General features: G+C 31.5%; 10 protein-coding genes across 10 annotated transcripts; 6 read left to right on the top strand and 4 right to left on the bottom strand.

Moving 5' to 3' along the window:
* Nucleotides 1-12,187: 12,187 nt before the first annotated feature.
* On the top strand, nt 12,188-18,648 carry LOC133334028 (nascent polypeptide-associated complex subunit alpha, muscle-specific form-like). Its single transcript, XM_061542328.1, has 2 exons — nt 12,188-12,941; nt 17,915-18,648. The coding sequence occupies exons 1-2, from the start codon at nt 12,188-12,190 to the stop codon at nt 18,646-18,648; spliced, it is 1,488 nt and encodes a 495-aa protein (XP_061398312.1).
* A 5,425-nt stretch (nt 18,649-24,073) lies between these two features.
* On the top strand, nt 24,074-28,441 carry LOC133334027 (rho GTPase-activating protein 15). Its single transcript, XM_061542327.1, has 5 exons — nt 24,074-24,941; nt 27,187-27,522; nt 27,584-27,689; nt 27,764-27,946; nt 28,342-28,441. Exons 1-5 carry the CDS (start codon nt 24,074-24,076, stop codon nt 28,439-28,441), a joined length of 1,593 nt encoding a protein of 530 aa, XP_061398311.1.
* Nucleotides 28,442-33,242: 4,801 nt separating this feature from the next.
* Nucleotides 33,243-36,198, top strand: LOC133334026 (zinc finger protein 287-like). The gene is made up of 8 exons (XM_061542326.1): nt 33,243-33,688; nt 33,759-33,806; nt 33,864-33,935; nt 34,002-34,061; nt 34,843-35,010; nt 35,075-35,158; nt 35,219-36,067; nt 36,129-36,198. Exons 1-8 carry the CDS (start codon nt 33,243-33,245, stop codon nt 36,196-36,198), a joined length of 1,797 nt encoding a protein of 598 aa, XP_061398310.1.
* Nucleotides 36,199-37,275: 1,077 nt separating this feature from the next.
* LOC133334025 (zinc finger protein 184-like) lies at nt 37,276-49,892 on the bottom strand. The gene is made up of 8 exons (XM_061542324.1): nt 49,581-49,892; nt 42,947-43,377; nt 42,712-42,873; nt 41,964-42,232; nt 41,272-41,870; nt 39,905-40,179; nt 39,775-39,825; nt 37,276-38,452 (listed from the first exon to the last, which is right to left on the bottom strand). The coding sequence occupies exons 1-8, from the start codon at nt 49,890-49,892 to the stop codon at nt 37,276-37,278; spliced, it is 3,276 nt and encodes a 1,091-aa protein (XP_061398308.1).
* A 10,641-nt stretch (nt 49,893-60,533) lies between these two features.
* On the top strand, nt 60,534-62,362 carry LOC133334024 (zinc finger and BTB domain-containing protein 41-like). The gene is made up of 6 exons (XM_061542323.1): nt 60,534-60,985; nt 61,052-61,105; nt 61,168-61,590; nt 61,753-61,866; nt 61,934-62,280; nt 62,340-62,362. Exons 1-6 carry the CDS (start codon nt 60,534-60,536, stop codon nt 62,360-62,362), a joined length of 1,413 nt encoding a protein of 470 aa, XP_061398307.1.
* A 28-nt stretch (nt 62,363-62,390) lies between these two features.
* On the top strand, nt 62,391-66,750 carry LOC133334023 (zinc finger protein 271-like). The gene is made up of 8 exons (XM_061542322.1): nt 62,391-62,782; nt 64,400-64,733; nt 64,799-64,983; nt 65,093-65,320; nt 65,379-65,875; nt 65,934-66,273; nt 66,338-66,402; nt 66,506-66,750. The coding sequence occupies exons 1-8, from the start codon at nt 62,391-62,393 to the stop codon at nt 66,748-66,750; spliced, it is 2,286 nt and encodes a 761-aa protein (XP_061398306.1).
* A 1,774-nt stretch (nt 66,751-68,524) lies between these two features.
* On the top strand, nt 68,525-117,353 carry LOC133334021 (arginase-1; the record flags this gene model as incomplete). The annotated part of the gene is made up of 5 exons (XM_061542321.1): nt 68,525-68,705; nt 68,796-68,993; nt 69,074-69,260; nt 113,717-113,816; nt 116,991-117,353. Coding segments are annotated over exons 1-5 (1,029 nt in total), but the record flags the coding sequence as incomplete, so codon positions are not given.
* LOC133334035 (protein elav) lies at nt 90,663-112,123 on the bottom strand. The gene is made up of 2 exons (XM_061542333.1): nt 112,099-112,123; nt 90,663-91,946 (listed from the first exon to the last, which is right to left on the bottom strand). Exons 1-2 carry the CDS (start codon nt 112,121-112,123, stop codon nt 90,664-90,666), a joined length of 1,308 nt encoding a protein of 435 aa, XP_061398317.1. The 3' UTR covers nt 90,663.
* Nucleotides 117,354-117,499: 146 nt separating the features above from the next.
* On the bottom strand, nt 117,500-119,097 carry LOC133334020 (endoplasmic reticulum-Golgi intermediate compartment protein 2). Its single transcript, XM_061542320.1, has 4 exons — nt 118,977-119,097; nt 118,032-118,778; nt 117,820-117,969; nt 117,500-117,750 (listed from the first exon to the last, which is right to left on the bottom strand). The coding sequence occupies exons 1-4, from the start codon at nt 119,095-119,097 to the stop codon at nt 117,500-117,502; spliced, it is 1,269 nt and encodes a 422-aa protein (XP_061398304.1).
* A 1,802-nt stretch (nt 119,098-120,899) lies between these two features.
* LOC133334019 (gastrula zinc finger protein XlCGF57.1-like) lies at nt 120,900-122,863 on the bottom strand. Its single transcript, XM_061542319.1, has 3 exons — nt 121,651-122,863; nt 121,253-121,586; nt 120,900-121,194 (listed from the first exon to the last, which is right to left on the bottom strand). Exons 1-3 carry the CDS (start codon nt 122,861-122,863, stop codon nt 120,900-120,902), a joined length of 1,842 nt encoding a protein of 613 aa, XP_061398303.1.
* Nucleotides 122,864-124,532: the final 1,669 nt, after the last annotated feature.

The raw sequence follows: 124,532 nt of genomic DNA, 5'->3' as shown, positions 1-124,532 counted from the left end.
ATTTTCGGAGTATAAAGATAGATAGTAAAAAATTATTTTGTGAGTAAATCTTTTAAAAATTATTTTCGGAGTACATATAAAAATAGGCGTGGATCTTTTAGAAATTATTTTCGGAGTGTACAAATAAGCGTGGATCTTTAAAAAAATAGGAATATAAAAATAGACGTGAACCTTTTAAGAATTATTTTCGGAGTAATAAAATAGCCGTGGATCTTTTAAAAATTATTTTCGGAGCATTAAAAATTATTTTCGGAGTAAGAAAATAGGCGTGGATCTTTTAAAAATTATTTTCGGAGTAAGATAATAGACGTGGATTTTTTTAAATTGATTTCGGAGCATAAAAAATTATTTTGGGAGCATTAAAAATTATATTCGGAGTAAGAAAATAGGCGTGGATCTTTTATAAATTATTTTCGGAGTAAGAAAGTAGGCGTGAATTTTTTAAAAATTATTTTCGGAGCATTAAAATTTATTTTCGGAGTAAGAGAATAGACGTGGATTTTTTTTAAATTGATTTCGGAGCATAAAAAATTATATTCGGAGTAAGAAAATAGGCGTGGATCTTTTAAAAATCATTTTCGGAGCATTAAAAATTATTTTCGGAGTAAGAAAATAGGCGTGGATCTTTTAAAAATTATTTTCGGAGTAATAAAATAGGCGTGGATCTTTTAAAAATTATTTTCGGAGTAAGAAAATAGGCGTGGATCTTTTAAAAATTATTTTCGGAGTATAAAAGTAATCGTGAAGCTTTTAAAAAATAGGCTTGGGTTTTTTAAAAATTATTTTCGGAGTATAAAAATAGACGTGGATTTTTTAAAAATTATTTTCGGAGTGTAAAAAATTATTTTCGGAGGCCTAAATCTAAGCTTGGTTTGTTTTTTTCTTTTTAATTTTTCCCAACTATATTTACCTGGTAAATATAGGGCATCTCATAAATATATTTGTCGTCTGTTTTATTTTCCTCCTTCATTTTGTTTTGATTTCTTTTTTAAGAACTCCATTAATTGGAAATAGGAAATTTAAAGCGGGGGTCGAAATATATTCATCAAACATTGAAATTGCATTGACAGAGAGAAACGTGATCGAAATAAAATATTCCCCACCATTTTACTCTACTGCAGAGAGAAACATACTCCAATCCTATAGAAAGAGAGAGTGAGAGAGAGGTAATATATCAGAGTGGCCATTATTTATTACCAGCCTCATTTACTTTTTGTTTGTCATATGTCATCTAACAACAAATATAAACATGCACGCCATGTAAGTACTTGTCAAGCAAATGTGGGTCATGTCGCCCCCTACCCATGGCCCTTACACACTTCATGTAATGCAATACGAAATTTGGAGCAATGAAGACAAAATGCGTTCTATTTTTTTTTTCAAAATTTCCAACGAATTTGGTACACCAAAAATAATTGGGGAGAAGAGTGCAATGGCATCTTAACTATCTGACATATCTGTCAAATGAGATATTGTGGGTATCTCTCTAAGATGGGGCCAAACAAAAAAAGAGCAAACATATTACATAATACAAAATCAGAAAAAACAAGTTCTGGAATTGTATCCATCATTCCAGTTTGCTCTTTATTTTTGTTTTTGGTTAAAATACTCTGACTGGAATTAATGAAAATGCACTGCCCTCTCATTTATGGTAGCAGTCATATCAGCATTCCCACAACCACAATGGAGTCAATAAACTGAAAATGGGTGAATTCTTAATTAGATTAGTTGTGTGGTATCGATTGTGCTGCACTTATGTTGAGACTGTGGCGATAACAGGTTTTTTTTTTTTAAATATGACAAACATGTGGAGGAGTTTGTGTATATAGACATTGTTTATATAAAAGGGGGTAAAAGTGAATGGAAGAGTTATAAGAAAAAAACAATTGGCTAAAAGGAGTTATACAAAAAATAATGACACCACAAAATTATATTTATTAATAAGATAATATTTTTTATCATAATTTGCCCTTTTAGATATTATTTTACCTATTTCCAATCAAAAACGCCTTCAAGAGGTCGTTTTATCATAATTAACCTCAATGTAAATACGCCCTTATCTTCCTTTCAACGTTTCTCTAAGTTGTCAACACTGCAGAGATCATCCCTTTTGCTTATCACAGCATCAAGTGCTGCACTTGTCAAACTCATTACATTCAAAGAGAGGAAAATAAAGGGAAAAACAACAACAACTTATTAATTAAGAAATTTAATAATTTTTTATTATTGGCAAATTTATCAATTATTTTATCCATTTCCAATCAAAAACGCCCGTAAAACGTCGTTTTATCATCAATAACCTTAATGTAAACACGACCTTATCTTCCTTTCATCATTTCTCCAAGTTGGCAACACTGCAGAGATCTTCCCGTTTTGCTTATCACAACATCAAGTGCTGCACTTGTCAAACTCATTACACCGCATATCAAATTACATTCAAAGAAGGAAAATAAAGGAAAACAACAACAACTCCCTTGAAATTATAAAATAAATATTTATTGATATTTTTGTTGTTGTTTTTCTTTTAAGAAAGACAAACACTTATCATAAAGAAGCCACACTTAAACTCAATTGGTTTCTATTTGTCTCTCTCTCTCTCACTCTCAACACATGTTCTCTCATTACTGTGTGTGAAGAAGCATGCTTCTTCATTGCAGCGGACAGTTTCAATGCTATGTGAGTGTGTGTGTGCGCGCTTGGATTAATGACCGGTATTTGTGCCGTATTGCATGCATGCAAGTAACATCTGATGGCAAAAGCAAAGAATATACAAAGAATTAAAGAATAACAAGAAACAAAACAACAATTTAAAAATAAAAAACAACAACAACACTTTCAAACTTGTCTTGCTATGGCAAGACAAAAACCACAAACAACAACAAAATAAATGCAGGTCAAAATATCATGGCTGGTTTTTTTTAGTATACAGAAAGGCCGTATGTTCTCTCTCTCTCAGTAACTATGACAAATGCACCAATAACGGTTTGTTTTAATCCTCTCTGAGCACATGGAGATTATGAGAATATCAATTGCTTGAAATGGCATGCCGGCTGGCTACGTGCAAAATATCTCATCGCAAATACAATTTTTAATGATGAATTGGTGGCACTGCTGCTGCCGGGCTTAACAAAACACGAGTTTGTAAGTTATTATTATAAAAAATCACCATCAATTTGACTAATTCAATTTAAATTCATCAAAAAGAAAAAAGTAAATACAGGAGCCATGCAAAAAACCAACAAACAACACATTGGGATAATTTTGAGTGTGTACGTGTTTACCAATCAAGGTCGTCACTATCAATTTTATTTAAGAAGACTTTCAAAGGGGTTATGCTGAAGCAATCGCAAGTGAAATATTGGCGCGAATTTGAATGCAGCTTAAATTGCAGTGGCTGTCAAAAGGAGTTGCCGGAAGTATGAAATATGAAGGCAAGGGAAAACAAGAAACGCATTTGAAAATAAGTAAATGTGGAATTTCATCATCGTCTATGTCATTTGGATGTTTATGTTATTTTTAAAAAAAATCACCCCTAACTGTAGGCCCTGAAAAAATATTTTTAAACAAGTGAGTTTTTTATCACGATTTCTTTGGAAATCGGAATGATTACTTTGCGATGCCCTACACCAATAATTTGTACAGAACTTCACTATTTCAAGTAACTATGACCTATCTGCAACATAACACACGGAACTAATCAGAAATTTGGCGATTTATCTCAATTTCTTCAGAAGGTAGCGTGATTACAACAGACAGACGGATATGGCTAGATCGTCTTAGAATTTTACGCTGATCAAGAATATATACTTTTTAGGGTCGGAAATGAATATTTCGATGAGTTACAAACGGAGACAAAATTAATATACCCTCCATACTATGGTGGAGGGTATAAAAACCACGCCTAATTGTAGGCCCTGAAAAAACATTTAAAAAAATCACGCCTAATTGTAGACTTTGAAAACAATATTTTTTCGTACTAAACAAACATTTTTAAAAAATCCACTTCAATTTTTGAGTTTAAAAAAATATTTGAAACAGCTCCCGTATTGCTTTCCCACCATCTGTCATTTTCTTTGTAATTCTGTTTTGTTTCGCAGAATTAGCAACGCAATTTATTGCCATAGGTCATTTTATTTTTTCTAGGGGTTGTTCCATTACTGCGAAAAATAAGGGTGTACGTGCGTATTTACAGATACGCAAAAAATAACTACAATGTGATTTACTGGAAGAGTATGGCTTTGCAGAATAGCATAGCTAGAACGCAAAAAATTAATTTAGAATTATCTTTAGAGGAGGTGGCAGGAGGGAACTGTGTGTTTGATAATAAATCAAACAAGCCATTGAATTATTAAAAAAATTAAATTACTTCCACTATGAAAAAAAAAAAACAAAAACAAAAAAATATTCCCAACAAAAATGTTCCCAGATTATCTTTTACAAAAATTTCATATAGAAATATAATTCGTAAATAAAGAAAAAACATTTTTGTTATCAGTTTGAGAACCGAAATAGTTTTCCATGATCCATTTGTTGTTGTTGTTTTTTGTTTTTTTTTTTTTTTTTTTTGTGTATTGTTTATTGTTTACATAGATCTGACTGGCCTATAATTGTAAGGCAAGATAAAACATGAAATAAAAATTATAAATAAATTTCAACATAATTTTGTTTACAACTTTGTCGCACTGCAATAAACCAACAACAACAACAAATTTTTTTATTTATGATATTTTCTTATTTTTCTGGTTTGTTTACATTAGATTTAGAATATTTAGTTCTGTGTGGAGTGAGGGGCGGAGACGTCATCATCATATGTTAAAGTGTATGAAGTCATTATGACAAGTGACAGTTGGGTTTTGTATTTCAATGTAAAAAAGCAAAAAATGTCTACATGAGAGAGAGTACCTGCCAAAGAATTCTCTAGATTTGAAATAAGGCCTTTTTGAATATAAAATCCATATCCATATTGATTGTCTTCAATGCCCTTTTTGCAGAATTTTTAATACCAAAAACAATTTCCATATTTTGTTGTCCATTTGTTGTTATTGTTTTCTTTTTCAAAAAAACGCCACGCGAACATGGGACGTGATAAGTGTGTCTAAGGTAGACTTAAGCAGGGAACACCTCTACCTGTTTAAAAATGCCCAACACATTTTGGGTAATTAGAAAATGCGTAAATTAAATTTTGAAGTTTTGTTTACACTTTAACGGCAAGACTGTCCAAAACAAAACATAAAAAAATTAAATACAGATTTGATTTACACCAAAAAGGGCCATTCAAATTTAGAGACATACGGGCTGACCTAAGACACCATAGAAATTTAATGTAATATTAAATGCGTAATAGATGCTCCCTTTTTATACATTCCACTAACGTAGAAGGAAGCCACATTCTTTTTTGTAATGAAAGGGAAAATTCACATAAATGCCATTTTTTAAATTTATTATTTATTAAATTATGTTGAAGTTATATACATATTTTATTATACAAAGCCGCAAAGGGTAAAGTTGAATGAACTTCTTTTGTTTTTTCCTTTATTGTTTTGTATTTCTTATTTCACAAAAGTCGGGAAAAAATATTACATTTTCATTTTCTTTGTGAGATCTCCATAAAATATACTCTCTCAGTGGTTGAGGTTATCAATTAATCTGTCATTAGTGCCAATCATATTAATATTTTTTTATTTATTTATTTTTCTTTTTTGTTATTGGCATTGTAGCTCTCAGTTTTCATTTTATTTTCTTTATTATTTTTTTCTTTTATTTATTTGCATCATTTGCTTGAAACGACAATAATACACAAAAGGCGGGAAAAATAATGTATATCTCTTTGTGATTGATCTCCATAAAACATTCTCTCAGTGGCGGCTAAGCTAATCAAACAATCTGTCAATAGGATATTACTTTTTATTCTCTTTATTAAGTTTATGGGTTAACGACATTGTTAGGAAATCGTGACAAAAAAAAAACTCGAACCTGACGATAATGCCTAGCAATTAGGCATCTGGCCCATATAATTATACCTTCTGAAGGAAAAAATTGAGACACAAAACAAAACTATTGGGTTCGAAATTGACATATGTCGGTCAATAATTAGGCCTATCCCTCATATAATTGTAACCCCAAATATTCGCTAATCCCTACACTATGTAATCTAAATTGCTGAAATTTGTATTTGGTGTATATAAACTGGTTTGTAGAATTCACTTTTTGGTATGTTCCCTACCTATGGTGGAGGGTATCCAAAGTTCGGCCCAACTTGTTTACTTGTTCTTATTGGCTATGTCATAACGGTTTTGCCACCAAATAAATATGTCTCAATCTCATCATGCTTCTTCTTCTTTTATTAACATGCTTCTTCTTATTTTATTTGTTTTTGTGATTGACTGCAACAGTAGTAGTAACCCGTTATGGCAGTAAAATTCATGTTTTTTTCTTTGTGATCTCATAAAGCATCCTCTCTCACTCTCTCTCCGTCTGTGATTACCTATCAATCAGTCATTCTCCCACTCTCCTCATTATTAATGCCAAAAAAGCGGTAATTTTGTCATTGGCGTTATTACACCACCAGTCAATCGCTCATCACTATGGCAATCATATGAGAGTAAAAGAAGACGCAAAAAAGGAAATGACAAAACACATGACACCTTCCATGCAATTATATCAACGTTTAAACGAGTTTTAATTTAATTTAGAATTAATTATCATTTTAATAAAAAACAATTATTCATATTTAGAAAACGGTCAATTCTCTCACTCTCCTCATTATTAATGCCAGAAACGCGCCATTTTTTCATTGGCGTTGTTACACCACGAGACAATAAAATCTCGCTATCTCTTATCACCATGGCAAATCATATGAGACATAATAAAAAGGATATGACAAAATACATGACATTTTCTATGATATTATAACAACGTTTAAACGCTATTAAATTTAAGACTTTATCCAAAAAATAAAATTAGTTATATTTTAATAAAAAACAATTGTATATATTTATAGAACTAGTTTCAATTTCCACACCAAATTAAATTAAAAAAAATATATAAAATTGTTTCTAACTAAAAAAATATTCAAATTCACACAATTAATATATGTTTGTATGAACTAACATAATACTAAGAATATATATATATATGTACCTTCATGTGATGTATAGCATTTTATGACGACTATTTTTTATTTTTGTATACATTTTGAATTCCTCCTAATTTTATGTTCTTATTAGATTGGGGCGGTAAACGTGAGCATTGTCTCACCTACCTCAAACAAATGTCAAGTTTGATTGTCGTCGTCATCGTCATGCTAGTTGTTGATCTATTTTATTATATATATGTAGACCGGACGCTTCATTGCGTATCCAAGAAGCAGCAGTGCCACACTTTAGTGTTTATGTTTTAAATTTTTTTGGGGAATTTAATTGAAAGCGAAAATAAAAAAACAGACGATGAAGAAGGGACCTCAGTGTGGAAAAGAAGCGGAAATGAGGCCTAGTATAGGGGCCTTAAATACATAAAATTTTCATTGGCATCAAAAAAATGATATATCATACATTTCAGAATCGAAAAGAATCTATTACTTTTACGTTTTATTGTTGTCACAAACCCAGATCTAATAATAAGGTCACCCAGTAAGCGAAATTCAGCTGTTTTTTCTCAAGTCTAAGGTCAAAATCTTGAACTTTGTTAACGTTTTCGTAATGCTGGCCACCTGGATGACCTTTTTGGCGATTTTTTAACATTTTTTTTTTTTGAAGAATTTTCTTTAGAAGAATTAAAGGCCCATTCGCTGCCCTGGCCCTCCAATTTCTGTAGCCCCTTTTAATGATGCCCAACTAATTACATGAAAACAAAATTCCAAAGTCTGCGGAAGCTTTACCTCTTTTTTTTAAATTCTTTAATGAAAACAAGAACCCATTCGCTATGCTACATCGATAGTAAAGTTCTCGAAATATTCGAAACGTTTTTCGAAATTTAGAAACTTTTTTTTGTTGAAGATTTTTCCTTAGAGAAATTAATAATAAATAGGCCCTTTCCCTGCCCTGGCCCTTCAAATTCAGTAGCCTTTTTTAATGGCGCCCAACTAATTACATGAAAACAAAATTCCAAAGTCTGGACAAATTTTATCTTTTTTTTAAAATTCTGTAATGAAAAAGAGAACCCATTCGTTATGGGACATTGGTAGTAAAGTTCTCGAAATATTCGAAACGTTTTTCGAAATTTACTACGTTCTGCTTTTTTTTGTAAATAAAATTTGAAACGCTCTATTTTTTTTCTAATCTATTTTTAAAATATGTTTTTTTTTTTGTATTTTGATTATTAACCAACTCCGAACCTGCAGAGGTAAACAATGCCCATATTTGTTTTTTTTCTTGTAATTTATTTACATGGCAGAGTACGTGTGTGAGTGGGGCAGAATTTGTTATGCCACTCCACTGTAACAAGGTGTTTGTTTTTGTTGTTGAAGAGATGTTGTTGTATTCGGAACTTATATTGTTATTTTTGTTTTTAATTTTACATCGAAGGTCAACCGGTTTTTTGTGCGTGTGTTCTTGTTTTCATCATTCTGGGATCTTCTAAAAGAACCCTTTCTCGTCATTTAATGGCTACAAAAGCCAACAAAGAATTGTAAACAAGTAAATGAGTTTGTTTTGATTTTTTTGTTTACTTCACTTTATTTAATGGTCATTTATTTTGAAGGTCATGGTGATGCTGAAAAATAATAACATCTTCAACAATAATTATGTTCGTCTAAGGTAAATGTTTTCACAACTTTTTTCAATATTTGATTTCACATGTTTCCAAAACGCAAATAATGGAGGTTTCCGATGTCTTTGGACAAATAAGAAATTGAACCTATTTATATTATCACCTAGAAAGAGTTTAATTCTGAGAAATATCCAAATTTATGGAAAATATAATATGTGGTATTTTCCCGTACTGCAAGAATCTACTAGTTTTTACTATTTTGTTCGATATCATAAAGGAAAAAAGTTTTATCATAGTAAAAAGTAGTAGATTTATGCACCAAGGGAACAGACCATTTGTAATAATATATTTTTAAATTTTTAACCTTTATTTTTTTAGCACTACCCGACTTAACGGTCGCTTTTTATAGAAGTTATCAATTCCAAGTGAATACTTTACTATCTCATCGTATGAACGAAATTCTCTCCTTTGGTAGTTTCCTTATTGTTTTTAACAGTGTCCTACTACCAACAGCTGTTATTGTTTATGTTTTTAAAAATATTCAGCAAACTTTTTATTTTCTAGCCCTATCAACTTTAATGGTCGAATTTTTCTATTCGGCTATCAATTCAAAGTGAATACTTTAATGTCTTCTCATAAGAAAAATATTCTCGCTTTTGTATTTTCTTTGTCGTTTCTCACAGTGTATTACTACCAACAGCTGTTACTATTTCTTCCTTAACGATGGATATTAATTCAAAGTGAGTGTTCATATTATCGAAACAACAGGGTGATACAAAACTCGCAAACAGCTGTGCTGACAATAAATATTAAAAAAATAATATTTAATAAAATATGGATAAAAAATAACTACAAAATTCACAAATATTGTTCTATAATTTAATCCAGGTCTCCATTAACTAATTCAACAATAATATATCAGTTACAGCAGTTGTGAATTTGCATATTGTGCTCCACCCAGTCAGTTGTTCTGATTTCTAATTGGTGGCCAGGATATAAAACTGCATCTGATTTTTTAAGAATATTTTCGGAAGAATTAACAGGTCTACCAGCGTGAATATTTCCTGAGAGAAGTAGTCGATTTTCTAAGAGAAGTAGAAGGTCCACATGCGAGGATTTTTAAAGTAATTTTTTTAAGAGAAGTGCAACACCACTGAACATTCTTCGGGAATCCCATAAGGTATATATTTTCTGTACTAGGCTTTGTCGTTTGTTGCCCAGCGACAGACGCATATAAGCTAGATGGGTCAGTCAGACGCGAAGTCGTCGTCTTCTTGGGTGAAGGTTGCGGACCTTCTGATGAGCGAATGCGCTTCACAGATTTGCTCTGCGGGGCGGCATTTGCTCTCCCAGGAGACGACGATTCCTTGCCGGACTTGCCCTTTTTCCTATTTCGACCACTGGTGGATTCACTCTAAGCTTTAGCAACAACCGCATCACCTTTGTCGCTTTCTATTCGGCTATCAATTCAAAGTGAATACTTTAATGTCTTCTCATAAGAAAAATATTCTCGCTTTTGTATTTTCTTTGTCGTTTCTCACAGTGTATTACTACCAACAGCTGTTACTATTTCTTCCTTAACGATGGATATCAATTCAAAGTGAGTGTTCATATTATCGAAACAACAGGGTGATACAAAACTCGCAAACAGCTGTGCTGACAATAAATATTAAAAAAATAATTATTTAATAAAATATGGATAAAAAATAACTACAAAATTCACAAATATTGTTCTATAATTTAATCCAGGTCTCCATTAACTAATTCAACAATAATATATCAGTTACAGCAGTTGTGAATTTGCATATTGTGCCCCACCCAGTCAGTTGTTCTGATTTCTAATTGGTGGCCAGGATATAAAACTGCATCTGATTTTTTAAGAATATTTTCGGAAGAATTAACAGGTCTACCAGCGTGAATATTTCCTGAGAGAAGTAGTCGATTTTCTAAGAGAAGTAGAAGGTCCACATGCGAGGATTTTTAAAGTAATTTTTTTAAGAGAAGTGCAACACCACTGAATATTCTTCGGGAATCCCATAAGGTATATATTTTCTGTACTAGGCTTTGTCGTTTGTTGCCCAGCGACAGACGCATATAAGCTAGATGGGTCAGTCAGACGCGAAGTCGTCGTCTTCTTGGGTGAAGGTTGCGGACCTTCTGATGAGCGAATGCGCTTCACAGATTTGCTCTGCGGGGCGGCATTTGCTCTCCCAGGAGACGACGATTCCTTGCCGGACTTGCCCTTTTTCCTATTTCGACCACTGGTGGATTCACTCTAAGCTTTAGCAACAACCGCATCACCTTTGTCGCTAGGCATGGAATCGGGCTTTGAGATAAAGCCCTCCACACGTTGACCACCCTTATGGACAACAGTTTGTGTCGGGATGTTCTCAGTAGCATTTTCTTTGACTTTTGAATCGAGCTAAGCTTCGGATCAGAAGTCGGCTTCGCATCCATGTCAGAGACAGTGGGCTTCGCCGAATCCACTACTTCACTCGATTCAGAGGTTTTCTTGGAGATTTTTGATCGAGCAGTTAGATTCGGGACGGAGATCCTCTCCATTTGGAGCGCACAATGGAGAACGTGCGGATAAGTTCTTTCGAACTTCCTTACAAATCTCATTTTGCCCTTGATGAGGTGAACCTCTCTCTCCGAAAGCAACCCCAATGTAGGTAATTCAAATTATATATCTTCATCTTTCAACAAATTTGTCTTAAGTTTGGCATACCAGATTGCTGAATGAACAATTTCGTCCCCTTCTTCTACTTCAGTACTCTTTCTTTAACAGTTTTGCCATCCCTGTCTCATTTCGACTATCGTTGTGCGATATATCGATAGTTGGCTGTCATTGTGCGTCATTTGTTGTTTAAAATGCAGTTCATTTAAATGAACGTTTGTGGTTCAAACATTTTAAAGTGAATTTATTAATTTTTTAGATCTTGAAAAAATTAAAATTTTATTAAAAAATCATTTAAATTAATTTATTACGTTCATTTTTTATTAATATTACGACAATCTCTCTTCTTTATATAATAGCCGTTGTATTTGAATTTTGCACAGCTGTCTTTCTTTGCATTGAACCAATGATTGGTTCACTGCAATGAACTGCAAGGGAACTAGTGTTGTTTTTGTTTTACTACCTAAATTCAACAATTCATCAATCAATTGCGAAAATCCAAAGTGAAGAAGAGTTAATATTTATATAAACATTATCCATAGGGCAAGAGGAAGGGGTAACGCAAAGGGGGCTAACCCCACAAACAGGTTTTATTCAATTAACCATAAATAAACAAATTATTTACAAGTCACAAGAGTAAAAACACTATTGTTGTTGTTGCTGCCATTTGGCACAGCCGATTGAAGCAAACAAATCGTCAGTCAGTCTTTCGTTAAACTTCCAACCAACAAGTAGTCGAAGTGTGTCTGTCTGTGATTGAAATTTCTCGAAAAAAATTAATAGAAAAAAACGAACAAATCAAAAATGTTAACACCACGTATAAGTGGTAACGCCGTCGTCTTGGTGTTAAGTGCATTGTTGGTGCTTTCACCCCTAAGCGAGGCTAAACGGGCATTGGGTGGCGGTAATCGTAAGTCGGGTGGAGGTCACACCACCCGAAGACAACCGGATACACATGTCACCAAGCCAACATATTCCATTAGCAGTGGTAACTCGCATGCGGACCAGGCCAAATTGAGCTATCCCAACTATAATGCCCAACCCAATCGACCAGCCAGTGCACCATCCTCGTCAAATTCTCAACCAATTGGTTGGAATGTACCAAATAATCAACATCCTGCAGGTCCACCACCAGCCTATTCACCCAGCAATGTGGCGGGTGGAGCCAAGACCAATGTGCATGAACCACCACCAGTGTATCAGAAGCCCAATTATGCCGCACCACCACCAAATTACAATCAGGCCACGGGAACACATTATGGTTCGGCCTCGTATCCACAACAACAACTTCCAGCTGGTGCAACCTATCACAGTCCCAATAATCTACCACCAGGCGCTACATACTACAACAATCCATCACATGTACCCGGAGGTTATCCCATGGCTGGTGGTTATCCAATGGGTGGTGGTTATCATGCTCCTGGCGGCGGTGGTGGTTATTATCCACCAAATTCGGTTCCAGCTGGTGCCAGTTATTTCCCGGCTGGTGGTCAATTGCCACCAGGCGCCGTTTTGTATTCATCACCACCACAACAAACGTCATCGGGATTAGGTTTTGGTAAGTGGCAAAAATAGAAAATAGTTTTCATTTATTTTTATTGTTTTTGTTTTTCTTTTTGATAATTTGTTTATTGTATTTTTTTTTCAAAAAGGGAGAAAGTAAATTTGCGAAAAATAGAAGAGCAAAGTTGATATTAATGTGCCTCAGGTTTAGTGGACAGAAGAAAAAGGTTTGAGGAAGGCTGTTTTTCTGCGGATATTGGTGATTAATTCCGAATAAATAAAACACATTACTTCCGGGCATAAATCTAGCACTTGAAGAGCTTAATTTATTTCGACGTTTTGTGAATTACCTTCAGGAACGTGAGGGGCATACAAGTAGATTTTTTTCTATTGAACTTTTGCAGGGCCACGGTATGAATTTTTAAAGTAAACAATAGCACACTGGCGTGGATTTTAAAGTAAATTTTCTAGAGAAATAAAAGGCTCACTGACGTGGATTTTTAAAGTAAAATTTTCTAGAGAAGACAAAACACCACAGGCGTGGATTTTTAAAGAAAATTTTCTAGAGAAGACAAAGGCTAACAGGCGTGAATTTTTAAAGAAAAATTTCTAGAGAAGACAAAGGCTAACAGGCGTAAATTTTCTAGAGAATACAAAGGCTCACAGGCGTGGATTTTTAAAGTAAATTTTCTAAAGAAGACAAAGGCCCACATAGGCGTGGATTTTTAAAGTCAATTTTCTAAAGAAGACAAAGGCCCACATAGGCGTGGATTTTTAAAGTAAATTTTCTAAAGAAGACAAAGGCCCACATAGGCGTGGATTTTTAAAGTCAATTTTCTAAAGAAGACAAAGGCCCACATAGGCGTGGATTTTTAAAGTCAATTTTCTAAAGAAGACAAAGGCCCACATAGGCGTGGATTTTTAAAGTCAATTTTCTAAAGAAGACAAAGGCCCACATAGGCGTGGATTTTTAAAGTCAATTTTATAAAGAAGACAAAGGCCCACATAGGCGTGGATTTTTAAAGTCAATTTTCTAAAGAAGACAAAGGCCCACATAGGCGTGGATTTTTAAAGTCAATTTTCTAAAGAAGATAAAGTCTAACAGGCAATTTTACCACAGTTTATCATATTAAATTTAAATCAGCTCGTTGTGAAACTCTCGAAAGTGTTAGGACATTGGAAAAATATTGATCTTGAAGTATTTTCGATACTCTTTTCGAAAATGCATACAACAATTTCGAGGCACCGATCATTGCGGAACCTGTGGCAAATTTAATATTAAATTAACATATTTAAATCGAATCTCGGAAAGGTTACAACATTCAGAAAATATTGGTCTAGTGGTATTTTCAACCGATTATTGCACTCCTGAATTTGTCCGTGGGCAAACTTATTTTGAATTAACATATTTAAATCGAATCTCGGAGGGGTTACAACTTTTGGAAAATATTGATGTAGAAGTATTTTCGATGCTCTTTCCGAAAATGCATATCAACAAGCTGTACCCCTTACCCTTTTCTCACAATGGATTTCAATTTAAATCAGGCCAATGTGGGAAATTTTGGAAGTCAGGCAATTTAAATCAGGCTGCTGTGGAAATTTCGGAATGGTTGTCACTCCGAAAAATATAGGTCTAGAAGTATTTTCGATGCTCTTCCCAAAAATGCATATCAACAGGCTGTACTCCTGACCATTTGTCAGTGGGCCCACACAAAATCTTCAAGTCAGGCAATTTAATTCATATCATACGATAATGTTGTGTCTGTGTCTGATGTTCACATTTAAGCCAATTAGTTTGCCATGCCAGTCACCCCAACACAATATTTAATGAAAGCCTTTCATATTTGGTTTTGTTCTTTTGTCAAAACAAAGGAAAAGCAAGCACATCTACACCTTTCATCTTCTTGGAAATATGAATCACATGCATGGGAACATAAAGTGTTTAGTGGCGGCATTTACACACTCACAACTAAGAATAGTGAAAAGAAAAAAACTAACCAAAAATGGCAGGCAAAAACAAAAATCCACAATAAAAATTGACAAACAAAACATGTCAATACCTGTGAATGGTCAAGAAATTTTTTTTTTGCGTTGCATAAATCGCCCAAACAATTTGCATGACGATACAATGACAAATAAACTGTCTATACATACACACACAAGTATTTGGCAAAACTGCAACAACGTAGTTTTAATATCAATTTTGTAGGAAGAGAATATTCCAAGGGTCCGTTGTTTTTTTCTGTACTCAAAGTCTTTTGGTTCAATGTATAACCTTCATTGTTGTTTAACCCATTTAAAAAAAAATCTACATATAGCTTCTATATGAAGATTCGAATATTCCAAACCGAACTTCTTTAAACCGCCTTTGATTTGAAGGTATCATCTTTATTAAAAAAAAAACAATTTGTTTATGCAAATCATTAGCATGCTCTTGATATATTCAGAACAGTACACAGACATTTGTCACTCCTCCAATATTAAAAGTATTGAAGAAGTATTCTATGGAACAATAACAAAAAATTCCAGTATGGTGACAATTTTGATGAAATTATTTCCACTGAAAACAATTGAAATGAAATCAAATTTTATTTGCACTGTATCTTCTTGCCCAGATGTGTTAGCTTCCTAATGAATTTCAAATTTGATTAGCAAGTATATAGGTATAGTCTTCTAAAAACCTCCTCTCTCCACCTCCCCTTCACCACTGGAGAGAGGAGGGAGAGGTTTTTATTTTGTTGTTGTATTATATTTTATTTATACCTGTAATAAAAACATGGCTTGTAAACAATTTATTTATCGTTGATCCCCCTCCATCTCAAGCATCGATCGGAAAGAGAGGAGACACAAGGTATTTTTTTTTGTATTTTGTCAGTGACTTTCAAAGCAGCCAACAAAAACACGTTTAACACATGTTTGCATTCTGTCGTCCAGGTTGAGTGAGTGACTGACTGATGAATAAATAATGGGTACAGATTAGATTTTGAAATGCCATGTTTGTTTTCCGCTTGAATGGAAAGTAATATGAACCCTATCGGTGCAACTATTAAAAAATGGTAGATTTTCAGAGTACATTTTGTTTGAGCTCACTGTGTGAAAATGATCACGAGTACAGGTTTCCCGTATGGATTTTCGGAGAGAGCATCGAAAATGCTTTCGGACCAATAATTTCCAGAAGATGTAGCCCTTCCCAGATTTTCACAGCGGTCTGACTTAAATTGAATGTGATAAAAAAGAGGTAGATTTCGTTTGGGCCCACTGTGAGACAACTGATCAGAAGTACAGAATACCTATATACATTTTCGGAGAGAGCATCGAAATTGCTTTAAAATCTATATTTTCCAGAAGTTGTGACCCTTCCTATATTCCAACAGTAGCCTGATTTAAATTGCATTACTCGAATTGAGTGCGACCGAAAACTGAAACATTTTGTTTGAGCCCACTGTAAAACAAATGATCAGGAGTACAGCTTTCCCGTATACATTTTCGGAAAGAGCATCGAAAATACTTCTAGACCACTATATTTTTCAGAAGTTGTGACCCTTCCGAAATTTCGAACACTAACCTGATTTAAATTACCTGACTTGAGTGCGACAGTAAAAAAGAGTAAGATTTTGTTTAAGCCCACTGTGAGACAAATGGTCAGGGCTACAGCCTGATGGTATGCATTTTCGGGAAGAACATCGAAAGTGCAACAACCCTTCCCAGATTCCCACAGTAACCTAAGAGGAAGATTTTGTTTGGGCCCACTGTGAGACAAATGGTCAGGAGTACAGCTTGATAGTATGTATTTTCGGAAAGAGCATCGAAAATGCTTCCAGACCAATGATTTCCTGAAGATGTAGCCCTTCCCAGATTTCCACAGTGGACTGATTTAAATTTCCTGACTTAAAATGAATGTGACCAAAAAAAGAGGAAGATTTTGTTTGGGCCCACTGAGAGACTTGCAATCAGGGTTACAGCCTGATGGCATGCATTTTCGGGAAGAGATAACCACAGTGATGTGAATTAAATTTGATATACGAAATTTTTAATATTTATTCTTCTAAACTCAAAATCCAGCTTTTTATGATTATTCAGCTACTAAAACCTGAATTCAGTTAAATATTTTATCAATTCAGCAAGCTTTTGATGACAAAATTTAAACGAATAACAATTTTATAAACGCTTTTGGGTCTATTCAGCTATCAATTTCATCAATTCAGCAGCTTTAAAATCAATTCAGCAAGCTTTTAACGACGAAATTTCACCTGATAATCACATTGGAGACCTGATTATGTCTATTTAGCTACAAAGCCATAAATTCAGCTTGTAATGACGAAATTTCAACTGATAATCACATTGGAATCCTGATTATGTCTTTTTAGGAACTACAACGTAAATTCAGCGAATAATTTTAACAATTCAGCTATGATAAAAACAATTCAGCAAGCTTTTAATGACAAAATTTCACCTAATAATAACTTTATATACGTGTTTAGGTCTATTCAGCTACAAAACCATAAATTCAGCTAAAAATTTTCACAATTCAGCTTCGGTAAAAACAATTCAGCAAGCTTTTAATGACAAAATTCCATCTGATAATCACATTGGAGACCTGATTATGTCTTTTTAGCTACTAAAACATGAATTCAGCTAACAATTTCCATCAATTCAGCTATGATAAAAACAATTCAGCAAGCTTGTAATGATGAAATTTCACCTGATAATCACATTGGAGACCTGATTATGTCTATTTAGCTACTAAAACATGAATTCAGCTAAGAATTTCCTCAATTAATCTATGATAAAAACAATTCAGCAAGCTTTTAATGAAGAAATTTCACATTAGATAATTACATTGGAGATCTGATTATGTCTATTTAGCTACTAAAACATGAATTCAGCTAACAATTTCCATCAATTCAGCTATGATAAAATCAATTCACGAAGCTTTCAAAATAAAATTAAAATTTATCCTAATAAGAACTTTGGATGAGGTATCAGCTATATCTAATATTTCTGTTCTACAATTTTTTTGTTTTATAGGTTCTGGATTAGCGGCCGGTGCAATTGGTGGCGCCATTTTGGGTCATGTCTTGACTCCGACACAAACCAAGGTTGTTGAACAGGCTCCAGCTGCTGGTAATGCTGCCGGTGGTGGTGATCGTGTTATTATTATCAACAATACCGGACAACCGATTAATGCCACGGATGCTAATGGGGCCACTGTTATCAATGCTGGTGGGGCTGCTGCTCCAGCTGCCGCTACAGGAGATGCCGCAGCTGCTGCCGCTCCCATGGCTCCCTTGGCACCTTTGGCCCCCATGGCTGCTGCTGATGAGATGAACAATACAACGCTGGCACCTCCCATGGCCGGTGCTGGTGATGCAAATGCAACAACTGCTGAACAACCTCCAGCACCTGCTCCGGGTGGCATCATCTGTGTTCCAGTACGTGTCAATGCCACCGATCCCAATGATGCAAGCAAAATGATGGAAGTTGAACAAATTGCCTGTTATCCTGCACCACCACCAGCAGCAGCACCAGCTGCCATGGATCCTGCCACTGCTGCGGGACAACAACCACCACCCGCCGAAGGTTCGGCACCATTGGCCCCCATACAACCCATTCCAGGTGAAGGATCCCAACAACTGCAACAATCCACATTGGTGGGGGAACAAAATGCTAAACAAGCCGATTCGGCAGCCAATCCACAGCAGCAACAGGGACTTTTGGGTCTTATTGTGTGCTTTGTGGTCAGCTATGCGCTTGCCTATTGAGAAAATAATTTTTTTCACAATCTCCCAACAGTTTTTTGAAATCACAAAAATTATTTTAAGAATCTCAAAAATAAAAAAAATGAACAAGAAAAGTATTCTCCTAAGCTACCATAACGCTACGGCTGCTAATTAGTATTCATTGCAGGCAGCTGAACAGTCAAGCGACCTTGAATATTTATTATTATAAAAAAAAAATAAATAGTGCTTAATAAATATTGAAAAATATAATACATACCTCAATTGAAAAAGAAAAAGCTTTAAATGTTAATAAATTGTAATTTTTGTCCTTAATAATAAAATTTTCAATAAACCACGACAAACAACGTCATTGCTTGTCATCTCCTCCCTTTATTCAAATATATATATTAAAAATTAATAAACTTCCCTTCCATATTTAAAAAAATAACCCCTTGACAACACCCACAATAAACATAAACCAAATTTGAATACGTCACATTCCTTCCAAACCAATTCCTTATGACCTTTGTTGACCTTTTAGTTTAACCTCTCAACACAAAGCAACTAAATTGTATTATCAAATGAAAAACAAAATATAAATATAAACATGTTTGGTTTTGTACTTGTATTTGTTTTGAACAGAAAAGAACAGAACCGAACAAACACACAGCTATACTAAAACTAAGCCACTTGAACTACTGGCGATTTATGGCCTTAAATATGAAACTGTAATTAGGGAATTTTATTATTTTTTTGTAAAACACTACTGCAACTGTCTTGCTCATTGTTTTTGTATTATTTACACATTGTATTACTGCTACAAAAACGACAACAACTACTATTGTTATACAAATTATTCAATAACATTTTTTTTGTTGGCAGTTTTTTTACCGATATGAAAACGATACTGAAACTATCTTGTTGTCTACATTTTTTGTATTTTTATTCTTATTGTTATAAACTTAAAAATTGTTGTATTTTATTTAAATTATAAATATTTTATTCTCTCGAAATAAATTTAAAAAATAAATGCACTCATAATACTCCAACACAGGAAATATATTTGTGTGTTTTATTCAGAGTTGTTTTCCAATTTTGACCAAATCTCTATCAAATCTTCAATTTAGAGATTCGATACCAATGGAGAATTTGTTCCACACTATATTTGAATTTTAGTCTCCAAAGAAATTTTATCTCTAACTGTAATACTTATTACTGAAATTGGTAGTAAAAAATTGGAAATGTTCAAAATTAGGTTAAACTCGTTTTTTTTAGAGGTGTTCACGATTTAAGGCCAAAACTTCACGAAATCTTCAGTTTAGAGATTCGATGCCAATGGTGAATTTGTTCTACACAAAATTTGAATGTAAGTCTCCAAAAAATGCAATCTCTAACTGTAATATTTATTAGAGAAATTGGCAGTACAAAATTAGAAATATTCAAAATTAGGTTAAACTCGTCTTCCTTTAGAGATGTTTTCGAATTAAGCCAAAATCTGCCCAAAATCCTAAATTTAGAGATTCGATGGCAATGGAGAATTTGTTCTCCACTAAATTTTAACATAAGTCTCCAAAGAAATGGAATCTCTAACTGTAATACTTACTAGGGAAATTGGTAGTAACAAATTGGATATATAAAAAAATGAGGTTAAATTCGTGTTTCTTTAGAGTTGTTCACGAATTAAGGCCAAAACTCCACAAAATTTTCAGCTTAGATATTTGATGCCAATGGAAAATTTGTTCTACACTAAATTTGAATACAAGTCTCTAAAGAAATGCAATCTCTAACTGTAATAGTTATTAGGGAAATTGTTAGTAACAAATTGGATATATAAAAAATTAGCTTCAAGTCATGTTTCTATGGAGTTGTTTTCGAATTAAGCCCAAGTCTGCCTAAAATCCTCAATTTAGAGATTCGATGGCAATGGAGAATTTGTTCCACACTAAATTTCCACATAAGTCTCCAAAGAAATGCAATCTCTAACTGTAATATTTATTAGGGAAATTGTTTTTAACAAATTGGATATATAAAGAAATTAGGTTATATTAGGGTATTTTACAAATTGTGCCAATTTCACCAATTATAACACATTTTAGGGAGTTACCGTCAAAGGACAACAAAATCTACGTTAAATTTCACTATAGTTCGCCTCACAACATAAATCTCTAGGTATAATAGATATTAGGGAAATCTGTAGTAACAAATTGGATATATAAAAAATGAGATTATGTTCGTGTGGTTTCTAATTTAAGGCAAATATACCCATTGTACTGCATTTTAGGAAGGTGTTGTCAATGCCGAAAATATTCTACATCGTATTTTAGTAGGGGTCGCCGAAAACGCAAAATCTCTGGGCACTAGAGAAATCTTAAATAAATAAATATCGTTTTTAAATTGATCTCATAAAAAGGATTTTTCCTCTGATTATTTTCATACCTTTTTTCAATTTAGTCCACAATTTTACATTTTAGGAACATGGTGTTAATGGCAGAAATATTCTACATCAAATTTGACTATGGGTGTCGGACCAAAAGAAATCTGTAATTATAATAGATATCAATAAAATAACGGTTTGAAATTGAAATAAATATATTTGCCATGTTACTTTCGCATATTTTCCATTGTGAACTCAATTGAGGGACTTGGTTTCATTTTAGCGACTTGGTGGCAATGGAAGAAATATTCTACGTTAAATTTCACTATGGGTCCCGGACCAAAAGAAATCTGTAATTATATCAATAAAAATAGCGATTTTAAATAGGGTATATTACAAATGAAGACTTTCCTTTGGTTATTTTGCACGTTCTCACAAATAGGTCAAATCGGACCTCAATAGTTTATTTTATGGACTTGCTGTCAATGGAGGAAATATTCTGCACCCAATTTCATCACGTGTCTCCAAAGAAAAGAAATCTGTAAGTATAATATATATCAATGAAATATCGGTTTTAAGTTGTGTCTATACTTTTTGTTAAGTAATTGTATACGTTCTTCCAAATTGAGCGATTTTAACCATAATACTTCATTTTATGGAGTTGGTATCAATGGAGAAAATATTTTACACTAAAATTCCTTTAGGGGTCTCCGACCAAACGAAATCTGAAAAAATACAATTTATATCTAAAAAAACATCGAATTCAATTTGTATATCTAAATTAAAATATTTTTCAATTTTTTTCTCACATCTTCCAAATTGGGTTAATTTGAGTGGGGGAGGTCTTGAGAACAATAAACTATGACATGGGAAATCCCCCTTGACGTGAGATTACAATCGGATTTTGCAATTTTGATTGCATGCAATAATTAATGTCAACTATCAGCCAGCCGCCATTCATTTATAGATAGGCTACCTATCGCTGCTGACTGAGTGAATGACTGTCTAAATGGCAGATCCATGACACTGAAATGAATTAAAAAATCAGATAAGATTATACAAAGAAACTATGCCACCTATTAATAATAATAATATCCAAATGAGATAGCACACAAAGGGTTACAAATGTGGCCAACAATTGTTACACTTCGTCACCATCCAGATGAGTAATCATCGATTGCCGGTGCTCTAGAAAAAAATATTGTACCTATATGCAAAAAAACACAAAACAAATAACTCATTATTCAATTTTAATAAAAAAAAAACAACAAAATCTCCCAAACAAAGCCCACCTTACCGAATACGGCACACATGACCATAAATACCACCAACCTGCATCGGTATGTATGTGCGTAATTCTTAACGACTGCTTTCAATGATAAGACGCTCGGAAAGGGAAATGAATGCTAAAAATGTCTGATTTTTATCGTGGCCATAACGGCAAAACTATCACTCATGACATATGAGTAAATAAAACCTTTGAAATCCACAGAGAATCACAGGGAATATGTGTGTGTGTGACAGAGAGAGAGAGAGTGCAAGATCGCAGAGAGAATGTGTTAGATTACCGATAATGAAACGTAAATATAAATAAACAAATTCGTAATGCATTGCGCTAGAATGTCAGAGATGGAGGTGTGAGAAAGGCAGAGAGAGAGACGTAGAAGGCTAACAGACATTTTTATAGTCAATGTCAAATGCCAAGAGATGTGGATTTTTAAAGTAAGTTTTCTAGAGAAGACACAACCGTGCATTTTTAAAGTACATTTTTTAGTGTAATTAAAGGCCTTCAGCTTGGGATTTTTAAAGTAAAATTTCTAGAGAAAACAAAGGCTTAGAGGCGTGGATTTTTAGAGTAAATTTTCTAGGGAAGACAAATGCTCACAGGCGTGGATTTTTAATCTGAATTTTCTAGAGAAGTCAAAGGCCTACAGGCGTGGATTTTTAATCTGAATTTTTTAGAGAAGGCATACAGGCGTGGTTTTTTAAATTAAAATTTCTAGAGAAGTCAAAGGCCTACAGGTGTAGATTTTATAAGTAAATTTTCTCGTGAAATCTATGGTCAACATATGTGGAAGGCCTACATACCTTTATTTTCGAGAGAAGTCAAAGGCCTACAGGCGTGGGTTTTTAAAGTGCATTTTTAATAGAAGTAAAAGGCTTAAAAGCGTGGATTTTTTGTCAAATTTTTCTGGAGAAGTAAAAGGCTCAAAGGCGTGGATTTTTTCGTCGAAAATTTCTGGAGAAGTCAAAGGTCTACAGGCTTGGATTTTTTAATTATTTTTTTTCTTAATTCACAACTCCCATCTCTGTCTAATTTACTTCAATAACTGATAACTGATTTAATTCATAGTATTACTATTATTATCGTTGTTGTTGTTGCTGCCGTTCCAGGTTCCCGATAAGATATGTGATACTTAGCTATCCAGCAAACCATGAGAAACCATTTGGCCATTGATTGTCATAAAGCAAGTATCGCACGGTTGAAAAACAATAAAAAATATCGGCTGGAATAACAAAATTCCAGAAAACTAAAGAGAAAAAAAAAAACAAAAAGCAAAGTGCATAAAAATAGATACAATATTTATTTACAAGAAGAACTTTTGTTCTAAAGTCCAGATTCCCATATTTGCAGTTGCAGTTTCGCTTCAGTGATTAAATAAAAACAACAAAAACCCCGGGCAACGTCTGTGAAAACAAATACCTACTGCTGGTGGCCTCGGCAGCTGCAGATCACCAAGAGAAGCAGAACGGAGGATAAAAAACAATACAAAGATAACAGAAGCGCATATTTCATATGGTCCAACTATGAACAAAACTGACCGCAAAGTTATTTGCCTCCATTCGTGCATATCAGGGTATAGCTGGGAGAGCGGTCCCACCGTCCATACACCCATGCTTGGCTGGCTGTCTGGCTTATTGTGTGCTTGTCATTTTTAAGGTTTTGTTTTTGTTGCTCTCTATTTTATTTATCAATGAACAACTCAATGTAATTCCCTTAATATCTCACACATACACAGACTCTCTCTCCCACATCCTCTCTATGACACACAGCGAGCATTTTAAACTCTGAGTAATAATAAAACAAAACAAATGGAGCCAACAACAACCACAGCATTATATCGCAATTACAATGAGCCTTGGTTTCCCAACAATTTATCTTCTTCACAACAATTGCCACAGGTCCGCGAATCTGAAGGCATGCTTATCGCCACAGCAGCAACAGCAGCCAACGAACGTAGAGGAGGCGGCGGCGCCCAACCAAAAACCATTATGAAATGTTTGCGCGATCGTACACCCAGCAGTAGTTATACGCGTTCCAACAGCCATATAGCACGTGCCAACGGTGGTCTTGTGTCGCCCAGGCAACAGCCACAACCGCTGCACCACCCACCACAAAGGGAGCCACGGCCGCGTCCCATTAAATTAACCCTGCTAAAGTCGTCAAGTACCCGTGATCTATCACGTCTTATGGAACTGGAAAATGAAGTACCACTAGCTCAATCCTCTTCGACGGCAAATCTTTTAAATATGACTTCTAGTCCATCATCGTTATCATCTTCCGCTTCCAATCAGCAGTGTTCCGGTTCATGTTTAAAACAAATACACAGACTTGAACAGCGCATAAATAATTTGGAATCACTTCTGAATCAGCAAGAAATTAATGCCATCGAAATGGCTACGCGGCTTGAAGAATTCAATAAAAAATTGGATTTATTTGCAAAGGAAACGGAAATGCAGCAGCAGCAACAACAACAGTCACCTCAGCAACAACAGAGTAAACGTAAAAAATCTGGATCGCCACGATTTGGTAAAAAGGAGAATTCCAGTGGCAGTACATCAGGTGGTGGTGGAAGTGGTGTTGTGCAACCCTCCAAATTAGTGGCCTGGATAAAATTATCAAATTTCTGGAAACAACGGCCCAGTATACAGACATTAAAGGAACAGAATATCTATAATGGTAAGATAACAGAATGGAAAAGAACAAAAGGAAAAAGAAAAATTAAAAAAACAATAACTTTGTAAGAAGAGATTTCAGATATCAGTGGCAAGAAGCGGAGATTCAAAAGTGTGGATTTTTAAAGTAAATTTTCTAGAGAAAACAAAAGCAAACAGGCGTGGATTTTTAAAGTACATTTTTTAGAGAAGTAAAAGGCTAACAAACGTGGATTTTTAAAGTAAATTTTCTGGGAGAAATCAAAGCCCCGCAGGCGGGAATTTTTAAAAGAAATTTTCTAGAGAAGACAAAGCCCCACAGGCGTGGATTTTTAAAGTAAATTTTCTAGAGAAGACAAAGGCGAGCAGGCGTGTATTTTAAAAGTACATTTTTAGAGAAGTAAAAGACTCACAGACGTGGATTTTTTTAAAGTAATTTTTCTAAAGGAAGACAAAGGCTAACTGGCGTGGATTTTTAAAGTAAATTTTCTAGAGAAAACAAAGGCCCATCAGGCGTGGATTTTTAAAGTAAATTTTCTAGAGAAAACAAAGCCCCACAGGCTTGGATTTTTAAAGTAAATTTTCTAGAGAAAACAAAGCCCCACAGGTGTAGATTTTTAAAGTAAATTTTCTAGAGAAGACAAAGGCTTACAGGCGTGGATTTTTTAAGTAATTTAAAAAAATATATATATATATCATAATCACATTATATCACATAACCACAAATGAAAATAGGTAGTTAAACCACAAACAAAAATAATATTCAAAATTAAATATATATTTATTGTGGTTTTTAATTTGAAATAAATTTAGTGCACTTTGATTCAAATATGATTCATTTTAATCTTCAATAGTGAAGTTTTGTAGGTTGATGACAATAAACCAAAAAAAGTATTTGATGCAAATTTTAAATTAATTTTTCTTTCGGTATACATGTACCTACAGATTTCCTCTGTTCGGTGACCTATAATGAAATTTTATGTAGAATATATCCACCATTAAGACCACTCCTCTAAAATTAAGTATTTAACGAGATATCGGCATAATTTGAAAACTGTAAGAAATTAACCTAAAATGTCCGTAGCCAATTTGGAATTAATTTTTCTGTGATATATATGGCATCTACAGATTTATATTTGTCGGTGACCTATATTGAAATTTTATGTAGAATATTTCCTCCAGTCAAACCACTCCGCTAAAATAATGTATTCCATAAGATTTTGGTATAATTTGAAAACTGTAAGAAATTAACCTAAAAAATGTTCGCAGTTAATTTGGAATTAATTTTTCTGTGGTATATATAGCACCTAGAGATTTCTTTTGTTCGGTGACCTATATTGAAATTTAATGTAGAATAGTTCCCCTATTGAAAACACTCCGCTAAAATTAAGTATTTTAGGAGATTTCGACATAATTTGAAAACTGTAAGAAATTAACGTAAAAAATGTTCGCAGCCAATTTGAAATTAATTTTTGAGTGGTATATATAGCAGCTACAGATTTATGTTGTTCGGTGATTAACGTAAAAAATGTTCGCAGCCAATTTGAAATTAATTTTTGTGTGGTATATATAGCAGCTACAGATTTATGTTGTTCGGTTATGGATATTGAAATTTTGTGTAGAAAATTTCCCCCTTTGAAACCACTCCGCCAAAATTAAGTATTTAAGGAGATATCGGCATAATTTGAAAACTGTAAGAAATTAACCTAAAAATGTTCGCAATCAATTTGGAATTAATTTTTCTGTGGTATATGTGGGACCTGCAGATTTTTGTTGTTCGGTGACCTATATTGGAATTTCATGTAGAATATTTTCTCCATTAAGATCACTCCTCAAAAATTAAGTATTTAAGGAGAGTTCGGCATAATTTGAAAACTGTAAGAAATTAACCTAAAAAATTGTCGTAGCCAACTTGGAATTCATTTTTCGTTGGTATATATAGCAACTACAGATTTATGCTGTTCGGTGACCTATAGTGAAATTTAATATAGAATATTTCCTCCATTTAGACCACTTCGCTAAAATGAAGTATTTAAGGAGACTTCGGCGTAATTTGAAAACTGTAATAAATTAACCTAAAAAAATTAGTAGCCAATTTGGAATTAATTTTTCTGTGGTATATATAACATCTACAGATTTCTTTTGTTTGGTGACCTCTAGTGAAATTTTGTGTAGAATATTTTTCCCAACAATATTTCTAAAATAAAGTATTAGGGTTCAAACTTTATCAATTGCAAATTTATAACCTAACAAATATTTTTTTCTTCCAGATGAACCCTGTTTCGATACGGAAATTGAAATGGTACTCAAAGATGATGTCCACAGTACAGTGCCAAAAATCGTTGTCGATTGTTGTCAATTAATTGAAGATAAATATCGTAAATCCACCGAACCGATTGAGGGTATTTATCGACAATGCGGAGATTATAATAAAATGCAAGCGCTACGCTTTAGTATAGATGCCAATGATTATAATGCGCTGAGGCAATCGAATGTGGATATTCATACCCTGACAGGGGTATTGAAGTTGTTTTTGCGTGAAATCAAAAGTCCCCTGATATCGGCAAATGAAGCCAAAACATTTATTGGGAAACCAAATCAGTGGGGTATGTCTAAAATAACACGATAATTTAAATTATAAAGTAATGTTGTTTTCTCTTTTTAAAGTATTAACAGATTTACCCAATAAATTGGAAATTTTAAAAAGACTGATACGTTCCCTGCCCGAGATCAATCGAGATACTTTGGAGTATTTATTTGCACATTTTAATAGGTAAGTTCAAAATGTAATTATTTTAATAATTTTTATTTACTTCTCCTTTTTATTATTTTTTTTTTTTTTTTCAGACTCACAAAAGTACCGCTGCAACACATTAGTGCCGAAACCTTGGCCATTTCCATAACACCTTCGATATTTCACACAGTCCAGCAGGGAGCTCGAATGCAGGACATCCACGCCCTCTTAAAGGAAAGTGAAATATTATCGGATTGTGTTAAAATCATGATTGAATATCATCAGAAAATATTTGAGTAAGTCGCAGGATTTTCATAAAATTAATTTTCAAAATTAATTTTTTTAATAAACAATTTTTCCTCCTGCCCTCCTCATTTTTTTTTAGATTACCCTCCAGTGGTAGTTTAACAAATTTAATAACACACTTTAATAATCTACCAATACCCCTGCCACGATCCCAACAAATTAGCAACAACAACAAACAATAGTAAACAAATAAAATTGAAATTCCCCCTATCCACAGACCGCATGTAAATCTTTATAACAAGGAAACAAAATGAAATCACAAAATATTAATTTTTATTCCCAATTTTATATTGAAAATTAAACAAATAGTTCATTTTGTTTTTGGTTTCAATTTCTTTATACATACAAAAAAAAATAATAATTTTTCATTTTTTTATTTTTGTAGATGTACCGCTGATCGTAAACACCAAAAGAATCGCATAAGTGTTAGGAATCTAAAGAAGACATTATCACATCCAGATTTATTATTTCAAAATTTATTTTAAAACAAAACTCACACTCACATACAAGCACTTTTTTATATAAAACGCAATACATTACAATAATAACACATAGTATTTATATTTTTATATACATATTTTTTGTACGTAATTTTAAGTATCAAAATATTTTATATAACATAAATTAATGGCAATATAAAAATGTAAATTAAAGTACATACAATTAAAAATATATAGATTTAAAAATATAAAATTGAAAAATATAATTTAAATTGTATTAGTAGCAATAGTTTCCAAAGGGAAAATAAAATGCCATTAACAATAAAATATACTCAAATTGTTAAACATATTTTTATTGTTATATATTATTATTTTGTTCGGTGACCTATAGTGAAATTTAATGGAGAATATTTCTTACCTTGACATCACCCAGCTAAAATTAATTTTAGTGGGCCAACTGGGACCAATTGAAAAAGGACATAAATATTTATATTAATAATTGGCTTCCTTCAAAACCCCATTTTGTATTTGATATTTTTGCCATAAATTGTAGATTTAAGGATTTCTTTTGTTCGGTGACCTGTAGTAAAATTTGATGTAGAATATTTTTCCCATTGACACCATTCACCTCCCATGAAGGATTTTGGAGATTTTGCCAAAAATCGAAAAATGTATAACATTAACCTAAAAATATTTTTTCTCCGATTTGAATTGTATGTTTTTCTATGTATATATAGCAAGTAGAGATTTCTATTGTTCGGTGACCTATAGTAAAATTTGATGTAGAATATTTCCTCCATTGACACCATTCACCTTCCATGAAGAATTGTGGGAGAGATTGCCATAAATCGAAGAATGTATAACATTAACCTAAAAATATGTTTATTCCAAATTGAATTGTATATTTCTGTTGTATCTATAGGAGCTACAGATTTAATTTATTCAGCCACCTATAGTGAAATTTGATGGAGAATATTTCTTTCATTGGCTCCAATTTTCCCCGTTTAAGAATTGTGGAAGTTTTCGGCAAAATTGAAAAAATACATGAAATTAACCTAAAATATTAATATATCCAATTAGAATTGCATTTTTCTTTGGTATATACACAATCTACACACTTCCTTGGTTCTGTGACTCATAGTGAAATTTGGTGGAGAACATTTCTTTCATTGACACCAATCTGTTCAGATAAAGAATTGTGGGAGATTTCGGTATATAGCGAAAATGGAACAAAATTAACCTTAAAATAGTTGCATAACATATCTTGCTTTAATATTCCGCTGGTTTACATAACATCTAGAGATTTCCGTTGTTCCGCAACTTATAGTGAAATTTGATGGAGAATATTTTCTTCCTTAGCAGCAATCCTCTAAATTGGAGAATAATGGGTGATTTTGATATGATTCTAAACAAGCTACAGAAATAACCTAACAATGTGTTTATATCCAATTTGGATTGAAATTTTGTTTGGTTTGCATAACATAGAGAAATTGCTTTTGTTCCGCAACTAATATTGAAATTTTATGGAGAACATTTTCTCCCTTAACTGAAATCCTCTAAATTGAGATTTTCACATGATTCTAAAAAAATACAAAAATAAGCTACAAATTTGTATGTACCCAATTTGGATTAGAATTTTCGATGGTTTATATAACATCTAGAGTTTTCTTTTGTTCTGCGACTCATAGTGAAATTTGATGGAGAACATTTTCTCCCTTAGCAGCACTCCTCTAAAACTATAAATAATGGGAGAATTTGACATGTTTCTAAAAAATCCATACATAACCTAAAAAGGCTATTTTTCAAAACTGAATTACAATAAATATATTCCAATATTTATAACAACTATGGATTTATTTCTATTTTTATCTGAAATTTTATTAATAATTTTCTTTTTGTTTAAAAATGCGTTTATACAATTAACTTATAAATAGTACGGTAGGTTTATTTTTACCTAACCTCAAATTATTTCCTTGCAAGAAGGCAGTGAATTTTTAGTCCTCTCATCGGTGGTTTTTTATTGCCTTCACTCTACAATTTTTTTCTTAGCCGTTTTGACAATAATAACTGTAGTATCACCGCTTGAACGTTTGAAAATTTTATTATCCAATGATGGACTCATCATCGGTACTGCATCATCTCCATTCAAAGAAGGTGAGAGTGGGGACTGTAAATAAAAAAATATTTTTTTTATATTTTACACAATAATTCCAAAATAAAACCAAATCTAAAAACATACCAGGATCTCTTGTAATCCAAGCTCATTGGCATCCTTATATGTGGTTCGGCCATAGCACTGTTAATAAAAATACATTTTTTGTAGAGGATATAATTAAAAAAAATTGTTGTTGAATTTTACCTGGGCCACCAAAATAAAAACAAAAATGGCAATCAATTTCATTTTTTTTCTAAACTTTGTCTGTTGATTTCAAAACTAATGCTGTTGGCTTGTAGTAAATCGCATTTGTTTTTATATAGTCGACACATCTTAAAGCTTATCAGTTACAAAAAATATAAGATTGAATTAAAAATTAATAAACTGCATCATAGGTTAAATGTCAACGATGACAGACAAAACGGGATTTTTTCTTCTAAAGGGGATTTTTCTTGCAAATCAACAAAAAATAAATAGGGGTAGATAGGGATATAATTTATTTTATTTTTGTAGAAATCAATTTTTTCATAGAAAAACACAATTCAGCAAAGTTTTTTCATAACCAAACATTAATTCAGCTACATTCTCCCTTATAAATTCACAATTCAGCAAGGTTTTTACATAGAATACCCGAATTCAGCAAGGTTTTTAATAGAAATCAATTCAGCTAAGCTTTTCTAACAAAAAACTCAATTCAGAAAAAATTTTCTATAAAAAAATTAATTCAGCTAAGATTTTGTATAGACAAGATCAATTCAGCAGCAATATTAAGAAACAAAAATTATTTCAGCAATGGTTTTCTTTTGAAAAACTCAATTCAGCTATGTTTTATTTAAGAAAATATTAATTCAGCAAGCTTTTCTTTTTGAAAACCACTATAAAGCCCACATTTCCATCAAAAAATTATTCAGCTAACGTTTTTGTCGCAAAACTAAATTCAGCTAACTTTTTCTATAACAAAAAATCATTCAACAAGTGTTTTTAACGGGAAAAAATTAATTCAGCCAAATTTTTAAAGTTATTTTAATTGATGAAGCCAAATCAGCTAAGCTTTTCTAACGAAAAACTCAATTCAGCGAACTTTGTTATAAGAAATCAATTTAACAATGATAAATTCATAAATTCAGCAGCAATATTTATAATAACTTATTGTAGCAATGATTTTTTATTGATAACCTCAATTCAGCTATATTTTCTTTTAGAAAATATTAATTCAGCGAGCTTAAAATCCCCAATTCAGCATACTTTTTCATTCAATATATATAATTCAGCTAACTTTTTTAGTCGAAAAACTAAATCCAGCAAGAGTTTTTCGTAGAATAAAAATTAATTCAGCAAAACTTTTTAATTGATGAAGGCAGTTCAGCAAAGCTTTTCTAACGAAAAACTCTATTCAGCGACATTTGTTATAAAAATCAAATCAGCAATGATAAATTCATAAATTCAGCAGCAATATTTTAATAATAACTTAATTCAGCAACGATTTGTTAATAAACTCAATTCAGCAAGGTTTTATTCAAGAAAATATTAGCTCAGCAAGCTTTTCTTTTTGAAAACCTCAATTCAGCATAAATATATATAATTCAGCTAAATTTTTTAGTCGAAATTTAATTCAGCTAACTTTTTCTATAAAAAAACAATTCGGCCACGACATTTATAATAAAATGGCAGATTCATAAATTCAGCAGCAAAATTTATAATAATAAGTTAATTTAGCAACGATTTGTTGTTAATAAACTCAATTCAGCTATGTTTTCTTTAAGAAAATATTAACTCAGCGAGCTTTTATTTTTGAAAACCTCAATTCAGCATACTTTTTCATTCAATATATATAATTCAGCTGAATTTTCTAGTCGAAAAATGACATTCAGCTAAATTTTCTAGTCGAAAAATTAAATTCAGCTAACTTTTTCTATGCACAAAATCAATTCGGCAACGGAAATCTATCGAAACCCCCAATTCAGCAACGATTCTATATAACAAAGATTTTTGAAGAACGGAACTTGAGCTAATAACGCACAATTTTATATAAATATTTTCATGTAATTGCTCTAGCACGGACCTGATGACATTTCCTATTATTTTTCAAAAATTACGTTTTTTACTCATTTCTATCATTTGTTTACATTCACGTAACAAGTTGCATGCATTACACGCTTGTGTGTAAAGCGGCATACATGAAATGTCATGCTGGCCCAGAGAAGTTGGCGTTAACAGCTGTTTTCATTGTTTATGTTTATTTTTATGCTGCCGCAGTCGACGTCTGTCCATAACAGCTGTTAGCATCATTGATTGTTTCCAACAAATTGACAATCATACAAGGAAGGAACCACACTATTGGGAAATCAGGACAAAAGATTAACCATTACAACAACAAAACTACAAGAAAGGAATTAATAAATCTTCTGTCAAATACAATCGAAAGTTGAAGCCGACGTCTGTTTTTTTCAACGCCGACTGTGGCTTAATAAAGCAGTGATTGCTTGCACACATCTTGACCATCATCCAGAGGGAGGAAAATTATGTCAAGGAACGTAGTAAAAACCATTAGAAATGCAATAACAACAACATAAATGAATATCTCTGCAGTTACTCCTGAGAACGAAGATATCAGAAAGCTGCATTAAATTGCTCTCATAAACTTGGCAACATCCATAGGAATTTCTATCGAGGAGTGAAGCAAAAATCGTCATGTCTCTGGATTTAACAACAATTTGTCGTACCTGTATGAATGATGATAGTAAATACTATCAACTTTTCGATTACATTGACGAGGGGCATACCATTTTGGAAATGCTAATGGAAATTGTACCACAACTAGCTGTCGCTGATGATGATGCTGCGGCGGCGGAATTGTCCACAATAATATGTGAAACTTGTGTTGAACAATTAATAACATGTTATAAATTTCAACAAATGTGTCTCGATGCCGATAATCAATTGCGTCAATTAATATACACCTCCAAGGATTTTATTGTGGAGGTGGAAAATGAATGGACTACTACGGAGGCAGCAGAACATAGTAAACATGTTGAGAATGATGACAGTGGGGAAATGAAAATTGAATTATATGATTTAGAGGATAATAACGAGGAAGTAGTGGTGGTGGCAGAGCAGCATATTGAAAGTTATCGGGGGTAAGGGATTTGAATGTGACAAATGTTGCTTACAATTTTGAATATTGATTTATGTAATTTTTATTTCCAGTAAGGAGGAGGAGGATGACAAATATCATGGGCCAATCGAAAAACTTGAGTAAGTATCTTGGAGATTTTTAATGGGAATTATATTTTTAACAATATTTCTTTTTAGAAACCTTGAAACTGTGGCAGACAATGGAACAGAAGATATTATCGAAACCGAATGTGATTTGTCAACTATAGAGTAAGTTTTTATTTAAATCATATTCGATTTTTTGAATATTCTAATAATGATTTTTTCTTCTTGCAGTCAAGGGGTAGTAAATGAGAAGCAATCCCAAAATTCAACTCTAAAAATTATTGAACAAAAGTATGTAAAATTTATATACTTGTAATTGATATTGAACGTTTTTTTTTTATTAAGAAACACAAGTTCTTACCAAAAATTATGAACGTAGGACGATGGGTTCGTGCCTTCCTTATTTCGATTTCAAGATTTGTGAACATATTTCACACATTTATCAGCTAATTGGTTGTAATTTGGCATTGAGAGTTCCTATTGAGTACCACAACTGCCTACCAAAAATGATCAAAATTGGATCACCTATTCGTATAGCTACCACACAAACCTACCTCCGATTTCAAGATTTTTGGTGCATATTTTCCACATTTATCAATTAAATGGGATGTAATTCGGTATCGGAATTCCACATTGGGTAACATAGCTAACTACCAAAAATTATCAATATCGGCCCAGTTTTATATACAGCTCCCACACAAATTTACCTCCGATTTCAAGATTTTCGAGGTTTTTTTTGAGATTTATAAACCAAAATTCCTGTAATTTGGTATTGGAGGTTATCATTGGGTAACACAACTGCCTACCAAAAATGATTAATATCGGTCCAGTTTCATATATAGCTCCCACACAAATCTACCTCCGATTTCCAGATTTTTGAGGATATTTCTGAGTTTTATGAACCAAATTGGCTGTAATTTGGTATCGGAGGTTCTTATAGGGTAACACAACTGCCTATTAAAAATGATCAATATGGGTCTACTTTTTCCTATAACTCCCCCATAAACCTAACTCCGATTTCACGATTTTTGAGGATATTTCACAATTATTTGTATTTTCTTTCTCATTGCAGTTCAGATATCGCCAAATCTCCTTCTCCCGTTAACGAAAAAGAACCAAACAATAACACGAAAAATATTATTGAAGAAACTGAACAACAAATTATGAATTGTTTTTCCGAACTTATTGAAGATGATAATGAATCTTATATGGAAATCGATCAATTGGCAGATGATATGGAGTAAGTCAAAAATGCCTTTAATATTTTCAATTTTTAATAATATGTTTTCCTTTGCTTTCCACAGGGATACACAGTCGGAATATCAAAGTCCTAGTAATCCGGATAATGCAATTGATTATATTGAAACGGATTTAATTGATATTGAAAAGTAGGTGGATTTAAAGAAAGTTTTTTCCTTGCGGTTAAAATTTTGATTATTTTTTTATAGACCAAAATCCCGTGGTGGTGCCGCCACTTCTGCCGAATTTCCCTGTGAAGTTTGTGGTAAAATTTTCAATACCCTATCACGTCTACGGCGCCATGGGCCCGTTCATTCCCTGGACAAACCATATGCCTGTGAAATATGTAAACACCGCTTCTCTTCACAGTATTATTTGAAAATACACAAACAATCCCACAACAAAGTTGGCGAAAAGAAACCTCAACCCCCTGGTGGTTTCAAATGCCCCGATTGCCCAAAAAGTTTTCACAATCAACCAGCCTTAGCCTCGCATCGCCAGGTTCACAGTAGCCGTAAATCATCAAAGCGTAACATCATCTGTGCTTTATGTCAACGGGCATTTTTGTCAATGAAAACCCTAACCGATCATCTCAAGACACGACATCCCGATGCCGAGAAATTCTCCTGCGATCAATGTGGTAAGAAGTTTCTACTCGAAGAACGTCTGCAACGCCACATGGCAGCACACAAGGATTTGGTGTGCACGATTTGTAACAAAGAATTTACCTCCGAACCAACACTGAAGGAACACATGAATATACATTCGGGAGCATGTCCCTACTTATGCTCGGAATGTGGTAAAGCATTTAAATTTGCCAGTAGTCTAAGGAAACACATTGAACGCCATTCGGAAATAAGTAAACATCATTGTACACAATGTCCGCGAAGCTTCAAATGTCGCAGTGATTTGAATAAGCATGCGAAAAATCATTTGGGTCTAAAGCCGTTTAAATGTGATGTTTGCGGAGCGAAATTTACCAGAGGATTTAACTTGGAGCAGCACAAAAGATTGCATTCGGAACAAAGTTTACACAAGTGTAATGTGTGTAATGTAACGTAAGTTGGAGGGAAATTTGATTTTTCTTGAAAAAATTTTTAATGGAAAATTATTTTTCAGATTTTCCACAATGAGCCATGTTAGGCGTCATATGCGTACCCATGTGAATGTCGACAAAGAAGAGTGTTGAGAAGGTTTTGAAAACTAGGACGTTTTTGTTACCCTCTCACCCTGTTAAAAAGAAGAACTAGAGGTCATAGACGAACCCCTGGAAAATGTTAAAAAATAGTGTGTAAATCTTAAGTTTTTTATATGAGAGTATTGTCTAGTTATTAGGTTGTAATATATAGTTAAGACTTGTTATTTATTGACTATATGTGAATTTATGATTTATATTTTTTTAACAAATTTAGAATTTAAATTATTAAAATAAATTTAAATAACAAAGAAGTGTTGATATTTCATTTTTTTAATATGGCTCCCCTATTTTAAAGTTTTTGGTGATATTTCGCACATTTATTAACGGAATTGGCTGTAATTTGTTATCGGTAGTTTTCATTAGGTTGCTTGCCAAAAATCATTAACATCGGTCCACCTTTAGGAATGGCTCCCATACAAAGCTAACCTCTATTTTAAGGTAATTGGAGACATTTTAACATTCATTAACCAAATTCGCTGTTATTTGGTACATGGGGTTCTCATTAGGTAAAATATCATCCTACAAAAAATTATCAACATTGGTCCACTTTTAGATATGGCTCCCACACAAAGTTACCCCCAATTTTTAGGGTTTCGTAGATATTTCCCACATTTCTTAACGGAATTGGCGGTAATTTGGTATATGGAGTTCTCATTAGGTAACACAAATGCATACCAAAAATCATCAACATCGAACCACTTTAAAGTATAGCTCCTACACAAAGGTACCTCCGATTCCCTGATTTTTGCAGATATTTCAAACATTTATTAACCAAATCCGCTGTAATTTGGTATAGGGAGTTCTCATTAGGTTATACAACTATCTACCAAAAATCATCAACATCGATCCACTTTTAGATCTAGCTACCACATAAGGGTACTTCCAATTTTAGGTTGGTTTAGGATATTCCACACATTTATAACCCAATTGGATTTAAAACACACATTTTTGTTACTTTTATTAGATTTTGAGTAAAAAATTAAAAAAAAAAATCGACCAGATTCAGACTATAGACTAAATGACTAGAATTCTATACATTAGTTCCGCCTTAATAATCGTTAGACATTTTTAGTTTTCATCTTTCATTTCCGCTTTGGCATTATTTTTCTTTTCCTCTAGGTTTTCTTCTTCATGTTCTTCCCCTTTCTTTCCTTTTGCTTCACTTTCTCCTCCATCGTCCCGATTTATTGCCCCTTTAAAATGTTCTATCAAATGTTTACGCAATTCCGAATTATATTTAAATGCCATTGGACATTCATTACACAAATAGGTCTTTTCGCCCAAATGGATACGCAGATGTTTGGTCAAATCTCCACCCACAGCATAGGCTTTATTACAGTATTTACATTTGTAGGGTTTCTCTCCGGTATGGGTACGCATGTGCCGTTTCAAATGATATAAAATCGCAAACGATTTCTGACACTGTTCACATTTATGCGGTCTCTCGCCCGTGTGCAATCGCTTGTGTTCCAACAGCGAATAGGCTCGCGAGAAACGAAATCCACAGATATCACATATATGCGGTTTAAAATTTGTATGCGTTGCACGATGTTTCCGCAAGTCGGACCCGCATTTAAATCGCCGTGGACATTCAGGACATGGATAGGTGGCCTGTCCGGCATGTCGTGTCATGTGTTCACTTAAATTACTTGAACTACGAAATGTTTTGCCACACTGTGGACACAAATAGGGGCGTTCTCCGTTATGGCTACGCATATGTTTCTCCAGCGAACTTTTATATTTAAAGTCGCGTTCACATATTTCACAGAATAGTGGTTTCTTTTTATGCCGTTGCTTGAGGTGTTTATTCAAGTGCTGTCGTATAAGAAACGATTCGCTGCATTTTTCACATTTCAGTTTTTCAGTCTTGGGATGTTCGATTTTGATGTGTCGCATCAACGATCGTATAGATTCAAATTTATACTCACACACCTCACAGATTATATCTTCGGAGGGCGTTTTATGTATTCTACGATGTTCTTTTAATAAGGTTATGTTTTCAAAGTGTTCCGAACAATTGGAACAGGTAAAATCCGTTCTATCGGAATCCTTGTGTCTTTTACTTTGATGATTATTTAAATATTTGGCCGAGGAAAAATTTCGCTTACAAATATCACATCGATGGGGTTTAGTTTTTGAATGGGTGTTAAGGTGACGCTTTAAGGTTAGGTTTTCCTCAAATACCATATCACACATTTCGCAGGGGAATTTGTTTTCATTTGCTACATTATTATTGACTGGGGGTCTGGAAAAAAGGACAACATTATTATTAGAGTTTCAATTTGATATTTATTTGTATATACCCCTATGCACAGATATACCCCCTATTTTTATATTTTTGATATTTCTTACATTTATTAACTAAATTGGCTGTAATTTGATATCACGAGATCTCGTTGAGTAACACACCAACCTACCAAAAATTATCAACATTGGACCATGTTTTGTTATCGGCCGCACACAATGTAACCCCCCTATTTCAAGATTTTTGAGGATATTTCTCGCATTTATCAACTAAATTGACTGTAATTTGGTATCAGGAGTTCTCTTTGAGTAACACACCAGCCTACCAAAAATTATCAACATAGGTCCACGTTTTCGTATAGCTGACCCAATATTTTTGAGATTTTCAAATCAAATTTTCTGAAAATTGGTTACGGGAGTTCTAATAGAGTTACACAACTGCTTACCAAAAATTATTAACATAGGTCCATTTTTTGTTATAGCTCTCTCACAAGGTAACCCCCCTATTTCAAGATTTTTGAGGATATTTCTGAGATTTTCAAACCAAATTTTCTGAAATTTGGTATCAGGAGTTCTCATTGAGTAACACACCAATCTACCAAAAATTATCCACTTAGGTCTACGATTCTATATAGCTGCCCCACAAAATCATTCCTAATTTCAAGCTTTTTCAGGATATTACTGAGATTTTCAAATCAAATTTTCTGAAATTTGGTATTAGGAGTTCTCATTGAGTAACACACCAGTCTACCAAAAATTATCAACATAGGTCTATGTTTGCGTATAGCTGCCCCATAAAGTCATTCCGAATTTCAAGCTTTTTGAGGATATTTCTGAGATTTTCAAATCAAATTCTATGAAATTTGATATCGGGTGTCCTCTTTGTGTAACACAACTGCCTGCCAAAAATGATCAGTTTTCTAATAGTTCTCCACAAAGGCCCATATTTTAGGTGTATTTTTTGGAAGTTACTGTGTTCTTTTGAGATAATTGATCTGTCCACACTATCATACTTCTAAAATAATAATACTTACATCTTAAAATCCAATATCTGCCTTGAATCGCTACAGTTTTCGTTATTAGATTCGTCGGTTATAATAGTAGTTTGACCTGAATCTGATATATTTTCTGTTGGTACCTCCTCTTTTAATAGAGTTTTTTCTTTGCCTTTAATCTTCCGCCGACTTCTGTGAGGTCCTGTAGATTTTGCGGGTTTATTGCAACCTTCATAGGTATAAATTAGACTAGATCTAATACAGGGCCTAAATTGGCAAATAAAAATATTTGTTTCAATATCCACCGAATATTATCAAACAAATTTACCTTTTTGTGAGGCGCATTTCCCGTTCTTTCAATACGCTTAATTTTTCATTGCTGAAAGATTCAGAAGAAGTTTTATAAATTATAATTTTTTTATATAAATAATTGATTTATCATTTTTTTCCAAAACTACCTTGAATCTGTATCACTGTCATCTGCAGCGGCATATTCACCATTATCCACTATATCCATATCACATTTTATTAAAACATCTACCTTATCAAGGACTTCACCACTATCCCCTTCCGCATTTTCCAACTTCATATCATCCTCTGTCATCAATGGATCCCCTGGTGGGGAGTTCCCCTTTCTTCTTAAATCCTTTTCCCATTTCATCCTCCACTGCAAATCATTTTCTATACATTGTTGTTGGAATTTATATCCCGTCACAAGGCTATCAGCACAATTCTGGCATAGATGTTGTGAAAATATTGTATTATTTTCCCCAATTTTTATTTGCGGTACAATCGAATTTAACATTTCCAGAATTGTATTTTCAGCGATTTTATCATTTAAATGGAATTTGATGTCGGGATGCATACAGGTGCGACAGTGCTGAGTTTTTAAATTTAAGAACATTTTGTCCTAATAATTGAAAAAGGATTTTTGCCTAATCCTGAATTGGGCAAAATTCTATTTGCAATTTTTTTTTGTTTATACACATTTAACAGCTGGTCGGTAACTGTTTTATCGACCTTCCCTTAGAAATGTTTTGCCATGAAAAGCGGTAAATATATGCAATGGTAATGCAGTAGGGAAAGGTTTATTAATTTGAATCAGGTTATTCCAAAGGCCATAGACATTATCCCTGAGTTCCGTTTCAATTTCTATATCACAACGGAGTTTATTTAAAAAAAAATGATTTTTAGGTTATAATTGTTTGTCGTTTTTGTTTTCATTTTTATGACATTTGACCCCTGTACTTAATTTTTTGGGTATGATGTCAAAGAGAAAAATGTTCTAAATTAAATTCCACTATGGTTCTCCGTACATCACATACACATTAGATGACAAATTTATATATACAAACTCCAAGGGAACATAAACTTATATTTTAGAAGAAATCCAAACCATTATTTTAATAACTTTACAAATTCATGTCATTTGTCCATTTAATATTCAATTTTGAGCCACATTATCAATGGGAAAAATGTTCTAAATTAAATTCCACTATGGCCCTCCGAACATCTCGTAACATTAAATGACAATTTTAATATAAATTCTCCATAGGAACTTCGGTATACATAGTGAAGAAATTATTTGCACTACTCATTTTACTTGTTTTCAAATGTATATAATTTGTTCCCCCAAACTTCTATATGACCCATGCTGTCAAAGGGAAAAATGTTCTACATTAAAATTCACTAGGGGTCATCGAACATCAAATATTCATAAAATAAATAGTTTTTCTGCAGCCTCAACAAGAGGTGTTTTTATAAAAAAGAGACATTTTTATTTTTTACTTTTTTTCATTTATACAACATTTTCCTCTTCCTTTACACAACACCCTTCAATTGCATTACTTTCCTCTAAATTCGTATTATTTCGAAAATGTTCCAATTGATGTTCACGCAACTCCGAATGATATTGAAATGTCTCGGGACAATTATCGCACGAATATGTTTTAGCTCCCAAATGTGTCTTCAAGTGTCGCGTTAAATCACCACCACCGGCAAAGGCCTTATCACAGTAATTACATTTATATGGTTTCTCTCCGGTATGGGTACGCATATGCATTTTCAGATTATATGAAATTGCAAACGTCTTATCACATCCATCACATTTATACGGCCTTTCACCGGTATGTAAACGTTTATGTTCCACCAGGGAATAGGATCGTAAAAACCGCATTCCACATATCTCACATTCATGACGTTTGATATTTTTATGTGTTGCCTTGTGTTTACTTAGATCGGCACGACATTTAAATATTTTCGGACATTCATCACATGCACAGCTAGCCTCAGTTGTGTGCCGGGTTAGATGTTCTCTTAAATTAGCTGAATTACGAAATGTTTTACCACACTGGGGGCAGAGATAGGTTTTTGTGTCATTATGGCTGAGCATATGTTTTTCCAATGCACTTTCATATTTATAATCTTTATTACAAATTTCACAAATTAGTTGTTGTTTTTTATGTTGTTGTCTTAGGTGATTTTTTAATTGTTGTTTTGCAATGAAAGTTTGATTGCATTCGTTGCAGGAATGTTTCTCGGACATGGGATGTGTTGCCTTAATGTGGTTTACCAGTGGACGCAGCGATTCGAATGCATGTTGGCAAAATTCACAAATTAATTTCTTTGTGATTTTCTTATGCACTGTTTCGTGGTATTTTAGCAGTTCAGCGGTTTCAAAATACTCTAAGCAGATGGAACATTGGAAATCATCATTAGTAACTGAATTTGGCGATGATGGTATTTCATCTTCTTGAAAACAATCATCTTTATATTTGTTATTAGATCTAAAAATAAATACAAGAAATTAAAATAAAATATAGTAAAATAACTAGTGCATCTTTTTCGAATTAGGTCAAAATCTCTAATAATAAATTATTTTAGAAGGTTGGTGTTAATGGAAAATATACTCTACATAAAATTTCACTATAGGTCGCCGAACAAAAGAAATCTGCAGATATAATATTTTCCAGGGAAATATCAAATTCAAATTCGATTAAAATATTTTTAGGTTATGTTTTGAACATTTTTTTGAATTACAACAAAATCTCCTAGAAAACTCCATCTGAGAAGGATTATGTAAATGGAAGAAATATTCTACATCAAATTTCACTATGGGTCGCCGAACAAAAGAAATCTGCAGCTGTTATATTTTCCAAGGAAATGTCAAATTCAAATTCGATTAATATTTTTTAGGTTATTTTTGGTACATTTTTGAATCATAACAAAATCCATCTGAGAAGAATGCTAATAATTGTATACATACAGCGAATCCATTATGCTCTCCCAGGGCTCTTCCATAAGTTCCTCTGACATTAGAATTTGTTCTGGAACTTGATTTGAAAACCCATTGTCCACATCTGTATATACAAAAGCTTCCTTGTTTTTGTGCTTTGTTTTGCATTTTGATGGCGTGGATATGTTTGGACTATATGGTAAGAAAGTACATTTTTCTGAATTATAAAAATTGGCCGCTTAAGTTTTATGTTTGAATACCATACCTTGTTTCACTGTTCATAAATCCAACTTCAACATGTTCCGGTGAGTAATTCTCGTATTTAATTGAAACCTCCCCTGCCGTCGGTTCATTTATATCTCCTTCCACTTTCATGTAATTCTCCATTAAAGGATCACATATGGGTTTGTCTTGTCCTACATCCTTCGCAAACAAACGCCAGTGTTGTTGATCTGTTTCAATGCAAAGCAATTGAAATCTATAGCCAGTCAATAGCTTATCCGAGCACATTTGACAAATGGCTGTGGATAACTTATCGCCGCCATTGATGGTAATATTGATTTGTGGTACAATTGCATTTAACATTTCCATTACATTGTATTCCTCTATGTAGTCCTTGAGATCGTATTTAATATCTTCACTTAAACATGTCCTGCAGTTGAGTGGCATTTTGTTATTGGGAACACGGCAGCTGATCTGTATAATTCACAATTGGTGATAAGTTTTAATTATTAGAAACAAGGATTAATATGGAATTTATTAATTCGGGCAGCCTGGAAGAAAGATCCAAACACTTGTCGAATGCTGCAACCAAATTTAAAAACGTTCCACACGTTAAAGAGATGAGAAAAAAAACCTCGCCAAAATTTTCCATATAACTCCAATATTGTCTAGTGGTCTAAATGGAGAAAATATTCTACATAAAATTTCACTATAGATGACCGAATAAGAGGACAGCCTGGAAGACGGGCTAATTAACCAAAACATACATGCAAGTGGAACGTTTTTAATTTAAGTTTTCGCTTGCAAACCAAATTCAAACACGTTCCACACGTTGAAGAGACATGAAAGGATACCTTATAAATATGTCCATAAACCTTCAATATTGGTTAGCGGTCTCAATGGAGAAAATTTTCAACATAAAATTTCACTATGGGTCACCGAATACCAAAAATGTTTAGATGCTATAAATAACAGTGAAAATTGCCATTTTATCCTTGCTCTCTGTTATCGTTGCAAGTGGAACGTTTTTAAATTAGATCGGTTTTATTGGTAAGTGATTTACATTGCACGTCTGGAAGGATAATTTATGAGCTTCAAGGAGCTCATCGTGATAATTCACAAGGTAAATAATATTTCCTTTTTAGAAAAATATTTCGACGTTTTATACTGTAAATTTCGTTTCAGATTTGTTGCAGGCAACCATACAATATTTCGCAACAAACCCCTATTCCACAAATCCAAAATGCCTCCGCCCGATGTCACAAAATGCCGTACATGTCTCGGTGAAAATAAAAACCAATCATATTACCATCTTGACACCTATATTGAGCAAGAGAATTCCAATATTTTGGATATTTTAGATACAATCTTGCCACAATTGAAAATTAAAATCGAATCTCAACTATGCCAACAAATCTGTCAGGATTGTTATGATAAGTTAATCGACTGTCATCGTTTCCATCAATTGTGTATAGAATCAAATAACAAATTGCGGGCTGGCGATGTGGTGATTATTCCGGAGACACACTTGGAGCCCACGGAATATGGAACAACTTTTATAATAAAACAAGATTTGGAGGAGGAGGTGCAACAGCAGGAGAATGATAACCACGAAAATGATATGGCCCCGGATGTAATGAATATAAAATTAGATACTGATTGGCAGGCAGCCAGTAATGAAAATTCCACAACTCTGAATCAAGATGTTATCGCGGCGAACACTCAAAGCACACCACCAGCAGCCGCAGCGAGTTCCAGTGCACACGTCTGTACGGTATGCTCCCGCAGCTTTAGTAGTGCAAACAGTTTACGCCGACATGGCAAAATGCATGATCCAACTGCCCCATATCCCTGTGGATTGTGTACCTACAGGTTTGATTTGGAGAAAATGTATCGTCGTCACATGTTGTTGATTCACAGTGAAACATCACATCAATTTCAATGTCCCAAATGTCCAAAAACTTTTTGGGAAAAGTCATCACTTGTGCTGCACTCTAAAAGCCATAATTTAGCAGAGGCGGCCGCCGCCACTGTTACAGAGGATAGTCATGGTGGTAATATTGATATTAAAAAAGAAACTGAAAATGTCTGGACAATGGAAAAAGAGGAAAATACTATAATGGAATCATCTAGTGAAGTCAAGTAAGTTGTAACTATTTCTCTTTAAAATGAAAACAAATTAAATATTCATATTTTCTTTCCCCTCTCAGACCATTTACTAAGAAAAAACGTCGCAAGACCAGGGAACAGAAAATATTCAAATGCAAAGAATGCCAAAAACTATTTGCGAGTAACTATAATTTGGAAAGACATTTCTTGTTGTTGCATGATCCAACTTTCCCATTTGTATGTGGCCATTGTAAATGTCGATTTGATACAAAGGAACGTTATTGTCGTCATATGTTTGCTCAACATAATATACAGGTGAAAGATGTCGAGCCAGAAGCTACTAAACCGGGAACTAAAAAAGATTTAGTATCAAAGAACAACAATCGCAATAGAGAAGAAGATAATCAGGAGGATGAGTAAGTTTGCGGGTTTTTGGGAACATGGACAATAAAAATTAATAATTTACAATTTTTTCACAGTGGTGAGGATGATGATGATGACGAAACATATGTTGATTTTGTTGATACTGGCATTGGAGCAATTGAAAAGTAAGAACAAAAATTTTCGTCAAGATTTGTATAATTTGAAAAAAAAATGATACACAATTTGGAATCGATATTTCCCTGGTATATATAACACCTATTGAATTCTTATATTCGGTGACATCTAGTGAAATTTTATGTAGAATATTTTTTCCATTGACATCAATCCTCGATATTGAATTGCGAGATATGGACTTGAATCTTTTAAGCTTAACAAATAACCCAAAAAGTGTGCATACCCAATTTGAAATTAATTTTTGTAGGGTATATATATAACACCTACAGATTTCATTTCTTCAGAGACCTATAGTGCAATTTTGTGTAGAATATGTTCTCCATTGGGTCCACTTCTCTAAAATTAAATATTCTAAAAATTCATTTTGTACCCAATTTAAAAATAATTTTTGTAGGATATATATAACACCTACAGATTTAATTTGTTCGGAGATTTATAGCGAAATTGAGTGTAGAATATGTTCTCCATTGGGTCGACTTCTCTAAAATGAAGTATTTTAGGAAATTTTGACATAATTCGGAAAATATAGGAAAGTAACCTAAAAATGCATTTTGTACCCAATTTAAAATAATTTTTCTCGGGTATATATAACACCTACAGATTTCATTTGTGAGAAGACCTATAGTGCAATTTTGTATAGAATATGTTCTCCATTGGGTCCACTTCTCTAAAATGAAGTATTCTAGGAAATTTTGACATAATTCGAAAAATGTAGGGAATTAACCTAAAAATGCAATTTGTACCCATATTTTTTATTTTATTTTTGTAGGGTATATATTAGGCCTACAGATATCATTTGTTTGTAGACCTATAGTGAAATTCAGTGTAGAATATGCACTCCTTTGGAACTTGTTCTCTAAAATGAATTATTCTAGGAAATTTTGGCATAATTCGAAAAATGTAGGAAATTAATCTTTAATTCCTTCTTTCAGACCCCTGCGAGCCAATGAAAAAGGTCGTTATCCTTGTGATGTTTGCGGTAAATTTCTCTTTAGTCCATATCGTTTAGAACGACACAAGCCACTGCATTCCATGGAGAGACCATATGCATGCACACTATGTACATATCGATTTTTAACTGAATCACGTCTTAAACATCACATGCTAAAACATACCAATCCGGATAGTCAACCATCACCACCAAGCGAAGGATTTCAATGCCCGAATTGTACAAGATGCTTCGAGAGCCGAACATCCCTATGTGCTCATCGTTGGCAAGCACACAAGCGTAAAAATACCGAATCCGCAGAGGCCGAGAAACGTCACAAATATCTGGGTCAGTATCCGTGTAAAAACTGTCAACGTCAATTCACGACCATAGTAGCCCTAACCCAACACATTGCGAAAGATCATCCCGAAATGGAAAAATTCAAATGTGATCAATGCGATAAAACTTTCGTTTTGAATGCTCTGCTGCAGGAGCATTTGTATCGGCATCGTGGCAGTCAGAATTGTGTCTGCATCATCTGCGATAAGGTCCTGGCCTGTAAATCTTCCCTCGGCGATCATATGCGTACACACAGTGTGGCCGAAAGATTCCGATGCAAGGAATGTGGTAAAAAACTAAGCACGGCAAGCAGTTTCAGACAGCATATGGAACGTCATACCGATGAGAAGAAATACGCCTGCCCCGAATGTCCGTGTCGTTTTAAGTGTCGTGTCGATTTGTATAAACACAGCCGGCGGCACAAAAATCTTCGCAATCATGTTTGTGATATTTGTGGTTTGCGCTATTCCCTAGCGCAGAGTTTAAGGGATCACAAACTGGCCAAACATGACGGTATTAAACGATTTACCTGTGATCGGTGTGATATGAGGTGAGTTTCAAAACAGAAATAAAAACCCGAAACAGATTTTATATTTTTTTTCCTTAGTTTTTCTATCTCAGGCCATTTGCGCCGGCATATTCGCACCCATACCGGCGAGAAACCCTACAAATGTCAATACTGTGACCGGGCCTTTGCCCAGTGTGGTGATCTAAACAAACATTTGCGAACGCATGTGGGTGAGAATATATACAAATGCGACGAGTGTCCCATGGCATTTAAATATAGAGCCGAATTGCGTCAACATGTGGCCGAGGAGCATTTTAAAAAAATACAAATGCAACAGCAGCAGGAAATGCAGCAACAACAACAGCAGCAAGTGGATAATGTTGTAGAGCAACAATTGCCTGCCGAAAATGTTGAACAAAACTTAAGCCACCAAATGTCGAATATTTGGTCGTCTGTTCCGCCCGTACAAAACAACTGGTAAAAAGTATTCAAATTTTAAAAAAGAGAAATCCCAAAAAAAATCGTTTAATAGTAGATTCTTAAAGGTTCTGGAACAGTGTAATATTATTTATTATAAGAAAAAAATGTACAATTATTTTTAAATTTATTAATACAAAAAATAATAAATATAAAAATGGTATATATACTCGTATATAGGGACTGACCTTTTGTTTACTGGTGGAAAATTTTTAAAAATATACCTCGAAAATATATTAATCCCAGGCACATGGACCTTTCTGCTACGGATTTCTGTTCATCATAGGATCGCATCTTCAGCAAATAGTTATATTTTAGGTTAGGTTAGGGCATTATATGGGGTCTATCTGAATAAGTAGGCCGATGTAGATAATTTTTGATAGGTAGATTTGTTACCCAATAAGAAACCAAAAATACCAAATTACAGCTTATTCGCTTGAAAAATTTGCCTAAAATACCGAATAATCGGGAGCATCATTGTATGGAACCTATCTGAAAAAGTAAACCAATATCGATAATTTTTGTTTGGGAGATTTTCTGCCACATGAGTATTCAAAATACCAAATTAGTTGTTGTTGTTGTAGCAGCTAGTACTGCTGTGTATTTCCAATTTGTCTTAATCTGGTTCTGCCTCTAACTCCAAATTCAGAAAGGCTGCGACTTGTACAGGTTGAGTCCAGAGAGAAGATGGGGCATCAATCCGTGCCCAATACGAATTGAGGCGGCTACACCATCCAGATCTCAGCTGTGCCAAGACCACTGATATGCTGCTCTTCTGCGGCTATCTCAGGCGGATGGTCATCGAGGATGGTATTCACACGATATTCTTGAACTGCTTCCTCAACTGCGTCCGTGTGAATACTGTTCAATCCTGCTTGATAGGCCTGTTGATCTAGAGGCTCCCTTTTGTATCTCTGGACCTCTCTCTCCAGATCATGGAGATCCTTCCTTACATGCCTGGGTGGTGGGTGCCTATCCATTAGGTAGCGGTTCGGATGGCTGCTCCTATAACACCCAAGCAAGTATTGCATCGACAACATCTTGTTGTGTTGCAAGTGGTCTATTGGAGTCATGGGGAGACACCCTGTTGCAGTCCTCAGGGCGGCATTTTGGCAGGATTGAAGATTTTTCCACTGCGTTGCACTAACGTTAGCGGACCACACATAGTTTACCACAGACCGGCCTATTGCCTTATAAGTCGTTAACAAGGTTTCCTTGTCACAGCGCTGCCGGCTAGCGACTTGAGAACCTTGTTTCTGCTCCTGACTTTGTCGCAAATAGCTGTGGCATGCGCGGACGACTTGTATAGGCTATCGAATGTGACCTCTAGAACCTTGGGGTAATTAGTGGTCGGAATTGTGGACCCCTCGACCTGCACATTCAAAGATAGCCTCATTTCCGCTGTCCATACCAAATTAGTGGTAATTATTGTTTTTCAAAATTATTCTGCAATTGCTTGTGATATTCCTTTTGCCGATTCTCTTCAAGTCCCAACCGATCCAATGTCAGTCTGTTGTTGATGTTGACTAATTTTCATAATGTTCCATTTGATGTTGACGTAATTCCGAATGATATTTAAATGCCATGGGACATTGCGAACACATATAGGTATTCTCACCGACATGGGTACGCAGATGTTTATTTAAATCACCATTCTGGGCAAAGGCACGATCACAAAATTGGCATTTATAGGGTTTCTCGCCGGTATGGGTTAAATAATTAAATTTAAAATTCGGTGTTATTTCAGAAATTGTTTACCACGTACCCCATGCCACATTGTTCACACACATGTGGCTTCTCTCCCGAATGCTTCATTTTGTGTTTCTTCAAAGTCGACGATTTGGTATAGCACGAATCACAAATGTCACAAACATGAGGCTTGGCACTGCCATGTGACACCAAATGTTTCTTAACATCCGAACGACAATTAAAACGATTTGGACATTGGGGGCAGCGGTATTTCTTTTCACCCAAATGACGTTCCATGTGTTCCTTCAGTTTGGTGGAGGCCTTAAATGCTTTACCACACTGGGGGCATAGATATGGTTTCTCACCGCTATGTATACGCATATGTTCCTTTAGAGAATGTTTGTGGCTGAGTACCTTGTCACAAATGCTGCAAACGCATTTCCTCCTATCGATTGTATGACGTTGTAAATGTTCCAATAAGTGGGTATGTATAACGAATTTTTTATTACATTGATTACACGTATGTGGTTCCCGTTCAGGATGTTTATTTTTAACATGTGCCGTAAGTGACCTTAAGGACATAAAATTATGTTGACATATTGGGCAGGGGTAATTTGTTTCTTTAGTATTTCCAACGGCTTTGGTTATTTGTGCTCGGTGATTGGATAGTCTCAAAGCGTTTTGGTCACCGACCCTAAAAGAAATAGTATATTAAATAACAATTTATGTATAAAATTTATATATAAAATATCCAAGGGAACCTGGATTATATAAAAGAAAAACTTGACTTACACCAATTATATTGTATTCTTTTTTTAATTTGTATCTTTTGACCCCTTATACTTAATTTTAGGGACATATTGTCAATGCGGAATATATTCTCCATAATATTTCATTATGGGTTTACGAACAATAGAAACCTGTAAGTGGTATATATACCAAAGAAATATGCAATCCAAATCGGGTGTGAAAATATTTATAGGTTAAGTTTGTATGTTTTTTTATGTCGAAATCTTCAATATTTTATGAATTTAGTATAGAGATATCAAAGAAGAAATTATTCTACACTTAATTTCAGTATGGGTCACCGAACAACGGAAATCTGTAAATGCTATGTATTCCCACGAATATTTGTAGGTTAAGTTGTTTTTTTTTAATTTGGTCGAAATCTCTAATAAAAAGTCGTTTCAGAGGTTTTATGTTAATGGAAAAATAATTTACACTAAATTTCAGTATGGGTCACCGAACAACAGAAATCTGTAAATGCTATATATAAACACGAAATAGGAAAATTCAAATTGGATATAAAAAATTATTGCTTATTTTCAGACACTTTTCGAATTTTATCGAAATCTTTTGTAATAGGTCATCTTAAAGGTTTGATGTTAATGGAGAAAATAATCTACACTTAATTTCGATGTGGGTCACCGAACAACAGAAAACTGTAAATGCTATATATACCCACGAAATTGGCAAATACAAATTGAATATACAAATATTTGTAGGTTAAGTTTGGAGGGTTTTCAAATTTTCTCGAAATCTCCAATACTACATCAATTTAGTGGAGAGATGTCAAAGGAGAAAATGTTTTATACTAAATTTCAACATTTGTCACCAAACAACAGAAATCTGTAAATGCTATATGTATATGAAATAGAAAATTGGATAAACAATATATTTTTTAAGTTAAGTTTACTTTTTATTTTTTATTTTTTATTTATTTATTTATCCATTCAATAATACATAGGTCAAGGCCAAAAATAGTATTAACAATGTTAATGTCCTAATAACTAATAATAATACATAAATATCAAAAAAATGCTTACTTATATAATTGGCTCCCCAGCCTTAACTATCACACAAATGAAAAATTTGCAAAAATTGACCAGAAGAGCAAACAATGTATACAAAAGAAAGGTAAAAATTGGATTACACGCAAATAAATACGTAGCAAACAAGCCATCCAAACAAAAAATATTTAATGTGTCAGAAAATTCTACAAATACCTCCATTAATGCTAGGTTCATCAAAGCTTTGTGGAAAAGCATTATTCGAGTGAGAAAATGTTTTAACCGGTAAATTTCAACAATCTAGCTACACGTATTAAAAAGGATTTTTCAAATGTGGAGTTGTATATCCTGTAAAAATTTAATTCTAATATATTAAAACAGAACATGTTATTCAATATTGTATCCACAAAATGACTAATCCTCAACCTATATAACATTTGAATGGTTTGAATAGACTTACCCTGATTCATTGCCATCGACAATCAATTCCACGTCTTCACCTGAATTTTCAAAAATTTCTTGCTTTACATTAATATCAAGAGAATTCCGCTGTGGTCCAGAATTTTTCTCTAGACTCAAGTCGAACAAACTGCCATCGCAATTTGCAACACTCCCCTTCATATTATCTTCTCTAGCCTTAGTCGTATCCCTCTGAATACTGTTTTCGGATTTTCGATTCTTTTTCCCAGCCTTCCTAACTTGTTGGTCTTCTCCATCACGTTTTGTGTGTATTTTGACATGCCTGTGCAAATTAAATAATCGCGAAAATAGTTTACCACAAACATTGCAGGTGAGAGATGGATTTAATTTGCTGTCCTTCTTTGGCGACCTATGAAATAAAAAATATATTTTACATCGATTTTAAAATTTTAATTTTTATTTTAATAAATTACCTATCTTCCGCATCAGAACTTTGTCCGCCATTATCCTCCCTCCATTCTATGTCTGATTTGATATTCAATTCTTCAAGAATTATATTATCATTTTCATCATTCCCAATATCTGGTTTTGTGTCCAAACATTCCGTTTCCACCGTTAGGGGATCCACAACCTCAAGCAATCCTTTTTCATTATTTTCTTCTGTCCCATTAGAATTGAAATATGTCAACAGTTGTTTATTCGATTCTATACATAGCTGTTGAAATCTATGACCAATGAGTAATTTATTAACACATTCCTGACAAATTTGTTGTGGGAGTACCAACGTTTCCTGTTGTTTAATTTTTATTTGTGGTACAAAAGCATCCAACATATCCTGAATTTGAATCCCATCATCCTCCTCTTCAATGTAATCGTATAGCTGATAATATTTCGGATTTCCGTTGAGGCATGTGCGACATTTATTTAGTTGGGGAGGGAGCATTTCGCAGTCCGAAATATTTTTGTTTTTGTTGGCCACAGGAACAGGAACTCTAATTTGCAGGATAAAACAGATGATTTGCCCATTAGAGGCCCAAGTGGAAACTATTTGAAAACAATATCCATAATTCACAATAGTGCCGATATCTGATAGCCGATATCCAGCTTGTCTTCTTCTTATACTGCTACTTAGTGGGAACTCAACACCAGCTGTAATTTTTTTGTCGATAAAACAGTTCCATTAATATCGACTTTCTTCCGAATTTCGACCTGGGAATCCCGGGTATCCCCACAATTATATTTGTTTTGATTATGCTTTATCAGTTACGTTTTGAGACCTATTTCGTCTAATTCCGCAACGCCGACGAAATTAAAAGAGAACGCCGGTAATTTTGAAAATGACGGCATTGTAATTAATTCCTTGGTCTTATAAACATTCCAGGATCGAAATTGGCCGGATTTGGTGTTAGCTCTACAAGTCGTTTAATTGCCATGCCTGAGGCAGATCGGAGCAAGTGCCGAACTTGCCTGTGTGAAAATGAAAAGGAAAAATTCTTTCAACTTTGCCACTACATTGAGGAGGAGGAAACTCGTATCATGGACATGTTGGATGATATTGTACCACAAATTAAGATAAAGGAGGAGAAGGAGGCGGAAAAGGAACCGCATAAGTTCCCGCAGTTGGTGTGTCAGGAATGTTACGATAAATTGCTAACCAGCCATCGTTTTCAGCAGTTGTGTATAGAATCCAATAGGCGATTGTTGGCGGTATGCCTTGCAGCTGGAAGAGCTGAGAAAGGGGAGGGGGAAGTGGACCAGGAATTGGAAAATGTTTTAAATGACCCATTGACGGGAGACGGTGATGATTTGAAATTGAAACAAGAAGTTGAAGATAATGAGAATTATGAGTGTGAAATAAATCCCGGGAAATTGGAATTGAGTCTAAAATCGGATAATGAATGGGATGATGTGGAGGAAGGAGATGAGGTTGGTGGTGGAGTCTCGGATGAGGGTGGTGGTAGTGAAGATCGAGATAATAGTGATACAGATTCCAGGTGAGTTAAAATCGGGATTTAAAGTTTTTTTTTATTTAATCGATTTTTTTCCTTCATTTCAGCAATGAAAAACTCTCGGTACTGAAGCAAAGAAAATTAAGAAAATCCAAAAGATCCGCAAAGTAACTTCATATTTGCATATTTTCTTAAGTTGGCTAATTAAAAATATTATTTTTTCCCCTTTAGAACAAGGCGAAAATCTCAAGGTGTTGCAAACGATGAAACCAACGGCACCACCACCTACCCCTGTACTTTGTGCGGAAAAATCTTTAATCGTCCCTATGGCCTGCAAAGACACAGTGCCGTACATGACCTAAATCGCGCCTTTCCCTGTGACATTTGTAAATATAGTTTTGCCAAGGAGAAAACCTATCGCACCCACATGCAATTGAATCATAAGGAAATTTTCGCTGAATCAAAGGGCGAAGAATATCCCTGTCCAGAATGTCCAAAAATATTTTGGAAAAAATTATCACTTACCCAGCATATGGTTAGTCACAATCCAAATGCCAAGAAAAGAGGTCGTCCTAAGGGTAGATTAAATAAAATTAAGGAAGAAGGAGACGCCGATGGTGAAGAGGGGGGCAATGGAGTGGAGAAAGAAATTGAGGCTGAGGGCAAGCTGAGGGAAAAATGTACAACGAATGCGGATGATGATGATGATTATAATGTCAAACATGAAATTGAAATTACACCACAAATATTCGATACACTGGAAGATTGCGATGATGATGAGGCCAATGATGAATGGTTTGATCAGGAGGGGGAATATGATGATACGGAGTAAGTTGGAGGAGGAAAATATAATCAAAAACTTAAATAAATTTGTTTGTAGGGACGATGATGATGACTCCTTGGGAAAAGAAGACCGCAGTAAACCGAAATATAACACAGATTTGGATTTTGTGGACACAGGTATTGGAGAAGTGGAAAAGTATGTTAAGGAATAGAATTTGTTTACTTTACAAATATAAATGAATTTAATGCGCCTTTCAGACCCAACACCCGCAATCGTCGCAATGGTAATTTCCCCTGCAATATTTGTGGTAAACTATTTGATCGTCCATATCGTTTGAAACGTCACATGCCGGTACATTCCATGGAGCGGCCATATGCCTGTAAAATATGTAAATATCGTTTTGTAACACCCAATCTCCTTCGGATCCATATGATACAACATGAAAATGAAAATTCCACGGCATTTATGATGCAAACCCGACCGGATGGTTTCAAATGTCCCGACTGCCCTCGGCGTTTTGAGAAACAAGCATCACTGTCGGCCCACCGTCAAATTCACACACGCAATACCACCGAAGTTAATTACCCTTGTACGGTATGCCAGCGTAATTTTATGTCTGTGCGTTCGTTGACCGAACACATTACCAATAAACATCCCGAAGTGGAGAAACACAAATGCGATCAATGTGATAAGACATTTGTACTGCATGCCCATCTGGTGGAACATTTGAATCGTCATAAGGGTAATAAGAATTTGGTTTGTCTTATTTGTGAAAAGGAATTTGGGTACACGAACACGCTTAAGGAACATATGCGTACGCATAGTGGCGAATCACCATATCTATGTCCACAATGTGGTAAAACTTTTAGGAGTGCCAGTAATTTAAGGCAGCATATGGAACGGCATTTTGGCTTAAAGAAATATCAATGTCCTGAGTGTCCCAGTAGGTTTAATTGTCGTTCGGATTTGTGTAAACACACATCGACACACACAAATGCCAAGCCGCATGTTTGTGATATATGTGGTTCAAGGTTTACCCGGTCATATTCTCTGCAGAAACATAAGCTGCTACATTCGGGTGAGAGGCCATTTAAATGTGATCAATGTAATATGACGTAAGTTATTGGGAGGGAGGGGGAGGATATACTTTTTTGTATAAAAATAATTATTTTTATATTATAGTTTTGCCATAATCTATCATCTGAGGCGACACATGCGCACCCATACCGGTGAGAAACCCTATAAATGTAAATACTGTGATCGTGCCTATGCCGAGAGTGGTGACCTAACCAAACATCTGAGAACTCATGTGGGTGAAAATACCTATATGTGCACCGAATGTCCCATGGCATTTAAATATCAATCGGAATTACGTCAACATATATCGGAACATTATAAAAATTCTCAACAATTACGAATACAGCAGACGACACAAGAAAGCTGTAATGATCCCCAGGGAAAACAAGAAGAAGAAGCTCAACATAACGAACAAAAACAATTTGAACAACAAATACAACATGATTTATTGGGAAGAGGAGAAGGAGAAGAACAACAACAACACCAGCAACAACAATCTCACCATCAATCCAATGCAAATCTCCATACAAATAGCAATCAATTACTTTTATCCATAACAAATTCCAATCATCATACATCATCTCCTGCCATCGATATGGTTGGTGGTTGTTAGGTTAAGAAGATATTTTTCAAAAAAAGAGAGAGTATTCATAGTTTTAGGCTTATTAATTATTAATTTAATTTTATATATTTTTTAAGAATTTTCAAAGCAATTTTTTTTTTTTGAAAAAAAAAAAATATTCCAAATCAGATTATGAATTAAGAAAATATAAGTTAAAAATATTGAAATTAAATCTGAAATCTGGTTTTATGGAACTAATATTTATGCTGATTCGATTTTCGCGAAACTTAGCACACACGATTACACACTCAATTCAGTACGCTATGCCAAATTTCTATTCTATTATTTGTCATCGTTGTCATCTATATTTATAAAAACTCGGCCAGAATTAAAAATATATATTTTTAGAGGAATAGGTTAGGTTACGCCTTACCCAGAGACCATTCAGGAGAAGACAAAAAGGGAAATCGAATGCGGAAAGAGAGAATGTTTATCGAGAAGATAGGTTTGAGGTTAGGTAAGTTGACCATACGTCCTTTTTTTGGAGGACAATAAGCTCTTTTAACTGTCTGTCATCTATAAAATTTATGTCCTCTATCTGTTATCTATAGAAATAGATCTGTCATCAAAGTCATCTATTTAAAAACATGATCAAGGCTAGGTTAGGTTTGGGGATGTGCAGTCACTTATGTGGCTGTAGCATTCTGAGACCGTCAGGTCCATTGTGATCAACCACGAATAGAAAGAGATAGGGAGAGATCTATAGGGGAGAGAAGTTATCCCCCTAGAGAGATGAGAAGCTTACAGAAAAATGTAACAAGGTAAGTTTGAAATAGTATCGATGACTATAGATATCGGACAGGAGATATATTACGTGTCAAGGTTGCACTTTCCCAACCACTTTAGGTTTCAGTTGTTGGGAAGAAACTAAGACTCGGTGGAAAGTGAGCACCCACTAATCTGTGCCATCTGTAGACCAGAACTGAACAGCGACACAGGAGATAGTCAATTGTCTCCGTCTCCTCCTCGTCATCACAGAGTCTGCAGTAATCGATAACATCATGGTCCCACTTACTGGTAAAGGCCCTGATATTGTAATGACCAGTAATGATTCCTGTCATTACTCTTATTTCTGCTTTGCTCAGGTTCAACAGTGAGACGGCCAGATAGATCTTGACATATTGCACCTAGGTTTGTTGTGCCAAAGTTGATTGGATCTTTGGTCGAAGAACGTCTCAATGTTTGGGAAAAGGTGACAGATGGGTGGTTTGATTGAGTCATCGATTGCTAGATTTATGGATTGAGATCTTGGTGTAGCCAGTTCGTCTGCTTTTTCATTACCTATGATGTCACAGTGTCCTGATACCCAGCACAGTCGATAGCTGTTAGTGTTTCCAAAACTGCTCTACATTCGAGGACAACCTCAGACTTGATGTTACAGGATTTGAATGCTTTAAAAGACGCCTGACTATCCACAAAGATAGTCAACGGTTCAACAATCTCTGCATCCGAACTTTTTATCGCGAATCGCGAAGATTTCAGCTTAGAAAACACTACCGTGGCTATCGAACTTGTAGGTAAGCTCAAGACCCAGTACTTTCTTAGCCCTGAGTGTAAATCTCGTGTGTTGAAAAATGTCAAATAAACACATTTTTTTATATTTTACGTTAGAAGCCACTACCTACAGAGTTGCATTATTGTTATTCATGGATTTATATCTTGAAAACTGAAAATTGAGGGCATATAATAAGGAATCTTCATAGTTTGAGGGCCGCCATATTCTTATTTCTTGGGCCTCATTGCACACCTTGTCAGTGAAGAATTTCATTAATGAAGGCTGGAGCAGAGGTGAGAGTGTTCTTCCCTGCGGTGTATATCTGTTAACTATTTTCCTTCGAAATAATAAATGCAACAGGGTTGGAATACACGACCGCACCAGTGAAGAATTTCATTAATCACCCGAAGCTGCAGCAGAGATGAGAGGTTCCTTTCCTACGGAGGAACTCTGTTCAAAGCTTGGGTTAATTTTTTTGCTTACCAGCATCACATCAACCCTCCCTCTAATCCAAAATAAATTTGAAACTTTCCATGTTTTGCTCAATATATTTTAGCACATTATTTAGAGAAGCAGCGACAAAAAAATATATCAGGAACGTAATTATTAATTGTAATTATTCTACATTCTAATAAAATTAAAAAAATAGTTTTTATAAAAATTTTATTTATTTGAATTAAAAAAATAAAAACATATATATAAAAATTATGGGAAACTAGTATATAGTTTATCAAATTCGTTCCTTCATTTCATTTATCATTGTCCTCCTTTCATTTTTTTGGTTCCTTTTCAATTTTCCGAAGAATCATTCCATTGATTGTGACGTTCTTGTGACGATGAATGGCGTCTGTGGTTATTTTCCAAATGGCCAATGAATTGCATCATTTGACCAATGGCACGACCAACACAGTGTCTATCATAATCCTCATTATCACTGACAGTTTTACATTTTTCCAATTTCTCTTCGGCAATTTGCATAATTCTCTCCTTGTATTGGGGATTTTCACTGATAGTTTGGGAGCCAGCTATACGTTGGGAAATTTTCTTATTAAATGTTTGAACAGCATTTGAATTGTGATGTTCCCAGGAGTTTCTTTGATTTTGCTGTAAAGAAAAACATTTCATATTGTATTTTGTTCTTATAGAATAAGTGACGAAAAGAGTTGGGAAGGGTCAAACTTACGTGTTTCCATTCATTGGCATCCCCATAGCACTGTAAAGGAAATTAAAAATTTTATTGTAAATAAAAATGAATAATAATAATTATTATCATATGATTTACCTGGGCCACCAAAAACAACAAAACTGCAACAGCCAAGAATTTCATTTCTTTTTTATTTTAAGATTTAATTAATTCAGCTGAAACCACAAGTGAACTGAATACATTTCGTTTGTATGCTATGAGTTTTTATAGTTAAAAAAAATGTTCCATAATCTGTTTTGGAAAAATATGCAAAGTATTGAAATTGCTATCATCGCATATATGTATGTAATATATTATATTGAGATGTTGTTAGATTGCGATAGCAAAAAATGCTGAATAGAATGTCGCCAGCAGAAAATCTGTGCAATAAAGTGCAATAAACTATTACTAGTTCAAATTAAAAGAAAACTAATCTAAATATTATGCAGAATATTAAATCAGTAAAATAAATGGGAATCTAGACACTCAAACACGAGCTATACGTAATTTTAAGTTGGATTTTGAATTGAGTTTTATAATATATAATATATAAATAATATGTAATAATATATAGTATATTTATAATAAGTTTCATAACATATAATAACTGTCTACCAACAATTATTAAAATTAATCCATGTTTTCGTATAGCTCTCACTCAGATGTACTCCAGTTTTCAAGATTGTTTTAAGATATTTCCGATGCTATTCATATTTATTAACACACCTGCCTTGCCAAGCTCCTCCCAAGTGTTCCCTGTCTGTCAAATTTCCTGAAATTTGTAATTAGAAACCCTCACAAGATAACAAAACTGCCTACCAAAACTGATCAACATAATTCCACTTTTAGTTATAGCAACCCCACAAAGGCACACCTATTTCTGGGATTTTGGAGATATTTTTAAAAATTCTTTAATATTTTCAAAATGATCAAGGGACTTCTGAAATAGTTAAAAAGTTTTTATATTTTCTTACATCTACAAAATCAATTATTTTCTGTCTTGTCTGGACGAAACAAGTCTCTACATTCAGAGTTGCTTTTTGTTGTTTACCTCAAAAGGTTCACCTTGTATATTTGTACTTATAATTGTTCTATTCCTATATAATATTACATAAATTAACTAAAAAATATATTTTTTATTAAATATGTTCATTTTTTTTTTCATTTTCCCCCTCCCATTTGGGGTTATGTTTCCATTCGTGATCTATCAGTTATTTAAATAGTCCAATATAGAAAATTTATTTATTATCATGAGTTACCCTGTTATTTCGTTTCATTCCCCTTCATTACCGTTGGTAATCTATTTATTGCTTTAACCTACAACATTGTTGTTCAAGTTTCGATATAGCAAACCCTAAAACATCTGTTTACTGTCTTGTTTGCATTAGGAGGAGCTCTTTGAGGCTTCTTTTCCACTTGGGTCATGTTTCTCATGCGTAATCTATCATTTATTCATTATAGAAATTTTATTTAATATCATGAATTACCCTGTTATTTCGTTTCATTCCCATTCATAACCTTTTCGTTTCATTATCGATTTTGTGCGCCCTATCATTTGTTGCAAACAAATTCCTTTATTGGTTTAGCCTACAGCATTGTTGTTCAACTCTCGATCTAGCAAACCCTATAACATCTGTTTACTGTTTTGTTTGCAATAGGAGAAGCTCTTTGAGGCATCTTTTCCACAGCTTGCTTTTCCAAAATGTCTGAACATATAACAATTTGCCGAACCTGCCTGGATCCAGAAAGTCGTTATTATCAAATATGCGATTATATCGATGAGTGTATGAGCATTATGGAAATGATTAATATAATTGTGCCACAAATACGTATTATGGAAGCCGAAAGACAATCGGAGATATCGCAATTCATATGTGAGGAATGTTTGGAGAAATTGTTGCAATGCTATCGATTTCAACAGTTGTGTATAGATGCTGACAATCAGCTAAGGAATTTGGTTACAACGTCGGAGGAGAATATCGAAACACCGCAGGTGGTTATAGAAACAGTGGTGACAACCGAAGCCGTGGTCGAAGAAAAGGTGGAGGTTGATAAAGAGGATATGAAAATTGAAATTGTATATGAGGATAATGGTCATAGTCGAGATCAGGTGGAGGGGGAGCAGGAGATTGTGGTGGAGAAAATGGAAACAATGTAAGTAATTAAATTGAAAATCTAAATTATGAATTGTAATAGAAATTTGTATATTTTTTCTTTTAGTATTGCGAAGGAAGAAGAGTATATAGATGTCTTGGCCACGGATACACCTCCAATGTAAGTTCCAACAGCGGCTGCATGCAAAAAAAATCCATTTGATTTCTTTAAATTCGTTTCAGATCGAACATTAAACATTTCTGCACAAATTGTAGTGAGAAGTTTGATAGTTTGACGAGTTTAGAATCTCATAGCTGCTCCAAGTCAAAAGTCCGTACTTTTATTAATTGTGACATTTGTAAACGAAAATTTGTCAATGAACAAATTTACCAAGCTCATATGCAAGAACATGCGGCAGTTGATGAGCACAACTCGAACACTACTACCGCCTCAGAAGAAGTTGATGATAATAATGTCAATAGCCTGGAAGGAGAATTGGTAAATGAAGATGAAATCGAGGTGGATATACATGAATTAATAGCAGAGACAATAGAAGAGGAACAAATCGAAAAAGATACAGTTGAGGCTGAAGATGAAGCCACCCAGCAACAACAGCAGCAGCAACAGGAAGAGGAGATGGAAATTAATAATTGGTCTGAATTGAAGTAAGTTTAATAATGAATATCTTCAATACAGGGCAAAATACACATGAAATGGATTTTTTTTTAATTTATAAAAAAATCGGAAAATTTAAACAAAAATCTTGCAGATTCAGGACCAGAGTAGTAATCTAAAATTTAAATTAAATTGCTTATTTCATTTTACAGTGATGACGATGATGATGAGGACGAAGATGATGGATATCCAGCCACAAAAAAACAAAAACTCGAAGCTGGACAAAACAATTCTATGGAAGAAGAAGGAGAACCGGTTGTTGAAAAGTAGGGACATTTAAAATAACACACACTTTTTAAAATAATAGTAAAAAATAATTAAAATATTTTACAGAGCAAATGACAAAAATCGACGCAATTGGCGTTATACCTGTGACGTGTGTGGCAAAGTCTACGATCGCATATCACGCCTTCAGCGTCACAGTCGTGTACATGCCACACATAAAAAACACGAATGTGATATATGTAAGGCACGCTTTTCCACCGCAAGTTATCTAAAAATTCACAAAGAAAATCATCAATCAAAAGATCCCGACAATGAAAAACCACCTCCAGGTGGTTATAAATGTCCCGATTGCCCTAGGCGTTTTGAAAAGTTAACTGCCCTATCCGGTCATCGTCGTCTACATTCCACACACAATATCAGTGTAAATGAAAAAATCGACTGTAACTATTGTAATCGTAAATTTTTGTCGGAAAAAACTCTAATCGAACATTTACGTAACAAACATCCGGAGGAGAAATTTTTCTGTCATCAATGTGAACGTTCATTCGTGCTGCACTCGAAACTTATGGAACATTTGAAGACACATCGTGAATTTAATTGTGAAATTTGCCAAAAAGAATTTCCCTTTGAAAGTTTACTGAAGGAGCACATGCGTACGCACAGTGGTGAATCCCCTTATCTCTGTCCACAATGTGGTAAAACATTTAAATGTGGCGGTAATTTGCGCCAGCACATGGAACGACACTCGAATGTCAAGCGATATGCATGTACCAGCTGTCCGCGACGTTTTAAATGTCGCACCGATTTAACGAAACACCTGGCAACGCATCAGGGTGCCAAGAATTATACATGCGATATATGTGGTATACGCTTCGCCCGATCATATAGTCTGGAACAACATAAACGTTTGCATGTGGGTAATAAAATTCATCATTCGTGTGATTTTTGTGAAATATCGTAAGTAAAAAATTAATTTTATAAAATAACTGGCATTTGGTATTGATTTTTGTTTTCGTTTTTTTTTTCAGTTTTAATACCGTGGCTAATTTAAGGCGGCATGTACAACGCGTACATCCTGATGAAAATTTGGAATAGTATTTTGGATTAAGAATGAAATAATTATGTACATTAACATTTAAATATATAATAAAAATCATGAGTTTTTTTAATTACAAAATTTAATATTGAAAAATTTATAAAAAAAAAAACATTTTTATTCGTTTCATTATCTTTTTTCAGCTGGACGGAACCAAGATATTCAAAATATGTAAATAGTTGGGACCAAGGCCTATTAATAAAGTCCTCCAGGGAGATCAGCTAGATGTCAGTTGCCTCTCAAGTTTGCTGTCAAAATTTATTGCTGTGTGTTGACTTCCATTATGAAAACGTAAACAAAGACCAAGTTTTTGACATTAGTTTTCACAAAAAACAGCTGAATTTCGCTAGCTGGGTGACCTTATTAATAGATTCTAATTAGGACTTTTATATGAGGGCTATGTCAAGACATTGGGCCACACTGTAAATTGCCCGTCAGGTAGAGAACTTTATATGGACGCTATGGCACAATAAATAGGTAGGCCATTTAGAGCAGCTGATGTCTCGATTAACTGTCAAAGTGGGTAATTTCTACTTGAATTCGATGTGCAATGTTGCCAACCATGTGAAATATTATAAGGAAAAATTTGACAGAAGGTCGAGACAAAAACAAAAGTTTTTCATTTTTCTTCAAAAAATTCTAAATATTTTACAGCTTTCAGGTGCTTTTTTCAGAGGTGGAAAAAGAATCCTGACATAGAAATTATTTTACAACTAAACAATTGTCGGGATCTATAAACTGAGGAAAAGTTGTTTGCCCAATAAGAGCCTAGAATTTCAAATTACAGCCACCACTCGATTCTTAAAATGGTCTTTATATTTTATTCATTTTTCTTTAAATTTAAAGAATTTTTCGGAATTTTTTTCAAATAATTACCACATAAATAGATACCACACAGAGTTGCATTTTTCCTCAACAAATACTAAATATGAATTTTACAGTTTCAGGGCAATTTTTTCTGAGATGAAGGAAGAATCCTAACATATAAACTGAGGATTCTGAGAAGTTTTTTTTTATTTAAATAACATTTCATAATTCGATCTATAGATCCCTTGAACGCAAGCAACGAAGCATCAATTCAACGTGATTTACATTAAAAACATTTTTTTCGTTCATTCTTTTTCTTTTTTCTTTACACATTAAAATTAATTGCTATCGCATTTAAAGTGAAACCACTAATATTTTTTTAATAAACAAAACAAATTTTAATAAATTATTTTTATTAATAAACATTTTTATTAATAAACATTTAAATTAACCTACATATGTTTATTTTGTTTGCTATCATTTCAAAGTGAATGAAATGCCTTTAAAGTCGTTTCTCTCATTCTACGCTCATTCTAAACAATTCGTTTTGCAAAAAATTATTACATACGGTTTCCGTATCCTTTTCTACGGTGGAGTTGTTTATTATTAATATATATTTTTTGTAAAATAATTAATTAATTTATTATGCATTTACATGAACTATATGGTAGAATATGTAGGGCATGCATGTGCAAAAAGAAAGGCATGTTCAATACCCAAGAGAAACATGGAGAAAGTAATGTGACCATTGAAGAAATGCTCGACAAAATAATGGCTCCACAATTACAACAACAACAAGAGTTTCCGTTACCACAGGAAATATGTAACTCTTGTATGGATCAATTAGAGAAAGCATTTAAATTCCAAAGTGTTTGCTTGGCCACAAATGATAGGCTTTATAAAACGTGGTCCGCCGCAGTTGTGGTGTCGAAAGTCAAAGAGAATTCCGTTGATACTTTTGTTGTGCAGAGGGAAGAGGAAGCAGATAATAATAAGGAAATAGAGGTAAGTTATCCAGCAAAATAAGTTGTAGATTTTGAAGATGTAACAGATTATTTGTGTATTTTTAGATTTCCGGTTACATTGGTGATCATCAGGAGGAAGATTTAATATCCTATATTGAAACTTTGGAAGAGGAAAATTACAGCGACAATGAAGAGGAGAATTTACCACTCAGCTCGTTAAGGAAATTACAAAAGTCTATAAATGAAAAATATAATCAAATTGAGGGAGCCATCATAAAGACTTTTGGAAGGTAAATAAATTGAATAAGGTTATGTAGAGGGTGACAAAAATGATCCATAGTATTTTATAAAAGTTAAATGTAATTTGTACTTAATTAAGCAAATATTTAATTGCCATAGGAATAACGAAGAGAAGGAGTGTGGGCCCAGTAGTACTCTTAGTGAAGATAAATTCCAATGCAGTTATTGTTCCAAGAAATTTGCCAATGAAAATTTGTTGCAAAAACACAGGCGTAGTAAACACCGGGTGCAATTAAAAAAGTCTGCACATGAAAACAGACTTTCCCAGGAAAATATTTCCGAAGACACCACAGACATAGGAGGGGATAATTTTGATGTGAGCAGCAGGTATTTAATGTTCTCTTATATATTTTTAGAAAAATCTTTAATTATGTTATGTTTCCAGGGATCTTTCACAATCGGATCATGAAGAAAAATGCCCAGAAAATGATGATGATGGAAAACCCAAACCCCTGTCACATCCATGCCCACAATGTAAGGCTACATTTCGTTTTGAAAAACAAATGGAACGTCATCTTAAAAAACACACCGATGCCCATCGTTTTGTGTGCATGGTGTGTCATGATCGTTTCAAATATCCATTTATGCTAATGAAACACAATGAGAAGCATCACCCTGAAGATAGTAAACAACATCGGAATAAAACAAAACAATTAGATGAGAAAAAAGAGCAATTGAATAAATCATTTATCTGTAATTATTGTCCAGCGGCATATACAAATGTCGGTGGCTTGGCCCAGCACATGAGTAAAAAACATCCAGAAATTGTACCCTATAAATGTGATAAATGTGATCGGACTTTTGTGGTGGAGGAACATTTGAAGATACACACCAATCGGCATATGGGCATTAAGAATTTCCAATGTGAGCTGTGTGAGAAATGTAAGTCTGGGGTTAGGTTTCCAATACCAAAATTAAATTTTGTCTTTTTCCCCTTTAGCATTTTCATTTAAATTCGCCATGAAACAGCATATGCGCATCCATACGGGAGATTTAAATTATTTGTGTACATTGTGTGGCAAGAAATTCTATAGACCGAGTAATTTACGTCAACACATGCAACGTCATGGAGATGATAAACCCTACAGCTGTCCACATTGTCCGAAACGTTTTAAATGCCCCTCAGATCGTTATATACACCTGATGTCACATCAACAGGGTAAAAATCATGTTTGCTCAACATGTGGTGCTAGATTTTCACGGGTGGACACCCTGCATCAGCATGTCAAGGTTTTGCATTCGGGCGAGAAACCCTATAAATGTGATCAATGTCCAATGGCGTAAGTAAATTGAATTTAAAATAATATTAATTGAAAATATTTAAAATGTTTTATATGTTTTTAGATTTCCACGTCTAATGAATCTCAATCGTCATCGTCGTACCCATACGGGAGAAAAACCATACAAATGTAGGTATTCTGCATAGTAAAAATTTATTTTTAGGAATCGTGAAAAAAACACTATTTTATAAAATGTTTTTTTTTAATTGTTTTTTCATCCCTCTTTTTGCAGGTAAATATTGCGACAAAGCCTATGCCCAAAGTAATGATTTAAATAAACATTTGCGCACCCATCTCGGCGAAAATACCTATATGTGTGCACAATGTCCGATGGCATTTAAATATCAAGCAGATTTAAGAAATCATGAATGGGAACATTATCGCCAAGAAAAACAGGGAGCTGCTGAGCAGCAATCGATATCAAATGAGACCACTATAGATGAGATAAATTCAACACAAACTAAAACCATATCATAGGGCAATGTGTAATAAAAACAAATACATTTATATTTCATATGAAAATAAAACAAATAATTTATATATACAAAATACATTTTTGTGAATTAAAAAAATAGAAATTTTTTTCATCATTTCAGAGCCCATAACTTCAGGAGGCCATTACTTCTAAATTAGTTGGTGTAGATTAAAAAAAAAAATAAAATTATGCTATGTTTCGTGTAAGTTTTATAAACATAGCTAAACAAATTCCCGAGATATCAGCTAAAAATGTTTAGATATTTGATTTGTCCAATTTTCGTTATTTTTTGTGTAGTGAAATTCTCGAGGCCATAACTCCTAAAGTAGTCAAGTTAGATTAACAAAATAAATTTATTTTGAAAGGAAAACATCTGTGTATTACATTGTGTAAGTTATGTAAATCTAATATCAACAAAAATATCAACGAAATATCAACAAAAATATTTGTGTGCACAAAATTTCCGATTTTTGGAATTTTTTTGCCTAATTAAATTCTGGAGGCCATAACTTCACAATTAGTTGGGGTAGATTAATAAAATAAAAAGAAGAACATCTCTGCTATGTTTCGTGTAAGTAAGTTTATAAATGTACCTAAACAAATTCTCGAGATATAACCAAAAATATGTTGATGTTTACTTTATCCAATTTTTCGAATTTTTTGCGTACTCCATTTCTGGAGGCCATAACTCCTAAAGTAGTTGAGGTAGATTAATAAAATCAACTTTTCTTGAAAGAAAAACTTCTCTACATTATTTTATGTTAGTTTTTAAAAATTAGCTATTCAAATACCCAAGCTATAGCTAAAAATATTTATTTGTATAAAATTTTTAGTTTTCCGAATTGTTTGCGTAATCAACTTTGGCGACCATAACTTCCGAAGTAGCCGGTGCAAATTTATAAAATAAGTGGATTTTAGAAGAAAAACATCTCAGCTATGATATGTGCCATTTTTTATTGAAATATTTAAACAAATACCCAAGCTAAAGCCAAAAATATTTATTTGTATGAAATTTTTAGTTTTCGAAAATTTTTGTGTAATCAACTTCTGGGGGCCATAACTTTAGAAGTAGTTGGGATACATTAATAAAATTAACTTATTTTAAAAAGAAAACATCTCTACATTATTTTATGTAAGTTTTAAAAAAGTAGCTATCCAAATACCCAAGCTATAGCCAAAAATATTTATTTCCATGAAATTTTCAGTTTCCGGCATTTTTTGCGTAATCAACTTCTAGGGACCATAACTTCTGAAATAATGGCTAAAAATTGATGAAAGAACCTGAAATTAAAAGAAGAATATCTATTCTTTATTTTGAGTTATTTATAATAATATATTTCTATATATTATTGTTTTTGTTTTTCAATGAATTGATCATGTCTTCAAATACTATTACTACCGCTAGATAATTTGTTTTAATCCCTGGTGTAAAATGATTCATGCCCGGTTTAATTACAAACTTATTGTTATTGTTACTATAAAATAATGACGTTTCAGTTTGTTTTTCAAAATATATTTTTTGTTTTATTAAAAACAAATTCATTGATAATGAATACCACAAAGAGAGACGGAAAATCTCTCTAAAAAAGAAGAAGCTCAGATTTGTTGTTGTCTGTCTTTGAAAAGGTTATCATCATCATGCTTTCATTATCAGTTGCATTAAATAAACCGGAGGCTGGACTTTTTTCTTGCGGATTATTGCTTGGCTTTATTATTTGCTAAAGATCTCTGTAAAGCTATAGACTGGGAATCTTGAAGAAAACAAAATCGAAAACAATGTTTAAAACTATTATCCGTCGCTGTTTCTCTTCTTCCTCGGTGGCTGGGAAACACAAAACAAAATTGGGTATTTTGGGTGTACCATTTTCCAAAGGCCAAACCAAAGGTGGTGTGGAAGAGGCTCCAGATTTTCTACGGCAAAATGGTTTGTTGGCCATGCTACAGGAAACTTCAAGAGGTTGGTAACTTACCAAAACTTTCTGGATGAATGAAAAACACAATTTTTTAATTTTTTATTTTTTTTTATTTTTCTCTTTTTTCTTTTCAGGAAATTTATCGATTACCGATTATGGCAATTTAAATTATGAACTTATGGATGAGATGAAAACTCCGCCACACTATAAAAATATGAAAAATTATAATACCTTTATGAGCTGTAATAAAACGTTGATTGGCAAAATCCCGGAAATCCTCAAGGAACAGGATCAATTCCTGTGTTTGGGTGGTGATCATGCCATTGGTTTTGGTAGGTTCAATAATTCCATATTACTTACTGGATTCTATTGCACGGATTTGATTTCTAATATTAATTTTTGTTTGTCATAGGTTCTGTGGCCGGCCATTTAATACACAGTCCAAACTTGTCCTTAGTCTGGATAGATGCCCACGCCGATATAAATCTGCATTCGACCAGCAGCTCTGGCAATATTCATGGTATGCCCGTGTCATTTTTGCTAGAAGAATTGAGAGACTTTTGGAAACATGCCCATTTGGATGATATATCACCAAATTGGTAAGTTTGTTGTTGTTTTTTATTTTTTCATTTATTTTTTTATAAAATATATATAACAAATTATTTATTCATATAAATATAAAACCTATTTTTATATTTTTTTGTTATAAAAATATCACAGTAATTGTTATTTTTGTTTTAAACAAAATTTAACTATTTTTTTTTTTAAAGGGGGATTTTCAGTCTTATAATGTGTGGTTATATTCTAGTTAATTGTTTTTGTTTTTTTTTTACTTCTGAGCAATATTTAATTTTTTGTAAAATTAGGAAAAAACGTGAATCAAAATTATTAGAACACAGAGTAACAGCAAATGGAAAATCAGTTAAAAACAAAATGGATAAATTAAAAAAATTAACAAAGTGAAAAATAGTAGAAAAGTTTCAAAAAAAAGTTATTGATAAATTATTTACATTAAAAATAATAAAAAAGTATTTTAAATAAACACATTTTTAAAATATAAAAAAAACTATTCCATATAAATTAGAAATATAAAATAAAACAAAATTAATATATAGAAAACTAATGTTTAAAATTAAAAATAAACATTTAAAATTAGAAAAGAAATACGTGGAAAATTAGAAGAAGAATAATTTAATTGATTAAATAATAAATAAATATAAATTATTACTAAATAAAATGTTGACATTTGCCAATAAAAAATCAATCAAAAAATTATTTAAAAAAATTGTAGACATCCTAATAAGATTTAATTTTTTTAATTTAAAATTAAATTGCCAATAAAAGAATATCCAAGGCTTATTAATAAGATCATCCAGGAAGATCAGCTGCTGCATATCAGCTGTTTCTCATGTTTGCTGTCAAAATCCATTATTGTGAATTGTTTCTTCATTATGAAAACGTAAACAATGTCTAATGTGTTGACATAGACTTGAGAAAAACAAACAACAGCAGACTTTCGTTTACTGAGTGAACTTATTAATAGATCATGATCCGATCCGTCAAACAGCAAAGTTATGTTTACATGAAACTGGTCTAACCAAAAAACAGATGATTGAAATTAAACCAACATGTTTTAAAATAAAAAAAGGTCTTGTCTTCTTGCGTAAAAACATCTCAGCTATGTTAGGTGTAATTTTTATTAAAATAGTCAAGCTAATACCGGAGCTATAGGCAAAAATATTTATGTGTATGATTTTTTCAATTTTCGAAAATTTTGGCGTAATCAATTTCTAGGGCCCATAACTTCTGTAGTAATCGTTGTAAACTTATAAATGAAGCTGATTTTAGAAAGAATAACATCTCAGCTATGTTATGTGTCAATTTTATTAACATAGTCAATGAAATAACCGATCTATAGCCAAAAATATTTATTTCTATGAAATTTAAAATGTTCGGGATTTCGGCGTAATAAACTTCTGGGTACCATAACTTCTGAAGTAAAGGATATAAATTTATAAAATAATATGATTTTAAAAGAAGAACGTCTCAGCTATGATGAATGTCAATTTTATTAAAATAGTCAAATACCGGAGCTATAGCCAAAAATATTTTTTTCTTCGAAATTTTCAATTTTTGGAATTTTTTGCGTTATCAACTTCTGGCGACAATAACTTCTGAAATAATCGGCGCATATATATATATATATAAAATAAGCTGTTATTGAAAGAAGAAAATATCTGATACAATGTATGTCAATATTATTAAAATAGTCAATTAAATATTCGAGCTATAGCAAAAAATATTTATTGTAGGAAATTTTAAATTTTCGAAATTTTTTGGTTTATCAACTTCTAGCGGCCATAACTTCTAGAGTTATCGGTATAAATTTTTAAAATAAGATGTTTTTTTAAAGATCATCTCAGCTATGATAAAGTAGTCAATCAAATAAATAAATAAAATTGATAATCCAAACTGATAGTGTGTAGACCTCTTTATTTCAAGGCCAATAGATGTAAACATAACCTTATTGGCTGTTATTTTAACAGTTTCATTGTCTTTTTTCATTCTATCATTATATAATATCTCTAAAATTGGATTAATTGAACAAAATTTTATAAAGTATTATTCTTTTATATTGGGAAAATCGTATTAAAAAAAAAACATAATAATTTTAATTAATATTATGTACTTGAAAAAACTTTTAAATTGGAAATAAATTATAAAAAAAAAAATTCTCATTTTTAATAAAATATTTCTGTAGCCTATTGGTTGCATTATTATAATTTTTTCATAAATTGGAAAAAAATTATAAAACTGAAAAACTGACTTGATTTTTAATAATAAAAAAAATACTTTACAAATGAAGCTATTTTTTTTTTTGTAAGCAAATATTACAATAATTTCCCTATTTTAATTAATAAAAAAAATCAGTTAAACTACATTTACACTTGGCAATTACGACATAAAAAAAAAAATTAAACTGTTTAAATCGATATGAACATGTGAATAATTTAATCTATCTATTTTATTTGTCACATGTTTATTTCATGAAAACATGACAAATAAAATACAATAGACATTTTATTAAAAATTTGTGTAGCACGATATGAAAAAAAAAATATTTACTTATTTAGGTGGCTTGACAACATATCAAATTAGTGTACGTTAATTGAAAAATATATATTTTTTAGTTCAAATATAAAATGTATTAATTTCAGAATTATTTGTTGTGTTCCCGTAATTATTATTTTTTAACTTGTAAAGGGGGAATTTATAAGGGGAAAGATCTGTTTCCGTACTGCAAGAATCAACTAGATTTTACTATTTTCTATGATATCATAAAGGATAATTCGTAGTAAAAAGTAGTAGATTATTGCAGTACAATAACATACCATTTATTTTTGCCAGTTGAATTTGATATATTGCCATGCAGCTTTAAAAATTGAAACAAAACTAATAATATACAAATTAAATTTTTGTCTCCTATATTTTTAATAGCATTACATTTTTTTTCTTGTTGTTCATAGGTTTTTTGTTTGTTTGTCTTACAAATAAATAACTAAAAAAATTAAGATTATTATTCTCTATATATGTAATAATAAAAATCAACTTAAGTAATTATAGTACACTGAAAGAAAAACAAGAAGAAATGTTCAATTATAAAAACGTTACGAACAATTTGTTTTGCTGATACCAAATTGTGCTTGCTAGATTTGTTTTTAAATATATGAGAGGGTTCGATAAGATAAAAAAATATAAAAATTATATATAAAGAAGCTTTAGTTTACAAGGAGTTTGAGATAAAATGTCTTTGCTTCGGCTAGGTTCAAAGAGGTCATCCGACAAGCAAAGAGGCCAGGTTCAAAGAGGTCATCCGACAAGCAAAGGTCACCTTTTTTCAAGTTTAATGTCAACAATTTTAACTTTGTTTAAGTTTTCACAATGGATGTTTACAAAAAACCTGTCCAAGTTAAATATCAGGTTTCAATTGTGAATGATTAAGGCAAAATTAAACCAACTACCAAAACTATTACTGCAAATATTTTATTATTTACATTTTCATATGATTAATTCAGAATAGAAATATTGCATTGACAGCACAAGGACTTAATCAGCTGATTAACAGTATAATTAAAATATGACATAGATAATCACATTGATGTAACCGTGATTTTTTTGTCATGAGATTACCTTTACTAAATTTTGATTGTATAACTGTCATGATGTAAGAAGATCAGCTGATTCCTTTGTCAAAATAATTTTTATTTTGAATTAATAGTATGTAAACATAAACATAGTTGGTTGGCCTAGTCTCATTGAAAATATGACCATGTCTATCCTGGTATTTTCTGACTATTTTCTCACTTGTAAACCAATGCAATTATTTACTTACCGAAAAAACTTATAATAAATGTATGTGTATGTTCGTTTTTTTTTCTTTTGAAACAACACGACAATAAATACATTAAAAAATAGGTTTTTTAATGTCACAAACATATAAACAGCAGCATACAATTTTAATGAAATTAAAATAAACGAATTTTGAATTTATTTTCGACAATTTTTTTTTGTATTACGGAAATAAAAAAATTTATAAAATAAAATATAAAATTACTTACCAAAAATTTCTAAAACTTGTCAGTTGTTTTACAAAACCAAAATGAAACTTATGTTATTGTCACAAAACGAAACGTTACTTTTTCTGGCATTTTTTTGGTGGTGGTTATGGAAAAGTAGGAAAGGTTCTGGCGGGTTCAAAATTTTTAACAATAATTTACCCACTAGTAACCGTACTACTATTGTGGCATATACATAAAACTCGTTATAAAACAAGGTTGTATTTTGGTTTTATTTAATAAACCTGTTTCGTGGTGGATACCTCACTTTTATTAGTGAATAAGTTATGGGGTCTGGTCACACATCGTGTTATTTGATGTTGTGATTTTCATTTTTATTAAAAAAAAATAAATAACGATTTTTAAAACTCTTTTTTGCTGTCAGTTTTTTTCGGATTAATTCAAAATAATAAAATTTTTTAATTGAATGTGTGTCACACAGTTTTATGTATATACCAGAGAGTAATCCATCTTCTCGTATCTTTTTTTTCTTAAATCATAATCACTTTACAGGGAGCCAACAAAAGAACAAGAATAAGAAAAACCAAAGAGTCAAACCCAAAATACCACACCATACAAAAGTAAAATATATAAAGTGCTTAGGCCACCAGTACCACCTATATTTGCAAGAAATCAGTTTTTGATAAATCCGAAATACCAAAAATCAAGAAAAATAAACCATGTTAGGACCGGCAACCTAAAAGATAAAACCCAAAAAAATTTTTTTTTACAATTCACAAGGGGTGGGAGCGGGGAAAACAAACCAAAAATTATATAGAGAAAGCTCAGTACATCACAAAGAAAAATGAAAAAAAATGGGTTTTGTGTATTCGGAATTAAAATCGAAAAAGGAATTTAAATCAAAATACAAATTGCTGTTATAAATTTGAATAATATATTTTTCTTTATTATTAAAATTTATGACAGCAATTTATTTAAAGTGGAGCAGAGTAGTGTAAACATGATATAAAGCATTCAATAGAATCAGCTGATCCGGTTTTTAGATGTCAAAATGGATTTCAATAAATGTTCTCTTTAAATACACTGGCTATTAATAAGACCATCCAATAATGTTAGCGGCATATCAGCTGATTCTCAAGTGTCCTGTCAAATTCCATTATTGTGAATTGTGTTCTCATTATGAAAATATAAATAACGTCGAAATTTTTGACATTTGATTTGACAAATAACAGCTGTTTTTTATTTTCATGGTGACCTCATTAATGATATTGCCTTGTCTAAATAAATATATACAACATAGAAATCATTTTGACAGCTACATGATGGATCAGCTGATATTTTTTCTTGGCAATCCTTTAATATAGGAAATTAAATTGATTTCGTTATCAATTTAAGACAAATTGACTTTGCATTTCACTCGAAAATGAGAAAAAATAATATTTTCTTTCACTTGTCTATTGAATATATAAATTTGATATGTGGCCAGGTAGCCTTCACTACATGTTATTTCTAAAGCTAACAGGCCACATATTGAGACACATGTACAGCAAATGTGTTTTATATGTCATTTATTTGACATTTTTGCCATGAAATTGACAGTTTTAATGTCAAACAATTAAAACAAATTAAAACAATGTTTACACTACACAAAAATGTATATTAAATTAAATAATTTCCAAATACACGAAACTCAAAAAAAAAAAATAATGTGAATAACTATATATGTTTTAGCCCACGCACAAAATTACATACACAAAGAAAATCGCCTAGAAAATGGGTGTGACGAAAAAGAACCTAGCGAAACCTATAATACCAAAATCAATAGAAAATCAACACTGATTTTATTCTTTAAACTATGCAAAGTTGTGAAATCAAAAAACCAATAACAGAATATAAACAAAATTTATAACAAAATAAAGAATTAAAAAAATTAAATAACATTATACACAAAATAAAATAATAACAATAATAAAATTAAAAATAGAAAAAAAAAATATTTTTCAGAGAAACAAAAAAATAATATAAAAATTAACAAAATTGAAGGTTCTGATGATAATATTCTCCATCGTTGGCCGTCTTTTATAGAAAATTAGTTTTGAAATCAGAATTCAAAGGTCAATACTATACGAAAATAAATGATATAGCTAAGATTTGGCGATTACTTTTAATTTTATGACCATAAGAAAATTAAGACCGAAATATTTTCAGGTCCAAAATTTTGTTTTTTTTTTGCAAATTTCCCTATATCTCTGATATTTAATAGCTAACATAGATAATAAATTTAAGTTTTCTAAATTTTAGAGTACATTTTGTAAAATTGATTATTTTCAAAGTTATAGAGTATATAAAACAATTACGGAAATATTCCAAAAAATTGGTCATTTTGGGTATTTTTGTTAATATACCGATAACTCAGGGATTTAGTCAGGTAAAACATTAAAACAAAATTTTTATTTAAGGATGAGAGTATCATTTTTAAAAATCATGTTAAAATTCCAACTAGTTTAAAAGTTATTTTAACTGGGAAGTAGTAAAGGAAAATGTGAACAATATTACTAATTTTGGGTATTTTCGTTTCCATTTCCATTGTGTCTATTATTTGGCCATTAAATTCACAAAATTGATTTGTATATAAAAATATAACGATATTCTGTCAAAATCTTGTTAAATCATGATAATACATTAAGTACTTTAAAAGTTGGAGGCACCAGAAATTGATTGCCGTAATATACGAAAAAAGTTGTCATATTGGATATTTGAAATAATTTGCCGATAACTCAATTATTTGTTCTGCCACATCCTCGTGATATATTTTTATTATGAAGATTGAGGAATTATCTTTAATAATTATGTTAAATCATGGCAGTACACCAACTACTTCAAAAGTTATGACCACTTGAAACCGAGTGCTTGAAAATGTTAGCAATTTGGTAATTTTGGGTATTGGTATTAATTGCCGATATCTGTGGTATTTGGTCGGATATATTATTGTAAAATATTTCAATTTAAAGATGGGAAGATTTTCTTCCAGAAATCATGTTAATTCATGACAATGGAGCAATTACTTTAAAAGTTATGGGCTAAAGAATTTGATGACGGAAAAATTCCAAAAATTTTATCATTTTGGGCATCTGTATTTTTTGGCCGATATCTTTGGTATTTGGTCAGATATATTATTGTAAAATATTTCACTATTAAGATGGGAAGATTTTCTTCCAAAAATCATGTTAATTCATGAAAACGCACCAATTACTTTGTATTTTATGGGCTATAGAATGTGATGACGGAAAAATTCCAAAAATTTTATCATTTTGGGTATTTGTATTTATTGGTCGATATCTTTGATATTTGGTCGGATATATTATTGTAAAATATTTCAATTTAAAGATAGAAAAATTTTCTTCCAAAAATCATGTTAATTCATGAAAATGCACCAATTACTTTATAAGTTATGGGCTAATGAATTTGATGACGGAAAAATTCCAAAAGTATGGTCATTTTGGGTATTGGTCGATATCTTTGGTATTGATCTAGATATATTATTGTAATGTATATTAATTTAAAGATGGGAAGATTTTCTTCCAAAAACATTTTAATTTAGGAAAATATATGAATTACTTTAAAAGTTATGGGCTATAGGATGTGATGACGAAAAAATTCTCAAATTTTGGTCATTTTGGGTATTTGTATTTATTGGCAGATATATTTGACATTTGATCGGATATATTATTGTAAAATATTTCAATTTAAAGATGAGAAGATTTTCTTCAAGTAATCATGTTAATTCATGAAAATGCACCAATTACTTTATAAGTTATGGGCTAAAGAATTTGATGACGGGAAATTTTAAAAAAATTTGGTAATTTTGGGTATTTTTGTTAATTCACCGATATCTTTGGTATGCGATCAGCAATATCTTCCTAAATTATGTTCATTTAAAGATGGAAGAATCTAATTTGAAAATCATATGAATTTATGGTAATACAACGTTTACATTGAGAAGTTTTGACCTCTGAAAACTGTTTACGGAAAAAGTGCTCATTTTTTTCTTATGGAAAATATTATCATTACGTCGAAAAATAATAATTAAAACAAAAAACTAAATTCAAATATTCAACAGAAAATAGAAATGAACCTGTTTTAATATTTTGCAGTTTGGTTTCGAAAAAGAATTGAAAATGAAAAACTCATAATTTTTAATTTTTTTGTTAAATACATTTATAATATTATTTTTTTTTTGGTTTTGTTTTAAAGATGAGTTTTTGTTTTTTTTGCTTATTTTTTGTTGTTTGTTTTGGGTTGTTTAATGATAATTAAGTAATAAATATAAGTAAGTAATTAATTAATAAGATTAGAAGTAATAATAATAATTTACTTTTTATGTTTGAGATAATTAATATCATTTTGTAATTAAGAAGAAAAAAATAAATAATTAAACAAATAATTATTGTGTTCTTGGTATTTGTTTTTTTTGTTTAATTAAATTAAATTCAATAAATAAATATCTTGATATATATATAAATATGCTTTGATTACAATTACACACGCATATAATTAAAATTAATTAAATGAATATTATTTGTTTGGTAATTATTTTTTACGTTTGTTTTCTTTTGGTTTTGTTGACAAAGATATATAGAAAAAAATTATAAAATAACGTTTTATTAATTATTTAATATAAAAGAAAAAACTTATAAAAATATGTGAGTATTATTTTGGTTTTGTTGTTGAAAAAAGTTTAAAAATTTAATACGAAAAAACAAAATGTATTCAAATTTGAAAACATAATATGTATGTCATAAAAAACGAATTTTTTCATATAATCTAAAAAGTCCATGGTATATATATCCAAAATACCATCAATCAATCATCAACATCAATTATTTTTAAAGATATAACCTCTGGAAATTGATTACGAAAAAAATCCAAATTATAGGTACTTTCGGGTATTTGCCTTAATTTTCCGATATCTCTGGTATTTGACTAGTTATATCATTGTAGTATCTTTCAATTTAAATATGAGATAATATTCTTTCAAAATCATGTTAATTCATGACAATACACCAATAACTTTAAAAGTTATGGCCTCTGGGAACTGAGTACGAAAAAATGTCAGCAAATTGGTCATTTTGGGTATTTGTGTTATTTTTGCGATATATATGTTATTTGATAGGCTATAATATCATAACATATCTTAATTCTTAGATGAGACTTTCTTCTTTAACAATCATGTTAATTCATGATAATGCACCAAGTAGTTTAAAAGTTATGGCCTCTGGAAACTTGGTGCGAAAAAATGTCAGCAAATTGGTAATTTTGGGTATTTGTGTTAATTTTCCGATATCTCTGTTATTTAGTGAGCTACATCATTGTGACCTATTTTAATTGTGAGATAAGCCTGTCTTCTTTCCAAATCATGTTAATTCATGATAATACGCCAATTAGTTTAAAACTTATGGCCTCTGGGATATGAGCACGAAAAAATGTCGGCAAATTGGTATTTTTGGGTATTTGTGTTAATTTTCCGATATCTCTGTTATTTGATGAGCTATATTATTGTAATCTATTTTATATTTGAGATAAGACTGTCTACTTTTAAAATCATGTTAATTCATGACAATACACCAATTATTTCCCAAGTTATGGCCATTGGAAACTGAGTGCAAAAAATAACGGCAAATTAGTGATTTTGGGTATTTGTGTTATTTTTCCACTAACTCTATTTTTTGATAAGCTACATCATTGTAACGTATTTAAATTCCGAGATAAGACTGTCATCTTTCAAAATCATGTTAATTCATGACAATACACCGACTAGTTTAAAAGTTATACCCCAATTATTTCCCAAGTTATGGCCTCTAGAAAATGCGTACGAAAAATTTCGACAACCTAGCAATTTTGGGTATTTGTGTTAATTTTCCCGATAACTCTGTTATTTGATGAGCTACATCATTGCAACGTATTTTAATTCTGAGATTAGACTTTCTTCTTTCAAAATCATGTTAATTCATGACAATGCACCAATTAGTTTCAAAGTTATGGCCTTTGGAAACTGAGCACGAAAAAATGGCAGCAAATTGGTCATTTTGGGTATTTGTGTTCATTTTGCGATAACTCTGTTATTTGATAAGCTACATCATTGTAACCTATTTCAATTCTGAGATAAGACTGTCTTCTTTCAAAATCATGTTAATTCATGACAATACACCAATTATTTCCAATGTTATGGCCTCTAGAAGCTGAGTACGAAAAATGTCAGCAAATTGACCATTTTTGGGTATTTGTGTTAATTTGCGGATATCTCTATTATTTGATTAGCTACATCATTGTAACATATTTTATTATTGAGATAAGACTTTCTTCTTTCAAAATCATGTTAATTCATGATAATACACCAATTATTTCCAAAGTTATGGCCTCTAGAATCTGAGTACGAAAAAATCTCGCCAAATTGGTGATTTTGGGTATTTGTGTTCATTTTGCGATAACTCTGTTATTTGATGAGCTACATCATTGTAACCTATTTTAATTGTGAGATAAGAGTGTCTTCTTTCAAAATCATGTTAATTCATGATATTACACCAACTACCTAAAAAAGTTATGGACTCTCGAAAATGATTAATAAGGGAAATTTTTCCCCTACATAAATTCCCAGATAATTTTGGGTGTTTGGCCAAATAAATTGCCGTAACACATTCCGTGTAAACACAACCTTAGAGCCTACATCTTTTCACAGCTGTTGACTATTTTTTGTGGCATATTTTTAGGCAACAAAGAAATCCACAAGGCTGGGATTTTGTTAGGTTACCTTATGGACTTTTTAGTTTATGCGAAAAATTCGGGTCTTTCAAACAAGGGAATTATTTTTGTTGTTGTTTTTTTTTCTTAAATGTTTATAAAACATGTCAAACTACTTTTGAGTGTTTTTTTTTTGTTTTGTTTACAAGTCATTATTTTGTTGTTTTGTTTTGGTTACTAAGCTATTCGAGTTCTTCTCATGTTGTATTTTTTTTATTAATTTTTTTTTCAATGAAATTTCGATTTTTCGTTTAGGATTTTTTTTTAATAAATTTTATGTTCTTTCTTATTTTTTGTTTGTTTTGTTTTATAACAAATTTTGACTAGTATTTGTAAGTATTTTTTGGATTTGTTTTTTTTTAGTTTTATGTAGATTCCAAAAAGAATATGGAATGTTGTAATTTTTTTTTTGTATAAACAAAGATTTGAGATCATTTTGTTGTTGTTGTGGTTTTAAATACATTATGACTAGAATTTTTTGAAACATTTTGGGGGAATGTACGATTGTTTTGGTGGAATGTTGTTGAAAACTAAAATAAAATTTCTACAAATAAAAGGAAAAATATTAAAAAAATATTAAAAAAATATATTTAAATTAAAAAAGAAATTATTAAAGTAAAAATTAAATAAACCATAAATGAAAATTATGATCAACTATTTACACCACAAGTACTTCCATTAAATTATTTAATAATTTATTTATTTATTTTTTTAAAGAAATAAATTATATTACTTGGTGTAAACGGTGTATCATCATAGCACCCAATACTCGTCTCTCACTCTCTCTCTCTATTTGTCACTTTCGAACACATGAGGAAAAGGGGGGTTAGAAAAAAAATAAATGCTGATGTAGGTTAGCCGCTTGCTTGCTTTCGCTCTCTCTCGCTCTCTCTCTCTCTGTTACAAAATAAAAATTAACATTTATACCAAAAATAAATGAAAAATTAAAAAACGAAAAATAAAAACTCAAAAGATTTTTTTCCAGAAAAAAATAAAATATTTGTTTTTATTAATTTAAAAATTATAAAAATAAAATGTTTGTTGCATGATTTTTCCATAACACATTACACTAATACATAATAAATTAATAATATAATAAAAATTAAAAACAAACAGAAAAAAATAATATGGTTATTTTATAGGAAAATTAAAAAAAAAAAATAATTATTTAAAAAAAATAATTTTATTAAAAAAAATCATAATATTATTACAAAAAATATATATAGTAAAAAACTAAACCAACCAATAAATATATGTATGTAAAACAATGGGAAATTTGCATTGCATTGGGAAAATTTAGAAACAGTATTTAAAAAATCTACAATTTTTTTCATATTTATATATTTCCGGGCTTTTTTTTTGCAATATTTTCTGCGGAGAAAATTTGGAAAATAAGCACAGTTTTTTCGGAAAAAATTGTGAAGGGGAATTTTTCCCCCCAGATTATTTCTCGGCAAAATGTTCCCTATGTTTTTTTTTTCAATTTTTTTGAAATAGTTTGCTAACCATAATTTGGAAAAAACATAGTTTTTTTTGAAAAAGTGTGAAGGGGGAAAATTTCACCTCAAATTATTTCCCGGGAAAAATTTCCCCATGTTTTTTTTTTAAATTATTTTGAAATATTTTCCTAACATAATTAAAAAACACAGTTTTTTTGGAAAAAATTGTGAAGGGGAACATTTTTTTTCAATTTTTTTAAATATTTTTCTACAAAAAAAAAAATAATGGCAAAAACACAATTTTTGGAAAAAAAGTTGTTAAGGTGAAAATTTTTACCCAAATTTTTTATAATTTCTTTTAAATATTTTCTTAACATTATTAGGAAAAACACAGTTTTTTTGGAAAAATTGTGAAGGGGAAATTTTCCCTCAAATTTTTTCTGGGGAACATTTTTCCCAAATAGTTTTCCCCAATTGTTTAACATTTTTCACAGTTTTTTTTTTCAATTTTTTTAAAATATTTTCCTACAAAAAAAAAATTGGAAAAAACACAATTTTTGGAAAAAAAATTGTAAAGGTGAAAATTTTCACCCAAATTTTTTTACCAGGGAAAAATTTCCCCAAATTGTTTAAAAATTTTCCCTATGTTTTTTTTTTTCAAATTTTTTGAAATATTTTCGTAACATAATTAGTAAAAAACACATTTGTTTGGAAAAAAAACTATGAAGGGGAAAATTTCCCCCCAAATTTCTTTAAATTGTTAAAAAAATTTCCCCATGTTTTTTTTCATTTTTTTTTTAAATATTTTCCAAACATGACTGGGAAAACACATTTTTTTGAATAAAAATGCGAAGGGGAAATTATTACCGGGAAAAAATTTCCCTATGTTTTTTTTAAATTTTTTGAAATATTTCCCTAGCCATAATTTGGAAAAAAACTCAGTTTTTTGGAAAAAATAGTGAAGAAGAAATTTTTTCCCAAAATTATTTTTCGGGAAAATTTTCCCTATGGTTTTTTAAAAATTTTTGAAATATTTTCCTAACCACAATTTGGAAAAAAAACTCAGTTTTTTGGAAAAAAAATTGTGAAGGGGAAAATTTCCCCACAAATTATTTCTCGGGAAAATTTACCCAAATTGTTTACAAATTTTCTCTGTGTTTTTTTTTCAAATTTGTTGAAATATGTTTCTAACATTATTGGAAAAAGCAAAGTTTTTGGATAAAAAATGTGAAGGGGAAAATTTTCTCCCAAAATTATTTCTCGGGAAAAATTTCCCCAAATTGTTAAAAATGTTCCCCATATTTTCCTAACATCATTTGGAAAAAACACATATTTTTTTCGAAGGGGGAAATTCTTTCCCCAAAATTATTTCTCGGGAAAATTTTCCCCAAATTGTTTAAAAATATTTCTTATGAGTTTTTTCAAATTGTTTTGAAATATTTTCCTAATTTGGAAAAACACCGTTTTTTTGGAAAAAATTGTGAATGGAAAATTTCTCCCCCAAGTTATTATCCCCAATTGTTTAAAATTTTCCCCATGGTTTTTTTTTAGATTTTTTTGAAAATTTCCCCACATTGTTTAAAAATTTTCCCTATGTTTTTTTTAAATTTTTTGAAATATTTTCCTAACATAATTTGAAAAAAAAACACAGTTTTTGGAATAAAAATGTGAAGGGGGAATTATTTCCCCACAATTATTTCCCGGGAATTTTTTCCTTTAATATTCCTTCAATTATTTGAACATTTTTAACTTGATTTGAAAAAACACAGTTTTTTTTTGAAAAAAAGGTGAAGTGAAAATTTTCCCCGGGAAAGGGCTAATTTTTCCCGTTTTTTTCTTCTCCAATTTTTTGAAATTTTTTAACATGATTTGAAAAAAACACAGTTTTTGAAAAAATAAATATAAAGAAAAAAATTTCCCCGGAAAAAAGGGGAAATTTTTCCCGGATATTTTTTTTAATTTTTCTCCAATTTTTTGAAATTTTTTTAACATGATTTGAAAAAAAACACAGTTTTTCGAAAAAAAATGTGAAGTGAAAATTTTCCCGCCAAATTATTTCCCCGGAAAATTACGCTGCAATTTTTCGCGAGACAAATTTCGGACATTTTTTTCGAAAATTTTATTTGGTTTCTTTTTGATCCCTTGATTTTTTAAATTAAATTTTCTTCTAAATTTTCCCAAAAACAATTTAACAACAATTAGACAAAAAAGGTCGTCTTTTTTTGGTTTACAAATGGGAGGAATTAATTGATGATGTCATTCCCAAAAGTTGATTTTTTGTTTACATTTATTTTGAAAATAATAATAAAAAATTATAATAATTAAAATAAAAATGAATAGTAGTAATAGTTGACAAAAAATTAAAAAAAAAATACTAAGAACAAAAATCAAAATTACAAACTAAAAAAAGTATATAATATAATAAAAATTAAAACTAAATACAAAAAAAGGTAAAAATTAAAAATAAAATAAACAAACCTAAAACCCACAAAAAGAAAAAAATATGGAATGAAAATTAAAAAATAAAATCATTGCCTTTACTATATATGTATGTGTGTGTCTGAACATGACAAAATTATAATTATTAAAAAAATAAGTAAAATAAAATAAAAAAATAGTAGAGGGAAAAAATGTAGAAAAACAAATGGTGTGGTTCAAAGAAAGTCAAGATACCAGATCTTTAAAATAAATAACTTTCTTTCTTAGAATTTCTTTGTAATGTGATGATGAATTTGTTTTCTCCTCTTAAATTAAGATTGAAAAAAAAAATAGTTTGAAAAAAATACAAAGTAAGAAAAAAATTAGGTGTGTTGTAAAATAAATGAAATTATTTTTTTGTTTCGTAATAGATTTTTTGTTATTTTGTCATTATTTTTTCTTCTTTTTCTTTTCATTTCTTAAATAATATAAATTGTTTAAATAAATATTTGATGTCATAATGTAATGAAAAAAAAATAATTAAAATATATATATTTTTTATAAATGATTATTTACATAAATTGTTTGCAATATATATAGGTATGTATATATTTGCCTTTTTGTATATAAAAAAATGAGATACCTAATTTTCTTATATATTGAAAAAAAATAATAATAATTTGCAATTTGCCATCATTTGTTACATTTTTTCATTTCTTCTATTGCACAGAAATTTGTGTGTATGTATGTGTGTTGCTTTCTTTTCTGTCCTTATTTTCATTTATGTATTTATTACACTTTTATTTCAACTATACAATAATATAGTTGTTGAAAAAATATTTGGGTGACTCGTTTCTATTTCATATGGAAATGGATTTCATTTTGAAAAAAATATTCCTTTAATTTTTTTAAGGGAAGGGGAAAATTTTGCATTAAAAAAATTTTAAACAATATTTTTTTATCTTTTCCACAGAATTTTTTGCAAAAAAAGTAAAGTGAAAATTTTCTCCCAAATTTTTTTCCCGGGAAAATTTTCCCCAAATTGATTAAAATGTTTCCCTATGATCTTTTCTAGAAAATTTTTTTAAATATTTTGGGAAAGAACACATTTAAAAAAAATGTGAAGGGAAAATTTTCCCCACAAATTATTTCGCGGGAAATTTTTCCCCAACCGTTTAAAAATTTTCCTCATGGGTTTTTTCAAAATTTTTTTCCTAACATAATTTGGAAAAAACACAGTTTTTTTGAAAAAAAATGTGAAGGGAAAAATTTCCCCCCTCAAATTATTTCACGGTAAAATTTTCCACATGGTTTTTTTCAATTTTTTGGAAAATATTTTCTTAACAATATTGGGAAAAACACAGTTATTGGAAAAAATTGGGAAGGGAAAATTTTCCCTACAAATTATTTCTCGGGGAAATTTTCCCCAAATCTTCAAAAAAATTTCCCCATGGTTTTTTTCAAATTTTTGGAAAAAATTGTGAAGGAGAAATTTTTCCCCCAAATTATTTCCCGGGAAAATTTTTCACATGGTTTTTTTCAATTTTTTGAGAAATTTTTTCTTAACATTATTGGGAAAAACACAGTTTTTGGGAAAAAATTGGGAAGGGAAAATTTTCCCGACAAATTATTTCTCGGGGAAATTTTCCCCAAATCTTTTAAAATTTTTCCCATGGTTATTTTTCAAATATTTTGAAATATTTTCCTAACATAATTTGGAAAAAACACAGTTTTTTGGAAAAAATTGTGAAGGGGAAATTTTCCCCCCAAATTATTTTGCGGGAAAATATTCCCATTTTTCATATTGTTCTCATTTTTTGAAATATTTTCCTAAAATAATATGGAAAAAAACACAGTTTTGTTGGAAAAAATTGTGAAGGGGAAATTTTCCCCCCAAATTATTTTTCGGGAAATTTTTCCCCATTTCATATATTATTTTTTCAATTTTTTTTATATTTTCCTAACATAATTTGGAAAAAACACAGTTGTTTTTTGGAAACAAATGTGAAGAGGAAATTTTCCGCCAAATTATTAACCGGGAAAAATGTTCCCGGTCAATTTTTTTTAAATATATTTTTCTAACATAAATTGGAAAAAAACACAGATTTTTGCAAAAAAAAAAAAAATGTGAAGGGAAAATTTTCCCTCCAAATCATTAACCGGGAAAATTTCCCCAATTTTTTTTTTAATTTTTTCTTATGTTTTTTTTTCTAAATTTTTTGAAATATTTTTTATAACATAATTTGGAAAAATAGTGAAGGGAAATTTTTTCCCCAAAATTTTTCCCTATGATTTTTTTTTAATTTTTTGAAATATTCGGGAAAATTTTCTCCAACTGTTTAAAATTTTTTCCTATGTTTTTTTTCAAATTTTTTGAAATATTTTCCCAACATGAAAAAATGTCCCCATTTTATTTTTAATTTGTAAACTTTTTTGATTTAATGTTTTTTCTTTTCTTTTTTTAATTTGAAATCCATTTCCCCCTGACCGAAACGAGCCGACCCCTAAAATTTTAGAAAATTTCCATTTCTATATGCAATAATGTTTCTCTTTTTTTTAAAAAATATAGAATTTTACTAAATATTTAAATCTTTGGATTATATAGGTTTTTTTATGTATATTTTTCTCTTCATTTTCATTTCACATTAACAAAAAGTTTGAAAAAATAATTATTTTGAAAAAAAAAAATTAAAATTGATTATAAATTAGTGTACAAAAAAATTTGAACTGAAAATTATTTAAAAAAAAATTGAAAAAACTTTTAGCTAGATGTTGTTGTTATATTAAGCTGCTTTGTTTTTGTTTTAACTTAATTTAAAAAATATATAAATATATATATTTATTTTTATTCACTGACTAGATTTTTGTTTGTTACTTTTTGTTAGATTTGTTCTCTTTCTTTTCTCTTTTTCATTAAAAGGGAGGGGAGTTGTTTTTCCTCATTTTTTTCATTTTCTTGTGTGGTATGTCTGTATATATAAATAATTTTTTTTCTTAAAAACTAAAGTTTTTTTAATGTTTGTTTTGTTTATAAAGAAATTATAATTGTGTGTGTGTGTTTTTTTTAAATATATATACTAAAAAAATTACTAAATTGCATACACATAATAATCAATTATAAATATTTAAATATAGTTTTTTTTTTGTTTGCTTTGTAATAAATATGTATATGTAAATATTAAATAATTATTTAGATGAGAGAGAAGGGGGTCAAAGGGTGGTTTGGTGGTAGTTATGTGGCATGTAATGATTTTATTTTTAATGGAAAAAAAGATTTATAACAAAAGGGAAAAGAAAAAAATCCTAGATTTTTAAGCAAAAATAATTCTTGGGGAAAGGGAAAATTTTCACTGGATCTAAAGGGAAACATTTTTTTTTTTTCAACAATTATTTCAATTTTGTTGTGATTTTTGAAAAAATTGGAGAAAGGGAAAAGTTCCACTAGAAATTTTTCCCAAAGGGAAACATTTTTGGAAATAGGAAAAATTGCGCGAGAAATTTTTCCCCGAATTTTTTTTTCTTCTTTATGAATTTCATTTATTTTTCGAGAAATTCCGTAAGAAATTTTTCCCCATAAAATTTTTCTCAAATTTTCTTTGTTAAAATTACAATTGGATTTTTTCGGATTTGGTGGGAAAAATTCCACAAAAAAAATTTCTCAAAGGGAAAAAAATTTTTCCCCATAAAATTTTTTTTCCTCAATTTCATTTTTTTTCGTTAAAATTAAATAGGGAATTTTTCCCCATAAAAAATTTTTTCTCAAATTTTCTTCGTTAAAATTACAATTGGATTCTTTCGAGAGAACATTTTTCCCAATTTTTTTCATTATTCCCTTTTAGGGAAAAAAATTTTTTTTCCCCTATTTTTTTTCTCAAATTTTCTTTGCTAAAATTACAATTGGATTTTTTCAAGAAAAAAATTTCCCCAATTTGTTTCCCCCTTTTGGCGGAGAAATTCCTCGTGAATTTTTTTCTCCACAAAAAAAAATTTCCCAATTTTTTTTCTCAAATTTTCTTTGTTAAAATTTTATTTTCATTGTTTTTTCTTTTATGAAATTTTTTAGGGAAAGGGAAAAAATCCGCGAGAATATTTTCTCCACAAAAAAAAAAAAAAATTTCCAATTTTTTTCTTAAATTTTCTTAGTTAAAATATTGAATTTTTCGGGAGAAACATTTTCCAAATTTTTTCCCATTTTTGAAAAAAAAAATTCTAGTGAATTTTTTCCCCAACTTTTCTTTGTTAAAATTTTGGATTTTTCGGGAGAAAAATGTTCCCCAATTTTTTTCTTTCACCATTGGGAAAGAGAAAAATTTCCTCGTGAATTTTTTCCCCGAATTTTTTTTTGCTCATTTTTTTAAATTACAATTGAATTTTTTCGGGAGAAAATTTTTTCTTAATTTTTTCCACTTTTGGGAAAGGGACAAATTCCTCGTGAATTTTTTTCTCCACAGAAAAAAAAATTTCCCCACAATTTTTTTCTTAAATTTACTTTGTTAAAAATTTGATTTTTCGGGAGAAATTTTTTCCCCACTTTTGGGAAAGGTAAAAATTTCCTCGTGAATTTTTTTACCCGAAATTTTTTTTCCCAAATTTCTTTTTCTTAAAATTGGCCATTGAATTTTTTCGGGAGAAAAATTTCTCCCCAATTTTTTCCACTTTTGGGAATGGGAAAAATTCCCCGTGAATTTTTTCCCCGATTTTTTTTTTCTTTTTTTTTTTTTTGTTATTAAAATTGAAGGGGAAAAATTCCTCGTGAATTTTTTTTCGGAAGAAAATTTTCTCCGCCCCGGTTTTTTTCGTTTCCCCTTTTGTTATAAAAAAAAAATTTAGTTTTGTTTACTGAAAATCAAACCAAATAATGCTTGCCTTTGCAGAAAATAATTACAAATCAAATTACATAATTAAATATATAATAATATCAACTAAATATTGTTTTTTTACTATATAATTTAAAAGAAGATGTTAATAAAAAAAATTATTATTCTCTCTGCTGGGTGGTGGGGGCGAAAAACTTAAAGGAATCAACAAAAGAAATTATATATAATATAATAAATATATGTATTTTTAATTACATATGTAATATGTGTGTTTGTAAAAAAACAACAATAACAATAAGTTGATGATGAAAAAAATAAAACAAACTAAAAAAACGAAAACGCAACCCGAAACGAAGGAAGTAGGATAAGCAGCAGTAGTAAGTAATTTGTAAAAGAAAAAAGAAACCAGTGAAATGGGAGAGATGTTTTTAATGTCAAATTAAAACTCAAAGCATTTCTATAAGTAGTATTTATGAAAAAATTAGAAAAAATAATAATTTGAAAAACTATTTTGAACGAAAAAAATTTATTTATGAGATTTATTTGTTTATAAAAAAAAATAAACTTTGTGCTTTTCAATGTTTCTTCATTTTGTAAATGAACGATTCTTTGTCTTTTTTTTTCTAAGAAAAAAAAAAATCCCAAATAATGGAGGGGAGGGTGTTGTTGGTTTTTTTTTTTCTTTAAAAATTTGGAATGTTTCCTTATATAACCTTTCCTATAATAACCTTAACATGTTCACCCTCTCCTAGTTTTGGGATTTTTTTTTTTGTTTTCATGGCTCCTCCAATTTCACTATAAATTATAATTTGCCGTTTTTTCTTCTTAGGGGGCATGATATTAATTTAAAAAAAAATTATTGTTTTCTTACTTTGAGTTTAATTTTTAACTAGTTTTCTTCTTATATAATTTTTTTTATATAATAAAAAGGAGTTTGTTTTTTAAATAGGTTTTTTTTTTCTTCTAACATTCACCAGTAAATGTTTTTTTGTTTTGTAGCTATGGCCTAGCTTATTCTTCACTCAATTCTTTTTTGTTTGTTCTGAACAATTGTTGCTAAAAAATAATATTTTCCATTATTTGTTAATACTGTAAAAAGCCTCTTTATAGCTGTGAGAGTGTGTGTGATTAATTATTATATTATTATTTTTTAATATATAGAAAAAAATCCTATATTATATTGTATTTTCTTTCACTGGCGAGTGTTTCGAAATTTGTTGTTTGTTTTATTTTTTTCTTTAGTTTAATTAAATTTATGCGTTTTTCTTGGAAGATTTCTTTTTTTTAGTTTGTTTTACTTTTGTGTGTGTGTGAGTGTTTTTAGCCTATATGTTAAAATTGTTTTTTTTTTATTTTTAATAAAAAAATGTTTTCTTTTCTTTCATTGCATCATTTTTGTCATTTCTTTTGTTGATCTCTTTAAGCCAAGGACATGAAAAACCTTTTTTAAATTGTCAAGGGGGGACCCCTTTGTAAATTTCTTTTTTTGTTTCTTCTGTAAGGAAATTGTTCTTTATAAGAACAAAATCCTTTTTTTAACAATTTATAATTTCTTTAAAAAAAGGACATGCATTACTTCTTTTAGTTTTCAGTTGGGAGAAGAGAGTTGGAATTAAATTTTTTCTGATAAGGTGGGGAGAGCACCAACCCATTATCCTTTTTTTCATTTCATTTCATAATTTTTTTTGAGATTGCCTGCACTCTCTGTGTTATAATAACTCTCTCTCCTCTCTCTCTTCATGCTTACTTAAAAAATAACTATTATTTAAATGATGTTTAATGGTTGGTTGTTTAGGGGGGAGCTGTTGAGAGATATCATCTATTTTTTTTTATATGCTTAAGAAAAGTTGATTCTTCTTCTTCTTACTTTTTTCTCTATAAACTAAACTAAAAGTTATGCTCTTACTTTCTTCTCATCTCTTGTTTCATCATCTCTTCTCATCTCCTCATGATTTACTTTTTGTTAGTCTTGAAACTAACTTGCAACACTCGATTACCCAAGGTATAACCGTTGAGCGCTCTTATTGCCATGGCAGCCTCATCGTAGTTGGTCATGGACACAAAACCATAACCTTTGCATTGATTGGTCGAGGAGTCTTTAACAATTTTCACCGATTGCACGGCCCCGAAGGGACCAAACAGCTGCCACAGCGATGATTCCTCAGTTTCCGGCGCCAAATTGTAAATGAAAATGGGATAGGCACCACCGGGGCCGGTGGCCAGCGAAGTGGCTGCCGCTGCTCCCAAACCATTTGGTAGCATAACATCCAACATATCACCGGCCATGGGGGAGAAACGGGCCAGGCCTTTGTTCACGGGGGTGTGCATGGCACCACCAATACGTCTCACCAGTTGAGGATTCAAAAATGTCGGTATCTGAGGCTGTATAATCTTATTCGTACTTCCTGGGGTATTGGAGAATTTCACGACAATGGGATCGGTACAACCGGTTGGTGTGGTGCCATTCAAAGCAATAATGGCCCTTGTGGCCTCTTCACGCTTATCGAAACGTATAAAACCCACACCCTTGGTCTGGGAATCATTACCGGCATTTTGCAAAATCCTCGATGTAATAATCTGGCCGAATGGTGCAAATATGGCCTCCAAATCTTGTTGTGTCATGGTCTTGGGCAGGCCGGAAACATATAAATTCGCACCCTTAATTGCCTCCGATGAGGGACGGGCAAACGAGACCTTTATGGTTTTATTTTGCAGCCTTAGGCCATTTAAAACATTCACTGCCTGTTCGGCATCTTGGGGCCGTACATAGTTAACAAAGCCATAACCCAAACTTTGGCCCTTTGTGGCGGTTGGGTTGAGGGGATCCAAAAAGGGTTGGCTCTTGTCACGTATCAATTTCACCGACTCAATTTCACCCACACTCGAGAATAGGGAACGGATTTCATCTTCGCTCATTGTCTGCGGCAAATAGTTCACGATCAGATTGGTGCGAGTCTCACTGGAGCCATTTGTATTGCCATTGGTACCACCACCGTTGGTTTGATTTTGCAATTGTTGGGCAACAGCGGCGGCGGCTGCAGCCACAGCCTGCTGTGTTTGTTGTTGTTGTACCTGCAATATGGCCTGCTGAACCTGCTGCTGTTGCAGTTGGGCAGCAGCTGCGGCGGCTGGGGAAACGGCCAGCTGCGCAGCTGCCGCTGCGGCCGGGTTGGCACCAGGCAAAATGGCAGATTGATTATCAACGGCTGCTCCGGGATTGGCCATCATGAAGTCCACTGGGGAAAATGGGCAATCAAAAAAGGAAGAAGAAGAAAAAAAGAAAGACAAAAAATTAATAAGGAAAAAAAGGATAATAAAAAACAACAACAAAAATTAAGTCACAAAATTTCCCCCTTGTTAAATGATTGAGAATTGTTTTCAAAAAAATGTTTTTGAGGTTATGTTTATGAGAAAATTGAAAAGAACAACAAATCAATAAAAAAACAACAACAAAAATTAAAACATTTCCCAAAACGTTCACCCAACAAAAATATATCCTTGTTAAATGATTGAGAATTGTATTCGAAAAAAAATTTTGCTCAGATTTTAAGGTTAGGCTTAAGAAAAAATTGAAAACAACAACAAAAATGAAAATGTTCTCCAACCAAAATATATCCTTGTTACAAGATTGAGAATTGTGTTGGGGGGGAAACATTTTTTGCTCAGATTTAAAGGTTAGGTTGAAGAGAGGATATCGAAAAGACATTCACCCCTGGAAAAAGCAGGTCGTTACTGTTTAGTATCTTTTTTCGGCTGAAAAAAACCTCCCGAACAAAGCAGGAAGTGTAAGAAGAAGCAATTTTGTGGAAGTAAGGATTTAGTTTTAAGCAATAAATTGCAATTTATGAAGAGGAGGAAGAAGAAGAGGAAGAAGCAGCAGCAATTTTTATGGAAATAAATTATACATAAATTTATAGAAATGATTTATTTCCTTATTTATATTTTAAAGAAATAATTAAAAATAAAACAAAAAAATTCTTTAAAAAATAACCTCAAAAAAAAATATTTTTTTCTAACCTCAAAAATAGTTTTAAAAAAAAAAAACAAATAAATAAAAGCAAATTTTTAACAACACTAATATTTACCAAAAATAAATTCAAATAACTCTTTTAATTTCACTTAAAATTTTATTCACAATTTTTGCTGGCTTTTTTGAGCTATGCGAAGGAAATCTTCTATCCACCTCAAACGACGAGTATGTATACACTATTTAAAAACTTGCAAAAAAAATGTATTTTTTTTTATAATTCCCGGCAAAATATTTTATATATATAAACTAGATGAAAAATGAAAGACGAGCAAGCTTTATTGTGTCAACTCTGCGAGTGTACTGCCGCCGGGATACTGGATGGATGGAACAAGAGTAAATATGGAATTTGCAAAACCCAAGAAGAAGAAGGGTGGTCAAAACGGTTTTTGCTTGGAAATTCCACAAAGCTGAAAAGGGGATGGGATGTTCGTTCAACCCTTATTTGCAATATTTACACAAAAAAAGAGAGAGCCAAAGAGAAACCATGTAATGCTCATTGTTACATTCTCTTAAGATGGGACAGAACCTTCCCTTTGTGGGAAGCCGTGAGTGTGTTATCTAGGCTCTCTCTCTCTGGCTTTTGCTATGCTCTTAGCTACCCTGGAAATCTATTCCATGACCATGGTGAAATTTTTGTGCATTTGTGTGTGTGTGTCTCTGTTGGTGTTTCAACATCACCCACAAAACAAAAACTTCCCTTATTAAATGCTAGAAAACAAGGGAGGGTGGTTGTAGAAATAAGGGTGAAAATGAAATGTCGTCGCCCTTATCATCTGCCACGACAGCAGCAGAAGAGCCATTAATTCATGCAGCCAACACCGCCGCTAGCCATGTGTTTTTTTTTTCATTCTTTCTTTGCTTTCCACCAACATTTCCAATGAAGTGTTTCTGTGCTCTCTATTGTATTCCAAAAAATCCAGCAGGGGGTGGCTTTGTTGGTTAAATGAATGGCAGAATGACATGAAACCGAGAATTTCCTGGGATATTTTGAATATACCAAAAAGAGAGAAATAACAGAATTTTTAAAATGGCTACCAGTCAGCCAGCCACAACACGTTGTAATTTTCGTTAATGAAAATAGATTTGCAAACTATTATAGGCCTAAGGATGGACCGTGGTTTAATATAAAAACCGAATAGGCATTTCTATAAATATATGTGGCTAAAAATCGATAAAAAAAACATTTTTTTAGTAAAAAAAAAAAATACACATAAACACTGTCAAATGTCGGAAAAATAAAAAATATCGATATTATCTCAAGATAAAGTGATCGATAATAACTTTTTGGGAAAATAAAAGGATCGATAAAAAATAACAGATAATTGTTTTTATATTCGTAAAAAGTGACATAAACAATGTCAATTGTCAGAAAAAAAATCGATAACTATATTTTCATAAAGTAAAGAAATCGATAATAACTTTCTGAGAAAAAAACGGAAAAACACCGTTCCAATTAAAAATTGGTCGATAATAATCGCTACATATATAAAAAAGTTGTCGTTAATAACTTTTCCGAAAAGAAAAGATATCGATAATATTTATTTTTCTGAAGATATGTTATCGATAACAAATTTCCTATAGAGAAAATGTATAAATAACAACTTGTCTAACGAGAAAAGTTTTCGATAACAACTTTTCTAAATATAAAGGTTATCTAAAATAACTTTTCCATAGAGAAATGCTGTCGATAATAACATTTCTGTAAAGATAAATTATCGATAACAACTTTTCTATAGAGAAAAGTTTTCGATAATAACTCTTCTAAAGAGAAAACTTACCGATAATTACTTTTCTAAAGAAAAAAACTTCTCGATAATAAATTTTCTAAAGAGAACATTTATATATAAAAACTTTTCTATAGTGGAAACATATCGATAACAAAATTTCTATGGAGAAATGCTATCGATAATACATTTTCTACGGAGAAAACTTAACAATAATAATTTTTCTTAAGAGAAAAAATTTCGATAATAGTTTATCTAAAAAGAAATGTTATCGATAACAACATTTCTATGGAGAAATACTAATCTTTACTATAGAGAAAACATATCGATAATAATTTTTCTTAAGAGAGAACTTTTCGATAATAACATTATTAAAGAGAAAACTTAACGATAACTTTTCTTAAAAGAAAACTTATCGATAACAACTTTTATAAAGAGAAAACTCATAGATAATAAATTTTCTAAAGAGAAAAGTTATCGATAACAACTTTTCTAAAGTATAAACTTTTCGATTAAAACTTTCCTAAAGAGAAAGTGTATCGATAATAACATTTCCATAGAGAAAACTTTTCGATAGCATATTTTATATAAAACAAAACTATCGATAATAACTTTTCTAAAGAGAAATACTAACCACGTTTCTATAGAGAAAACGTATAGATAACAATGTTTCTAGAGAAAAACCCTATCGATAACAACTTTTTTTATAGGGAAAAGCTATCAATAAGAAATTTTCTAAATAAAAAACGTACCGATAATAGCTTTCCTAAAGAGAAAACATATCGATAACAACTTTTCTAAAGGAAAAAAACTTACCGATAATAGCTTTCATAAAGAGAAAATTTATCGTTAACAAAATTTCTATAGAGAAAACCTATCGATAACAATATTTCTAAAGAGAAAATGTATCGATAATATATTTTCTATAGAGAAAATGTATCGATAATAAATTTTCTATGGAAAAAATATAACAATAATACACATTTTCCATAGATATATGGTGGCGATAGTAAATGTTTTTTTTTTTTAATCTATAAAAAAATATATCGATAAAATATTTCTACTTTGTCATTGGTTGAATGTTGAATAATTGGTATGTTCAATAATTTTACTATTTTCTTCGTATCATAGATTTTTATAATTGTTATGTAACAGATTTTTATAATTGCTCAGAACCTATTTCCTATTAATCGAGTCTCCCCTTCTAAAATTTAAAAACTTATATTTATACAGACCTAATATTTTTTTTAAGTAAATAACACCGCCGTTAGTTATCGATAACAGTTTGTCTATGAAGTTAATAATGCTCTTTTTGGTATTTTATCCCATGCCTTAACATGCATTTGCAAACACTATGGCAACTCTATTTGTTTATCTTTAAACAAAATCATGACTAGAAAATGCGCAAACATTTATAAATGTAGACATTTGTTGTTGTTTTTATTATTATAAGCCGAGTCTATGATTATTGCGCGCTTATGAAAGCACCTAATCACCCCCTGCTCTTTTAATTTACTTTTCTTCTTTCACTTTGTTCATGCCACAAAATAGAATAACTGCAAAATTTACACTAATCACAGCCAGACGCGCGCACACACACATACACAGCCGACACTCATGCGTGAGTTGTATGTAACAGAGAATAAAATAAAAATGTTATTAACACGCCACATTGTACCTAATTTAGGCGACCAACCGACTGACCAACCAAACAACAACAACTACAGGTAACAAAGAAAAACATTGTAAAACTGGACAGGATGAGGAAAATTAGAAGTTCCAAATAAAAAAACAACAACTAAAACATAGAATAGTCATATCATTGTCATGAAAACAAAAAAAAAACATCTAGTAGACGGCGAAGAAGAAGAGCCCAGCACAACAGTACTCACTTTGTGTTTTTGGTGTTTGTGAGAAAATGTACTGTGTGTATGCGTGTGTTTGTCTGGTTTTGCTGGGTTTTGAATTGTCTGTCAGTCAGCAGCAATTGCGCTATTGTTGTAATGGAGAATAATAAAATAGTTTTTATTGTTATTGTTGTTGTTGTGGTTCTTGTCGGGGTTTTTGGTGTATTTGTTTTTATTAGAGCAAAATGCGCTTAATTTGTTTGTTGTTGTTGTTATTGCTGTTAGAGAGAGAGAGAACACAAAGCGGACCACAGGCACACACACTAAAATACCAACAATAAAACAATTTGACGCTCTGTGTGTATACTACAGCTGCTGTCACTTGGGCCGCCTTTAGCGTGGTTTTATATTTGCCGGGATCGGGATCGGTGTTGAGAGTCTCTCTCTCTCTCAGTGGTAAATTGTGAATTGTGTTGGAAAACATTGCCACAGGTAGGAACAAAAAAGTACGAAAAGGTACCTAAAATTCTACTTCAAATGATAATAAATCATAATTATCGAGAAATATTGGCCAATATTTATACCAGTTGTTTGCATAAATAATATATGTTATAATTTAAGCGTAAATGTATCCACGAATAATAAAAAATATAATTTTTGTTTTGGTACGTTTATGTCAATTCGTACCTTTTGTGAACAAAAAGTACGCTTGTTACAAAATTAAAAATAGCGCAACTCTAATTACTCTCTCAAGAGAGAGAAACTCTCAACACCGATCCCGATCCCGACAAATATAAAACCACGCTTACAGATGATGTGATGACGACGGCGACGTCGTTGTGTTTTTATCTGGCGTCGTTGGCGACGGCGGCGGGCGTTTTATAGACGAGGTGTATTTTCACTACTATTGTTCTTCTTTTTATTTTGTTTTTCTTTTCGTGGTATATGTATGTAGTATCTGTGTGTGTTTCAATTTCGGTATGCCCGTGTGCGTGTGTATGTTTGCTAATAGGTTGTTCTGCTGCTTCCTCTATTTTTAACACTAATATTAATATGAGAAGATAAGGTAACGACAATGATGACGACGGCGGCGGCGATGGCGGCAAAGCAACTTGCAGGGGGTGAGCGTTCTTTTCTTTACATTTTCATACAACAAAACGGAAAAATAATTGAAAAAAGAAGAGAAAGAAAAATCGATTTATAGATTTATAATGCCTAAGGGGGGAAAACTAAAGGGAAGGGTATTTGTAGAAACCAAAAATCAATAACAACTAATTTTCGCATGTGTAAATTATTTTTTTTTCTTGCTTTGCTTTTAGCATTATGTACTTGTAGTACTAAAATACTAGAAAAGCCTCTCTGGCTGGCTGACTTGACTTTCTTTTGTATCGACGACCACGAACGAACGCCAAAAAAAAAACGTATCTCGTGTATAGTAGTTTTCTTTCCTTGCGTGTATTTGTTGTTGTAGTATTCCACAATCCACAGAAAAAATTTTTTTCATTGAAACGTTTTTTCAGAAAAAAAAAACACAAAATTGTTACACAATATATTTATGAAAGGAAAATATGTTTTCCTTTAGTTTTTCGTTTTTTTTTTTCTCAATTCTCAATCATTCAACTCAATTCTTTTTTTTCATCATCATCATCATTTGTTTCTCTGTTTCAATTGTTCATTCATTAGATACAGATACTTTTTTTTGGGTTCTGCTCTTTGCTCTTTACACTTTTTAGATATTTTTTTCATTTCATTTTGTTGTTGTTTTTGGAGTTCTTTTTTTTTTGCTTTTCCCGTTAATAGAATTAACAAACCGTATTTTTTTCATTTTTTTTTTGCAACACACACTTACTTTTTTGCCTTTTATATATTTTGTATGTTATTCTTAAATATTTTAATAAATAATTTTTTTTTGTTTCTTTTCTATTCGATTAAAAGCTTTAGCTTTTGTTCCGTTTCTATTATTTCTTTTTCTTTTCTATGCAAAAACAAAATATAAATTAATTTGTTTAATTGTCAGTTGTTCCGTGCGACACGTCTCTCTAGCTCGAATGTTTAGTTTGAAATGAAAACTGATTGAGGCTTGGTAATTTAGCTGACGCAACGTCAAATCGTAGCAGAACGTCATGGCTCTGCTGGCGTCACATGGCGTTGACAGCGAAAACAATGCGCTCTCTCTCTGCTATAAGGGTTGCCATCGCTAAAGAGACTCTCTTAATTTATTTCAGTGGGACTCTCTTAGCCCATGACAGAACCTTAGGTAAGGAATTGGTTTTGATGCGGATAAAATTAAAAAAAAAACAAAAATACAAATAAAACAACAACAAAAATTTTATATAAATAATATATTTCGGAATAGAAATCACCCTTCGTGTTTAATTCATGAAAAATTGTATCCTCTAAAGAACAACAATTTTTACATAGGTAATTATAATCGATAACTTTTAATTTTAATATTTTTCTATAGAAAAGAAATTACCGATAACTTTTCCTCATAGAAAATTTACTATCTATAACTTTTCTTTATAGCCAATTACTTTCCATTATAGATAAGTAATTATCGATAACTTTTCCTTACAGAAAATTTATTATCGAAATTTTTTCTGCATATAAAAGTAAATATCGACAACCTTTCTACATAGAAAAATTATTATCGATACATTTTCTTCATAGAAAAGCCATTATCGATAACTATTCTTAATAAAAAAGTTATTATCGATAACTTTATAGAAAAGTTATAAGCGATAACTTTTCTTAATAATTATCGAAAAGTTATTATCAATAACTTCCTTTATAGAAAAGTTATTATCGATAACTTTTGTTTATAGAAAAGTTGTTATCGATAACTTATCTTCATAGAAAAGTTGTTATCGATAATTTTTCTTTATAGAAAAGTTGTTATCGATATTTTTCTTTAAAAGTAATTATCGATAATTTTTCTTTATAGAAAAGTTTTTATCGATAACTCTTTTTAGAAAAGTTAGTGTCGATAACCTTTCTTTATAGAAAGGTTATTATCGATAACTTTTCTATATAGAAAAATTATTATTGATAAACTTTCTACATAGAAAAATTATTATCGATACATTTTCTTAATAGAAAAGCTATTATCGATAAATTTTATTAATAGAAAAGTTATTATCGATAACTTTTGTTTACAGAAAAGTTGTTATCGATAACTTATCTTCATAGAAAAGTTGTTATCGATAATTTTTCTTAATAGAAAAGTTATTATCGATAACTTTTCTTAATATAAAAGTTATTAGCGATACATTTTCTTTATAGAAACATTATTATCGATAACATTTCTTTATAGAGAATCTATTATCGACAACTTTTCTTTATAAGAAAAAATTATTATCGATAACTTTTCTTAATGTAAAAGTTATTATCGATTACTTATAGAAAAGTTATTATCGATAACTTTTCATTATAGAAAAGTTATAATCGATCACTTTTCTTCCATGAAATGTTATTATCGATAACTTTTCTTCATAGAAAAGTAATTATCTTTAAATTTTAATGTATAGAAAAGTTATAATCGATATGTTTTCTTTACAGAAAAGTTATCGATAACATTTTTTGTGGAATAGTAATTATCGATCATTTTTCTTCTTAGAAAAGTAGTTATCGATAACTTTTCTTCATAGAAGAAAATCGATTAAAACGTTATTAAAATATATTTTCAGAAAATCTATTATCGACCACTTTTCTTTGCAGAAAAGCTATTATCGATAACTTTTCTTCCTAGAAAAATTATTATCGATGAATTTTATTTATAGAATAATATTCTCAAAAAAATTTTTTTATAGAAAAATTATTATCGTAACGTTATTAGCGATAACATTTCTTTATAGAAAAATTATAATCGATAATTGTTCTTTATATAAAATTTATTACCGATAAATTTCTTTAATAAAGATAAGTTATTTTCGATAACTTTTCTTCATAGATTAGTTATTATCTATAAATTTTCTTCATAGAAAATTTATTATCGATAATTAATCTTCCTAGGAAAGTTATTATCTATAGCTTTGCTTAATAGAAAACTAATTATCGATAAATTTTCTTAAAAGAAAAGTTATTATCGATAACTTTTCTTCAGAAAAAAGTTATTATCGATTACTAATTATCGATAGAAACTTATTATCGATAACACTTCTTTATAAAAAAATTATTATCGATAATTTTTCTTCAAAAAAAGTTATTATCGATAACTTTTCTTCATAAAAAGTTATTATCGATAACTTTTCTTCAAAGGAAAGGAATTATCGATAACATTTATCTATAAAGAAGCTATTATCGATAACTTTTCTTCATAAAAAGTTATTATCTATAACTAATTATCGATAGAAACTTATTATCGATAAAATTTCTTTATAAAAAGTTGTTATCGATCACTTTTCTTCATAAAGAAGTTTTTATTGATAATTTTTCTTCAAACAAATTTATTATCGATAACGTTTTTTCATAAAAAAGTTATTATCGATAACTTTTCTTCAAAGAAAAGTAATTATCGATAACATTTCTCTATAAAGAAGTTATTATCGATAACTTTTCTTCATAGAAAAGTTAATATCGATAACTTTTCTTCATAGAAAAGTTAATATCGATAACTTTTCTTCATTGGCAGATTATTGTCGATAACTTTCCTTAAAAGAAAATAGATTATCGATAACATTTCTTCATAGAAAATCTTTTTTTCTTGAAAAATTTGTTATCGACAATCTAAATATAATCATCTCCTCTAAAAAGGTGTTTGCATTAATTATATTCGAATAGAATAGAACCGCACCCATGCCAACAAAATTAACAGAAGGACTTCCGCCGCTGAGAGAATAACCAAACATTTCATCTGCGCCCTTTTTTCACACTCCGTGTCCGTTCTCATTCGGTAGGTTCCTGTGTGGTGGATAGTGCAATATGATACACCACATTACAAGGCTCTGCTTTACAACATTTACAAAATCCCAGATGCTAGCATAAGGATTTCTTTCGCACGTTCAATGCAATACATACACACACACGCACACATACGTGCCGCATTCAGCTATCCTTCAACATCCGTTTGCTACCAAGAGCGTGCGTGTGTGTGTGTGTGAATGTTGTTGTACCCTCTGTAATGACTTGCACGGGAGGGGGGTTGGATGTTAAAGTTTTCAGTTGAGTAAGGGTGGTGTAAAGCGGCAACAACAGCCAAATGCAAATGTAAAATAAACATTGAGAACTTTAATACCTGTTTTGCATTTTATATAACTATAAAATACATATGTTTTGTGTGTATGTATGTGCATACATATGTACATTATGCAATATTCAGGATCGAGGGTTGTTTGTTTTCGTTATTTCCTTGCGACTGATTACTTCCGCGTGCGTCTCTGCGGACCATTGTAAAATATTCCAGATTTACACCCTTTTACAGAGAAAAGAAAAAATAAAATGTTCGAGGGTGTGTTGTGTAGTCAACCCACCCCATTGTGCCAGGACCGTTCTTTTGTTTACTATTCGAATTCCCATTGGAATAGAGTAACCTGTTTCGCTTGGTAGCTGGTAAGGGGAGGCTTTTGATAACAACAAAAAAAAAAACTTTGCTCATTCATAAGGTGAATTGAAAGCTTATACCAAAGTGAGGTATAAAACTAAAATATGAAGCAAGAGGGGTTTTAAAGCGGAACATAAAAGTAGATGGTCCCTACTTGCACCATTACACCATGAATACAAATATCTCTTCCACCTAATTCCAATGTTTAGCATTTACTTTTAAACAAAGGCCATTCAATGAATGAAATTTTGCAGCGGTATTGGAACTATCCTTTTCTTTTGTTCCAGGACAAAAACTGGATTTGTTTCGATTTCCAATACGCATGTTTTTTAGTTCTTCGTTAGCCCGGACTTAAAAATAAATTCCAATAAATATTTACATTATTTTCGCTCTCTTAAAAATTCGAGCAAAAATCACAGGATACTCTTACACATCCTAGTAATTGATTATGGAGAAATTTTCACCATTCTAATTCTCTTTATCATTCAAATATTATAAACACATGGGCCAACCTCTTTTCTACATTTAATATCCTTCGATAATAGCTTTTCTATAAAGATAGATTTTCGATAACAACGTTTTTTTCATAAAGAAAGTTTTTCGATAAAAATGTTTCTATACAGCAAAGATATTTTTTAAATAGGAAGCTATCGATAATGCATTTTCTAAACAGAAGTCATTGATAATAACTTTTCTAGACCAAGAAGTTTTCGATAACAACATTTGCGAAGAGAAAAATATCGATAATAACTTTTCTATAGAGAAAAATTATCAACAATACATTTTATATTAAGAAAAGTTATCGGAAATAACATTTGCAGAGAGAAAATTTATCGATAATAAAATTTCTAAACAAAAAGTTATCAATAACAACTTTTCTAAACAGAAATATAACCGATAATAACTTTTTTATACAGAAAAGTAGTCGATAATAACTTTTTTATACAGAAAAGGTATCGATAATAACTTTTCTAAACAGAAAAGTCATCGATAATAACATTTGCGAAGAGAAAAAGTATCGATAATAATTTTTTAAACAGAAAAGTCGTCGATAATAAAATTTCTAAACAAAAAAGATATCGATAATATTTTTTTATACAGAAAAATAGTCGATAATAGCTGCACTGCTCAGAAAATTTATCGATAGTAAATTTTCCAATCAGAAAATTTATCGATAATTAATTTTCTAAACCAAAAAGTTATCGATAATAACTTTTCTACTAGAAACATTATCGATAATAAATGTTTTATTGAGAAAATTTATCCGTAGTACCATTTTTCTGAAAAAAAATTATCGATGACAACATTTTGCTGAGAAAATTCAACGATAATAAATTTTCTATACAAAATGGGTATCGATAATAAGTTTTTTTGTTGAGAAAAGTTATCGATAGTAATCTTTTTTATCTATAAATGTTATCGATAATAACTTTTCTACACAGATAAGTTATCGATAATAACCTTTCTACTGAAAAAAGTTATCGATAATAACTTTTCTACTGAAAAAAGTTATCGATTCTAAACACAAAAGTCACCGATAATAACTTTTCTATACTGAAAGGTAGTCGATAATACCTTTTCTGCTGAGAAAATTTATCGATAGTAAATTTTCTAAACTGAAAATTTATCAATAAAACCTTTCCTCCTGAGAAAAGTTATCGAAAACAACTTTCCGATATTAACTTCTCTACTGAAGAATTTTCCGATAACAATATAATGTACTGAGAAAAATTATCGATAATAAATTTTCTACTGACAAAAGTTATCGATAAAAATTTTCTACTGAGAAAATAAATCGATAATCATTTTTAAATGAGACAATTTATTGATAATAACTTTTCTGTGGAAAAGATGATAACTTTTTTTAACATCGATATTATCGATTATTTTATTTACAGAAAAGTTGTCGATAATATGTCTTCTATCGATAACATTTACTGATTATAAATTTTCTACTGAGAAAAATTATCGATAATAAATTTTCCACAAAGAAAAGTTATCGATAACAAATTTTCTATAAAAAAACGTGATATATAATACATTTTGTATTGACAAAAGTTATCGATAATAAATTTTCTACTAAGAAATTTATCGATAATAACTTTTTTACTGAAAAAATATCGATTTTGACTTTTCTACTTAGAAAAGCTTTTCCACTTAGATAGGCTATCGATAATAGCGTTTCTATACAGAAATGTTATCGATAAAATGTTTCTAATGAGAAACACTATCGATAATTGTGTTTTTATACAGAAAAGTTATCGATAGTAGATCTTCCATAGAAAAAAGTTATCGATAATAGCTTTTTGTACAGACAATTTATCGATAATTGTATTATCTAGATTCAACATATGTCGATAATAACTTTTCTACAAAGAAAAGTTATCGAAAACAAATTTTCTATAAAAAAACGTGATATATAATACATTTTGTATTGAGAAAAGATATCAATAATATATTTTCTACTAAGAAAATTTATCATACAAATTTTTTACTGAAAACAATCATCGATATTTCTATTTAGAAAAGTGATCGATAATAACTTTTCCACTGAGTTAGGCTATCGATTATAGCGTTTCTTTACAAAAATGTTATCGATAAAATTGTTCTAATGAGAAACACTATCGATAATTGTGTTTCCTTACAGAAAAGTTATCGACAGTAGATCTTCCGTAGAAAAAAATATCGATAATAGCTGTTTCGTACAGGAAGATTGTCGATAATTGTATATTCTAGATTCAAAACTTATCGAAACTAATTTTTTTTTGTAGAAAAATAGTGAACTATAACTATGAGACACTATCGATAATAGTGTTTTTATAAAGATAATAGATCTTCCATACACAAAAGTTATCGATAATAGCATCTTATAGACAAATTACCGATAATTGTGTTTTCTAGTTTCAACATTTATCGATACTAACTTTTTTTTTTGCAGCAAAAAGTTATCTATAAATGGTTTGTTGTGGAGAAACAAATTATCGATTTTTTACTTTTCTAAAGAAAAAAAAAACAGTCGATAATTAAATTTCTATAAAGAAAATTTATCGATAAAAGCTCCAAAGTGAATGCGAGCATTTTTCAGTGACGAAAAGTATTCGATAACTGATGTATAAACAAATTCATATTGAGAACATTATTTAATATTTAATGAAAAGTTATCGATTGCTACCGATAACAATTTGTTTTGTAATATCCTGTCATATTTTGCAGTTTCAAAAAACAAAAAAATAAATAAATAGTTGTGTTTATATATTTAAAACCAATGTGTAGCGAAAGGTTTACCGGAACTATTGTTTCTCTGAGAGTATTATTTATGGTCATTTACTAAACAGCTGATTGCATGGATCATATGATTATTAGGCGGCCTTTGGCCCCCTCCGCTAACTACAAGTAAAGCAAATGTTATGGCCAATTATTTGTAAAATCGATTAACAATAGAACAAATGTTCCAAAAAACAATTGCCGATCTATCGATAGACGACATATGCAATTTGCACATTTGACAGATGCTACACAGAGAGATCCTACATGGTATAGGTGAAAAGGATCCTTGTTGGAGAGATCGAACGTGTGTGTGAAAACAAAAGATGTTACTTTGTCGACTTTTATCACAAAGTCTTTCACTCAGGCGCTCTCTCACTCTCTCTCTCTGTCTCTCTCACACACAACTGACAACTATCAATGTGTCAATGGCACAGAAAGTATATCATTGCATTCTTTGCAAAAAATGCACACGTACCCACTCACACGCACACACATAGACGTGTGAATGGTGTAGCCGAACGAACGAACGAACGAATGAATGGTGCCTCTGTGTCTGGACGCAATTGTTTCAGATTTTATTTTGTTGTTTTGTTTCAAGCAAAGGTTCAAAGTCTGTCGGTTGGTGGTGGTGGTGGCGTTGTTGGTCGGTGTTGATGGTGGTGGAAATAAAAGTGATTTACTTTTGATATCAGAGGGTTGACACAAAAAAACTACAACGACAACAAAAATCTGCCAGATTGGCTGGTTTCCATGAACAAATAATCGGTGTAAATAAAAGTTCTCTACGAAAATCAGATTGTTCTATTGTTCCATGAGGTTCCAAAGGGGGGTGGTGTGCCGTCGGTGTTTGGCATGCGTCGTTGCTATTGTTTAACAACAATAATAATTATAATTTATTACATGATGTCATGGCCCCGGTCAGCGGATGAAAAAAAAAATCCAAACTCAACATTCATTCACCATTGAGTGAATGAAAGAAATTTTTGAATAAAAAATAAAATAAAATCGAAACGATTTTATTTCGATCTTTTGCAAAAAGGAACGTGAGTGGTAGGGGAACATAAAAATTCTGATAATTTTACCAGGTAGTGGACCTATCATAACCTCCCTTAGAACAAACCCAACCTCCTTTCGAACATGCTAAAATGTCAAATAACCATTGAAAAGATTGTAAATTTTTGCCAATATCTCTGGAATTTGAATAGCTACAATAAAAATTATTATTATAAAATTTTGAGATTAGACCTTCTACTTTCAAAATTAAGTTATTTCATTAAAATATACCGACTACTTTTGAAGTTATGGACCCTTAAAAATGATTACCAAAAAATACTCAGATATTCCCAAATCTGAACATTTGTATGTTATTGGCAATATATTGGGTATTTGAAAAGGTACAACCAAAATTATCAACATAAAATATTGAGATCAGCTCGTCAACTTTCAAAATCAAGTTATTTCAATAAAATATGCCGACTACTTTGGAAGTTATGCCCTTTTGAAAACGATTACCAAAAAAATCGTAAAATCACTACAAGTAAACGGTTATATATATTTTACCAATATCCAAGGTATTTGAAAAGGTACAACCAAAATTATCAACATAAAATATTGAGATCAGCTCTTCAACTTTTAAAATCAAGTTATTTTATTAAAAAATACCGACTACTTTTGAAGTTATGGTCACTTGAAAATGGTTACCAAAAAATACTCAGATATTCCCAAATCTGAACATTTGTATATTTTTGTCAATATCTGCGGTATTTCAAAAGCTACAACAAAAATTATAAATATCAAATTCTTAGATCAGATCTCTTACTTTCAAAATCAAGTTATTTCATTAAAATATACCGACTACTTTTGAAGTTATGGGCCTTTGAAAACGATTACCAAAAATTGTCAGATATTCCCAAATGTGAATGTTTGTATATTTTTGGCAATATCTCGGTTATTTGAAGGGATATAACCAAAATTATAAACATAGAATTTTGAAATTAGATCTTCTACTTATTTTATTAAAAAATACCGACTACTTTTGAAGTTATGGTCTCTAGAAAATGATTACCAAAAAATACTCAAGTATTCGCAAATGTGAACGTTTGTATATTTTTGCCAATATCTCGGGTATTTGAAAAGGTACAACCAAAATTATCAACATAAAATATTGAGATCAGCTCTTCAACTTTTAAAATCAAGTTATTTTATTAAAAAATACCGACTACTTTTGAAGTTATGGAGCCTTGAAAATGATTACCAAAAAATACTCAAGTATTCCTAAATGTGAACGTTTGTATATTTTTGCCAATATCTCGGGTATTTGAAAAGGTACAACCAAAATTATCAACATAAAATATTGAGATCAGCTCCTCTACTTTCATAATCAAGTTATTTTATTAAATAATACCGACTACTTTTGAAGTTATGGACTCCTCAAAACGATTATCGAAGAAAATCTAAAAATTGTCATATGTAAACATGTGTATATTTTTGCCAATATCGACGGTATTTGGAAAGCTACAACAAAAATTATTAAAATACATTTTTGAAATCATTTGAAATTTCTAAATCAAGTTATTTCACTAAAATATGCCGACTACTTTTGAAGTTATTGACCTTTGAAAATGAATACCCAAAAATGATTAAAATACCTAAATGTAAACATGTGTATATTTTTGTCCATATCACTGGTATTTTAAGGGCTACAACGAAGATTATAAATATAAAATTTTGGCCTGACCTTTTACTTTCGAAATCAAGTTATTTCATTAATATATACCGACTACTTTTGAAGTTATGGACACTTCAAAACGGTTACCAAAGAAAATCTAAAAATTGCTATATGTAAACATTGGAATATTTTTGGCGATATCTCCAATATTTCAAAAGCTACAAAAAAATTACGAATATACATTTTTGACAACAGCTGTTCGGCTTTCCAAAATCAAGTTATTTCATTAAAATACACCGTCTACTTTTGAAGTTATGTAACCTTTAATAGCGATTACCAAAAATCTGCAAAATTTTCTTATTTGCAGACGTATGTATATTTTTGGCAATATCTCTAGTATTTGATAAGCTACAACAAAATTGTGGATATTTATTTTTGAGATCAGCTGTTCTACTTGCAAGATCAAGTTAGTTCACTAAAATACACCGACTACTTTTGAAGTTATGGACCCTAGAATACGATTACCAAAAAAACCGTAAAAATTCCGAAATGTAAAAGTATGTAAATTTTGGGCAATATCTCTTGTATTTGATAAGCTACAACAAAATTGTAAATATATATTTATGAGATCAGCTGTTCTATTTTGCAAAATAAAGTTATTTCACGATAAAATACCAACTACTTTTGAAGTTATGTACCCTAGAAAACGATTACCAAAAACCTGACAAATTTTCCCAAATGCAAACGTGTGTATATTTTGGGCTATATCTTCGGAATTTGAATAGATACAACAAAATTATGTATATACATTTTTGATATCAGCTGTTCTACATTCATAATCAATTTATTTCATTAAAATACACCGAGTACTTTTGAAGTTATGAACCCTAGAAAACGATTACCAAGAAAAAGTTGAAAATTCCTATGTGTAAACTTTGCAATATTTTTGGCAATATCTTTGTTATTTGAGAAGATACAACAAAATTTTCAATATAAAATTTTACGATCACGTAATCTACATTCAGAATCAAGTTATTTTATTTTAATACGCCAACTATTTTTGAAGTTATGGACTATTGAAAAGTGATACGGAAAAATTATAACTATTACCATTTTTTGGGTATTTGTGAAATGTTAAAATTTTCCTTAGTATTTGTAAGGTTATGTTCAAATTATTATTGCTTGTTTTAGAGTTCAGATTCTAATCCTTCTAATACCATTTATATCATTTCGATACACCAAGTACTTTTGAAGTTATGAGCCTTAAAAAATTAGGTACGAGAAAAATGTAAAACATTTACTATTTTGGGTATTTGTTATCTTTGGATTGCAACTCTGCTATTTGGCCTGTAATGTCAATATTATTATTGATTATTTTAAAGATCACATTTTCTACTTTCCAAATCAAGTTATTTCCTGAAGATATAGCGACTTTTTCAGAAGTTAGGGGCCTTTGAAAAAAACTTACGGAAAAGTTATTGACTTTTTAACATTTTGGGTATTTCAGAACTTTTGATGGCAACCCTGGTATTTGGTAAGCTAATATTAAAATATTTGCCATATTTTAAAGATAAGAGGTCCTTCTTCTATAATCAGGATATTTCATGACCATACCCCATACTATAACTAATGTTACGGTCCGCTGTTTTCATGAAAATATCCAGAAATTTTGAAAAAATACAGATGCTGACACAACTTGGCCATTCGATTTCAATTGCAGGAGGTCTGTTAGGGAGTAATAAAAAAATAGCCGCGCGAGACACTCCTTATCATTGATAACACGTGTCCTTTAACATAAAAAAACAACAACAACAAAAAAACTTGTTATTGTTCGAATTCAACCCCCTCGTCATGTATGTATGGCACAACATCGAAACACATCTGTGGTCTGTAGATCAGGATAAGAAATAAAATTGATTACATAACCTAAAAATTTAACGATCATATTGGACACGAGGGTGAATTCACACACACACACATACATTGGTATATATTTTATTTGGAACGTGATAAAAAAGCAAGAGAAAAAATTTAAATTTTATTTTTTTTTAAATTTTCATTTTTAAATATTTGCATTCGGTAATTTTTAAGGGTCCATAACTCGGGAACTAGATGACGTATTAAAATGAAATACCTCGTTTCTAAAAGAGGGAATACTAAGCTTTAAAATAATAATAAATATTTTGGACACAACTGGCCAATTACCAGAGTTGCCATCTATAGTTTACAAATACCCAAAATGTTAGACAATCAATAATTTTTTTTTTTTTTGGTAAAGATTTTCAAGGCCCATATCTTTTGAACTATGTGGTGTATTGCAATCAAATAAATTGATTCCTAAAGAAGGATATCCTGTCTTCAAAATAAAGGAAAATAATTTGAAACTAGTTTACATAATACCAGAGATATCGCCAAAAGTTCAAAAATACCCAAAATGTTAAACATTCCAAAATTTCATCGTAACAATATTCAAGGCCTCATAACTCCGGAATTAGTAGAAATATCGAAATAAAATAAATTTGTTTCTTGAAGAAGCATGTCTCATCTTCAAAATAATTTCTTTCATATTTCATCCTACCTAAACTAATTTCAGAGTTATCGCCAAAATATCACAAATGCCCAAAATGTGAAACATTCCAAATTTTTAACGTAACAATTTTCAAGGACCCATAACTTCGGAAGTAGACGGTATATAGATGTAAAATCAATTGATTCTAAAAGAAGAAAGTCTCATCTTCAAAATGATATATTAAATTACATCCTACCTAACCCTAATATCAGAAATATCGCCAAAATATCACAAATACCCAAAATGTTAAACGTTTAAAATTTTTAACGTAACAATTTTCAAGGTCTCATAACTCCGAAACTATACGGTATATGGAAATGAAACAAATTGTTTCTAGAAGAAGAACATCTCATATTTTCAATATTGTACCTGTATAATTTTATTTTACCTTATCTAATATAAGAAATATGGCCAAAAGTTCAGAAATACCCAAAATACTAAATATTCAATATTTTTACCTACAACATGTTCAAAGGTCAATAAATTGATACTCAGAAGGGATATTTTTGTAAAATAACATAATTTCGAAAGTAGAACAGCTGATCTTTACGTTTATATTAATAATTTTTGTTGTAGCTATTCAAAAACCACAGATATCGCCAAAAATACCCAATGTTTACATTGCAGGATTTCAAGTATTTTTTGGGTAATCATTTTCAAAGCCCCATAAGTTCGGAAGAAGTTGTTATATTATAATGAAATAGGTCGATTTAGAACAGTAGAATATATGACCACAAAATTTACATTAATAGTTTTTCCTGTAGCTTTTCAAATGTTAGAGATATAGCCATAAAAATATACATGTGTTTACAATTAGCAGTTTGTAGCATTTCTTGGTAATCGTATACGAAGGCTTATAATTTCGCAAGTAGTCGGTATATTCGAATGAAATAAATTTATTTAAAAAATAGAATAACTGAGCTCAATTTTTGTAGTTAATTATTTTGTTGTACCCATTAAGATATCAAAGATATCGTTAGAAATATACCCCAGATTACGTTTGGGAGTTTAAAAGATTTTTTGGTAATCGTATTCGAAGGCTCATAACTTTTAAAGTAGTTGATGTATTATAATGAAATAACTACATTTTGAAAGCAGAACAGCTGATCTTAATATATGTAATTCTGTCTATATCTATAACTAATCAAATACAAAAGATATGCTCAAAATTATACCATAGTTTACGTTTGGGAGTTTTAGGTATATTTTTGGTAATCGTTTTCCAGGGGCCCATAACTTCGAAAGTAGTTAGTGTATTAGAATGAAATAAATTGATTTTGAAAGTGAAACAGCTGATCTTAATATTCCTAACATATAGTTTTATGGTAGATATTCAAATACCAAAGATATCGCTAAAAATATACCCACGCTAGCGTTTGGGATTTTTAAGGATTTTTTAGGTAATCGTTTTCGAAGGTCCATAACTTCGTAAGTAGTTGGTGTATTATAATGAAATAAATTTATTTTGAAAGCAGAACAGCTGATCTTAATATACGTAATTTTTGATATTACTATAACTATTCAAATACCAAAGATATCGGTAAAAATATACCCACATTGACGTTTGGGAGTGTTAGGTATATTTTTGGTAATCGTTTTCCAAGGCCCATAACTTCGCAAGTAGTTGGTGTATTGGAATGAAATAAATTGATTTTGAAAGTAAAACAGCTAATCTTAGTATTCCTAATTAATAGTTTTGTTATAGCTATTCAAATACCAAAGATATCGCTAAAAATATACCCACATTGACGTTTGGGAGTTTTAAGCATATTTTTGGTAATCGTTTTCGAAAGCCCATAACTTCAAAAGTAGTCGGTATATTCGAATGAAATAAATTGATTTTGAAAGCAGAATACCTAATCTTAACATATTTAATTAATAATTTTGTTCTGGCTATTTGAAATACTAAAGATATCGCTAAAAATATAGCCACGTTGTCCTTTGGGAGTTGTAAGGCTATCTTATGTACTAGTTTTAGAAGACCGATAACTTCGAAAGTAGTTGGTGTATTCGAATGAAATAACTTGATTTTGAAAGTCAAATAACTGATCTTAAAATATTCAGTCAATACTTTCGTTGTAGCTATTCAAATACCAACAAAATATTCTGAAAATTATACAAACATTTACATGTAGACATTTTTAGATGTTTTCGGTAATCGTTTTCGAAGACCCATAAATTTGGAGGTACTTCGTGTATTATTATGAAATAACTTGATTTTGAAAGTCTCGAACAGCTGATTTTAAAGTGAAAATAAATATTTTCTGTGTAGCCTTTCAAATGTCATAGACTTAGGTGAAAATATACAAGTACATATTTACAATTAGTCGTTTAAGGCAATTTTTCCGGTAATGATTTTCAATGGTCCATAACTTTAAAAGTACTTGGTATATTTTTATGAGGCCAACATCGCGACAAGTAGTTGGTGTCATAGAGTAAAATAAATAGGTTATTAAGAAATAAAAATCACATAAATAAAACATTCTTTGATCTATATTTCCCTTTTTCTACATAACCTTAAAAATAATAATGTAATAAAATATCATCTGTAAATTTCTACATAACCTCAAAAATTAAAAAAAAACATTGTCTGTAAAAAAATAATTAAAATATCTAGTGATGTGTTATTATATTTAGTATACTTTATTAAAAAAAATGTAAATTATTGTTTAAAAAAAGAAAATTATTTTTGTTTTTCAACATAACCTAAAAAATAAAAAAAGTTCAATAAAACGTCTTTGATAAAATAGTTCGCTACAATATATTAATTTTTTTATAATTCTGTAATATTTTTTGAACCTATTGTATGTAATTTATGTATATCTTTCATTAACATATATTATTTGTTTTCTTAATAACCTCAATTTTGTAAAGGAAAATTTTTCTTTCCAACATAACCTCAAAAATTAAAAATGCAAAATATATTTATTAAATTATATAGCGATTAATAAATTGATTACATTTTTTTCAAAAATATTTTATTTATACCAGTTTTTATTTTCTTCAAAAAATTTTTTTTATGAAATTAATTTTTTGAACATAACCTAAAAAAATGAAATTTTTAGGTTATTATGGTTTTAAATTTGACTAACTTTTGTTTAATCCTAGGAGTCGTTTTTTTATTGTTACATAACCCAAAATCAATTTGAATAATATCCCTCCCCTACAAAAAAGACAACAACAAATTTTGGCTACAGACACCGTTATTTAGAATTTCTTTTATCCTTTATTTTATCAACTCCTTTGTATGCATCACTTACTCCATTTTTTCATTGTTGTTGTTTTTCCTATTATTCTAAATGCATTTTGCTTGTTCTTTTCTTTTTTTATTATTTTTTGTTGTTGTTCCTTTTTCTTTCCAGCTTGCGTGCCGATCAGTTGGTTTACATTGGTCTAAGGGACATTGACCCTTATGAAGCCTACATTCTAAATAAATTGGGTATACGAGCATATGCCATGGATGTAAGTATGCGTGTATAAACATGTCTGAGTGTGTGTGTGTGTAAAAAAAGGTCCTTAAGGCCAATGGTAGGATGTATGGCTTGGCTGGCTGGCTTACGGTTGTAAAGATCAAAATTATACCTTTCAATTTGATTCAGGTTTTTGCTTGGGCTGTAGCATTTTTAGGTTTCAACAATTAAAGGACATAAAGGACACGCTTGTGTTCACACACAAACACACACACACTCTCACGTACGTGATCAAAACTATAAAACCACCCCTAATGATGACGACAACAACGACGGCTGACGGCTACTTAGGGCTGTTGATGTTTGGTTTTAATGATCCTTTGTGATCGTTACAACATCTGTAACTTTTCGGCAGTCAGCCAGCAAGCCAGCCAGTAACCTAGTCTGAAATAAACCCCTCTACATATGTCCTGTTTTTTTCTCCCTCCCAATAACACAGTGTAGGGGAGTTTATTTTGAATTCAAAATCTAAGGGTGGATTTCAGTCGCCCAACAACTTGGCGTGGCATTTGTTTGGTTTCTAGTATTGGTCCCGTTTTATTCTGCCTCGTCCTTTATCTAGTGGGATAGGACATGGTTCATTATCCAATAGAAGCTGCACACACGCACGTGCTCTCAAACATAAGAGTCTGTCTGTATGTGTGCATGTGTTCAATTCTTTTGTTTTATTTTTTTAATTCAGTTTTTTTCGCATAAATTACGATCAATATTTTGTTACTGTCACATTAAAAATGCAATGTTGAAAAATTAGTATGACAGGATTAAAAAAGGACAACAACAACAAAGTAAGCAGTACTCCGTTTTTTGTTATGCTTGCAAATTGAAAAAACGAAAATGTAAACTTTTCATCATTAAAAGAAAGTGGGGAGAAAAAATACGGTAACGGAAGTAATCAATTCTTATCAGGCAAAGGGAATCATGTACAGATCCTAAGGCCTCTAGAGGGAATTTTTCGCAAGGCAAAGGGAAAATATCAGAATCTAAAAAAGATTAAAAAATAAATAAAATAAAATAACTACTTTAACCGAATAAAATCAAACGTGTACCACACAATCCTAGACTCAGTTTGATACCCTAAGCTAAATTTCGTGTCAATCGCACCGACATAGATCCTCTGGTGCACCATTTACCTAAAATCGGACGAACTTTTCTATGAGAGCTATATCAAAATCTGAATCGATTATAATCAAACTTGACATACACAATTCTAGTCCTGTATTGGTACCCTCGGCAGAATTTCGTATCAATCGCACCGACATAGATCCTCTGGTGCACCATTTACCTAAAATCCAACGAACTTTTATATGGCAGCTATATGAAAATCTGAAACGATTAAAATCAAACTTGGTATAAAAAATTCTAGTCCTGAATTGGTACCCTCTGCAAAATTTCGTGTCAATCGTCCGGACATAGTGCCATTGGTGCAACATTTAACTAAAATCCGACGAAAATTTATATGGGAGGTATATCAAAATCTGCACCGATTACAATCAAACATGTCATACACAATTCTAGTCGTGACTTGGTACCCCATGCCAAATTTCGCGTCAATCGGACGGATATAGCGACTTTGGTGCACCATTTACCTGAAATCGGACGGATTTTTATATGGGAGCTATGTCAAAATCTGAACCGATTAAAATCAAACTTGGCATACACAATTCTAACCGATTAAAAAAAAGTAGAACAGCTGATCTTAATATACGTGATTTATATTTATTATTTTTATAATATATATTTATATTTAATATATATTTTTCATTTTATTTTCAACATAACCTAAAAAATAAAAATTTTAATAAAACGTTTTCTATAAAATAGTTTGCTTAAATATGCCAAATTTCGCTTCAATCGGACGGACATAGCGACTTTGGTGCATCATTTACCTGAAATCGGACGGATTTTTATATGGGAGCTATGTCAAAATCTGAACCGATTAAAATCAAACTTGGCATACACAATTCTAACCGATTAAAATCAGACTTGACATACACAATTCTAGTCCTGACTTGGTACTCTGTGCAAAATTTCATGTCAAACGGACAGACGTAGTGACTTTAATAGACCATTTAGCGGAAATCGGACGAAAATTTATATTGCAGCTGTATGAAAATATGAACCGATTAAAATCAAACTCGGCATACACAAATCTAGTCCTGAGTTGGTACCCTCTGCAAAATTTCACATCAATTCGATTGACATAGTGACATCAGTGCAAGAATTACCTAAAATCGGAATTTTTATATGGGAGAGGTATCAAAAGGCGAACCAATTTAAATAGAACTAAGTATACACAATTCTAATCATAAATTGGTACCCTATGCAAAATTTTACGTCAATCGGACAAACATAAGGACTTTGATAGCATTTATTACTTCAAATCGGATAACAATATTTGTTGGGCCTCTATCTAAATCTCGACCAATTTTCAACAATTTTAATAAAATTCATCCTCGGTCGCAGAAGAAAACGAGCTCTACCAAATTTCATTTCAATAAGATGATAAAAGTGTGCCCTGCTCAAAAGCAACATAACCTCACAAAATTCCTGCTCAAAAGCAACATAACCTCACAAATTCAAAAAAATATGTGTGCTTAAAAAAATTATCCCACGGCATAATTTTATTAAATCCCAATGAATTTGTATTCAATTAAAACATTTTCAGTTTCCATTTTATATTTTTTATTGAGGTTATGTTAGAAAATTAATTTCTAGATGTTTTCTTTAAATTCTATACTATTGTTTCAAATTTCTCCTATTATTATTATTATTAAGGAATTTACTCCTTTCATAATTCAATTAAAATATTCTAAAATACATTATTTGGAAATTTTAATTAATTTTTTTCTCGATCTAACCTTTAAAAATTGCAGTATTTTAAAGTTAAAATTTTTTCGACATTACCTCACTAATTCACAAATTAAATTTATGAGGTTATGTCGAAATAAAAAATTAAGATAAAAAAGCTTTCAATATGAAGTTATTATTCCAAAAAAGAATGTTAATGTAAATTTAATCAATCCCTTTGCTAATTTCTATATACTTTTTATTGTTGAGGTTATGTTAAAAAATTTTTTTTATGTAGCCTCCAGGAAGGTATATTATTTATTCTGTTAATGATATTTTATAATGCTAATACTTCCATATTATCTTTCTTCTCTTCCAGTCCATTGATAAATATGGCATCTCGAAAATTATGGAAATGACTCTGGACTCATTGGATGTTAAGAATAAAATACACATTAGTTTCGACATCGATGCTTTGGATAGTAGAATTGCGCCCAGTACAGGGACAGCTGTTTATGGTGGTCTCTCGTTGCGTGAAGGCATATATATTGTTGAAACGTTGAGTGAAACAAAACGGGTACAAGGTTTCGATTTGGTTGAGGTAAATCCTAGCCTGGGAACACCGACTGATGTTGCTACCACACTAACGGCTTCAATGGAAATTCTAAAAACCGCTTGTGGGGGTTATCGTCGTTGTGGCACATATCATGATATCGATGAGAATTTATTGAAAAACGGAGGAGATTTTAAATAAAGTGTGAAGAAGAAAAAAAAAACAATTTTGAATGCGTTTTAATGGATTTTTAAAATAGTCATTTATTGCAAATTATGCTTAAAAAAACTACCAGAGATTCTTTGGAATGCTTAAGCTAAAACTATTTGCTAATATTATTGTTCATTTGTCTTGTTAATGGCCGGAATAATAGCCTCTACTTTTGTGGACATTATATTGGCATTCGCTATCAAATCATTGCTAACCACCAATTGTGGTGGCTCAGTAGCGGTGATATCCTTAAAGAGATGAGGTTTTGCCAGCGGTGTATTCTCCGGGGATTCTTTCAGTCTTATGTGCAGTAGCTGGGGTGCAAATATGGAGAGTAATTTCTTTTGCATAGAAACTAAAATGAAATTTAAAATTCCTGGAAAATTAAAAAATGGAAAGAAAATTATTTATTTGTTTTATTTAAATTGTAAAGAGAACTACTTACCGGATATAACAATAATACCCGATATAATCGAACATAATCTTATGACAAAATTAATAAGATTTTCACGATCGGTGCGCACAATAATTTTCAAGGCAGACCAATCATATTTGAAATAAATGCCCGGAGAGCCATAGGAACTGCCATCGCCATCTGTAAAAAATACAATTTTATTTTTATTATCTCCAATGATTTTGAACCCTAAAAACACCTACCCAAAACCCTTATATTCTCCGTTACGGAATACTGAAAAGTATTAATTGTGCTAAATGCCGTGTGTATTTCAGTGGGTACAATATTAAGGAAATACTGCACCCTTGTCGATTCATCGGCCACAAACGTCTCATCACCTTCCAAGGGCTGTATCAGCCGCTTCGAATATTGTCCGAAACTTAAACGATTAATGCGGTGGGTAAAATTCGATGGCAGACGACGAAAACCGATCATTAAATGATCACCAATCATATCGACAACGGGTAAAGCTCCGCCCACCATATGCAGTACACCAGCTACCTTGTGTATACCCAAGGTACCATGTAAACGACAGGCATCATATTTCTCCTCATGGGCCACATGTCCATGTTGCTCCTTTTCGGGTTGGCTAACTTCATGCGATTTGATGACATCTTTAAATAACACATCAGCCACGGAATGGTATTGTTCACGTAGGAAATGATTTAAATGCTGTTGCCGCTCAAATTCTTCTCGCTCTTCGACGCCCAATTTCCACCATACATCTTGCCGTTGTAAGGTGCCATAGGCAAAAACATCTTGTTGGGTTTCATCCATTAAATCGACACCCGATAAGGAACCACATGGCATGGCCACCGTTATGTCAACATGCATTTGAACTTTTTCTGTTTCCGTGTCGGGTACGAATTCATATTTCAATTTGGCATCCTGATAGTATTGGATTTCTTTGTAGATCAAATAGATAATCAGCAGGCGACTGATAAGCGAAACTGAAAAGAGGGCGGAAAAGATTAGAAATTGATTGGAAAGAATAAAATATACTTGTAGCCCAAGTGTTGTTGCATATTTTTGTATCGCTCTTGGATCCCAAGAGGTCAAATCTCCACCTACATCAATAATGAACGCACATTTCCCTGGGGAATACACATTTCTACCCCTTTATTATTGTATTCTAATATTTGACTTACGTGTTCCACCAATCTCCGTTGTCTCTGTGTATTTTTCTGGAACCTGCTTGAAGGCATCCAGATTTTTGGCAATCTCTATGAGATTACTCTTATTGCCACGATACCTCAATGTAGCCGACATTCCGGATTCTATGAAATGGAAACTGGTCACATTTAAATAAAAAAACTGGAAAATAAAGGTCCAAAATTAATCAGAGAACCATAAAGAGAAGATAAATACTCACCGGCCCTTAAATTATTTAATATTATTTATAAAATCTATTATTTTGGTCGGTATTCTTATCTTAGCCGGATTGAACTAGTTCAATTGAACTATTCACTAAATGGAACCATGCCGATTGTTGATTGTTTACGTGTAAATTCAAGGTTATCTCCCAAAGCCACCATAGAATAAGTGACGCCGTAAAAAACAGAAGATAATGTGAGCGAGAGAGTTGGCGATGAATATGAGGAATCAAAACAAACAATGAAATAACTTTATTTTGAAAATTGTAGGGTTCTGCTTGGTTGAAAACTACAACCACCACCGGCCATAACAGGGTTGTGTAGATCGACTTTTGTCTGTGTGGTTATTTTAGTAATGTGCACCCAGCACAACATCATAAAATAAAAATTTATTTTAAATATAAATAAAAAATTATTTTAATGGAAATTTTAATACAATTTTTTCCAATATGGCGTGTCTCTGTGAAAAAAGAAAAATGTGGTTTTTGAGTTATTTGTGGTTATTATTTCAAATGTCAAAGAAGAAAAGCTTCGGAAGTGGCAGCTAATGAAATACAGGGTAATTCAAATATTATTTTAATGTTAGAAAACCGCTTACAAGATATTCGGAATTTTCCTATAAGAGGTTTTATTGTGGTATTCAGAAATAATAGATATTGTTTTCGTATTAATGTGAAATTTGCCAAGTAGATATGGCAAATTTCACAGACTTTAAATATGACAGCTACTGAAATACAGGGTAATTCATATATATTTTTAGAAACCCGTACTGCAAGAATCTACTAGATTTTTACTAGATAACCATTTTTTTCTTTATGATAGCGAAATAAATTGTAAAAAATAGTAGATTCTTGCAGTACGGGAACAGACCAAATATGTAGTTTTCATGAAGTCCATAAGCGGTAAATTTCTTAAATATTTTCTCAGGAGGCCTCCTAGTAATAAAATTTTTGAAAATTATATTTTCGTGAAGCCCAATAGGGGTAGATTTTTAAAAAAATATTTTTCACAAAGCTCAATAGGGGTAGATTTTTAAAAAAAATATTTTTTGAGGTCCTACACAAGGCGTAGATGTTTTAAAGAATATTTTTAGGAGGCCCTCTACGTTATGATTTTTGAAAAGGTTTTTGAAAACTATTTTTTCATGAAGCCCAATAGACGTGAAAGGAAGCCTTACAGATCAAGGGAGTCATTATAAGGTAGTCTTTATAGAAGAGTTCCTAAGGTTATCTTGATAGCCGAGCTGAAGGGGGTTTTAGAGACTGAATGGAATCTTTATAGACGAGATGGGAAGGGAGTCTTTATAGACGAGCTGTGAAGGGAGTTTTTATAGACGAGCAGTGAAGGGAGTTTTTATAGACGAGCTGTGAAGGGAGTCTTTATAGGAGAACTGAAGGGATTCTTTATATACGAGCTGAAGGGAGTATTTATAGACGAGCTGAAGGGAGTCTTTAGTCATAGGAGACTTTTGAGAAGATCAGAATGGAGTCTTTATGATTCAGCTGAGTAGATATGAGCTGACGGCGGTATTTTTAAACGATCTCAATTGAATCTTCAGAGCTTTTAGATTCAATTTAATTTTAAAAACTTATTTTCTTAATGCAAAATTAAATTTTATTTTATTTTTTATTATACATTGTAATATAAATTAATACAATTTTCCGAAATAATACTCATATACACATACGAAAAAATTCTTTAACTATTATGTTCAGGTTCAATGGATTCCACAACTTCTTCCACATGCATTGCGGCATCCGTCATGCCATGTTTTTCTTTATAATGTTGATTTTTATGATCTCGCAAGTCCAAATGATATTTAAATGCCTGCGGACATTCGTCACACAAATAGGTTTTCTCACCCAAATGGGTACGTAAATGCTTGACCAAATCACCACTGGCCGCGTAGGCTCGATCACAATAGGTACACATGTGTTTCTTTTCACCGGTATGGGTGACTTTGTGGCGCAATAAATGGCGTTTGAAAACAAAACTGAAAAGAGAAAATATTTGGATTATTTTGTTATTGAAAATAGGTCTTTTTTTCTTACCTCATATTACATTCCTCACATTTAAATGGCCGTTCCCCGGTATGCTTAAAACGGTGGGCCTTTAGGGAATCCCCGCGCGTAAATGAGGAACCACAAGTGTCGCATACAAATGGCTTTTCCTTGGAATGTGTACACATGTGTTTTTGTAAATTAACCTTGACATAGAAACGCATTGGACATTCGGGACATTGGAAATTTTTCTCGCCATGCCGTTGCAAATGTTGACGTAGAATATTTGAGGTTTTAAAGGATTTACCACAATGGGAACAGAGATAGGGGCATTCTCCGGTGTGGGATCTTTCGTGATCTTTTAAGGCAGTGCTGTTGGGGAAACCTAGGGGGAAAATTGAAGATTTTTTGTTATTATGGGACCTATGTGCAGATGTTTCTTTACTTACTCTTATCACACTGTTCACATTTATGCTTCTTATAGCCCTTGTGCATATTTAGATGATCTTTGTAATGAGATTCCACAGGAAAGGCCTGATCGCATAGCTCACATTTATAGGGCAGCACTCCGGGATGTTTGTGATTCATGTGACGTGTCACCGCGGAAAGGGTTTTCAAATTTACACCACATACTTGACATTTGAAATCTCGCTCCGCGTGAATAACCCGATGGGCAGCCAATGCTCGTGTCTGTTGAAATACCATCGAACAATCTGGGCATGGATAGGGTCCACCGGATAAACTTAATGTCACCCCACGATTATGTTTATATGATATGTGGACCTTGAGTAGCTTCGCCGTGGGAAAACGATATTGACAGGTGTCACACACAAACTCATAGTCCTCATTGTGGACTGACATGTGCCGTGTTAAAAGGTTACGTTTCTGGAAAACCTTGTTACAGTGGGGACACACTTTATCGTTGGCTTCGTTACACGAGGAACGTCGTTTTTTGTATCTTCTTGTCTTTTGGTTTTCCTTGGGTTGCTGTTGTTGTTGTTCTTCCTCTTCCTCATTTACACTGTTGTCTGTATCGTTATCATGATCATTTTGAGGGAAAAATTCTTCATCATCGTCGTCCTCATCCTCGCCAACATTATGAAAATCTTCAAAATCCTCTCTGGTACGATTTGCCATTGCCTCAAGTTCCAATTTAATTTCGGCATTCTTTTCCTCCTCACCATTATCAAGCAAATCCATACTGTGGATTTCTTCCTCGCCCTCCTTGTGTGCCGCAACCAATCGCTCCAAGGCATTTTGTACAAACTCATCTTCTGGCTCTAGTTTTAGTGACTCCTTCCCACTCAAATCCAAATGATCTTCCTTGTCACTTGCCGCATCTCCTTGTGCAACCATTATTACATCTTCCAGCTCATCATGGTGCTGTTGTTCCTGAATGAGATTTTGCAATTTCTCGTTGCTGGCAAAACACATCTGCTGGAAATCGTAGGCTATTGTCAATTTTTCCAAACACTCCTCACAGATTTCCACAGGCAAACAGACGTCCAGGTCTTCCACAGGTAATTCGAAATTTGGTATGGTTTTGTGCAGCATCTCCTCTATGGGTAGCTGTTGCTCACCGCCCTGCTCCAATAGCTTGTGCATTGTAGACGATTCCAGTAGACAGGTACGACAAATGCGTCCCAACAGAATTGCAGACATGGCTACTGGAAGTAAATGTACCTATTTTTGGAATTATGGAATGGAATTATAGTGTCCTTATAGAATATTTCCTCCGAAGTTCGAAGGCTACTGAATTCACCGAACTAATTGAAAAACGTTCCACATGCAATCAGTAAAGGAAGAATGTTGAATAAAAAACAATGTTAAAGCAAAATGTTTGAAAATTCCGTATTGTTTACGAATGGGGGTGATGCATAATCTCAAATATCGTCCATTATTTTGTTTAGAATGATCCATAAAAGAATGTCAATCAGCTGACACTTCAAAAAGTAATAGGGATACATAAGTCGATTATTAACTTTCAATAAACAAATATATCATTCACAATAGTTCCACACAAAAAACAGCTGATTTAATAGGGATTTTTTTTAATTGTTTTTGTTTAAAAAAATGTATAAATTACTAATTAATAAAAAAAACTCTTTTGTCAAATATCTGCAATTGGAATGTATCGTTTTTGCGGGACTATTCCTAAAGATCTATAAATAAGGACACTCAGCAAGCGAAAGTCGGTTGTTTTTTCTCAAGTCGAATGTCAAAAATTTGGACTTTATTTATACCTTATTAATAGATCTTGGTCAATTCAAAATAATAGATTTTGACAGCTAACTTGAAGGTAAGCTGATATCCAGCAGATCTCCCTGGTTGCCCTTTTTAATAGACTTTGAGTATCGGTGTACTTTTAGAGGAAGTAATTTTTGATGGACTGACCTATAAGAACCCGAAATTTTAAATTACAGAAAATTTGGTTGGAAAATGTGTCTTTTTGCTGGAAAGATTTTATACCTCATGTGGACAATTAATATCAAATTACAGTCTATTTGGTTGTAAAATGTGTCCATAATCCTAGAAATATCAAAAATTTGAGCTTATGATTATATGGGGACTATACCTAAAAGTGGCCAGATATACTCAATTTGAGTTATTACTTAATCAGAATATAAAATATGAAATTATAGGCAAATCCGTCGATAAATACCTGTCCATACTCCCCGAAATAACAATTTAGGTTATGTTTATATGACGACTATACCTAAATCAGGACCGATACAAATAATTTTTGGTAGAGAGACTATATACCCAATGAGAACCACAAATATCAAAATTTCAGCCAATTCGGTTGTAAAATGGGTCCAAAATCTTCGAAATAAAAAATGTAGAGGTTATGTTTATTTGGGGACTATACCTGAAAGTGGACAGATAAACACAATTTTTGTTGAGAGCATTTACCACTTAATCAGAATCCAAAATATGAAATTACAGCCAAATCCGTTGATAAAACATCAAACATTAAGTCGGGTTTATATGGTGGCTATACCTAATACTTTATACCCTAAATATCAAATTAACGGCCAAATCGGTTGTAAAATATGCCAACAAAAAACTTCCAAATAGAAAATTTTTAGGTTATGTCAAAATGGGGACTATATCTAAAATTGGTTAGGATGTTTTCCTATTTAATCAGAATCCGTAATATGTAATTTCAGCAAATTCAGTTGGAAACTGTGACGTCTATATTAGATCCAAGGTCTATAAATAAGGTCGTCCAAGCAGATCAGCTGCTTCTTAAGTTTGCTGTCAAAATCCATTATTGTGAATTACTTCCATTATAAAAACGTAAACAAAAGCCAAATTTTTGACATTACAC

This window comes from Musca vetustissima, unplaced genomic scaffold (assembly GCF_032173495.1).
Source record: "Musca vetustissima isolate MV318-11 ecotype Yass unplaced genomic scaffold, APGP_CSIRO_Mvet_v1 utg2072, whole genome shotgun sequence".
NCBI classification, from domain to species: Eukaryota; Metazoa; Arthropoda; class Insecta; order Diptera; family Muscidae; genus Musca; species Musca vetustissima.
This window is presented reverse-complemented; position numbering and strand designations above follow the sequence as displayed.

Coding starts and splice junctions, on each gene's coding strand:
- LOC133334028 (XM_061542328.1), top strand. CDS start 12,188: ATGTTAACACCACGTATAAGTGGTAACGCCGTCGTCTTGGTGTTAAGT. Junction 12,942..17,914: donor GTCATCGGGATTAGGTTTTG/GTAAGTGGCAAA, acceptor TTTGTTTTATAG/GTTCTGGATTAGCGGCCGGT.
- LOC133334027 (XM_061542327.1), top strand. CDS start 24,074: ATGGAGCCAACAACAACCACAGCATTATATCGCAATTACAATGAGCCT. Junction 24,942..27,186: donor GGAACAGAATATCTATAATG/GTAAGATAACAG, acceptor TTTTTCTTCCAG/ATGAACCCTGTTTCGATACG. Junction 27,947..28,341: donor TATCATCAGAAAATATTTGA/GTAAGTCGCAGG, acceptor TTATTTTTGTAG/ATGTACCGCTGATCGTAAAC.
- LOC133334026 (XM_061542326.1), top strand. CDS start 33,243: ATGTCTCTGGATTTAACAACAATTTGTCGTACCTGTATGAATGATGAT. Junction 34,062..34,842: donor CTAAAAATTATTGAACAAAA/GTATGTAAAATT, acceptor TTCTCATTGCAG/TTCAGATATCGCCAAATCTC. Junction 36,068..36,128: donor TGTAATGTGTGTAATGTAAC/GTAAGTTGGAGG, acceptor ATTATTTTTCAG/ATTTTCCACAATGAGCCATG.
- LOC133334025 (XM_061542324.1), bottom strand. CDS start 49,892: ATGCGTATACATAGCGGTGAGAAACCATATCTATGCCCCCAGTGTGGT. Junction 41,871..41,963: donor GAAACATTCCTGCAACGAAT/GCAATCAAACTT, acceptor TTTGTAATAAAG/ATTATAAATATGAAAGTGCA. Junction 38,453..39,774: donor GAAATGCGCCTCACAAAAAG/GTAAATTTGTTT, acceptor CCTTTTTTCCAG/ACCCCCAGTCAATAATAATG.
- LOC133334024 (XM_061542323.1), top strand. CDS start 60,534: ATGTCTGAACATATAACAATTTGCCGAACCTGCCTGGATCCAGAAAGT. Junction 61,867..61,933: donor GGAGAACCGGTTGTTGAAAA/GTAGGGACATTT, acceptor AATATTTTACAG/AGCAAATGACAAAAATCGAC. Junction 62,281..62,339: donor CGACTGTAACTATTGTAATC/GTAAATTTTTGT, acceptor CATCCGGAGGAG/AAATTTTTCTGTCATCAATG.
- LOC133334023 (XM_061542322.1), top strand. CDS start 62,391: ATGGAACATTTGAAGACACATCGTGAATTTAATTGTGAAATTTGCCAA. Junction 65,321..65,378: donor AATTTTGATGTGAGCAGCAG/GTATTTAATGTT, acceptor TTATGTTTCCAG/GGATCTTTCACAATCGGATC. Junction 66,403..66,505: donor GGGAGAAAAACCATACAAAT/GTAGGTATTCTG, acceptor CTCTTTTTGCAG/GTAAATATTGCGACAAAGCC.
- LOC133334035 (XM_061542333.1), bottom strand. CDS start 112,123: ATGCTTAAAACTCCCAAACGTCAAT. Junction 91,947..112,098: donor TAAAACTCCCAAACGTCAAT/GTGGGTATATTT, acceptor CATTTTCCCCAG/TGGACTTCATGATGGCCAAT.
- LOC133334020 (XM_061542320.1), bottom strand. CDS start 119,097: ATGTCGGCTACATTGAGGTATCGTGGCAATAAGAGTAATCTCATAGAG. Junction 118,779..118,976: donor AACGGAGATTGGTGGAACAC/GTAAGTCAAATA, acceptor CCCTCTTTTCAG/TTTCGCTTATCAGTCGCCTG. Junction 117,970..118,031: donor GGAGAATATAAGGGTTTTGG/GTAGGTGTTTTT, acceptor TATTTTTTACAG/ATGGCGATGGCAGTTCCTAT.
- LOC133334019 (XM_061542319.1), bottom strand. CDS start 122,863: ATGTCTGCAATTCTGTTGGGACGCATTTGTCGTACCTGTCTACTGGAA. Junction 121,587..121,650: donor ATGTGAACAGTGTGATAAGA/GTAAGTAAAGAA, acceptor TTTTCCCCCTAG/GTTTCCCCAACAGCACTGCC. Junction 121,195..121,252: donor TGTGAGGAATGTAATATGAG/GTAAGAAAAAAA, acceptor TTCTCTTTTCAG/TTTTGTTTTCAAACGCCATT.